The sequence below is a fragment of the Oryctolagus cuniculus genome, chromosome X (genome assembly GCF_964237555.1).
Source record: "Oryctolagus cuniculus chromosome X, mOryCun1.1, whole genome shotgun sequence".
NCBI lineage: Eukaryota > Metazoa > Chordata > Mammalia > Lagomorpha > Leporidae > Oryctolagus > Oryctolagus cuniculus.
The window spans coordinates 99,427,218-99,571,396 of NC_091453.1; positions in this window are offsets into that span (position 1 = coordinate 99,427,218).

Consider the following 144,179-nt stretch of genomic DNA (forward strand, 5'->3'; position numbering starts at 1 on the left):
ACCACAACATACCAAAACTTATGGGACGCAGCAAAAGTAGTGTTAAGAGGAAAGTTTATAACAATAGGTGCCTACATCAAGAAATTGGAAAGGCACCAAATAGATGAGCTTTCAAATCACCTCAAGGATTTAGAAAACCTACAGCAAACCAGACCCAAATCGAGTAGGAGAAGAGAAGTAATTAAAATCAGAGAAGAAATCAACAGGATTGAATCCAAAAAAAATTACAAAAAATCAGCCAAACGAGGAGCTGGTTTTTTGAAAAAATAAACAAAATTGACACCCCATTGGCCCAACTAACTAAAAAAAAGAAGAGAAAAGACCAAAATCAATAAAATCAGAGATGAAAAAGGAAACGTAACAAGAGACACCACAGAAATAAAAAGAATCATCAGAAATTACTACAAGAACTTGTATGTCAGCAAACAAGGAAATCTATCAGAAATGGATAGATTCCTGGACACATGCAACCTACCTAAATTCAACCAGGAAGACATAGAAAACCTAAACAGACCCAAAACTGAGAAAGAAATTGAAACAGTAATAAAGGCCCTCCCAACAAAGAAAAGCCCAGGGCCAGATGGAGTCACTGCTGAATTCTATGAAACATTTAAAAGAAGAACTAACTCCAATTCTTCTCAAACTATTCAGAACAATCGAAAAAGAGGGAGTCCTCCCAAATTCTTTCTATGAAGCCAGCATCACCTTAATTCCTAAGCCGGAAAAAGATGCAGCATTGAAAGAGAATTACAGACCAATATCCCTGATGAACACAGATGCAAAAATCCTCAATAAAATTCTGGCCAATAGAATGCAACAACACATCAGAAAGATCATCCACCCAGACCAAGTGGGATTTATCCCTGGTATGCAGGGATGGTTTAATGTGTGCAAGACAATCAATGTGATACACCACATTAACAGACTGCAGAAGAAAAACCATATGATTATCTCAATAGATGCCGAGAAAGCATTTGATAAAATACAACACCCGTTCATGATGAAAACTCTAAGCAAACTGGGTTTGGAAGGAACATTCCTCAATACAATCAAAGCAATCTATGAAAAACCCACAGCCAACATCCTATTGAATGGGGAAAAGTTGGAAGCATTCCCAATGAGATCTGGTACCAGACAGGGATGCCCACATTCACCACTGTTATTCAATATAGTTCTGGAAGTTCTGGCCAGAGCTATTAGGCAAGAAAAAGAAATTAAAGGGATACAAATTGGGAAGGAAGAACTCAGACTATCCCTCTTTGCAGATGATATGATTCTTTATTTAGGGGACACAAAGAACTCTACTAAGAGACTATTGGAACTCATAGAAGATTTTGGCACAGTAGCAGGGTATAAAATCAATGCACAAAAATCTACAGCCTTTGTATACACAGACAATGCCATGGCTGAGGAAGAACTTCTAAGATCAATCCCATTCACAATAGCTACAAAAACAATCAAATACCTTGGAATAAACTTAACCAAGGACGTTAAAGATCTCTATGATGAAAATTACAAAACCTTAAAGAAAGAAATAGAAGAGGATACCAACAAATGGAAAAATCTTCCATGTTCATGGATTGGAAGAATCAATATCATCAAAAAGTCCATTCTCCCAAAAGCAATTTATAGATTCAATGCAATACCCCTGGAGTAAGGACAGTCTATTCAATAAATGGTGCTGGGAAAATTGGATTTCCACATTCAGAATCATGAAGCAAGACCCATAGCTTTCACCTTACACAAAAATCCACTCAACATGGATTAAAGACTTAAATCTAGGACCTGACACCATCAAATTATTAGAGAGCATTGGAAAAACCCTGCAAGATATAGGTACTGGCAATGACTTCTTGGAAAACACCCCAGAAGCACAGGTAGTCAAAGCCAAAATTAATATTTGGGATTGCATCAAATTGAGAAGTTTCTGTACCGCAAAAGAAACAGTCAGGAAAGTGAAGAGACAACCGACAGAATGGGAAAATATATTTGCAAACTATGCAACTGATAAAGTGTTGATCACCAGAATCTATAAAGAAATCAAGAAACACCACAACATCAAAACAAACAACCCACTTAAGAGATGGGCCAAGGAACTCAACAGACATTTTTCAAAAGAGGAAATCCAAATGGCCAACAGACACATGAAAAAATGTTCAAGATCACTAGCAATCAGGGAAATGCAAATCAAAACCACAATGAGGTTCCACCTCACCCCGGTTAGAATGGCTCACATTCAGAAATCTACCAACAACAGATGCTGGAGAGGATGTGGGGAAAAAGGGACACTAACCCACTGTTGGTGGGAACGCAAACTGATTAAGCCACTGTGGAAGTCAGTATGGAGATTCCTCAGAAACCTGAATATCACCCTACCATATAACTTAGCCATAACACTCCTTGGAATTTACCCAAAGGAAATTAAATTGGCAAACAAACAAGCTGTCTGTACCTTCATGTTTATTGCAGCTCAATTCACAAAAGCTAACACCTGGAACCAACCCAAATGCCCATCAACAGTAGACTGGATAAAGAAATTATGGGACATGTACTCTATATAATACTATACAGCAGTCAAAAATGAAACCCGGTCATTTGCAACAAGATGGAGGAATTTGGAATACATCATGCTGAATGAATTAATCCAGTCCCAGAGGGACAAATATCATATGTTCTCCCTGATCGGTGGCAACTAACTGAGCACCAAAGGGGAAACTTGTTGAAATGAAATGGACACTATGAGAAACAGTGACTTGATCAGCTCTTGTACTGACGGTTGATGTACACTGTAATACTTTATCCATTTTAGTATTTTTTTTTTTGTTCTAGTACTATTGGTTGAACTCTGTAATTAACACACATTTATTCTTAGGTGTTTAAATTTTAACTGAAAAGTGATTCCTGTTAGGAATTTGGAAAACATTATGCTGAGTGAAATAAGCCAATCCCAAAGGGGCAAATACCACTTGATCACTCTTCTTCTAAAACCATATATATGAAATACATGAAATTTGTTAACATTAAAAAGCTTTTAAAATAAAGTGAATTCAATTTACATATAAAAATGTGTCCTGATGCAGGATCTCACATTTACTTTTTTTAAACAACTTACTCCAGAATTCCACTTAGGAGAAATATGAGTCGTGGAAAAAAATTCAGTGAAATTCTTTGAAATGGAGGGTTTAGTCATTGAGAATGTGGGCAGGCAGCAAATTTGGAATAAAAAAATTGCTAAGCAAATTTCTATAACAAATTATAGAAATAAAGTAGAAGTACACACAAGAGCTACAAAAACAATCAAATACCTTGGAATAAACTTAACCAAGGACATCAAAGATCTCTACGATGAAAATTACAAACCTTAAAGAAAGAAATAGAAGAGGTTACCAAGAAATGGAAAAATCTTCCATGTTCATGGATTGGAAGAATCAATATCATCAAAATGTCCATAATCTGAAAAGCAATTTACAGATTCAATGCAATACCAATCAAAATACCAAAGACCTTCTTCTCAGATCTGGAAAAAAATGATGCTGAAATTCATATGAAGACACAGGAGACCTCGAACAGCTAAAGCAATCTTGTACAACAAAAACAAAGCAGGAGGCATCACAATACCAGATTTCAGGACATACTACAGGGCACTTGTTATCAAAACAGCATGGTACTGGTACAGAAACATTTGGATGGACCAGTGGAACAGAATAGAAACACCAGAAATCAATCCAAACACCTACAGCCAACTGATATTTGATCAAGCATCTAAAACCAAACACTGCAGTAAGGACAATCTATACAATAAATGTTGCTGGGAAAATTGGATTTCCACATTCAGAAGCATGAAGCAAGACCCATAGCTTTCACCTTACACAAAAATCCACTCAAAATGGATTAAAGACATAACTCTATGACTTGACACCATCAAATTATTAGAGAGCATTGGAAAAACCCTGCAAGATATAAGTACTCACAAAGACTTCCTAGAAAAGACCCTAGAGACACAGGCAGTCAAAGCCAAAATTAACATTTGGGATTGCATCAAATTGAGAAGTTTCTGTACTGCAAAAGAAACAGTCAGGAAAGTGAAGAGACAACCGACAGAATGGGAAAATATATTTGCAAACTATGCAACTGATAAAGTGTTGATCACCAGAATCTATAAAGAAATCAAGAAACACCACAACATCAAAACAAACAACCCACTTAAGAGATGGGCCAAGGAACTTAACAGACATTTTTCAAAAGAGGAAATCCAAATGGCCAACAGACACATGAAAAAATGTTCAAGATCACTAGCAATCAGGGAAATGCAAATCAAAACCACAATGAGGTTCCACCTCACCCCGGTTAGAATGGCTCACATTCAGAAATCTACCAACAACAGATGCTGGAGAGGATGTGGGGAAAAAGGGACACTAACCCACTGTTGGTGGGAACGCAAACTGATTAAGCCACTGTGGAAGTCAGTATGGAGATTCCTCAGAAACCTGAATATCACCCTACCATACAACTTAGCCATAACACTCCTTGGAATTTACCCAAAGGAAATTAAATTGGCAAACAAACAAGCTGTCTGTACCTTCATGTTTATTGCAGCTCAATTCACAAAAGCTAACACCTGGAACCAACCCAAATGCCCATCAACAGTAGACTGGATAAAGAAATTATGGGACATGTACTCTATAGAATACTATACAGCAGTCAAAAATGAAACCCGGTCATTTGCAACAAGGTGGAGGAATTTGGAACACATCATGCTGAGTAAAATAAGCCAGTCCCAGAGGGACAAATATCATATGTTCTCCCTGATCGGTGGCAACTAACTGAGCACCAAAGGGGAAACCTGTTGAAGTGAAATGGAAACATTGAGAAACAGTGACTTGATCAGCTCTTGTCCTGACTGTTGATGTACACTGTAATACTTTATCCATTTTAGTATTTGGTTTTGTTTTGTTCTAGTACTATTGGTTGAACTCTGTAATTAACACACATTTATTCTTAGGTGTTTAAATTTTAACTGAAAAGTGATCCCTGTTAAATATAAGAGTGGCAACAAGAGAGGGAGGAGATGTACACTTTGGGACATGCTCAACTGGACTTGCCCCAAATGGTGGAGTTAGAAATGTGCCAGTGGATTCCAATACAATCCCATCAAGGTTGCTATGTAGTCAAAGTGATCAATTTCAGTTCACAATTGATCACACTGATAGGTCTAAGAGTCAAAGGGATCACACAAACAAGACTAGTGTCTGCTAATACTAACTGATAGAATAAAAAAGGGAGAGAACGATCCAACATGGGAAGCGGGATACACAGCAGACTCATAGAATGGCAGATGTCCTAAATAGCACTCTTGCCTCGAATCAGCCCTTAAGGCATTCAGATATGGCTGAAGAGCCCATGAGAGTATGTTAGGCATGGAAAGCCAAGACACCCTGGAAAAAAAATAGAAGAAGACCTAAATGAAAGATCTCTGTGAGTGAGATCCCAGTGGAGGGCCATCAAAGAAGAAGGTACCTTTCTCTGAAGGGAGGAGAGTACTTCCACTTTGACTATGACCCTGTTGGAATAAGATCGAAGTCGGCAAACTCAAACGGCTTCCATAGCCTTGGCAACTCATGACTAGAGCCAAGGGAGATTACTGATGCCATAAACAAGAGTGTCAAATTGTTAAGTCAACAACAGGAGCTACTGTGCACTTACTCCTCATGTAGGATCGTTGTTCTTAATGCATTTTCCAATGTGAATTAATGCTATAACTAGTACTGAAACAAAATTTTGCACTTTATGTTCTGTGTGGGTGCAAACTGTTGAAATCTTTACTTAATATATACTAAATCGATCTTCTGTATATAAAGATAATTGAAAATGAATCTTGATGTGAATGGAATGGGAGAGGGAACAGGAGATGGGAGGGGTGCGAGTGGGAGGGACACTATGGGGGAGAAGCCATTGTAATCCATAAACTGTATTTGGAAATTTATATTTACTAAATTAAAAAAAAAAAGAGAATGTGGGCTGGTAGTAAATTTGGAACAAAAAAATTGCTAAGCAACTTTTATAACAAATCATGTTCTCCCTGATAGGTGACAACTAACTGAGCACCAAAAAAGGAAACCTGTTAAAGTGAAATGAACACTATGAGAAACAGTGACTTGATCAGCCCTCACCCTGACTGTTGATGAACAACTTAATATGTTATCCCTCTTAGTATTTTTTTTGTTTGTTCTACTTAATACTTTAGGTTGAATACTGTAATCAATACACAATTCTTCTTAACTGCTGAAACTTAACTGAAAAGTGATCACTGTGAAATATAAGAGTGGGAATAAGAGAGGGAAGAGATGTGCAATTCAGGACATGCTCAAGCTGACTTACCTCAAACGGTAGAGTTAGAAATGTACCAGAGGATTCCAGTTCAATCCCATCAAGGTGACATGTACCAATGCCATCTCACTAGTCCCAGTGATCAATTTCTGTTCACAATTGATCATAATGATAGGACTAAGAACCAAAGGGATCACATAAACAAGAATAGTGTCTGCAAATACTAGCTGATAGAATAAAAAAGGGAGAGAACGATCCAAAATGGGAAGTGAGATACACAACAGACTCATAGAATGGCAGATGTCCTAAACAGCACTCTGGCCTCAGAATCAGCCCTTAAGGCATGTGGATCCGGCTGAAAAGCCCATGAGAGTATTTCAGGCATGGAAAGCCAAGACACTCTGGGGGAAAAAAAAAACCTAAATGAAAGATCTCTGTGAGAGAGATCCCAGTGGAAAGAACGGGTCATCAAAGAAGGAGGTACCTTTCTCTGAAGGGAGGAGAGAACTTCCACTTTGACCATGGCCTTGTCTAAATATGATCAGAGTCGGTGAACTCAGGGGGCTTCCATAGCCTTGGCAGCTCATGACAAGAGCCTAGGGTGATTACTGAGGCCATAAACAAGAGTGTCAATTTGTTAAGTCAACAACAGGAGTCACTGTGCACTTACTCCTCATGTAGGATCTCTGTTCTTAGTGTGCTGTACATTGATATTTAATGCTATAACTAGTACTCAAACAGTATTTTTCACTTTATGTTTCTGTGTGGGAGCAAACTGTTGAAATCTTTACTTAATGTATGCTAAACTGATCTTCTGTATATCATGAGAATCGAAAATGAATCTTGATGCGAATGGAAGGGGAGAGGGAGTGGGAAAGGGGTGGGTTGCGTGTGGGAGGGACACTATGGGGGAGAAGCCATTGTAATCCATAAGCTGTATTTTGGAAATTTATATTCATTAAATAAAATTTAAAAAAAGAGAAATAATGTAGAAGTATGACTGGAGGAAGACAGATGACTGGACAGGAAGGGAAAAAATGAAGCCAAGCAGCAAGGAAAAAGGCATATGCCTGTAGCTGGAGACACAATGTCAGAATTAGGATAATTCAAAAACATTTTTGAATAGATTTATTTATTTTACTTGAATGAGTTACACAAGGAGAGAAGGAGAGGCAGAGAGAGAGAGAGGTCTTCCATCCACTGGTTCACTCCCCAATTGGCTGTAATGACCAGAGCTGCACCAATCCAAAGCCACGATCCAGGAGCTTCTTCCAGGTCTCCCATGCAGGTGCAGGTGCACAAGGGCTTTGGCCATCTTCTACTACTTTGCCAGGCCATAGCAGAAAGCTGTATTGGAAGTGGAGCAGCCGGAACTCGAACCGACACCCATATGGGATGTTGGTACTGCAGGTGGTGGCTTTACCCACTATGCCACAGCACTGTCCCCCAATTCAAGAACTTTTAACAGTGAAAGTTGATAATATTCATTGCTTAGTTATTTAAATGGTTGTGATATAAAATTCTTAACCCCTCTCAAACATCCAGAAAACATAATATACCCATGTAATCCTGTGCCTTAATGTTGCATGGAATGAATTGGTGAAGGTCTAAAAGGAGATTGTGTTTTGCACCATACCGACTATGCTTATTCTTTGTGAACGTTGCAATATTCAAAGAGTGGTAAGAATGTGAGTTTCAATAAATGACCGACAACAAAAGGAACAGAGGCCAAAGATGCTAATTTACGTAATGCAAAAGCAGCTTTAATTTGATTTAGAATGAAAAGTAAGTGGTCTCAGTATGCTGGAAGGTGTTAGAAAGCTGACTTCAAGATTGCATAATGTGGGGCTGTCGCTATGGTATAGTGGGTAAAGCCATCTCCTGAGATGCTGGCATCCCATATGGGCACTGCTTTGAGTTTCATCTGCTCTGCTCTTCTTCCAATTCATCACCCTGCTAATGTGTCTGGGAAAGCAGTGGAAGATGGCCAAAGTACATAGGCTCCTTCAACAACGTGGGAGACTGGCAAGAATCTCCTGCCTCCTGGCTTCAGATCAGCCCAGCTCTGGCTGTTGTGACCATTTGGGAAGTGAACCAGTGTTGGAAGATCTCTCTCTCTCTCTCTCTCGCTCTCGCTCTCGCTCTCACTGTCTTTCTCTTTTTCTTTCTCTCTCTGTAACTCTGCCTTTCAAATACATAAATAAATAAATCTTTTAAAAAAGATTACATAATGTAATAAATACTGCATAATAAAGGCATGATCACTATTGTTGTTGGGTTTAATGCGATTTGACATTTACATGTAAAGACATGTGTAGCAAACTTCAAATAAACTTTGATTCCACACTAGGAAGTAGTGACTGTAGACATACAATTTCCCCAAAGTTATCTTTCATCTTTCCTAGAACAGCATTGTCAATAACCTCCCTACAGAACTTAAAAGATAAAAAAATTCATCAATACAGAGTAAATTTAAATTTCATATTTTACTCCCTCTTTCCAAATTATCCTCTTGATCCTTTTCTCACATTTTTTTTTGGCATCCATATGAACTGTGTCTGTCTTTGCTTGGGCTTCAGTGGAAGTGTAGCATATTCTCTAGTAATATAATGAATACCTATTTTAACAACTTCTTATTAGAGATCCTCAGGAATATAATTGATCAAGATATGCTCCCCAAATTTGATAACTGTTTAATAGAAGCTTGATGTCATGTTACCTTATCAGGAGGTATGTGTTATCCCTGTATCCAAATATTATCTTTGTAAAAGAGTTCTACTATATTGGTTTAAAAGATTTTGTAATGCTGAGTAAAGACTGTCTTAACTCCTGTTCTATCACTTTTTCCTTCACTAATATAAGAAAAAGCAACCTGCTGAATTCCTATGAGGTCTTGATTGTTCGTAATGCTTTTTCATTTGCCAGACAATATTCCAGACTCTATGGTGATTGTGGCTATGGCAGAGACATACTGGTCTGGAAGCCTGGAATATGGAGGCAGCATATTGCCTTCCTGAGATTTAAACATAGACCACAGATGAAGGGATCTGAACAAACATTTTGACTGCTTTCCCTGCTAGCAATAATTTGGAAATCATGTCTCTGATCAGACTGGATTAGAACTCTGAACTTAAAACTGAGATACAAATCCAAATGAGACTGTGAACCATTGGAGAACAAAAATGAGGAAGTGTGAAACAATGAAAGAAAGATGAATTTGAGTAACTTATGGCATGAAGTCTAGAGGAGTACCAGAATTCTTTACTTTTTCTGTAGGCTGAATACATAGTGCTAACATAGTTGTATTGTGTGTAATTTAAAGCTTTATTCCTCAGGGTTGGCATTGTGGTGTAGTAGGTAAAGCCACTGCCTGCAATCCCGGCAACCCATATGGGCAGTGGTTTGAGTCCTCACTGCTCCACTTCCAACCCAGATCCCTGCTAATCTGCCTGAGAACGCATTGGAAAGTGGCCCAAGTCCTTGGGCCTTTGCACCCATATGGGAAACCCAGAAGAAGCTCCTAGCTCCTAGCTTCAGCTTGGACCAGCCCTGGCTGATTTGACCATCTGGGGAGTGAACCAGCAGGTAGAAGACCTTTCTGTGTCTCTTCTTTCTGTAACTCTGTCCTTCAAATAAATAAAATAATATTTTGAAAAAATTTTTTGTTAAAGATTTATTTGAAATTCAGAGTTACACACACACTCACACACAGACACACACACACCCACATAGAGAGAGAGACAGAGAGAGAAAGAGAGGTCTTCCATCTGCTGGTTCACTCCCCAGATGGTTGCAATGGCTGGAGTTGTGCCAATCTGAAGGCAGGAGCCAGGAGCTTCTTCCAGGTCTCCCACATGGGTGCAAGGGCCAAGGACTTGGGCCATCTTGTACTGCTTTCTCAGGCCACAGCAGAGAGCTGGATTGGAAGTGGAGCAGCCAGGTCTCGAACCAGCGCCCATATGGGATGCCAGCGTTTCAGGCCAGGGTGTTAACCCACTGCGCCACATCGCCGGCCCCAAAAAAGTTTTATTTCTTATCCTTAGCAGTATTATCAGACAAGATAATTCTTTATTGTGGGAGGCTGATGTGGTTATTGCAGGAAGTTTAGCAGAATCCCTGCCCTATATCTATTTGATGCCATTAACACCACACCATTGTGTGTTCCTGTGAACCAAATATATATAGCGCCAGCCATTTCCAATTGTCTTTTTGTAGAGAGGCCAAAATCACCCTGTTTGAGAATCACTGATTTAAGGAATTGACACAAAGACAAAAAGGACAAGGGAGGCAACACATAATATATTTAGATGATAGTTCTTGATACAAACTCATATTATCTTATTTTCATCCTTTCTACTTCATGTTTCCAAATTTATACCAGTTGTCCTATGTTTTCAGTAAAATTTGAAAGCCTCACTTACATTTTCCCTTTCGTCATGAGTTAGACAATAGAATAATGACAATTCTATGTGCTCCCTTATGTCAAGACATGTATTCAGTGACTGCCTTCAAGTGAAGAATGATATCATCAGGCAAGAAAACCAATGAAGAAATTTCTGATATTTAAGCTGTCTCAGATAAGTATGGAAAAAGTTTGAAATAGATCAAAAGGTAACTGCTTTTGAAGTATACTTTTTGATGGGTTTGCTGTCAATCTAAGGCTCTACTTTAGGTGTCCAGTATAATCTCTGTGAATGTAGGTTGATTTTCTGAGTTTGTTAGAATTTATTTTCTATTTGCTCTTAGAAAAAAAAAATGGAAAACAAAACAAGACAGATGTTCCCAGTTGAAACTACTACCATAATGCGATTTAGATCAAGAATCTGTCCAGTTCTTAGAGATTGTTTGAACTTATCAATCATTTCATCCAAGGGAGTTGAAAATATCACATGAAATGTTTCCTGATTTTTTGATAAGCTAGGTTTTTATAATTCAAATAATGATTCCAAACTATCCTCTTCTATTGATTTCTGTAATTACATTAACAACTTCTCTTGGATAGCAGGTATCATACCTACTATTCTAAAACCGCATTGATTTCCTAATTTCAAAATATTTTACTGTCATGAAGTTTTGTTGGCCTAAAGTTTTTTTTTTTTAATATTTTCTTCTATTTGTTCTGTACAATAGCTGAACTATATATAACATTTTTAGTTTAGGATATATAGGTTATTGTTAGCTCTTTATCTCACATTAACAGAGCAAATTGAGACTTCTTTTTCAACTTAATGCTATTGCCTTCACAATATTTTGTCTCTTATAGGGAAACTTTTTTATAGGGAAACTTAGGAGAATTCAATTAAGATCAAATTTTATAAACTTAAGTATGTATTTTATTTCTGAATTAATTTTCTATCTTGCAATCGCATATCTAACAAGAGTTTCCAAATGTAATTTTAATAGGTAAAATAAAATTTCATGAGTGGAAGATACAAGTTAGTAGAAATTAGATGGCTGTGACTTACACCTGTAGAGATAAAAATGAAACATATTGTGGTGCTTAGTAGCATATATTTGGCTTTAGTGTAAACCACATTTGGGTTCCAACCTTGTTTTTGATAGTTTGTATTTTGTATTAAAGACAGCTAACCTGTCCATATATATCTTTCTGATAATAACGACAAATTATAATAATATATATTCCGTAAAATATTGTTGTAATGATTAAAATAATATGGGTAGGCCAGCGCCGCGGCTCAGTAGGCTAATCCTCTGCATTGCGGCTCCAGCACACCAGGTTCTAGTCCCGGTCGGGGCGCCGGATTCTGTCCCAGTTGCCCCTCTTCCAGGCCAGCTCTCTGCTGTGGCCAGGGAGTGCAGTGGAGGATGGCCCAGATCCTTGGGCCCTGCAACCCACGGGAGACCAGGATAAGTACCTGGCTCCTGGCTTCGGATCAGTGCGGTGCGCCGGCCGCAGCACGCTGGCCACGGCGGCCATTGGAGGGTGAACCAACGGCAAAGGAAGACCTTTCTCTCTGTCTCTCTCTCTCTCACTGTCCACCCTGCCTGTCAAAAATAAATAAATAAATAAAAATTTAAAAAATGTGTAAAATAATCAACACATGATGAGACAAGAGTTTCTTCTTATTATCACAAAGTGCCCCTATGTTTATTCAAATAAATACCCAGATACCTGAATAAGATTAACATGAATTAGTAGTAAATAATAATAGGTATCATTGAACATTCACCTGTTATATTCCAGGTGTCTTATAGTTAATTGATATAACTTATTTCTATATACATCACAGTCCCGGTGATTAGGTATTACTCTCTCCATTTTATAGATAAAATTGAGGCTCAGAGAGGTTAAAAAGCTTGCTCAACACCACAAAATAGCAGATTGTGGGTCATTCTTCCTCTGCATATATTGGCAGTACAATAAGAGTTAAGGATTTCTTTTTTGATATGGTTACCTGTGTGACAATGTTTTACTCTTCACCATTGTGGTCAGCTTACCACTTCCATTCCAAATGTTTTCCAATTCAGTTTAATAGATACTATTTATTATGACTGGCACCATACTTAATGAAGTGTGCAGCCTTTTTGCGTCATTTGTAGAACACCTAGGAAAAATCTCTGTACTTCTCAATTTTTCTGTACAGAAGGCACTGATAGTCAATTCATAAGGTGCTAAAACTGAGAAGATGTTTTGACAGGCTGTCAGTGAGAAGTTTTGCATAGAAACAGAGGGAGGTGACCTTGCAAGTGGAAGTGATTTGGGGAAAAATGAAAACAAAGAAAAATAAGTAGACTATGATATTGATGGCAAAGTTCTGCACATACTCTTTTCTTGCCTGGAATATCTTTTTCTCTTTCATTGTCATCAAATAAATGTGTATAAGTTCACTTCAAAATGATCATGAAAAGTTTAATTAAAAGGTAAGTTTGTTTCGGTACAAAAGGATTTGAGTCTATATACAGTTTTCCATAATATACATTTTCCACAAACTTTTTGAGAACTCCTGGTACATCATATAAATTCAAGCAATTGAAAAGAAAGTGAGGTAAGAAGTAAAGTTTTTGTCTTCTCTTCAACTCTAACCCACCTACTTAGACTTTTCTATGTATTTTCAGACAGCTTCTACATGTACAAAAGCCTGATTCTTTTTTTTTCACAAACACCATCATGCTAAGTATTATCTTTTGCACTTTTAACTGTAATGTATTTTGAACACCTTTCTACGGTGTATATAGGATTATATACCTATATGGTATATAAATTTACCTCATCTTGTTTCTGCATATCATATATATATATATATATATATATCATACTGAATTTATTTAAATACTTACTTATAGATATTCAGATTGCTTCTAGCTTTTTCCATTATACTAATTATTCTTTTCAAATTTTTGCTCTTCTTTCTATTCATACTAAATCTTAACATATCCATATCAGTTTTCAGTAAATATTAAAACAGTCCTTACCAAGCCCTCCTATGTGAATAGCTTATAAAACAACTGAAAACAAATTAGTAGAAATGACAAATTAGTACAAATGAACATTTACTTTCTTTCACCACCACTTCTTAATGTATTGGTAAAGTATATGCAACACAGTAAATGAGATTTTTCTATAACTTCTTATATAATAATTAACAAAAATTCTGAAAGTTATCTATTGTACTAGAACCACTTCCAAACAAATGCAAAAATGCTTACTTGTACACACATATAATCACAATATGAAAATTTAGTAGAACTGATTTGGGTTTTTTAAAGATTTGAAAAGGAGGGAGGGAGGTTTGGAGGGAAGGGGAGAGAAAGAGAGAGAGAGAGAGAGAGAGAGAGAGAGAGAGTAAATATTCCATTCACTAGTTCACTCCCCCAAATAGCTGCAACAGCTGATACTGGTTCAGATAGAGACTAGAAATCCAGAACTCCATGAAGATCTCTCATATGGGTACAGGGGTCCATGCGTACTTGGATCATCATTTCCTGCTTTCCCAGGCACATTAGCAGTGGGCTGGATTAGAACTAGTACAACCAGGAATTGAACTGGCACTCCAATATGGGATGCCAGAATTGTCAGAGGCAGCATAAGCCTCTATACCACAATGCTGCTCCCTGATCTTAATTCTGCAATCACTTAAAATCAATGGATAGCTCTTCAGTCTAATTATATTTGTTTTAATTATACTATTGTGTCCATTATAGATCTGTAAATTTCTTTTTTTAAAAAAAATATTCTATTTATTTATTTGAGAGATAGAGTTACAGATAGTGAGAGGGAGAGATAGAGAGAAAGGTCTTCTGTCCCCTGGTTCACTTCCCAGATGGCTGCAACAGCTGGAGCTGCGCTGATTTGAAGCCAGGAGCCAGGTGTTTCTTCCTGGTCTCCCCATGCAGGTGCAGGGGCCCAAGCACTTGGACTGTCTTTTACTGCTTTCCAAGGCCATAGCAGAGAGCTGGATTGGGAGAGGGGCAACCAAGACTAGAACCGGTGCCAATATGGTCTGCCAGCACCACAGGCAGAGGATTAACCTACTGTGCCACAGAGCTGGCCCCAGCAAGTTTTCTATTTATCTCTACTCTTCGGTCCAACCTCACTCTGTGGAAATCACTACTAATTTTTTGGTGAATAACTTTGAGAATGTTCTTAGAACCTTCCAGGAATAATCCATCACAATCCTTCTTTACATGATATATATCTACCTACCACAAACATAAATAATTTAAAGGTCTGCTTTAGCATTTCCTTGTATAGGTGGGGAATAATTTCTAAAATCAATCCTTAAATACTGGAATTTTATTTTTACTATGTTATAATTTTACATATATGTATTTCAATGTATATCCTTGCCATCTTAAAAAAAAAAAAAAACTCTCGAGCTCACAAAAGTATGTTTGTTTACTTCTTTGTTTATTAGAAATTTAAATGTCACTGCCCCTAGAGCTCCCGTTACATTTTATTAAACTAGCTTGCCTTTCATTAGCATCACTGGGTTAGGTGGAGGGCAGGGAGAGTGGAAGTTAGATTAGGATAAAGGAGAGGAAATATCTGGTAATTGGTTGAAAATTCATCAGTAATCAAAGAACAGAAGCAAGAGGCATAGTGGAAAAGGAAATTCATCAGAAGCCATGAATCAGAGTCAGAGAGGATTAGCAAAAACTTAAATTACCAGAATATGCAGAAATGTTGGAGGAATGCATTAAACTCCCATGGTAACTAGCTATTTAAGACAAATTTACTGAGACCATCAATGGAGGTTAATAGAAGTTGTGTATATATGTTAATGAGAACTCAATGAAGTGATTTAAAACTTGAAAGTCATCTATTCAAGATAAATAATAATAAAAACAAAATGGCCCAAGCTGCATATGTGCATGAGGGCAAGATCATGTTCATTTTGTCTACTACATTATTTTATTTATGTTTATTTTTGTCCACTACTCATTTAGAACAGTGTTTCAGTTTGCCATAGAAAAATGAAGATCTGTGCATCCAGTGTGGGCGGGAGAGAACTGATGCCATTTTTAGACATAGGCAGGAGGCAGCTGCCCCATTTCCTATGTGCACACCCCACAATAACTGGGGTCACCATCCACTCAGTGGATGAGGGCCATAGCAATCCAGAAGAAGCTGAGGAGGAGGGCCTGTACCATAGGTTGCCCTGCAATGGGAGGGGAGGGAGAGCTGCCCCAGCAGAGGGGAAGTGCTACCTGTAGGACTCTCCTACTCATCTGGCATAATTGAGAAGGGAGCAAGGCTGCAACAGGAGGATACAATGCATGCATGCAAACCACAGATCTAAGCAGAGCTAAAAACCTGCCTTCCCCATGACACCAAATCTGATCGGAGGCCCACACACAGACAGCGACTCTGGGAACACCTTAGTTTCCTTATAGACAGGACTGGCAAGTGATGCGGAGAGGCCCCATGACCCACAGAGCCCTAGAAGTTGAGTCTGTGAAAACAGTGACTGCATGGGAGGAGGGAGATCCTGGCTAGGTTCTGGGCAACCACAGAGCACGTCTTCACACTCTCTGAGCTCCTTGGTTGCCTATAGCAGATCATATAAGATGGAACCTTGCTCACAGGAAAGACTCCATAGATCATATGTGCAGTTCATAAAGTGGTACGGGTGAGTGCAGAACACACTGGGAACTAACACCTGGGTGTTCCTCAGCTGGAAGATGGGCTTGTCACATCAACAGACATGACATTTCTCTCTTTCAGTCAATCATAGGAGAGCTACCACACCCAATTGATATCTAACCCAGAAGTCTTGCCCCAACCTGAACAGAGAGCACCCTGGACACACCCAGAACACACCTCTTGGTATTCAATTAAAGTGTAGATGTCCCAATTAACAACAGACACAGATCAAAGATAAAAGCCAATAGACAAAAAATATATACAAATGACAAAAAATGAAGACAAAATTCAAGAAACAAGAATTGGAAGACACTATGAACCCCCAAAGGGACACTACAGTATTTCAGTATTAGAATGTGAAAATGAAGAGATTGAGGAAATGCCAGAAACAGAATTCACAAAACTAATCATCAGATTATTCAGAAGCAAATTCACAAACTAAAGAAAATATATGAATGAAAAGTTTTCCCATGAAATTGAGATATTAAAGATAAATCAAAATGGAGCCGGCGCCGTGGCTCAATAGGTTAATCCTCCACCTTGCGGCGCCGGCACACCGGGTTCTAGTCCCGGTCGGGGCGCCGGATTCTGTCCCGGTTGCCCCTCTTCCAGGCCAGCTCTCTGCTATGGCCAGGGAGTGCAGTGGAGGATGGCCCAGGTGCTTGGGCCCTGCACCCCATGGGAGACCAGGAAAAAGCACCTGGATCCTGGCTCCTGCCATCGGATCAGCGCGGTGCGCCGGCTGCAGCGGCGGCCATTGGAGGGTGAACCAACGGCAAAAGGAAGACCTTTCTCTCTCTGTCTCTCTCTCTCACTGTCCACTCTGCCTGTCAAAAATAAAAAAAATAAATAAAAAAAAGATAAATCAAAATGAAATACTAGAAATGAAGAATTCAATAGATCAAATAAAAAAATGCAGTGGAAAGTCTTAGCAATAGAGTTTGTGAGGCAGTAGAATGAATATCCAAGCTAGAAGCCCAATTTCCCTGATGAACATAGATGCAAAAATCCTCAACAAAATATTAGCCAATCAATTCCACAGCACATCAGAAAGATCATTCACCGAGACCAAGTGGGATTTATCCCTGGTGTACAGGGTTGGTTCAACATTCTCAATTAAATCAATGTGATACATCACATTAAAAAAATTGAAGAACAAAAACCATATGATTATCTCAATTGACACAAATAAAGCATTTGATAAACTGCAGTATGCTTTCATGATGAAACCTCTAAGCAAATTGGGTAGAGAAGGAACATTCCTCAACACAATCAAGGCAGTTTATGACAAACCCATGTCCAGCATCCTATTGAATGGCGAAAAGTAGGAAACATTCTCACTGAGATCTGGAACCAGACAAGGATGCCCACTCTCACCATTGCTATTCAATATAGTCCTGGAAGTTTTAGCCAGAGTCATTAGGGAAGAAAAAGAAATCAAAGGGATGCAAATTGAGAAGGAAGAAATCAAACTATCCCTATTTGCAGATGACATGGTTCTATATATAGGAGATGTAAAAGAATCAACCAAGAAACTATTAGAACTCATAGAAGTGTTTGGTAAAAATAGCAGTATATAAAGTCAACACACAAAAATCAGCGCCTTTGTATACATAGACAATGCAATGGCTAATAACTTCTATGATCAATCCCATTCACAATAGCTACCAAAAAATGATACTTTGGAATAAATTTAACCAAGGATGTCAAAGATCTCTGTGGTGAGAATTACAAAACATTAAAGCAATAGCAGAAGGTATAAAAAATGGGAAAATCTTCCATGTCCATGGACTAGAAGAATCAGTATAATAAAACTGTTCACACTACCACAAGCACTTTACAGATTAAATGCAATACTAATAAAAATATCAAGAACATTCTTCTCAGATATAGAAATGCTGCTGAAATTCATATGGAAACACAGGAGACCTTGAATAGCTAAAGCAATCTTATACAACAAAAACCAACCTATAGACATCACAATACCAGATTTCAAGACATGCTACAGAGCAGTTATAATGGAAACAGCCTGATACTGGTACAAAAACAGATGGATATAACAATGGAAAATGATACAAACACCTAAAATGAATCCAAGCATCTACAACCAATTTATTTTTAACAAAGTAGCTAAAATCAATCCCTAGAGCAAGGATAGTCTCTTCAACAAATTGTGCTGGGAAAACTGAATCTCCACATGCCAAAGTATGAAGCAAGACCCCTCTTTACACCTTCTACATAAATCCACTCAAAATGAATTCAAAACCTAAATATATGAACTGATACTAACAACTAATTAGAGAACATTGGGGAAACCCTGCAAGACATTGGCATAGGCAAAGAGTTCTTGGAAAAGGCCCCAGATGCACAAGCAATCAAATCCAAAATTGACAAATGGTATTACATCAAATTGAGAAGGTTCTGTACAAACAAAACACTCATCAAAGTGAAGAGGCAACCAACAGAATGGGCGAAATTATTTGCAAACTACACAACTGATAAAGGATTAATAACCAGAATATATAAGGATATCAAGAAACTCAACAACAACAAGCCAAACTTCCCAGGTATTAAATGGATAAAGCAATTAAACAGACGTTTTTCAAAAAAGGAAATCCAAATGGCCAACAGACCCATGAAAAAATGTTCAGGATCACTAGCCATCAGGGGAACGCAAATCAAAATCACAATGAAGTTTCACCTCACTCCTGTTAGAATGGCTCTCATACAGAAATCCACAAACAACAAATGCTGGTGAGGATGTGGAGCAAAAGGTACCCTAGCCCATTGTTGGTGGGAATGTAAACTGGTAAAGCTACTATGGAAAATGGTATGGAGACACCTCAGAGATCTGAATATATACCTACCATATGACCCATCCATCCCACTCCTGAGTATTTACCTACAGGAAATAAAATCAGTATATGAAAGTCATCTGTAGCCCCATGATTATTGCAGCCCAATTCACAATAGCTGAGACATGGAATCAACCCAAATGTCCATCAACTAACGAGTGGATAAATAAATTATGAGATATGTACAGCATGAAATACTACAAAGTGATAAAAAAGATATTCTGTCATTTGCAACAAAATATATTAAACTGGAAAACATCATACTTAGTGAAATAAACCAGATCCAAAGTTACAAATAACATATCTTCTCCCTGACCTGTGATATCTAATACAGAACCTAAAAGACAATCTCAAGAAATGAAATTGACACTTTTAGAAGCAATGACTTTGAACAACCCTTGTCTCAACTATAGAGGAACAGTTGTTTTTTATACTATTTGTTTAACTCTACTTAACAAAGAGATAATCATATGTGTATAAAGTTAATTGAAAATAGATCTAAGCAAAAGATAAGAGTGGGAATAAGAGAGGGAATGTGACCTGGTGAGAGAGTGAGCAGGGTGGAAAAAATCAGCATGTTCCTAAATTTATAATTGTGAAATGTAGGATGTTTGTAATTGTAAAACTGTAAAGTTTTGCATGCATTCCTATGGACTTATTTCAAATAGTACAGTATAAAAACTTGTCATAGGACCCCAAATCCATTAAGTTAGGTGGTAAAACTAGCATTTTAAGTGTTAAAGTTAGCATATGGGTAGGATCAAGTGTTAAAGTGATCATATAGTTTTGGATTAAGTGTTTGGTAGTAATAGTAGTTAGAATTAAAAAGGATTGAATGTTCCAACACGGGAATTAGTTCATACAGCAGACTCATATAATGATCCATCCGCTGGTTCATTCTCCAATTGGCTGCAATTGCCAGAGCTGCACCAATCTGAAGCCAGGAGCCAGGATCTTCTTCTTGGTCTTCCATGTGGGTGCAGGGGCCCAAGGAGTTGGGCCATCGTCTGCTGCTTTCGGAGATCATAGAAAGCTGGATCGGAAGTAAAGCAGCCAGGACTCAAACCAACGCCCATATGGGATGCCAGCATTGCAGGTGGCAGCTCTACCAGCTATGCCACAGTGCCAGACCCAGGATGTACCTTGTTAAATGTATTTATTCTATTTATTAGAAAGAGAGAGAGAGAGAGAGAGAGAGAGAGAGAGAGAATCTCATCCAGAAGTTCACTCACCCAAATGCCAAAAGCTTGGTTGGGCCAGGCCAAACCAAAAGCCATGAAATCAGTCCAGATCTCCCTATAGATTGTATGGACCCACCTACTTGAGCCATAAGCTGCTACCCACAACCAGGATGTGTATTAACAGAAAGATAGATACAGAAGCAGAGCTGGGACTGGGACTCAGACACTCCAATATGGGATGTGTGGATCCCAGGTGGCATCTTAATCCATATGATAAAACCTTGTCTCCCAGGTTATATTTTAGATAGTATCTGATTAAGTACCAGATGAAGGGTATGGATGTGAGATCAGCAACTTTTATTCTGCAAAGAAACACTGTACATATTTTAGATTTTATATGTTGTATATGCTATTACATATAAAAGTTTAAAAACAGAACAAAACTCTGTTAACTCAGAGGTCATATAAAAGCAGGCTTAAAGCCAGATTTGACCAGAGACCTTAATTTTCTGAGCCTTACTATAGTGGCATAGTACTGTAGGATCTCAAGAAGGATGTTCACTAGCACTGTGAGATTCTTACAAAAGGGAGGGCTTCAGCTCAGTCTTATGCAATGAATACAGCATAAATGTAAGTTAGAATCGTAATTCTTATTTTTCTTAGAGCAATTTATATAAACATTGCCCAATGTGTACTTCTTTACAAATGTATGGACTATCAATTGTAAAGAAATGAAAATGGAATTTAGGAATATACTTTTTAGAAAATATATATTTATTTTATCTGAATGGTTGAATGAGGGATAGACAGAGATCTTCCACCTTCTAGTTCATTCCCCAAATGGCAGCAAGGGTTAGGGCTTAGCCAGGCATAAGGTATGAGCAAAGAATTTCATCCAGGTCTCATACATAGGTGGCAGGGGTCCAAGTACTTGGATCCTCTTTCACCACCTTTCTAGGCACATTAGCGGGGAGCTGGATTGAAAGCAGAGCAGTCAGAACTCAAACAAACTTTCTGATATGGGATGTGGACATTGCAGGTGGCAGCTTAACTGCTGTGTAACACCACTAACTCTAGGAATGAACTTTAAACTTTAGCCATTCAGTGAGTTTCTTGAACTTACTGATGGGTACAATATTCTTTCATTGTCTATGAGATTTCCCATAATAATTTTTATCTGTGTTCTGGTAATTTCTTTGATTTTTATAAGGATGCAATATTTAGAATCTAGCACATTTGCAAGAATGTCACAAATATAACAATAATATCATGGACATATCTAAGAAATTTTTAAGATAAATTTCTATTTATTTGAATGGCAGATTTAAAGAGAGAGTGGGAGAGATCAAGAGACAGATATCTTCCATCCACTGTCACTCCCCAAATGGCCAAAGCCAGAAGCCTGGGACTCCATCTAGGTCTTCCACATGGGTCAATGCACTCTGGCTTTTTTCTGCTGTGTTCCCAGAACCATTGGCAGGGAGTTGGATAAGAAGTGGAGCAGCCAGGACTGTAACCAGCACTCATATGGGATACTGACTTTGCAGGCAGTAGCTTAAACCTCTGTGCCACAATGCCAGCCCCAATTTATTACTAACAGTATGAAATGGCAGCTATGAAATGAGATGAGTAGACATAAATATCTTGAAAATTCAGAGGAAGGAGAGTGTACATTAGGGTAAGGTAGGCATGTAAGTAGTAATGATGTGTTTTAATACTGGTGAGTTCATAATTAAAAAGGTACAAATTCTAAGATGGGATTAGTATGGAAATAGCAGAAATATTTGAAAGATTTTAGAATGACTTAAGACACTGACACACTGGAAAAAGTTGCTTCTACCATAATTTATTGATATGGAAATGATATATACTAATGGTAAATGTTGAAAGAACAAAGAACCAAAGGCAAAGAAAGTGGGAAGTCACATCTGAAATCTATTTTAAAAAGGTTAAATAATGAATCGTATTAAAGCATTGAGCAGAAGAATATAAGATGATACCACTTTGCTACATCGCTAGTCTTTCATACATTAACAAGAAGATTAAAATTAGTAATAGGATTATTTTTTGACAGGCAGAGAGAGAGAGAGAGAGAGAGAGAGAGAAAGGTCTTCCTTCCATTGGTTCACCCCCCAAATGGCTGCTATGGCCGGTGCGCTGCACTGATCTGAAGCCAGGAGCCAGGTGCTTCCTCCTGGTCTCCCATGTGGGTGCAGGGCCCAAACACTTGGGCCAATCTCCACTGCCCTCCCGGGCCACAGCAGAGAGCTGGACTGGAAGAGGAGTAACCAGGACAGAATCTGGCGCCCCAACTGGGACTAGAACCCATGGTGCCGGCACTGCAGGCGGAAGATTAGCCTAGTGAGCTGCGGCGCCGGCCTAGTAATAGGATTTTTTTTTAAAAGGGAATGCTTGCTGTGTGGGTACTGTTAACATTAAATCATATACTTGCAATTTAACAGTTTGAACGCTATGGAACCACTGTGCTTATTGTTCTAATAATTTTCTTTGGAGTCTTAAAAATGTCACTATATTTTAAACATTCTTTGTATAGTCACTATGGCACTTCATATTATGTTTTGATTTTTAGCCTCATAAGTGGATATAATTTAATAATGTCCCTGAATATGTCATTATCATCTATCAAGAAGTATGATATTATCTTGTCCCGTTCATCTATCCATTCATTTTTCTGGTGTTCTATTGAAAACTGTGTTTGATTTCTTTTGCAATTACTGTTAAAATAGATATTTTTCTTTGTATTAGAAGGTCATTACAAATCTTTGAGTAGATTGATGAAACTGTTAATTTGCTTGTCAAGAAAAGGCCACAGATGTATCTGGAAGAGGTGTACTAATGGCATGGCACTAACGCAATTTCACAAATGACTTAATGGTGCACATAAAGCATATTTCCTCTATTAAATACACATAGCCATATCATGGAATCATATCTTGCTTTACGGTCTGTGAAAAATATTTTTAATCAGCTAAAGGATGTAGAGACTTTTCAAGGTTATGCAGATTAAGTTATAAAAAGCCCTTAAATGCATAATCTTCAATGAGTGTTCAGGAAGGAAAATTTCAATCAGGGATGTTTGTTTAGATTGACAACATTTGTGAGTTCCTTAAGATTACAAGAGGATTTTTAAAGGAAAATTAGAATGTGTCATTTTTTAAAAAACAAAAAAAGCAAAAATGCAAAATCATTCTAGACTTGTGTTCATTAAGAAATATCTACTGGATTATGTTTTTCTGGTAGTAAAAAGACACAAAGTCATCTAAGAACTCTCTCAGGCTAGATTTCTGACCTTTACTCTATTTTGGATCAGAGCACAATTACACCTATATTTTTTGTTTCTTTTAAGTTTTCTGACCACCTACAAACATTTCTCATTGTTCTTAGGACTGTAGCCACCCTTCTATCTCCTTAGCAATAAGCAATTATCAAAATATATTTAGTCTCAACTTTCTGCTTTGGAGAAAAATAACTTCATATACTTCATTGATTCATTCAGTTATTTACACAACAATTAAATCTTTCTTAAAATTATTTTCTAAAGATAGATTTATTTATTTATTTATTTGTCAGAATTACACAGAGAGAGAGACAGAGAAACAGAGAAGCCTTTCATCTTGCTGGTTTACTCCTCAAGTGGCCGCAATGACCATGGATGAATGTTGTTGAGCCAGGAGCTAGGAGCTTCTTCCAGGTCTTCCATGAGGGTTCACTGCTTTCCGAGGTATATTAGCAGGAAACTGGATTGGAAGTGGAGCAGCCCAGACCTGAACTGGTACCCATATGCAATACTGTCATTGCAGATGGTGGCTTAACCCACTGCACCACAGCATGGGCCAACAATTAAACCTTTAGCTTGTATTATATTACCCAAACTCTAATTATGTTAGAGATAAAGTGGGGCTTAAAACACCTCTAATAATAAACTTAACCAGTGCTCTGCATGGCAGTGAGCTTATTAGTAAGTGTGCCTGGCCTTTAACTGAGAATGAATAAGGGTCATTAATAAATAATTGGGAAAGGAGGTTTTCTATTGTTTGAATGTGTCTTCCAAAATGTATGTTCAAGAAATTTAATCCTCAATGTGACGGTGTTGGGATATGGGGGCCAATGGAAGATATTTAGGTCATGAACACTCCACCCTCATGAATAGGTGAATGCTGATTTCAAAGGAGCTTGAAACTGTGAGTTATCTTTCTCTGTCTCTCTCTGCTTCCCCCACTTTCTATCTCCTATGCCCCCACACACAAGAAAATGCATGCTGTCTTTTGCCCTTTCTTAGCCTCTCTCCCCTTTTCTCATCCTCTATTGCCCTATCTTTGATCTACCATCATTGGATGACACAGAAAAGAAGGCTCCCATCAATGCCATCCCCTTGATCTTGGAAATTCTTCCCTCCAGAATTGTGAGAAATAAATCTTTGTTGTTTATAAACCACCCAATATGTGGCATTATGTTATAATAGCATAAGATAAAATGGCTACCACAGACAATTGCAATGAAGAAATGGGAGTGTTTTAACAAATACCTGAGAATGCAGGAGTAGCTTTGGAACCAGCTAATATGTAGAGGCTGAAGGAATTTGGAGGAGCAGGCTAGAAAAAACCTAGAATTCCATAAATGGAGCATTAAGGTCAATTCTGGTGAGAACTCACAAAGGGAGATAAACTGTAGAGAAAGTCTGTCACTACAGAGAAAATCTGTAGAGATTATTTAAATGATCATAATTAGAATGCCAGAAATATGGACAGTAAAGGTCATTCTTAAGTGATCTCAGATGGAATAGAGGAAGAAGCTATTGGAAACTGGAGTAAGCCAATCCTTCTTTTGCAAAGTGGCAAAAACCTTAACTGAATTATACATGCTCCAGGGCTTTATGGAAAGCAGAATTTAAGAGTAATGCACCAGTCTGTCTGGTAGAAGAAAGTTCCAAGCAAAATATTGAAGGATCTCTGCGGCTTTATTTAACTGCAAGCATTAAAGTGAGAAGAGAGAAAAATATTTTATTCATTATATATATATATATATATACACACACACGCACACATATACAAAGGGAGAGAGAGAGAGGGAGAAGGGGAGAGTGGGAGGGAGAGGAGAGAAGAATAGACAGAGGAGAGGAGAGGAGAGGGAAACTTTCTAGCTGCCAAATGCCTGAACAGCTGGGGCTGGGCCATTATGGGGCCAGGAACTCCATAAGGATCTCCCATTTGGGTGGCAGAAACTCAAATACTTAGACTATTATCTGCTGTTTTCCTAGGGTGTGCATTAGCAGGAAGCTAGAAAAGGGAGTAGAGTTGGGACTTGAGCCCAAACATTATCATGTGTGATGCAGGCATCCCAAGAGGCCGAACCAAATGCCCAACCAGTAAAAGCATTTAAAAATGGAATTTATAATTAAAAGGGAAATAAAATTTAGAGGTTTGAAGGATTCTCATGCTAGTCATATGGTAGAAATGTAATGGCATTTTCAGGCGGAGACCAAAAGTAGTGCCAAGCAGCCCCTTGATAAGGGGTTAGTATAGATAAAACAAAGCCAGCAGCTACCTATTGGAATGATGGGAAACATAGCCAAAAGAAGTTTGTAGATTACTAGTGTGTCCCTGCCATCACAAAAACCTTGAGTGGTGAGACCAAGAGGAAAGTAGTATGGCTTCAGATCATCGCAGTGCACCGGCTGTAGCGCGCTGGCCACAGCGGCCATTGGAGGGTGAACCAACGGTAAAGGAAGACTTTTCTCTCTGTTTCTCTCTCTCTCACTATCCATGGTGCCTGTCAAAAAAAGTCAAAAAAAAAAAAAAAAGACCAGTTTGGCTGCCTTGGCTATATAAGCTGCTATAGTAACTGAAATAAACGAGTCTGCAGGCTACTCACCTCAGGCCTGCTTTCACCTGACTCCCAAGGTCTGTGTGGTGACCCTGCGCCTCTTGCACCCACCACGCTCCTCCTCTCAGAATGAATCAACCTCGACATGGAAGTAAAGGCCATTGTACTGTATAAGAGATGGAAATGCATTATCTGCACCGTGCAGGAGGTCAGAAATGAAGGCTACTTGATGATTTCCTGATTAATGATCAATATCAGTAATGTTTTACAGAAGAATGGAAATTATAGCAGTATATCCACAACAGCAATAAAGGCAGTACAACCAAAACATACTATTTTAACTGACCCAGAGTTGTCAAGAGATATTTTTCCTCTGGGACATAAATGTGGGCATGACTATGACTCCCTACTTTGCCCCATTCTCATTCTTAAAAATTTGCATACTACAAAGTTACATACCCTTTATTATGTACAATTATGCCAATTTTTACAATTGCATAAAGCTGTGTATCCATCACCAAAATTGTGGGGAGCAACTCGGACTGGACTAAGTTACTGGAATTAAGACTTATTCTATGCATCTGCTCTCCCACAATATGGCGCTGGGAGAGGAGGAAACAGCTTCTACTCAGCTGCCTCTTGCCAACTTGAGTGATGACCTCCAGGAGCTGATCCTGCTACTGATTGGAGGAGAGCAGCGTACTCGGCGTGTGGGCAGCCGAGTTAGGATTGGCGGAGGAGGACTATAAAGGAGGAGAGAGAGAACATGCACCAGGAACATCTAAGGGGAACATCTATCTGAAGGAACACCTGTGCAGCCCCCGAGAGAGCCGGCTGGCAGTGTGCCGCTCCCCCGCGGAAGTGGGGAATGTGGCAGGGGGAACCGCCCTTCCACGGAGGTGGAAGGGTCGGTAGCCAACCCGGGAAGAACCAGCAGCAAACCCGGGGACGGCCGAGCAGACCAAAGAACAGCGCAGGGTCCTGTGTCGTTCCTCCACGAAGACGGGGAGCGACAAAAATCAACAAGCAGAATATTCTCTACATCCCAAGTAAACTCTTTCACATTGTTGCCTTTATAGTGGAAATTGCTTCTACCCTTAACTCCTGTCAATCCATTCTCATTAAAATTTTTCCTTTTCCAAAATATCATACCTAGCACCTTGTGTTTTTAAACGTTTCTTTTATTTAGCATATCTTGCATTTGAGATCCATTTACACTGTTTCATTTCTAATTCCTTTGTACTAATTCCTTCTTATTGCTTGCTAGTATCCTATTGTATGAATATGCCCGAGTTTGTTTGTAGGTCACCTCTTTGTGGACATTTTGTTGTTTTTAGATTTGATTGAGTATGAATAAGACTGCTGTAAGTATTCTTATATTCACACTGGCTTTGTGTGATCATGAATTTCCATTTTTCTTGGAGAAATAGGAAAAAGATTGCTGGGTCAAATGGGAAGTATATATTAAATTTTATTGGAAACTACCAAATTATTTTCTAAAGCAGCTGTACCATTTTCCATTTCACTTATAATAGTTGAGACAATGTTGGTTTTGTTATTTTATTAGCTATTCAACCAAGCTCTTTTCAGCCAGCATGCTCTATTTTACCCTGTGTACATGGTGGCTTTAATGTCAGTTCACTTTCCTTAGTATCAGCTATGTTGAGTCTGACCATCACATCTACTATGGAGCAGTTACTCTGGGTCTTGGGTAGTGGTTTCTACCATATTTCAGCTCTCAAAAACCTCTGCAATATTTCATGAATAGATTAAGATGAGCTTGGGACATATGTCAGTTACTCCACAGAACTATGGAGTCACCTATTCCAGTTTTATTTTCATAGAGTTTCCTACTGTATTCTCCAGGTCCCAGGCACCACTTTCACCATATCCTATGGCCAAAAAGATGGATGCCTCATCATTTTTATTCCTCTGAGCTGTCATGCAGTTCTGTTCACTGAGCTGCATTTGAAGTCAAGTGCCAAGAAAGAAGAGAGAGAGAAAAATAACAAATATACTCTTTGAACATTATGACTCCCTTCCCTGATTTTTCTATCAAGGAGATTTTCCCTTGGTATAAAAATTATGGGGGTGACAACAACAATAAAATACCACTACCTAAACATGAGTATGGCTAAAATCCAAAATCTGACAATATCAACTGATGCTGAGGATCCAAAACAAGGAAAACCATTATTGATTATTGGTGGGAGTGCAAAATTAATTTGGAAGTGAGCCAGTATTGTAGTACAGCTGGTTAAGGCACAGTTTGTAACACCAGAATCCCGTATCAGAGCATCAGTTCACCAGTCCTGGCTGATCTGCTTCCAATTCAGCTCCCTGCTAACGCACCTGGGAAGACAGTGGAAGATGGTACAAGCACTTGGGTCTCTGGCACACATGTGGGAGACCCAGATGGAGTTATTGGCTTCCATCCCACCTCTTGTCATTGCAGCCATTTGGGTTGTGAATCAGAAGATAGAAGATCTCTTTCTCTGCACCCCTCCCTCCCGTTCTCTGTCACGCTGCCTTTCAAATAAATAAAATAAATCACATTGGAAGACAGTTTGGCAGTTCCTGACCAAGCTGAACATAGTATTATTATATGATCCAGCAATTGTACACCTTGATATTTACCCACATGGGTGGCAAAGGTTCAAGTACTTCGACCATCTTCCACTGCCTTCCCAGGAGCATTAACAGGGAGCTGGATTGGAAGCGGGATAACTAGGACTTGAATTGGTGATTTCATGTGGGATGCCAGTGTTATGGGATTAACCCAGGTGTTCATCAACTGATGGATAAAGAAAACATGGTGTGTATACATAATGGAAAAGTATTCAGCTATAAAAATGAATGAAATCTTGTTTTTTTGCAACAAAATGGATGCAAGTGGAGACCATTATGTATAGTGAAATAAGCCAGATCCCAAATTGCCAATATCATATGCTTTCTGTAATCTACCCAACATAAGGAGTACAAAAATTTTAATGTATATGAATGAATTAAACATCATAGGGTTTAATTATTGTTTGTAGTCCTTGACTATATTCTAGTTGACTGTGGTCTTTCTCCTTTTTACTTGTTGAACTCTTTATTTAGTAGAGCATTAACCCTGTGATTATAAAGTAAATTTAAAATGTTATTGCAAAAATTAAAGAAAAAAGAGGGAAAGGAAGGAGGAGGGAGGGGACAGGGTTGAAGGGAGAGAGGGAAGGAAGAAAGTATAATTATATTCTGAGGGAGGTAGGGGAGGAAGGAAGTAGCATTATAATCTGAAAATTGTATCTATGACCTATAGGAAATCTGTTCTCTTTATGTTAATGAACTATATAAATAAATAAAAGGAAAAAATAATTGCCAAACTGTAGAAGCAACTAACATGTCTTTTAATGGGTGAATGCATAAGCAAACTGTGATAAATCAATACAATGGAATTCAATTTAAAAAAAAATGAGCTCTCTTGCTACAGAAGGACTCAGAGGAACCTTAAATGCACATTGCTGTGTAAAAAAAAATCTGTCTGAATAGTTAGCACATTTTATGATTCCAATTAAATACACATTCTGAAAATGCAAAACTAATTGTAGTGAAAAAGATGAATGGTTTCCAGATGACCCTGGGAAGAGGGAAAGGTCAAGTTAGGTGAAACACTAGAGATTATTTTACGGTGGTGAAATTATTCTATATGATGCTAGAATGGTAAGCACATGGAAGTATGCATTTGCCAAACCCCATAAAACCTTATAGGAAAGAGTGAAACAATACATGCATATTAAGTTTATGTATACTAATGTAAATAAGAGGGTTGGGAAAACACAGGGTAGAATGCAATATGTGACAAAAGAATTAAATGTATTACAAACATGTAGAGCACCTAAAGGTAGTGCAAGAATAAAATGCTGACATAAAAGTCTTTGGAAATGAGTGGAGTCTATAAAATTAAAGCTCTAAGGAGCCATATGTAAACACTGCATTCTATTTGATAGCATTTCCCATTGTGGCATTGGCTGACAATTCTGACAACACTATGCTTGTATACTGGAAAGAAACAATTAAGTAAATTCTTGATAGATGATGGAAGCCAGGTTTCTTAGTGATGGTGTGGGATCTTATAGAAATGCAAGTGAGGAGGATAGAATGATTCATCTATTAATGGTTTAAAATTGGAAAGATTAGTATGAACTCATGTCTAACTTATTCTAGACACAAATGGATACATATAGAAATATTAATAGATACATGTATATAGAAGCATTCTATTAAAAGTTAATGGAAAATAAAACTAAAAGTTAAGTTTATTTTTATACAAAAATAATGAAACCCATGACTATGAGAAGACTTCAAAATATTCATGATAATCTTTTTTTAAACTATATACTCTCAAAGAACAGTGTTTTTTTTTTTTTCTATTTAATGGTTGTTGAATTCTGTATTTGGTGGAGGGTTAAGCTTATGACTATAAAGAAAATTGAAAGTATATCATTGTAAAAAGTAAAAGAAAAATACAAAAAGAAGGAGGGATGGTGTGTGTGTATATATATATATATACATACATATCACATATTTCATATATATATATATATATGCACCGTATATGGGAAATATGTGATGCTTGTTCCATATAGATTTTTTTTCAAAAAAGGTCAGTGTTGTGGCACAATGAGTTAAGATGCCACTTGTGATGTCAGCATCCTAAATCAAAGCAGCAGTTTGAGCCCCCTCTGCCTTGTTTCCAATTCAGCTCCCTCCTAATGTACCTGGGAAGGCATGGAAGATGATACAAGTGACTGAACCCCTGTCACCCATATTGGAGACTTGGATGGAATCCCAGGCTCCTGTCTTCAGCCTGGCCCAGGTTTGGCTGGCTGTTGTGGCCATCTGGGGAATGGATCAGTGAAGGAGGATCTCTCTCTCTCTCTCTCTCTCTCTCTCTCTCCCTCTCTCTCTCCATCCCTCCTCCATGACCCCCTCTTCTGATGCTCTCTTTCAAATAAATAAATACATCTTTTTAAAAATTATGGAAAATGCATATTATGAAAAAACTACATGGATTTCAAGGAATTTTGCAACAAAATAAACTTATTTTCTAATTTTGTTTTCCCAAGAACTTTTTGAAGTACTCTCATATATATATATATATATATATGATAGTGTATATATATATATATATATACTTGATAGTACATAATATATATGATTTTATGTCATACGTGTGTATATGTGAATGTGATTTGGTGATTTTTGAATTAGAGTAAATTCTTTCGTGACTTGAACTTTTCAATAGAATAGCAGGCCTGTCAGCTGAAATTACTAGTAGAGAATATTTAGACCAGTCTTCTCACCTGAACTGAGATATGCTTAGTGAAATAAGCCAGTCACATGAAGACAAATGTCATATGTTTCCCCAGATACGTGGTAACTAATATCGAGAATACAAAAAAGTAATGTGTATGAAGGACGTTTACATTTTGAGATTTGATTATTATTTATAGACTTTATCTATACTCCTGAGGAGTGTTTTTTTTCCTACTTACTATGTGTTGAATTATTTATTTAGTAGAGGGTTAAGCTTGTGATTATAATGCAAATTGAAAGTATTTCATTACCAAAATTTGAAGAAAACTAAAAAACAAAGAGAATGGAGGCTATGAGCAAAGGTGGGAGGAAGGTTAGGATGGGAAATATAATTATATACTGAAAACTATATATAACAAACACATGAAATTTGTTCCATTTCTTTTTTGAAAGATTTATTTATTTATTATTTGAAAGGCAGAGAGGAAGAGAGAGAGAGAGAGAAAGAGAGAGAGGAGTCTTCTATCCGCTGGTTCATTCCCCAAAAGGCCTCAAGGGCCAGAGCTGCACCGATCTGAAGCCAGGAGCCAGGAGCTTCTTCCGGGTCTCCCACGTGGGTGCAGGGGCCCAAGCACTTGGGCCATCTTCTACCGCTTACCCAGGCCATAGCTTAGAGCAGAATTGGAAGTGCAGCAGCCAGGACCTGAATCAGTGCCCACATGGGATGCTGGCACTGCAGGTGGCAGTTTTACCTGCTATGCCACACAACTGGTCGTTGTTCCATTTCTATAAATCAAAATATTTAAAAACAAAACAAAAGGGCAAACATAGATGTTAACCAAAATTTCACAGTGAAGTTTATGGCATAACCTGGACAAGGAGTTTTTTGCCCATATGTATAAACATGATGTGCACTGACTGTAATTGTGTAGGTGAATATGACAAATAGTGATTTAGGAGAAGAAATTACTGAACTAACACTTACCAAAGAATTTGTACAACAAAGTAGACTACATTTGGGTGAAGGAGGGACAGTATCATTTTAGTATTTCATAGGAAGCAAAATCGGGCTTGTCCTTGGGTTTCTCCTGTGAGGATCCTTCTTTGTAATACTTATCTACCTGGCAAAAGTTGTACCTAAACCCAAGAGAAATATCACACTGGAAGAGACTGCAACAGACATGTAGTATAAAACTCCATCAGATAATGAAATTTCCATAATTTTTGCATGTACTTGACTTAGAAAGTTTGGTGGCCAGCATTGTGGTATAGTGGATTAAGCCCCCCTTCTGATGCCCGGCATCCCATATGGGCACCAGTTCAAGTGCTGGCTGCTCTTCTTCCTATCCATCATCCCTGCTAATGTACCTGGGAAAGCAGTGGATGAAGGTCCAAAGTTCTTGGGCCCCTGCACCCATATGGGAGACCTGGAAGAAGCTCCTGTTCGTGGCTTCAGCCTGGCCCAGCTCCAGCCATTAAGGACATTTGAGGAGTGACCTGGGATGAAAGGTTTCTCTCTCTCTCTCTCTGTATTCTTCCTTTCAAATAAATAAATAATAAATCTTTTTAAAAAGTATCAGAAAGTCTGAATTTTAGTATTGCCTGTGACATGATGGGCAAGTCAATTCTCCTTTCTATAGTATTCTCTATAAATGTAAAAACAAAATATCAGACTTGAAGTTCATCTCTAAGATCCTTTCCATCTCATGAGAATATTGGACTCTAAAATTTCAAGTTGTTAGGGTCCACTTGAACACCTGTAGTGACAAGGAACCCACTATATGTGGAATTACCTGATTTAGATTTGGACATCACTATTAGTTTGAAATAAGTTTCCTTATGTTGAACCAAAATTTGCATCCTAGAAATTGTATTCATTGATTATTGGAGAAATCTGGAACAAATCTAATTTTCTTTTCTGTCACATATTTGAAATGACTCACAATCCTATTTTTTCTAGCCTAAATAACCCTAGTTCTTTCAACTATCCTTTGTATAATAAAGTTTGTTTCCCCTTTGTCATCTTACTAATTCTCCTCTGAATATGTGGTTGCTACTGGAGAGTCCAGAAATGACCTAGCACTGAGTAGTCTAATAGTTGGTCTGACTATCTCAGAGGATAACAGGTGCATAATTGCCTTTGTTTTACTTATATTTTTGAATTTAGCCTGTCTTTGTTCATTTGTACTGCTATAACAGAATATTATATACTCGGTAAATTACATAAGACATAACTGATTTTCTACAGTATTAGAGGCTATGAAATCCAAGATTAAGGAGTCTGCATTGTGGTAAAGAAAATTATGCTGTTGTGATGCAGACATCCAATATTGGAATTCCAGTTTAATTCCGGGCTACTCCACCTCTGATCTAGCTTCCTGATAATGCCCCTGCGGAGGCAGCAGAAGATGAACCAAGTAGTTACACACCTTACCCACATGGGAAACCAGGATGGAGTTCCTGAGTCTTGGCTTCAGCCTGGCCCTGATCTGGCCATTGTGATCATTAGTGGAGTAAACCAGTCAGTGAAAGATATTATATCTCTCCCTCTCTCCATCTTTCCCTCTCTGCCTTTGTCATAAATAAAGAAATAAACCCTAAAAAAGTCCAAAGTCAAGGTGCTGGCATCTGGTGAAGCTTTCTTGCTGAACCTTCACAACGCAAAAGGCAGATGGACAAGCTAGCTGAATGCTGTGTAAGCCTCTTTAATAAGATTTTTAATTTTATACAGGACTCCTCCATCATGACTTTATCACCTCTGAAAAGTCTAATTGTTATCACTTGAATTTTGGAGGGGAAACATTCAAACAATAGCAGTGATTCAGAATCACATCGATTACTAAACAGCTATATTACACAGCTCAATTAAGTTACATGTGTAATGACTCCACCCACATCTTACTTTTTGGAAATATATATGACTACAGAGTCATAATCTCTGCAGTATTTACTTGAATATTATTTAGACCCTGGGTTGTTATTCTATTAACAGTTTGTTATCAAATATGTTCACTTTTGTTTGAGTTCCATATCATTGAGAGTATTGATATGCCAAACTTCAAAATTTTTCCAAATAATTAACAAGAATTTTGAACAATAATAACCATAGAATAGACCAATATTGAAATTTAACACTGCTTTTCCTGAGACCGCAACTTTGTACAATAACAAAAACACTAATCAGCCTAGTACTAACAACTAGTCTGTTATTTGTATCTTTTTGCATTAAAGGTATTGAAAAAGGTTTTGTCATGTGCCCTACTGAAGTGCAAAATATCATAAGCTTACAACATTTTGTCTGCTGTATCAGTAATTTAAATTCTATCAAAAAGAGAAATGAAATTACTATGGCATAACTTGTTTTTCATGAATCCATGTGGTATCCTAGAAAAGTGATTATAAAATCATCCCTTGAATTATAGAGATGAGATTCTGTCTCACCTGTTTCTGTCCTTTAAGAGAGATTAGGATAATACTGATATATTTCTAATCTTCCAATATCCTTTCCAGGATTCTTCAAATATTACAACTCTTTTATACATACCAAAACAGCTTGGTATGCAGGCTGTCAGTATATCTTCTTAATATATCTTGAAAGAGGATAACCATAGAATCAGATTTATGTTCAACTTTGACTTTGTGATTTATCAGATTACTTAATATTTCTTGGCCTCTATACGCAAATAATGACATTTACTTAGCAAGAAGGAAGAAACTTAGAAATGCTATATGTACAAGTAACATACCTAGTTCATAATACATACTAAGAAATTCCATTGTTATTATCATGACTTCTATTGAAAATGATTTATTTAGGTCTAGTAACTTGGCTTCATTAAAGATTATAAGTGGCTTTTTAAAAATTTATTTTCTTGATTGAGTTTCCATTTTGTTGTCATCAGTGACCATTGCTAATATTCCAGTGTGAACATTCTTTTCATGATGACACTGGCTTTAGTACCTTCCCTTTGACACTTTATTTTGCACTCAGAAAACATCCTCCTTCCCTCTGTTATCTATTCTCATGGCTTATTTTTCTAGTAAAACATGCTGCCACATGACCCCTTCCTCACTTTCTCAGAATCTGATCTGTGGGTTCTTTTTAGGACTTTCCAGGTTTTTGTATAATCCAAAATGAAACCTCAATGTCCGTTTCCTCACTCTTCGCTTAAACTCCATAGTTTATAACAGAAGCCTGTAGAATTTTACAAGGAAAGATTTGTCTGATTCATAAGTAACTATATCTGAGTTCTATTTTCAATGTCACTGAGTGACTAAGATATGTTGGGTAGATCTTTCTGATACATTATGTTCCTTCATTAAAAATCTGCTCCATCCAAATATCTATTTTTGATATGCACAGGATGGAGCTGAAATGACTGTATTCAGTGTTAGAGTTGTGCTCCATAATAGTAATGCAGGATAGGCTCATAATCTAAATAGCTTCCAACTTTCTGTGACTGCTCTGTAAAATAGAAGTCTCCCTGGCAAATCCCTAGTGCTGTAGTGAGGAGTAGCTTCATTAATAACCACCTTTCCCTCTTTTTAGTTATTCAGTCTAATGAACACATTTTAGTCCTTATCTTACTTAACATCTCTACATGATTTGAAACAGTTGATGACTCCTGCTTTCTTAAAATGTTCTTTTAATTTGATTTTTATACATTTTACACTCCTGATTTTCTGCTTACTTCTCTATTCATTCTTTCTTTCTCTTTTCATGTGATTCTTCTTCCACCTTCCAATTTAACTCTAGTGTTATCTAAAATCATGAGTTCATCTTCTGTTCTCAGTGTATACATTCTACTTGGGTAGTTCATCTTTTCCTGTAGTCTCAACAACACCTTTACCACTTGTAACTTGACACTTTCTAAATCTATGTCTCCAGAAATATCCTCCACATTCTAGGTGTGTAAATATTTTTTGTTTGTTCATTTATTTGAGAGGTAGAGTTATAGACAGTGAGAGGAAGAGACAGAGAGAAAGGTCTTCCATCCACTGGTTCACTCCCCAGATGGCTGCAATGACCAGAGTTGCACTAATTCGAAGCCAGGACCAGGAGCTTCTTTCCAGTCTCCCAAGTGGGTGTAGGGGCCCAAGCACTTGGACCATCTCCTACTGCTTTCTCAGTCCATAGCAGAGAGCTGAATTGGAAGAGGAGCAACTGGGATTAGAACCGGCACCCATATGGGATTCTGGCTCCGTAGGCAGAGGATTAACCTACTGCACCACAACGCCGGCCCCTAGGTGTATATATCTAACTCCTTACTGAGTGTTTCTACTTGGGTGATATATAGACAATACCAAATAAGCATGTTTATAGAAGAACACATTATGTCCCCCTAAATCTGCCCCATAAGACTTAACGCAATGAAGGGTACCAGTATCTATCCATGAAGTCATAAAGCCAGCAATTCGATTTCTGTTTAGCAATCATACCCCAAGTTGGTAGATTACAAATGGCTAAAATTTCTTTTCAGCTTGTCCTATCAAAGAGTAGAGTGTATTTCCTCACACTGAGAGTCTTGCCTAGCCTTATGACTTTCTTTGGTGAACGTGATGTTGGTGACTTTTGAACCTCGGCCACAAGTGCTCTGTAGCTTCCTCTTCATTCTCTTGGAACCTGGTACTGTTCTGTATAGGAAACCAGGTTAGTTTGCTGGTTGTTGAGGTAATATGCAGAATATGTAAGTTATAGAGATCTCTAGACCAATAAACTCCTAGTTGATCCCATAAATGAACAGAACTGCCTGAGATCAGCAGAACTGTGTAGCTAAGCCCTGCTTATCTGTCATCAGAATAAAAATACAATCATTTTATCAAAATATATAAGATCTTAATATATGTTCTGGACTTTACCATTGTCCTATTATAACTACTAAGGTATAAATTATAGTGTGTCATTTTTTTCTCTATACCTCTGCACATATTCTTCTGTCTGTAATTCTATTTTAGAATTCAAGAATTAGTTCAAGTATTACCTATTTTTTAAGTCTTGACTGAATTTCTATCCTTCTAGTCTGAATTCAGGTATCATCTTTGTAATCTCATAGCACAATGTCTTTTACTCAATTCCAGTGATTATTAAACTGTATGGCTTAGTACCTGCCTGTCTTCCCCATAGTCTGTATGTCCCTAAAGGGCAGCAAATATACATTATTCATTTCTGTATTTCTAGTATTTACATAGGAAAGAGTACGCAGTGGTTAAGTAAATTAGAAGCATTTATAAAACAAGTATTAAGACTGAAGGAGAGTTCCATAATTTCTAGGTCCTAAGGCTGAAAAGGACATTTGTAAACCAACACATCCAAATGAGACTGAAGGACAGATTTTTTTCATTCATTAAATAGCTCCAGTAGTTATGTATTTATAGTTCACATGTATAGTGATATATATGCCAACGGAAGTATTTTTATAAGTAGTGTTACTACATTTCCATCTGAATTATACTAGTGAACTTATACAGACACAAACATTTATATATACACACATACATATACATATATTCTTCTTATCGTAAGAGAAGGCTAGATCTTAAAAAGTAATTCATTTAAATAAAACATGATTTAAATCAATTGTTCAATTTTAAATAGTTGTTGAATTTTGACCCAGTTTGATGTGATATCATCTATAAATAACATTGAAACTAGTTGCACTTTTCCTCTGATCAGAATGTTTATATAATATAGACTCATGACCCATCTGATAGAAGCTCTTTGGGGGGATATTTGATTAGCTCATGAAAAGAGCCTAGATTGATTACTGATGCCATATACAAGAGTGTCAATTTGTTAAGTCAACAACAGGAGTCACTGTGCACTTACTCCTCATGTAGGATCTTTGTCCTTAGTGTGCTGTACATTGAGATTTAATGCTATAACTAGTACTCAAACAGTATTTTTGACTTTCTGTTTCTGTGTGGGAGCAAACTGTTGAAATCTTTACTTAATGTATGCTAAACTGATCTTCTGTATATAAAGAGAATCGAAAATGAATCTTGATGTGAATGGAAGGGGAGAGGGAGTAGGAAAGGGGAGGGTTGCGGGTGGGAGGGACGTTATGGGGGGGAAGCCATTGTAATCCATAAGCTGTACTTTGGAAATTTATATTCATTAAGTAAAAGTTAAAAAAAAAGAATTCAGTCAATTTAAATGCTTAAAACAGGTGCATTTATGTGTATAAATGTGTATACATATAAACATTTTTTGTTGATAATTTATATGTTTACATAATCTGTATATGGATATATGCTTATTGTGCAGTCAAGCAACTGAAAAATGTGCATTCACTTCTTTGTTTAGTATTTATCATCAATACACAATGCCTGCTTGAAAATATTCAGTGAAGTTATGTATATGATATAGTACACTTGTAGAAAATGGCCATTTTATAAATGATCATGAGAGTTTAGATTGATCCTTATCAAAACGGAATAAGTGCATTATTTTCTGAGGTTAGAATAGGGTGGAATTTTAAGAAAATTTCAGTTTCTATTCATTTGCATATGTTATTTGAGTATTTTACTAAATGTTATTCTTCAATCAGAAAGAAAGATAAAAGTAGTTTTAAAAAGATAATTGTCAAGTTATTTGTAACCTGAGTAAAACTAATAAGGCTGTGAATCCATTATATAGTATAATATCATGTAGATTATAACAGTTTTTCTAACATTTCTTTGAGATGCAATAAAATTAGTTTCCATTTGTCGCTACATTTTATATTAAATGAACACCATGCACACATATTGAAATTTATGAAAGTAGAAATTAGAAAGGCTACATAATTTCAGAATTAAATATGAGAGTACTTCAGAAAGTTTGTGAAAAACTAAATTAAAATGATAAATTTATTTTGATGCAAAATGATTTTCAAATGCATTCATACCAAAGAGCTTCAAAACACTTCTGGAAAATGCATATTATAAAAAAGCTGTGCATGGATTTGTGTATATGAATAATCCAAATATGAATTGAGCCCCTGCTGGTGGTACACATGGAAATTTCCTTTGAAATGCACAGAATCAGTTGTATATAGAATGAGGAAACTAGAAACATTGGCACAATAATAATCTACCTGTGTAAAACTTTGATCTTTCCGGTATCTTGGCCTGCTTTTTATATTTGCTGGTTTTGCTGCTTCTCTTTTAGGATTCATGGCCATATTGATTCCTCTTGTAAAAAAAAAAAAAAAAAAAAGAAAGGGAAAAAAAGCAGCTTTATGTTGCCCGTTGCCTAAGGACAGCACTCTGTTTGCATATCAAGAGAAAAATGATTTCCTAATTCAATATCATGCTCCGTATCATCCATTGAAGTAGTGGCCTTTGGAAATCAATTATGACCTCTTTTGGTCAAAATCATGAAGCAGTGCAATAGCTGATGATAAGAATTTCTGGCACAGTAGAAATTGCCATGTTGTGAAACTGGATGGTGCTAGAAAGGTAACAGGTTTGGGTAGAAAGACTTCTGGCATTCCTCTAAAACCGTACCTGTTATGAAATTACTGATATTGCTTAAATCTGAGATCATGTGTCAGTGTGATAATCTCTAGCTTGTGTATTCATTAAAATGAGATTTGTTATTTAATATAAGGAAAAAATACTAACTTTGTTCATCAAAGTAATCCAAGGACTCTTGGTGTATAACTTGTCACAGAAGGAAGATGTACATTTTGGTGACTTAGCTGTAAATTAATCAGAAAACTGAGGCCTTACTTTCTTTTCATTTTGAGAAACAGGAAAGATTATAAACATCTCAATTTGAGCATTGTAAATTTAAGGATGACCTATCAAGTGAATCCATGGCATTAGCCTGAGGTTAAAAAAATTTGAACTGAAAATGAGGTCAGCTTCTTGTAAGTCAGAGATAAAATTGTCAGGTTAGCTGGTGAAGAGATGAACACTAATACATTCTGAGTTTACAGGCTTTTATCTTTTCTCATCATTAAGTCAATACAGTTTTCTGTCTCAGAATCTATTCAGTTTACCTACCTAGTGACCATTTGGTAAGGAAAACTAAACCCTACATATGATAATTAAATATTCAGGTGATTATTTTATATTAAACTAATTACCAGGTTATGTTATACTTGAAATATCTGTACTATTTGTTGAATTATATGTAGTTTGTAGAATTAAAAAGGAGAGAACAATCCAACATGGGAAGCGGGATACACAGCACACTCATAGAAGAGCAGATGTCCTAAACAGCACACTGGCCTCAGAATCAGCCCTTAAGGCATTCGGATCTGGCTAAAAAGCCCATGAGAGTATTTTAGGCATGGAAAGCCAAGGTACTCTGAAAAAAAAAAAAAAAACAACTAAATGAAAGATCTCTGCAAGTGAGATCCCAGTGGAAAGAACGGGCCATCAAAGAAGGAGTTCCCTTTCTCTGAAGGGAGGAGAGAACTTCCACTTTGACTATGACGTTGTCTAAATGAGATTGGAGTTGGCGAACTCAAAAGGCTTCCATAGCCTTGGCAACTCATGATAAGAGCCTAGGGTGATTACTGACGTCATAAACAAGAGTGTCAATTGTTAAGTCAACAACAGGAGTCACTGTGTACTTACTCTCCATGTTGGACCTCTGTCCTTAATGTGTTGTATAATGTAAATTAATGCTGTAACTAGTACTCAAACACTACTTTACACTTTGTGTTTCTGTGTGGGTTCAAACTGTTGAAATCTTTACTTAATATATACTAAATTGATCTTCTGTATATAAAGATAATTGAAAATGAATCTTGATGTGAGTGGAATGGGAGAGGGAGCGGGAGATTGGAGGGGTGCTGGTGGGAGGGAAGTCATAGGGGGCGAAAGCCATTTTAATCCAAAAGCTGTACATCAGAAATATATATTTATTAAATAAAAGTTAAAATAAAAGAATTATATGTAGTTTGATTTTCTGCACCAGTGCTCCTCATTATTAGTGCAAATGATCCATACCTTGAATGACCAAGCATTATATTATTCCTCTTCCATTGCTTTGTTGTTATTTTTAGTCTTAACTGCTTTGAAAGAGGAACTGGTCATTCTTGGAAGTTATATAAATTCTTTGCCATCTTTAGATCAGTAGTTAAATGAGGTTCTAAGACTTGAAAATCTGTTCCTCCGGAAAGAAAAAAAAACTGTTTTTTTTTTTTTTTCCTTTTGCTCAGTAGGAAATATTGGATTCTGCCAGACAAATCTTTCTCCTTGATGTGTAGAAAACTCAAGTTCATTAAACAATTTGTAACTGCAGCCCACATTCCAGACTGAAGAAATATTGGTCATCTTATGTGATGGAACCCACTGATAGGGTCTCTCTTAATGAGACTTTAGTTATAGGGAAGTTGGCAGGAAGATTCTGAAGATTCTGAGCGGTGTTACTCTCTTTTCTCATCAACTAGGGTTGAAATCCAAAGCTCACAGAAAGACAACAAAGCCTATCTGTTGGGACTGGGGTTATGAGAATTGGCTTAGGCAAGATTTCTAGAGAGATAATATCGTTTGTTAAGGTTTCTTGAATATATTGAAGTCACGGATGTTGTACTCTAGGAAAGCATTAGGGAGGATATGATGGGAAGTATCATCATGCTCTTAAAACTGTATATATGAAATATAAAAAATGTTATTGCAAAAATGGAAGGAAAAAAGAAAAGAGGGAAGGTGGTTTGAGGGATGGAGATAGAAAGGGAAACATGGAGGGGCCGGTGCTGTGGCACAGCCCTGGCCTAAAGCGCTGGCATCCCATATGGGGTCTGGTTCGAGTTCTGGCTGCTCCACTTCTGGTCCAGCTCTCTGCTAGGATCTGGGAAGGCAGTAGAAGATGGCCCAAGTCCTTGGGCCCCTGCACCTGCATAGGAAGACCCAGAGGAAACTCCCAGCTCCTAGCTTCAGATCGGCGCAGCTCCAGCCGTTGCAGCTAACTGGGGAGTAAGTCATCGGATGGAAGACCTCTCTCTCTCTCTGCCTCTCCTTCTCTCTTTGTATAACTCTGTGTGAGTTTCAAATAAAGAAAAATAAATCTTAAGAAAAAAGAAAGGGATACATTGGGTTTTTTTTCTGGAATTGCATCTACAAAATACATTAAATCTGTTATCTTTATATTAATAAAAGTTTTTAAAAGATATTAAATATAGAAATATATCAGCAAAGACAAAATCCTATTGTGCAAAACTCTTTGTTATTTTAATTGGCTTATTGTATTTGCTTCTCAATTACTTATTTTTCTTTTCTTAAAATATTTTATTTATTTTTTTTGAAATTTAGAGTTACAACAGTGAGAAGGAGAGGCAGAGAGAAAGGTCTTCCTTCCATTGGTTCACTCCCTAAATGGTCACAACAGCCAGAGCTGCGCTGATCCGAAGCCAGGAGCCAGGCGCTTCTTCCTGGTCTCCATGTGGGGGCAGGGACCTAAGGACTTAGGCTATCTTCCATTGTCCTCTCAGGCCACAACAGAGAGCTGGACCGGAAGTGGAGCAACCGGGACCAGAACTGGCATCCATATGGGTTGCCGGTGCTGCAGGCGGAGGATTAAGCTACTGTGCCACGGTGCTGGCCCCTACTTACTTTTATTTAAGATTTTATTTATTTATCTGAGAGGTAGAATTACAGATGGAGAGAAGGGAGAGAGAAAAATCTTCCATCCCCTGGCTCACCCAGCAAATGGCTGCAATGGCCAGATCTAGGACCATATGAAGCCAGGAGTTACATCTGGGTCACCCACACAGGTGCAGGGGCCCAAGCACTTGGGAAATCTTGCACTGCTTTTCCAAGCCACCAGCAGAGAGCTGGATTGGAAGAGAAGCATCCAGGACTTGAAACAGTGTTGACGTGGGATGCCAGCGCTGCAGGCAGAGGGCCAGCCTACTATGCCAAGTGCCGGGCACATCAAGCAATTATTTTTCAAATACAGTTTTCTAACTTTGATTTCCCAAGAGCAACAAACAATCTTAAATGGGGGTGTAACTTAGAGTTCAGATTAAATACCCCTATATATCAGTTTTTGCTGGATGCAGTCATAGTAAAATTACTAAATTGCAATGTTGCAACATTAATATTGCTGTGAATAACTTGGTGATGGTTGAAGTCACCACTACCAGAGTTAAAGGAATAAGTAGCCCAAATTCAGAGTAGTTAATCCCTTACAAAGGAAGGGTGTGTGTGTGTGTGTGTGTGTGTGTGTTATATTTAGACTCTCCAGCATTGTTTCTCCTATGTTGAGACCTAAAGAAATAGCAGAAGGTAGACAAGTGAACAAGGACTAGAAAGATGGGAATGAATTCGAGGCAGATAAAACAGCATATGACAAGTTTCAGAGATGAAAATAGTCATGGTATTTTTAATAAAGTAAAAGAAATTCAAGACATCAGGTGCATTTAAAACACTGATGTGAGCATAAAATGTGAGAATGGGGAAAGAAGCAGGGGCCATATCATGAAGATATTATAAGCCAGTTTGTGAATTTGACCCTTATCCTAAAGGTCATGCAAATCCATTGAAGATTTTAGCAAGAAAGCGACATGATCAGTTCACATCTTATAAAACTCATGCTAACCATATAGTAGAGAATGAATTTAAAGATGAGAACAGTATTCTAAAGGCTATTGAAGTAATTAGGGCAAAAGTTAAACAGTGAGTAACTAAAACAAAAGGCCAGCAGTCAAATTACTGAGTAGCTATTGATGAGTGAGAAATATGTTAATGGCCAAGAGATATTAAAAATGTTTTGATGATAATTAAAATAATATGGAAATAATCATACTATATAATCTGTAATTTACAAATAAATTCAAAACCCTTGTCTACCTTAATTTCTTAATATCTAAACATTCATAAATAGGTATATGAATTACAATTATTATTTGTCTAATACAGACAAATGAACTGAAGCTTGTAGAAATTCTATGAATGTTCAATGTCACGATTATGAAGAAATGTTAAAATAAATTATGAAGAGCTGTGAAAGGTCTGAGATTTTATCTTTCTTGAAAGTTTACATCTGCTACAGTTTCATGGAGAGTTGCAAAAAATACAAGATTCTTGCTTCAGAGTCAGAGCAGTCTGTTACATATGGATCAGCAGGGTCATTTTTGTATCTGTTCCTATTGCACTTCAAGTATCATAGGAGGAATGTGAAATGGCTTAGGTGGCTGTTGTACATGCAGCAATATACTTCATAGATGACCTATCTTATGCCTAGGAGACATTGCTATTTTAAACTCTACATTATCTTTACTTTTAAATTATTTTGTGACTTACCCATTTTATTGTTCATATTGGTGGTTTATTTTAACATTTCCTAATAATGAATAAATTGAAGTGAAACAACAGTTTACTAAATAAACATAAAGGAAATTGCAGCATGGGATCACTATTTGAAAATTTCAAGTGTAGTGCATATACATAAACTATGCTTTTATCTTAAATTACATAGGAAAATCATAGCTTCAAAATATTTGTTGTTTAGAAATTTTATTTATATATGGAACATATTCCATGTATTTCATGTATACAATATTAAGATAATCATGATGCTTCCCACTCCTCTCTCCTCCCCTCCCTCACAACCACTCTCCCCCTTCCTTCCTTTCTTGATTTTCTTTTAATTTTTGTGATAACATACCTTCAGTTGAATTTATAATTACAAGATTAACCCTCCAGTAAATAAAGAATTCAGCAAGTAGTAAGTAGAAAAACCACTGTCCATTAAGAGTATAGGCAGGGACAATCAACAATAATCAAATTTAATTTTGTACTTTTATTTTATTACTATATACTGACAAATTGCAGCTTCACATATTTATGTAGCAAAAGTGATGATATGATTTTGGAATATCATCTGTAATGGCAAAATCAAACCAACAAGCCCTTTTAACAACAAAAATATTTAATATCTTCTGCTATAAGAACATTTGAGATCTATATTTCTAGTGACATTACAATGCATGATACTCCACTGTTAGCTATATATACCCATTATGCAACAGATCACACACACAAAAAACTTATTCTGAGTCTTGGCACTTTGAGATTATTATATCCCTATCTTCACTAGCAGCAAGTCTCTGGTAATTACCCTTCTACTCTCTGCTTCTATGAGTTCAATTGTTTTAGATCCCATACATAAATGAGGACACACTATATTTTTCTTTCCATGTCTGGCTTATTTTTACTTACAGTAACATGCTACAATTCCATCCATGTTGTCACAAATAGCAGGAGTTCTTCATTTTTAAAGGCTGAATAACATTCCTTTGTGTGTGTATTCTACATTTTCTACCCATTCATCCTTTACTAGATGCTTAGGTTGATTCCATAACTTGGCTGTTGTAAATAGTGCTATAATGAAGATAGGTGTGAAGACACCACTTTGACATGGTAATTGCAAGCATTTTATCTAAATACTCAAAAATTGAATTGATAGATCATATGACGATCCTGTTTTTAGTTTTAGGGGAAGCCATACAGGTTTTTTTTTTTTATATAATGACTATACTGATTTACATATCTACCAACAGAATGTAAGGGGACCCTTTTCTCCATATTCTCATCAACACTTCTTTGTTGTATTTTGAATAATTACCATTCAAATTGTTATGATGTCATATCTCACTGTGGTTTTAATTTGAATCTCCCTAATTAAGAGTGGTGCTGAACCTTTTTCCATCTGTTAGCTATTCATGTGTCTTCATTTGAAAAATGTTTATTCAGGAGCTAAGGTATGGAATCAACCTAGATGTCCATCAACTGATGACAAGATAAAGAAAATTTAATATATATATATGTGTATATATATATATATATACACTATAGAATACTACTCAGACATAAAAAAGAACAAAGTCCTGCTTTTACAACAAAATGGATACAATTGCAGACCATCATACTTGGTGAAATTAAGCAGTAAACAAATAAATATATGTTAGCTCTAATTTGTGGTAACTAATACATAGAGTACAAAGGGTATAATATGTATGAGTGAAGTTGACATATTGAGATTTGATTATTGTTTATAGCACTTGTCTATATTCCAGGAGAAAAGTGATCTTTCTACTTATTACTTGTTGAATTATTTAGTTAATTAAGGCATGTGATTATGAAGTAAATTGAAAGCATGTCATTGAAAAAAATTACAAGAAAAGAAAGGATCGAGGAGAGAGTGTAGGAGCGAGGGATTGAAAAAAGTTGGGAAGTATAATGTTCATTAAACAATATATATGGAATATATGAACTTGATCTCTTTCAATAAATAAATAGATAGATAGATAAATAAAACTATATATGGCACCCACAGGAGGAGAGTCCCATCATTTTCTGAACATTCAATCTATGAAGAAGCTTCTGGATATATATATATATATTGCTTTATATAGATGAGTAGATAGGCCTTCTCCTCTCCTCCTCTTTTGCTGTATTTTATACATTCTCTTAGTTTTTCCTATAAAAACTTTCTAAACTGCTTCTCAAAGATGCTGTTGCTTTAGGGAATTACACATTTCCATCATTTCCTTTACTTGTCCCAATTAAATACAGCTTTCTTATGAGTAGTTTATAAAAAGAAGAATGTCTTGCTCAGGTCATTCTTTTAACCTAGAAACATTTTATTTAAGGTATACAAACTTCATGCATTTCATATATATAAATTTAGAAGCATAGTGATTCTTCCAACCCTAGCCTCCCTCCCTCCAGTACTCCCACACAGCTAACCCCTCCCTCTCCTATTCCCACTCCAATTTTTTACAAATATCTATTTTCAATTCACTTTATATACAAATATTAACCTTACACTAATTAAAGATTTCAACAAACAATATGAAAAAATAACTGTTCTTCAACAGTAGAGACAAGGGCTATTCAAAATAATCACATCTCAATGTGTCAATTTCACTTTTATAGATTACCACAGATCAGGGAAAACATATGGTATTTGTCTTTTTTGGGGACTGGCTAATTTCACTAAGTATAATGTTTTCCAGTAGTATCCATTTTGTTGCAAACAACAGCATTTCATTTTTTTACATATGTGAATAATTTCTTTATCTAGTCTTCAACTGACAGACATTTGGGTTGATTTTATATGTTAACTATTATGAATTGAGCTGCAATAGATATGGGAGTACAGATCATGCTTTAATATGCTGATTTCATTTCCTTTGGGTAAATTCCCAGCAGTAGGATAGATGGGTCATATGATAGGTCTATATTCAGATTTCTGAGATAGCTCCATACCATCTTCCACAGTGGTTGTACCAGTTACATTCCCACCAAAATGGATGAGGGTACCTTTCTCTCCACAATTTCACCAGCATTTGTTTGTTGATTTCTGTAAGAAAGCCATTTTAACTGGGGTGAGGTGGAACCTCATTGGGGTTTTGATTTACATTTCCCTCATAGCTAGTGATCCTGAGAATTAATCTTATTAATTCTTACAATCCATGAGCATGGTATAGCTTTCTATTTATTTATACCATTTTCAGTATCTTTCATTAATATTTTATAGTATAATATTTCATTTTAATGTATAAATGTTTAACCTCATGAGTTTATTCCTAAATTATTTCTTTTATAACTATTGTACTTGGGGTTGTTCAATTGATTTTTTTTCCTTGGAAAGTTCATTGTTAATGTAGACAGATGCTATCGAGTTCTGCTTCTTGGTTCTATATCCTGCAACTTTATTGAATTTTTTATCACTTCTAATATTTTATAGATTCTATAGTGTTATGTACAAATATATATATATATGTATATAACTGAATCATCATCAAAGAGTGACCATTTACTTTCTTCATTTTTATATTAGGATAATTTTTTTTCTCTCTCTTGCCTTATTGCCCTGGCAATGACTTCCAGTTCTATGCTGAATGGAAAGGGTCTTGCTCTGTATCTTAGAGGAAATTGTTCCAATTTTTCTTCATGGAATATAATGTTAGCTGTGGACGTATTATGCCTGTCTTTATTGTGTTGGCATACATTCATTCTATATATAATTTCGTGAGTATAGTTTTTTTTAATAAGAAAGGATACTGAATTTTTTCAAATGCTGTTTCTGTAGCTAATGAAATGATATGATTTTTTCCTTGATTCTCTTAATGGGGTGTATCCCATAAGTATATACTGTGACCCTGCTGGATCTGCATCAATTGCAGTGCCCACAGAATAGCTCAGCCAGATACTAGATCTCAGCCAGCAGTCTTGCTGGATAACAGGCCCTAGTTGGCTGCCTCACCAAAATTCAGAGAAGTCCAGCCGTCTAGCAAACCTGAAAGCAAGTTATACCTTTCCAGAATCATTACCAGTTGGGCCATACAGAATCATAGGCAAGAGTAATTAGTGAAAATCTATCCCTGACAAAGGACTATAAAAATCTGAAAAAGTGACTGTCTCCCTAAATGTCTACATACCAATAATGCAGACACAAGGATTACCAAGTTTTAGGAAATCACAATAACCACTAACTCTTACAACTGACTTTAAAGCAAGGGAGATCTAGAAAAAGAATTTAGAATAATCCTCTTTAAAATGTTCATCTTTCCATTTGACTATTGTTTAGAGTTCTTGCCTATATTCCCACTGAACTAGGATATTTTTGCTTTTTTACCTGTTGAATGCTTTATTTTACAGAGAATTTATCCCTTAACTACAATGAAAATAAATGTCATACTAAAAATGAATAAGGGAGGGAAGGAAGGAAGGAAGGAAGGAAGGAAGGAAGGAAGGAAGGAGAGGGAGAGAAGGAAGGGAAAATCATTATATTCTTAGAAGTGTACCAATGCACTATATTGAATCTGTTAAAAAACTATATTAAAGGGCCAGTGCTATGGCACAGCTGGTTAAAGCCACGGCCTGCAGAGCCAGCATCCTATATGGGTGCTGGTTCGTGTCCCAGCTGCTCTTCTGATCAAGCTCTCTGCTATGGCCTGGGAAAGCAATTCTTGGGCCCCTACACCCACGTGGGAGACCTGGAAGAGGCTCCTGGCTCCTGGCTTCAGATCAGCTCAGCTCTGGCCATTGTAGTCATTTAGGGAGTGAACCAGTGGATGGAGGACCTCTCTCTATCTGGCTCTACCTCGTTTTGTAACTCTTTCAAATAAATAAAATAAATCTTTAAAAAAGTCTATAAAAACTAAATTAAAATTAAAAATAAATAAGCAAAAGTTCATTGAACTGCAAGAATATATGAATAAAATATATGAAACCTTGGAAAACGATTCTAAAAATATGACTAATTTAATAAGCAAATAGAAACAGTTAAAAATTGAAATCTTCTAGAAGAAGAATTCAGTGATTGACTTGAAAATTGAAGAAAATATTCGACAAGCATAAAGAGATAAGAAATATATCATATACAATGAGTCCCAAAATAACCATCAGTAGACTTCTTAGGAACCTCACAGGCAAAAATGGACTAGGTCAATATACTCAAGGTGCTGAAGGAGGAAAACCTGTCTAACAAGAACACCTTACCCAGCAACACCACTACTGTTTATGTATCCAAAGGAAATGAAATCAATCTGTCAAAGAGACATTTGTAGTCTTATATTTATTGCAGCTCTATTCAAAATAGCAAATAAATGGAAACAATCCAAATGCCAATTTACTGATGAGTAAGTAAATAAAATGTGGTTTATATGCAAGCAGAATATTATTCAGCCATGAAAGGATAGAATCCTGTTTTATTTGCAACAATTCAGATAAAACTGAAGGTCGTTATGTTAAATAAGCTATGCCAGTCAGAGAAAGACCAACACCACATGGTCTCATTGATATGTAGAAGCCAACAAAGTTGATTTCAAAGAAGTTGAGTTGAATAGTAATTACCACATGCTGAGGAGAGGATACAGAAGGAAGAGGAAAGTTTAGTTACTTGATACTGAGTTAATCTTATATAGGACAAATAAGTGTTTGTGTTTTCTTGTAGACTAGGATGACTACGCATAACAAAAATTTAATATGTATTTCAAAAAAGCTAGAAAAATATTTTTAGTATTTTTATCACAAAGAAATACATAAAGCCTTATACATGCTTACCCAAAATTGTACATTACACAGGACGTATATCTATCAAACTATCATATGGTAACCCATAAGTATGTATGATTTTATGTGCTAATTTTAAAAACAAATGTATCTGGGCTGGCACTTTAGCATAGCAGTTGAAGCCACTGCCTGCAATGCTGGCATCCCATACGGGCACTGGTTCGACCCCTGGTTGCTCAACATCCCATCTGACTCTCTGCTATGGCCTGGGAGAGCAGTGGAAGATGGCCCAGGTCCTTGGGCCCCTGTACCTGCGTGGGAAGACCCCAATGAAACACCTGGTTCCTGGCTTTGGATCGGCCATGGCCATTGTGGCTGATTGGGGGTTGAACAAGCAGATGGAAGACCTCTTTATGTCTCTCCTCTCTCTGTGTAACTCTGACTTTCAAATAAATAAATCTTCAAAAAAAATAAGTGTATCTATGGAGGAGGCCTCAAAAAGTTTGTGGGAAAATAAAAAAATGTAGATTATTCATGAACATTTTAATCCCTCCACCAGTATATATAAGAATGAAAAATACAAAAAAATCTCATGTACACTTTACCTAGATTGCCTCAATGGTTATGTACTGTGAAAATATAACACCACATCACAACAAGAACATTGGCTTTAATACAGTCAACATGCATCATTACAATGATCCCTCATATCGTGCTTTTGTATACCACCACCCACTCTCATGATTCCTACTCTCTTCCACTCCTCCATACTCTGTGGTATTCACTAATCGGTTAACAATTGTATAATATCGCCAATTATTGAATGCTGTGTAAGTGAAATCTTTAGCACATAGCCTTTTTTCATTATCCTATATATTTTTATTTTTAAATGATTTTTATTTATATAAGGTGAACAAATTTCATCTATTGAATATATAGAGATTTAAGAACAAGTGATACTTCCTACCCTACCTTCCCTCCAGCCTGTGCTCCTATCCTCCTTTACTTCTTCCTTGCTTATTTTTCTCTTCATTTTTACAATGACATATTTAAGTTTATTTTATTTATTTTTAATATTTATTTATTTATGTGAGAAGCAGAGTTACAGACAGTGAGAGGGAGAGAGGGAGAGAGAGAGAGAAGGGGTTCTTCCATTTGCTGGTTCACTCCCCAAATGGCTGCAATAGCCATAGCTGGGCCCATCTGAAGCCAGAAGCAGGGTGCTCTTCTTGGTCTGCCATTTGGGTTCAGGGGCCCAAGAACTTGGGTCATCTTCCATTACTTTCTCAGGCCATCAGCAGGGATCTGGATCAGAAGTGGACCAGCCAGGACTCAAAATGGCACCATGTGGGATGCTGGTGCTGCAGGTAGAGGCTTAACCTACTATACAACAGCACCGGCCCCTCAGTTTATTTTATAATCATTAGATTAATCCTCTTACTAACTAAAGAATTCAACAAATAGTAAGAAGAAAAAAATCACTGTTCCACAACAGTAGAGAAAAATCACTGTAAACAATAATCAATTCCCAAAATGTCAATTTTGCTCATATATGTTACATTATTTAGTCTTTTGAAACTTGACTTTCTTCATTATAATTCTCTTGAAATTCATAGAAATGTATCATTAAAATGTGTATATCAGATATTCATTGTTATCATAATTTCTCTTTCCTTTCATGCTGTCTCTGAAAACACAATAGTCAGGATTAACAAAATAGTAGTCGTCTAACCAGTGAAACTCAATGAAGTAAAAACTGAGAAGTATATCTAAATGTTAAATTTAAGCCTATTTCTGTTTTCCACCCAAAACTACTGGAAAGATTGAATATTCTTGGCTTCTGCCTTTAATTTCACCTTCAAATTGGGTCAGTAAGACCTCTTCAATCACAGAAATAAAATATAGAAAAATGGGCAATTAATTATTGTTAAATTTTAAACTTTCTTTAATTGTTAGTAGGAAGCTATTTGGACAGTCATCATATTTTTTAGGAATTATATGTGAAGGCAGCAGGCTTTTCTTCAGTTGGACAACTGTAATTTCACACTTAACCAAATCTTCTCTTTCTAGTTAGTACCAAGATGAGGGAAGTATAAATGCAATGTCAAATAACAAAACTTGCCTGATATTTTCACAAAAGACAATTGATAATAGGTATTCTAAGGTTTGATGGAATTGCAAATTTAGAATGCTCAGAATTAGTATTGATACCTCCGTATTTCTATATTTCTTTGGAAACTGCCACGTTGGTTTCTGTGGGGAGCAGCTCGGACTAGACTAAGTTACTGGAATTAAGACTTATTCTATGCATCTGCTCTCCTCTGTGGGGAGCAGCTCGGACTAGACTGGGTTACTGGAATTAAGACTTATTCTATGCATCTGCTCTCCTACAATATGGCGCTGGGAGAGGAGAAAACAGCTTCTACCCAGCTGCCTCCAGTTCAACCAATAAACTGTAGGACTTGCTCCTGATTGGAGGAGAGCAGCGTACTCGGCGTGTGGGCAGCCGAGTTGGGATTGGCAGAGGAGGACTATAAAGGAGGAGAGAGACGGCATGCACCGGGAACATCTATGGGGAACATCTAAGGGAACCCGTGCAGCCCCCAGAGAGCCGGCCGGCGGTGTGCCGCTCCCCTGCGGAAGTGGGGAATGCGGCCAGGGGGAACTGCCCTTCCACGGAGGTGGAAGGGATAGTAGCCAACCCGGGAAGAACCAGCAGCAAACCCGGGGAGGGCCGAGCAGACGAAAGAACAGCGCAGGGTCCTGTGTCGTTCCTCCACGAAGAGGGGGAGCGACATAATGGTGCCGTGACTCGGATAGGAAACCTAGGACGGATAAAAAACTTAGGAGGGAAGAAACGGGAAGAACTAGGGAAAATATCGGAGAGAGAAACTAGCAAACAGCCTAGGGAAAATATCAGAGAGAGAAACTAGCAAACAGCCTAGGGAAAAGCCGGACGAAAAAGGAGCCGGAAGAAGCTATTGAAAGCCTAGGCATAGACTCGGATACGGACTACGGGGGGAAGCTGGGAGAAATCTCTAAGGTCGAAAGCGAAAGTGAAAGCTAGAACAAACAGACTCGGACGCGGACTGTGGGGAGAGGCCAGGAGAAATAAGGGAGGAGTATTGTTGGAGGAAAGCTTGGGGAAACATACCGGGTAGAGAAAAATGTTAGGGAAATTGAAGCCGTGGGGGGCAGGCCAAGGCGGACACGAAAGCCACTTTGGGGTTCTCAAGTTAGCCCGGGAATAGGGGGCGAAAAGTTGAAACCAGAAGCTGAGACTCAAGCCAGATTGGGATCCGTCTGATTAGCCCGGGGAGCAAAGGACGGGAAGCCAAACCGTGGGGCGGAGACGTACGCTGGGTTGAATTCGCCAGGCTAGCCCGGGGAACTTGGATTGAATGCTAGTGGTGGAGACGCAAGCTACGCTGTGTTACTCGCGGAAGCCGCCGCGTGCAGAGAGAGCACGGGGCGTGAATAGATAGGGAACGCTGGCGTAGGCCGTGGTTCAGACGCGAAAGGGTTAAGCGTGGAGACCGCGGAGCGCGCGAAGCCGAGCCGCGCAAAGCCTGGAAGCTGCGCAGATGAGAGAGGCGCGCGGGCTGAAGCGGCGCAGAGCCGGGAACCCGCCGGCGGGGCGAGGTGCCGGAAAGCCGCAGGGATAGGAGAAACAGAAGTTTAGAAGTAAAGTGAGAAAAATAGGAATGCTGGAAGATAGAAGTAAAATGGGAGAAATAGGAATGCCCGGAGATAGAGAAATAGAGAAATAAAAAGGCCTCCCTACAACACTGCAATGTGAGAGCTTGGATTCGGTCTGCCTAATCAAGTGAGGCGATGAGCACCTGCGGGCAGCTAGCAGCTTATGCGCCGCAGGTCACCGAAGACAGGCACGAATTAACATCAGTAAGGCTTCCCCACAATACAACAATATTAAGCTTGGATTCGGTCTGCCTGATTTAAGGCGGTAAGCGCCAGCAAGCAACTCGACCAGAGTATGAGCTGCAGGTCACCGAAGATAGGCACGAACCAACACTAATAAGTCTCCCCCACAAAAAGGCAATGAGAAGGCTTGGATTCGGTTTGCCTGATAGGTCTTGTAAGTCCCCTGCAGGCAGAGCAGAGCATGCGCTGCAGGGCACCGAACACAGGCACGCATCAGCGCCTAAAAACCTCCTCACAACATGGCGAAGAGAGGACCCGGATTCGGTTTTCCTGATTGATAGGACTTGTAAGAGCCTGTGGCAACTCTAGCAAGTAGAGCAGAGTGTGTGCTGCGGGACACCGAAGACAGGCGCGTATCAACGCCAAAAAAATAAAAAGAAAGGGGGATCTGTGGGGAGCAGCTCGGACTAGACTAAGTTACTGGAATTAAGACTTATTCTATGCATCTGCTCTCCTCTGTGGGGAGCAGCTCGGACTAGACTGGGTTACTGGAATTAAGACTTATTCTATGCATCTGCTCTCCTACAATATGGCGCTGGGAGAGGAGAAAACAGCTTCTACCCAGCTGCCTCCAGTTCAACCAATAAACTGTAGGACTTGCTCCTGATTGGAGGAGAGCAGCGTACTCGGCGTGTGGGCAGCCGAGTTGGGATTGGCAGAGGAGGACTATAAAGGAGGAGAGAGACGGCATGCACCGGGAACATCTATGGGGAACATCTAAGGGAACCCGTGCAGCCCCCAGAGAGCCGGCCGGCGGTGTGCCGCTCCCCTGCGGAAGTGGGGAATGCGGCCAGGGGGAACTGCCCTTCCACGGAGGTGGAAGGGATAGTAGCCAACCCGGGAAGAACCAGCAGCAAACCCGGGGAGGGCCGAGCAGACGAAAGAACAGCGCAGGGTCCTGTGTCGTTCCTCCACGAAGAGGGGGAGCGACAGGTTTCTAGACATTAAACCATGTTTTAGAGAGGGAAATGCTTCTTTAAATCTGTTGTCCCCCTGGAATTTGTAGAGAGAGGTGTTTATAACTGGGCTCATACTGGATGTTTCTAATATATCTTACTATTCTTCTGATTTCAGTTGTTTCCTTCTGGGGGCCAGATCTCAGAACTGAAATTGTTCTAGCTATCTTCTGGTCACAGAAATGAATTCTTGTGAAATAAATAGATTGTTAGACACACGTCAGGTGGGGATTGTATGGATGCACATACAAATGAAAACATACAAGCACATTCATGCATTCTAACTAACACCAGGTTTGACGATTCTCAATTACGCTTATATAATCTAAATTACTAACATCATATTCATAGGGGAGAGGGATCCAAATTTAGTGGAGTGGGTTTGACATACTTATTATCAACATTTATGATATACCATAGGAGCTTCATATTGGTTCTGAACAATTCTCATTATAAGTACTTGAAAACTATTGCAGAGTAGGTGAGTATAATACAATTTTGGTAATCTTGATAATAATTTTATAACTACAATAAAATCAGCTAACATTGAATGAAAAATTATAATGTTAAATTCTTTACATGAATTATTATTTGTATGATTGAATATTTACATAGAACAATGTGAAAATGATCATGTGAGTCAGGTAATATTAGTCCAGTTTAATGCTTCCAAAAGTGAAATTGTACAGTTGCTTAGAAGGTAATATCATGAGGTTGACATTTTTTTGTGATCAAGCCATATTACCTATTAGATGCCAGTGACTTCCTTTATTTTCCAGGGGCTCTGGATATTTCTATTTCTCTTGGTTTTTTCATTAAGTATTGAAATGATGGAAAGAGATTAAAGAGGATGAGAGATTGCATTAATGAATTAAAATACAATAGAAGGTTCTAGGTCAACATGAATTCAATTTCATTGTAAGAATCACTACCCACTTTGTAGATGGTTTTGTTATAATGGAACCTGTGGAAAGAAGGAAAAGTGAATTTATGACATTACAAACATACAAATGGAAAAAAGAAAGAATGAGCCAACCATTCAGTTTTTTTTTTTTTTTTTTTGCTATGAGAAAGAAGTAACTAGGATGTGGGCATTTGGCACAACAGTTAAAATGCTGCTTGGTATACCTGCATCCCATATCAAGATCCCCGGTTTAAGCCCCAACTCTGTGCCCAATTCCAGCATGCAGAGGCTTAACTCACTGTGCCACAACATTAGTCCTCTATCTTAAATCTTTTGGGGTATACATCCAGAAGTATAATTATTGAGTCTATGTTTAATTTTTTGAGGAAGCATCAAATTGTTTCCACAGCAGCTGTTGCATTTCCAACAGCACTGTATAAGATTTCTATTTCCTAGATGAATATTAGAATGGGGAACATTTATTATTTGTAGACAATCATACAGTGACAGAAGTGGGACTAGAACCCAGGTCTTTTCAGTGTGAATGCATTATTCCACTGCTCGTTCATAGAAAATAATACTATTTTGGAAAAAAAGCAATAAGTAGTTGTGATTTATGGTTATAGAGAACAGGCTTGTGTAATCAAGGTACATTGGGAATATAGGAAAGCATAGGAGCATGACTAGTGAGGGTTGTGGGGATGAGAGTTGGGGGCTAGTCCTTGACTGCAACTTCCTTTTGAGTTTTCAATACACTGGATGTATAGCAAGTCTGGATTTAAGAAGGCAACATTCCCCTATGAGGCTTGTTGTATAAAATCATTATAATTGCTTATGATCTTGCCTGAAAGATCACAAATAGAATTTGGGCCTAGAGTTGGACTCCTCAGCATGTATAAATCCAGTTTTCTAGTAGCTGTTTTTTGAAAAGATTGTTCCTTCCCTATTGATTTGCCTTAGCATATTTGTTGAAATATGTAGATGTATGTAAAAATAAATAAATATAAAAAAATAAAATAAAAAATAAATAAAATAAAAAAATAAATAAAAGTATGTAGATGTATGTAAAAGATGTATCCAAGGAGTCTCAAATCTATTCTATTGCACTATATATTACCTTCAGGCCAGTACTACTCTTTTTTGCTTGGTTCAAATTTATAAAACGTTTTCTCTCATCTTCAAGATTTTTAACTTTAATTTTATTTTTTAAAGATTGTATTTATTTATTTCAGGGGTAGAGCTACAGAGAGAGAGAGAGAGAAAGAAAGAAAGAGAGAGAGGGAGAGATGGAGAGAAAGGTTTTCCATCGACTGGTTCACTCCCCAAACAGCCACAATGTTCATAGATTAGCTAAATCAAAGCCAGGAGCCAGGATTCCTTCTGGTCTCCCATGTGGGTGCTGTGGCCCAAGCACCTGGGCCATCTTCCAATGCTTTCCAAGTCCATAAGCAGAGAGCTGGATTGGAGGAGCAGCCAGACACAAACTGGCACCCGTATGAGATTCCGGCACTGCAGGAGTAGACTTAGCCTACTAAACCAGAGAGTCAGCCCCAAGGCTTTTTTTATCATCTTATATTAGTATGATATATTTAATTCAATTAATTAACTACACCCAACTTCCCCTATTTTTTTTTTTTTAAATCTAAACTCCTTTAATCCCTTCCATCCATCTTGGCCTAAAATAATCAACATTCTGTGTTTCAGATTGAAGTTTTTTTTTTTTTTTTTAAGATTTATTTTCTTACAGAGTTCAACCAATGGTACTAGAACAAAAAAAAAATACTAAAATGGATAAAGTATTACATTGTACATCAACCGTCAGGACAAGAGCTGATCAAGTCACTGTTTCTCATAGTGCCACTTCACTTCAACAAGTTTCCCCTTTGGTGCTCAGTTAGTTGTCGCCAATCAGGGAGAACATATGATATTTGTCCCTTTGGGACTGGCTTAATTCACTAAGCATGATGTTTTCCAAATTCCTCCATCTTGTTGCAAATGACCGGGAACTCTGTAATTAACACACAATTATTCTTAGGTGTTTAAATTTAACTGAAAAGTGATCCCTGTTAGGAATTTGGAAAACATTATGCTGAGTGAAATAAGCCAATCCCAAAGGGGCAAATACCACATGTTCTCCCTGATAGGTGACAACTAACTGAGCACCAAAAAGGAAACCTGTTAAAGTGAAATGAACACTATGAGAAACAGTGACTTGATCAGCCCTCACCCCGACTGTTGATGAGCAACTTGATATGTTATCCCTCTTAGTATTTTTTTTGTTTGTTCTACTTAATACTTTTAGTTGAATACTGTAATCAATACACAATTATTCTTAAGTGCTGAAACTTATATTAAAAGTGATCAATGTTAAATGTAAGAGTGGAAATAAGAGAGGGAAGAGATGTGCAATTCAGGACATGCTCAAGCTGACTTACCTCAAACAGTAGAGTTAGAAACATACCAGGGGATTCCAATTCAATCCCATCAAGGTGGCATGTACCAATGCCATCTCACTAGTCCCAGTGATCAATTTCTGTTCACAATTGAACATAATGATAGGACTAACAACCAAAGGGATCACATAAACAAGAATAGTGTCTGCAAATACTAACTGATAGAATAAAAAAGGGAGAGAACGATCCAACATGGGAAGCGAGATACACAGCAGACCCATAGAATGGCAGATGTCCTAAACAGCACTCTTGCCTCAGAATCAGCCCTTAAGGCATGCGGATCCAGCTGAAAAGCCCATGAGAGTATTTCAGGCATGGAAAGCGAAGACACTCTGGGGGAAAAAAAAAAAAAAAAAAAAAAAAAAAACACCTAAATGAAAAATCTCCGCGAGTGAGATCCCAGTGGAAAGAACGGGTCATCAAAGAAGGAGGTACCTTTCTCTGAAGGGAGGAGAGAACTTCCAATTTGACCACGGCCTTGTCTAAATATGATCAGAATCGGTAAACTCAGGGGGCTTCCATAGCCTTGGCAGCTCATGACAAGAGCCATAAACAAGAGTGTCAATTTGTTAAGTCAACAACAGGAGTCACTGTGCACTTACTCCTCATGTAGGATCTCTGTCCTTAGTGTGCTGTACATTGAGATTTAATGCTATAACTAGTACTCAAACAGTATTTTTCATTTTATGTTTCTGTGTGGGAGCAAACTGTTGAAATCTTTGCTTAATGTATGCTAAACTGATCTTCTGTATATAAAGAGAGTTGAAAATGAATCTTGATGTGAATGGAAGGGGAGAGGGAGTGGGAAAGGGGAAGGTTGTGGGTGGGAGGGAAGTTCCGGGGGGTGGAAGCCATTGTAATCCATAAGATGTACTTTGGAAATTTATATTCATTAAATACAAGTTCAAAAAAAGATTTATTTTATTTATTTGAAAGACAGAGTTACAGAGAAAGGTAAAGACAGAGAGAGAGGTCTTCCATCTGCTGGTTCACTCCTTAGATGGCCATAATGACTAGAGCTGCGCCGCTCCAAGCCAGAAGCCAGGAGTCTCTTCCAGGTCTCACACATGGTTGCAGGTGCCCAAGTCATAATGAAAGGACTAGGAGTCCTTCTAGTGCTTTCTCAGGCCATAGCAGAGAGCTGGATTGGAAGAGGAGCAGCCAGGACTAGAACTGGCGCCCATATGTGATGCTGGTGCTTCAGCCCAGGTCTTTTTTTTTTTAACTTTTATTTAATGAATATAAATTTCCAAAGTACATCTTATGGATTACAATGGCTTCCCCCACATACCGTCCCTCCCACCCACTACCCTCCCCTTTCCCACTCCCTCTCCCCTTCCATTCACATCAAGATTCATTTTCAATTATCTTAATATACAGAAGATCAGCTTAGTATACATTAAGTAAGGATTTCAACAGTTTGCTCTCACACAGAAACATAAAGTGAAAAATAATAGATGATTTTTTTAAGTGATGATGAAATCAGATCAGACCTATTGTCATGTTTAATCCCAGTGAGAGTCAAGTTGGGAGTTGATAATTTTTTTTTTTTTACAGAGGATCAGTTTAGTATGCATTAAGTAAAATTTCAACAGTTTGCACCCCCATGAAAACACAAAGTGAAATATATTGTTTGAGTACTCGTTATAGCATTAAATCTCAATACACAGCACATTAAGGACAGAGATCCTACATGAGGAGTAAGTGCACAGTGACTCCTGTTGTTGACTTTACCAATTGACACTCCTGTCTATGGCATCAGTAGTCTCCCTATGCTCCGGTCATGAGTTTCCAAGGCTATGGAAGCCCTCTGAGTTCTCCAATTCTTATCTTGTTTAGACAAGGTCATAGTCAAAGTGGAGGTTCTCTCTTCCCTTCAGAGAAAGGTACCTCCTTCTTTGAAGACCTGTTCTTTCCACTGGGATCTCACTCGCAGAGATCTTTTGCCAGAGTGTCTTGGCTTTCCATGCCTGAAATACTCTCATGGGCTTTTCAGCCAGATCCGAATGCCTTTAGGGCTGATTCTGAGGCCAGAGTGCTATTTAGGACATCTGCCATTCTATGAGTCTGCTGAGTATCTCACTTCCCATGTTGGATCACTCTCCCCTTTATTTATTCCATCGGTTAGTGTTAGCAGGTACTAGACTTGTTTATGTGCTTCCTTTGACTCTTAGTCCTTTCATTATGATCAATTGTGAACTGAAATTGATCACTTGGACTAGTGAGATGGCATTGGTACATGCCACCTTGATGGGATTGAATTGGAATCCCCTGGTATGTTTTTAACTCTACCATTTGGGGCAAGTCAGCTTGAGCATGTCCCAAATTATACATCTCTTCCCTCTCTTATTCCCACTCTTATGTTTAACAGGGATCACATTTCAGTTAATTTTTAACACTTAAGAATAACTGTGTATTAATTACAGAATTAAACCAGTCATATTAAGTAGAACAGACAAAAAAACTACTAAGAGGGATAATGTATTAAGTTGTTCATTAACAGTCAGGGCTATGCTGATCAAGTCACCGTTTCCCATAGTGTCCGTTTCACTTCAGGAGGTTTCCTTTTTGGTGTTCAGTCAGTTGTCACCGATCAGGGAGAACATATGGTATTTGTCCCTTTGGGACTGGCTTATTTCACTCAGCATGATGTGTTCCAGATTCCTCCATTTTCTTGCAAATGACTGGATTTCGTTGTTTCTTACTGCGGTATAGTATTCTAAAGAGTACATATCCCATAATTTCTTTATCCAGTCTACTGTTGATGGGCATTTAGGTCGGTTCCAGGTCTTGGCTATTGTGAATTGAGCTGCAATAAACATTAGGCTGCAGACCGCTTTTTTGTTTGCCAATTTAAATTCCTTTGGGTAGATTCCAAGGAGTGGGATGGCTGGGTCGAACGGTAGGGTTATTTTCAGGTTTCTGAGGAATCTCCAGACTGACTTCCATAGTGGCTTGACCAGTTTGCATTCCCACCAACAGTGGGTGAGTGTCCCTTTTCCCCCACATCCTCGCCAGCATCTGTTGTTGGTAGATTTCTGAATGTGAGCCATTCTAACCAGGGTGAGGTGAAACCTCATTGTGGTTTTGATTTGCATTTCCCTGATTACTAATGACCTTGAACATTTTTTCATGTGCCTGTTGGCCATTTGGATTTCCTCTTTTGAAAAATGTCTATTGAGGTCCTTGGCCCATCTCTTAAGTGGGTTGTTGGTTTTGTTTTTGTGGAGTTTCTTGATCTCTTTGTAGATTCTGGTTATTAACCCTTTATCTGTTGCATAGTTTGCAAATATTTTTTCCCATTCTGTCGGTTGTCTCTTCACTCTCCTGACTGTTTCTTTTGCAGTACAGAAACTTCTCAATTTGATGCAATCCCAATAGTTAATTTTGGTTTGATTGCCTGTGCCTCCCGGGTCTTTTCCAGAAACTCTTTGCCTGTGCCAATATCTTGAAGGGTTTCTCCAATGTTCTCTAGTAACTTGATGGTGTCAGGTCGTAGATTTAGGTCTTTAATCCATGTTGAGTGGATTTTTGTGTAAGGTGTAAGGTAGGGGTCTTGCTTCATGCTTCTGCACGTGGAAATCCAGTTTTCCCAGCACCATTTATTGAATAGACTGTCCTTGCTCCAGGAATTGGTTTTAGATCCTTGATCAAATATAAGTTGGCTGTAGATGTTTGTGTTGATTTCTGGTGTTTCAATTCTGTTCCATTGGTCTATCCATCTGTTTCTGTACCAGTACCATGCTGTTTTGATAACAACTGCCCTGTAGTATGTCCTGAAATCTGGTATTGTGATGCCTCCGGCTTTGTTTTTGTTGTACAAGATTGCTTTAGCTATTCGAGGTCTCTTGTGCCTCCATATAAATTTCAGCACCAATTTTTCCAGATCTGAGAAGAAGGTCTTCGGTATCTTGATTGGTATTGCATTGAATTTATAAATTGCTTTTGGGAGAATGGACATTTTGATGATATTGATTCTTCCAATCCATGAGCATGGAAGATTTTTCCATTTCTTGGTATCCTCTTCTATTTCTTTCTTTAAGGTTTTGTAATTTTCATCGTAGAGATCTTTAACGTCCTTGGTTAAGTTTATTCCAAGGTATTTGATTGTTTTTGTAGGTATTGTGAATGGGATTGATCTTAGAAGTTCTTCCTCAGCCATGGCATTGTCTGTGTATACAAAGGCTGTTGATTTTTGTGCATTGATTTTATACCCTGCTACTTTGCCAAAATCTTCTATGAGTTCCAATAGTCTCTTAGTAGAGTTCTTTGGGTCCCCTAAATAAAGAATCATGTCATCTGCAAAGAGGGATAGTTTGAGTTCTTCCTTCCCAATTTGTATCCCTTTAATTTCTTTATCTTGCCTAATAGCTCTGGCTAGAACCTCCAGAACTATATTGAATAGCAGTGGTGAGAGTGGGCATCCCTGTCTGGTACCAGATCTCAGTGGAAATGCTTCCAACTTTTCCCCATTCAATAGGATGTTGGCTGTGGGTTTTTCATAGATTGCTTTGATTGTATTGAGGAATGTTCCTTCCAAACCCAGTTTGCTTAGAGTTTTCATCATGAACGGGTGTTGTATTTTATCAAATGCTTTCTCAGCATCTATTGAGATAATCATATGGTGTTTCTTCTGCAGTCTGTTAATGTGGTGTATCACATTGATTGTCTTGCGCACATTAAACCATCCCTGCATACCAGGGATAAATCCCACTTGGTCTGGGTGGATGATCTTTCTGATGTGTTGTTGCATTCTATTGGCCAGAATTTTATTGAGGATTTTTGCATCTATGTTCATCAGGGATATTGGTCTGTAATTCTCTTTCAGTGCTGCATCTTTTTCCGGCTTAGGAATTAAGGTGATGCTGGCTTCATAGAAAGAATTTGGGAGGATTCCGTCTTCTTCGATTGTTCTGAATAGTTTGAGAAGAATTGGAGTTAGTTCTTCTTTAAATGTCTGGTAGAATTCAGCAGTGGGAAACTGAATACCGGAGGAGCCAAGATGGCGGAATAGTGAGGGCGCGCACCGATAGTCCGGGAAAATTTAGTTTAATAAAAGGGGAGTTACGGTAGCCTCAGAAAAAGGAACCAGGAAAATATTGCAGACAAAACTCTTCTGGATCCAGTGGGCGTGAATCGGAGGACCTACTGGGAGAACAAGGTCGCCCACCGCGCGCGAAAGCTGAACCGCAGGACCAAGCCGCGGGACTGAGCCGCGGAAGCCGAGCCGCGGGACTGAGCTGCGCAAGCTGCAGGGTCTGCACGCAAGTGCTCGAAGGGGAGTGCAACAGCGGGGAGACTTGGGAAGTCCAGGGCTCCGAGTCCACACATAGGCGCTGGAAGGGGAGCAGACCTGCGTGGAGAGCGTGGGAGCCCACAGTTCGGGACACCAGCAGCAGACTCAAAACACCAGCGCTGGAACGCGAGGTGAGCCGAACCTCAATAACCCGAGACACCGGCAGGCAAGCGGAGAGAGGAGACTAGAGGGAACGACCCCCGGGGCGGGGGGGACTTCACCAAGCTAACTGGAAGAGAGAGAGAGGGAAAAAAAAAAAAGGTGACTGGTATGGACACGGGTTTCTCTCTCTCCGCTCACCTCTCAAGGGCAAGCAAGACAAAGAGCAGGCGCCATCTTGGACATACGTCATAAGCAGAGCGACCTCAGGTCTGCACCGGCCCTGAGCCTAGCAGTAAAACCTGACTCTGGGTGGGGCGAATTAACAGGAGATTAGGACTTAGTAATTTTATGGTGCTACTGAACTGAGACTGTGAAAAAAGAGACGGTGGGGGAGAGAACTCACGGAATTCACGTGAGCACTCTCCAGAGACGCTACAATTCCGTAACTTTGGCAACCCAGTGGGAGACTGAAGGAGAATTTGAGCCCACTCTAAGGGCCGAACAGATTCCCTGTGTGGTCCTTGGGAAAGAGCTTCTGATCTCTGGCTCCTGTGGGTATATCATTTGCCTGCTAACTACCTCCAACTTTGTTCAGCTGTGCAGAATTACTTCCCTGTTGTATCAAAAAAAGAGAGAGAGAGAGAGAGAGAGAGAGAGAGAGAGAGAGAGGTTTACCACGCCTAACCTGGGAGTGTCACCTTTGGCACACCAAACAGAGCTCTCAGGCCACACCCATCTCAAGCCCTAAGGCTCCATCAAAAACAGATAGTCCACTTAATCTAGAGTCATAGTATAACAAGAAAAAGCACCACAGTGAAGAAACCAAATATCTCCAATATGACAAATAACAAACGCAAAAAACAAGGTAATAAAAACAAGGAAGTCACCATGAAGCCCTCAAATGAAAAAGACACCCCAATTCAAGATTATGAGGATGATGACATAGAAGAAATGCAAGAAGCAGATCTCAAAAAATTGATAAGAACATTAAGAAGTTCGCAAAAACAAATTCTTGAACTACAGAAATCCTTAATGGACAAGATAGAAAATCTCTCTCGTGAAAATGAAATATTAAGGAGGAATCAAAATGAAACGAAACAACTAGTACAACAGGAAACTGGGATAGTGACTGAAGTGAAGAATTCAATAGATCAAATGAAAAACACAATAGAGAGACTTACAAACAGAATGGGAGAAGCAGAAGAGAGAATATCGGACTTAGAAGACAGAGAACAGGAAAGGATACAGTCAGACCAAAGAAAAGAAGAGGAAATTAGGAATCTAAAACATATTGTCGGGAATCTTCAGGATACTATTAAAAAACCCAACATTCGGGTTCTAGGAGTTCCTGAAGGCATGGAGAGGGAGAAAGGATTAGAAGGCCTTTTTAGTGAGATATTAGCAGAAAATTTCCCAGGTTTGGAGAAGGACAGAGAAATCCTAGTACAGGAAGCTCACAGAACCCCTAATAAACACGACCAAAAGAGACCCTCACCACGGCACGTTGTAATTAAACTCTCCACAGTGAAACATAAAGAAAAGATCCTAAAATGTGCAAGAGAGAAACGTCAGATTACTCTCAGAGGATCTCCAATCAGACTCACAGCTGACTTCTCATCAGAAACTCTACAAGCTAGGAGGGAATGGCAAGATATAGCCCAGGTACTAAGAGAGAACAACTGCCAGCCCAGAATATTATATCCTGCAAAGCTATCATTTGTGAATGAAGGTGAAATAAAGACTTTTCATAACAAACAGAAATTGAAAGAATTTGTTGCCACTCGTCCAGCCCTGCAAAAGATGCTTAAAGATGTGTTACACACAGAAACAAAGAAACACGGTCATCAATATGAAAGAAGGTAAAGGAAGGAAACCAAGGAAGGAAAGCTCACAGCAAAAGATCACAGGGAATTCAAAGCATATATTAGAACTTATCTTTGGCAAATGGCAGGGCAAAGTTAGCACTTATCATTAGTCACATTGAACGTGAATGGCCTGAACTGTCCAGTTAAAAGACACCGTTTGGCTGATTGGGTTAAAAAACAAAACCCATCTATTTGCTGCTTACAAGAAACACATCTTTCCAACAAAGATCCATACAGACTGAAAGTGAAAGGCTGGAAAAAGATATACCATGCCAACAGAAATGAAAAAAGAGCAGGCGTAGCCATCTTAATATCAGACACCATAAACTTTACCACAAAAACCATTAAGAGAGACAAAGAGGGACACTACATAATGATTAAGGGATCAATTCAACAGGAAGATATAACAATTATCAATGTATATGCACCTAACTACAGGGCACCGGTTTATCTAAAAGATTTGTTAACGGACTTAAAGGGAGACTTAGACCCCAATACAATAGTACTGGGGGACTTCAATACTCCACTCTCAGAAATAGACAGATCAATAGGACAGAAGATCAACAAGGATACAGTAGATTTAAACGACACTATAGCCCAAATGGATCTAACAGATATATACAGAACTTTCAATCCTACAGCTAAAGATTATACATTCTTCTCAGCAGTACATGGAACCTTCTCTAGGATTGACCACATACTAGGCCATAAAGCAAGTCTCAGCAAATTCAAAAGAATTAGAATCATACCATGCAGCTTCTCAGACCATAAAGGAATGAAGATGGAAATGAACAACTCAGGAATCCCTAGAGCATACGCAAACACATGGAGATTGAACAACATGCTCCTGAATGAACAATGGGTCATAGAAGAAATCAAAAGAGAAATCAAAATCTTTCTGGAAGTAAATGAGGATAACAGCACAACATACCAAAACTTATGGGACGCAGCAAAAGCAGTGTTAAGAGGAAAGTTTATATCAATAGGTGCCTACATCAAGAAATTGGAAAGGCACCAAATAGATGAGCTTTCTATTCACCTCAAGGATCTAGAAAACCTACAGCAAACCAGACCCAAATCTAGTAGGAGAAGAGAAATAATTAAAATCAGAGAAGAAATCAACAGGATTGAATCAAGAAAAACATTACAAAAAATCAGCCAAACGAGGAGCTGGTTTTTTGAAAAAATAAACAAAATTGACACCACATTGGCCCAACTAACTAAAAAAAGAAGAGAAAAGACCCAAATCAATAAAATCAGAGATGAAAAAGGAAATGTAACAACAGACACCACAGAAATAAAAAGAATCATCAGAAATTACTACAAGGACTTGTATGCCAGCAAACAGGGAAACCTATCAGAAATGGATAGATTCCTGGACACATGCAACCTACCTAAATTGAACCAGGAAGACATCGAAAACCTAAACAGACCCATAACTGAGACAGAAATTGAAACAGTAATAAAGGCCCTCCCAACAAAGAAAAGCCCAGGACCAGATGGATTCACTGCTGAATTCTACCAGACATTTAAAGAAGAACTAACTCCAATTCTTCTCAAACTATTCAGAACAATTGAAGAAGAGGGAATCCTCCCAAATTCTTTCTATGAAGCCAGCATCACCTTAATTCCTAAGCCGGGAAAAGATGCAGCACTGAAAGAGAATTACAGACCAATATCCCTGATGAACATAGATGCAAAAATCCTCAATAAAATTCTGGCCAATAGAATGCAACAACACATCAGAAAGATCATCCACCCAGACCAAGTGGGATTTATCCCTGGTATGCAGGGATGGTTTAATGTGCGCAAGACAATCAATGTGATACACCACATTAACAGACTGCAGAAGAAAAACCATATGATTTTCTCAATAGATGCCGAGAAAGCATTTGATAAAATACAACACCCGTTCATGATGAAAACTCTAAGCAAACTGGGTTTGGAAGGAACATTCCTCAATACAATCAAAGCAATCTATGAAAAACCCACAGCCAACATCCTATTGAATGGGGAAAAGTTGGAAGCATTTCCACTGAGATCTGGGACCAGACAGGGATGTCCACTCTCACCACTGCTATTCAATATAGTTCTGGAGGTTCTAGCCAGAGCTATTAGGCAAGAAAAAGAAATTAAAGGGATACAAATTGGGAAGGAAGAACTCAAACTATCCCTCTTTGCAGATGACATGATTCTTTATTTAGGGGACCCAAAGAACTCTACCAAGAGACTATTGGAACTCATAGAAGAGTTTGGCAAAGTAGCAGGGTATAAAATCAATGCACAAAAATCAACAGCCTTTGTATACACAGACAATGCCATGGCTGAGGAAGAACTTCTAAGATCAATCCCATTCACAATACCTACAAAAACAATCAAATACCTTGGAATAAACTTAACCAAGGACGTTAAAGATCTCTACGATGAAAATTACAAAACCTTAAAGAAAGAAATAGAAGAGGATACCAAGAAATGGAAAAATCTTCCATGCTCATGGATTGGAAGAATCAATATCATCAAAATGTCCATTCTCCCAAAAGCAATTTATAGATTCAATGCAATACCAATCAAGATACCGAAGACCTTCTTCTCAGATCTGGAAAAATTGGTGCTGAAATTTATATGGAGGCACAAGAGACCTCGAATAGCTAAAGCAATCTTGTACAACAAAAACAAAGCCGGAGGCATCACAATACCAGATTTCAGGACATACTACAGGGCAGTTGTAATCAAAACAGCATGGTACTGGTACAGAAACAGATGGATAGACCAATGGAACAGAATAGAAACACCAGAAATCAACCCAAATATCTACAGCCAACTTATATTTGATCAAGGATCTAAACCCAATTCCTGGAGCAAGGACAGTCTATTCAATAAATGGTGCTGGGAAAACTGGATTTCCACATGCAGAAGCATGAAGCAAGACCCCTACCTTACACCTTACACAAAAATCCACTCAACATGGATTAAAGACCTAAATCTACGTCCTGACACCATCAAGTTATTAGAGAACATTGGAGAAACCCTTCAAGATATTGGCACAGGCAAAGAGTTTCTGGAAAAGACCCGGGAGGCACAGGCAGTCAAAACCAAAATTAACTATTGGGATTGCATCAAATTGAGAAGTTTCTGTACTGCAAAAGAAACAGTCAGGAGAGTGAAGAGACAACCGACAGAATGGGAAAAAATATTTGCAAACTATGCAACAGATAAAGGGTTAATAACCAGAATCTACAAAGAGATCAAGAAACTCCACAAAAACAAAACCAACAACCCAATTAAGAGATGGGCCAAGGACCTCAATAGACATTTTTCAAAAGAGGAAATCCAAATGGCCAACAGGCACATGAAAAAATGTTCAAGGTCATTAGCAATCAGAGAAATGCAAATCAAAACCACAATGAGGTTCCACCTCACCCTGGTTAGAATGGCTCACATTCAGAAATCTACCAACAACAGATGCTGGCGAGGATGTGGGGGAAAAGGGACACTAACCCACTGTTGGTGGGAATGCAAACTGGTCAAGCCACTATGGAAGTCAGTCTGGAGATTCCTCAGAAACCTGAAGATAACCCTACCGTTCGACCCAGCCATCCCACTCCTTGGAATTTACCCAAAGGAATTTAAATTGGCAAACAAAAAAGCAGTCTGCAGCCTAATGTTTATTGCAGCACAATTCACAATAGCTAAGACCTGGAACCAACCTAAATGCCCATCAACGGTAGACTGGATAAAGAAATTATGGGATATGTACTCTTTAGAATACTACACTGCAGTAAGAAACAACGAAATCCAGTCATTTGCAACAAAATGGAGGAATCTGGAACACATCATGCTGAGTGAAGTAAGCCAGTCCCAAAGGGACAAATACCATATGTTCTCCCTGATCGGTGACAACTGACTGAACACCAAAAAGGAAACTTGTTGAAGTGAAAGGGACACTATGGGAAACGGTGACTTGATCAGCATAGCCCTGACTGTTAATGAACAACTTAATACATTATCCCTCTTAGTAGTTTTTTTGTCTGTTCTACTTAATATGACTGATTTAATTCTGTAATTAATACACAGTTATTCTTAAGTGTTGAAATTTAACTGAAATGTGATCCCTGTTAAACATAAGAGTAGGAATAAGAGAGGGAAGAGATATATAATTTGGGACATGCTCAAGCTGACTTGCCCCAAATGGTAGAGTTAGAAACATACCAGGGGACTCCAATTTAATCCCATCAAGGTGGCATGTACCAATGCCATCTCACTAGTCCAAGTGATCAATTTCAGTTTGCAATTGATCATAATGAAAGGACTAAGAGTCAAAGGGAGCACATAAGCAAGTCTACTACCTGCTAACACTAACCGATAGAATAAATAAAGGGGAGAGTGATCCAACATGGGAAGTGAGATACTCAGCAGACTCATAGAATGGCAGATGCCCTAAATAGCACTCTGGCCTCAGAATCAGCCCTAAAGGCATTCAGATCTGGCTGAAAAGCCCATGAGAGTATTTCAGGCATGGAAAGCCAAGACACTCTGGCAAAAGATCTCTGTGAGTGAGATCTCAGTGGAAAGAACAGGTCTTCAAAGAAGGAGGTACCTTTCTCTGAAGGGAGGAGAGAACCTCCACTTTGACTATGACCTTGTCTAAACAAGATAAGAGTCAGAGAACTCAAGGGGCTTCCATAGCCTTGGAAACTCATGACTGGAGCATAGGGAGATTACTGATGCCATAGACAGGAGTGTCAATTGGTAAAGTCAACAACAGGAGTCACTGTGCACTTACTCCTCATGTAGGATCTCTGTCCTTAATGTGCTGTGCATTGAGATTTAATGCTATAACGAGTACTCAAATAATATATTTCACTTTGTGTTTCTATGGGGGTGCAAACTGTTGAAATCTTTACTTAATGCATACTAAACTGATCCTCTGTAAAAAAAAAAAAAAGAAAAAAGAAAAGAAACTATCAACTCCCAACTTGACTCTCACTGGGATTAAACATGACAATAGGTCTGATCTGATTTCATCATCATTAAAAAAAATCATCTATTATTTTTCACTTTATGTTTCTGTGTGGGAGCAAACTGTTGAAATCCTTACTTAATGTATACTAAGCTGATCTTCTGTATATTAAGATAATCGAAAATGAATCTTGATGTGAATGGAAGGGGAGAGGGAGTGGGAAAGGGGAGGGTTGTGGGTGGGAGGGATGGTATGGGGGGGAAGCCATAGTAATCCATTATTCGTACTTTGGAAACGTATATTCATTAAATAAAAGTTAAAAAAAAAAAAAAGAATTCAGCAGTGAATCCATCTGGCCCTGGGCTTTTCTTTGTTGGGAGGGCCTTTATTACTGTTTCAATTTCTGTCTCAGTTATGAGTCTGTTTAGGTTTTCTATGTCTTCCTGGTTGAATTTAGGTAGGTTGCATGTGTCCAGGAATCTATCCATTTCTGATAGATTTCCTTGTTTGCTGGCATACAAGTTCTTGTAGTAATTTCTGATGATTCTTTTTATTTCTGTGGTGTCTGTTGTTACGTTTCCTTTTTCATCTCTGATTTTATTGATTTGGGTCTTTTCTCTTCTTTTTTTAGTTAGTTGGGCCAATGGGGTGTCAATTTTGTTTATTTTTTCAAAAAACCAGCTCCTCGTTTGGCTGATTTTTTGTAATTTTTTTTTTTTGGAGTCAATCCTGTTGATTTCTTCTCTGATTTTAATTATTTCCAGCCCAGGTCTTTAACCTGCTGCACCATAGCGCTGGCCCCTTAAGATATTTTTAACTATTCTCAGTGTCCATATGAAGGTTAGGACAAGTTTTTCAATTCTCAATGGTCTTCTTAAGTATAAAATATTGTGTTAATATTAAATTAGTTTATTATATTTAGTAGCTTTGGAAAATTTTGACTTTAGGTGTGTCACATATAGTAGTTTTATTAACAGAATATGGGATTACACAAAGTATCTCTTTCCATTTGCTTGTTAAGGTTTTTATCACTAAAATATAATTTCAAAAAGTCTTAGATAGCCTGGGCTAACTAAAAAATCATTTTTAGGCATAACTCATCATTAATTATTTGGAATATTTTGGATTATCAATGAGCTAAAATGACATCTGAAGAAATATTTAAAGAGTGGAGATAATTTAGTAGAAAGAAGGAAATCACAATGAAGGTTGTTAATAAACAATTTACTATTGAAAAGTAGCAATAATATTTAATGAAAATTAACTACCAATTGATGATGCACTCCATAGTTGCTAATTTGATTCTTCCAGTCCCCACTAAGAAGAAGAGAAACACACTGTGGATATTCCATTTTATTGAAATGGGAAACAGAGCTCAGACATTTGAAGCAACTTACCTATGTCATACAGAAGTATAGCCAGCCTTATACATGCCTTCCCACATCATTTGTAATGCCCCTTCCTCTAAGTCAGTTGTACTCTTGTGTATATAAATGTCCATTTCTCAATACGAAGACTTGAATTTGAAATGAGATTTATTAACTGCAAAAATTGTGGAATTTTTCTCTTGACACTGTAACCTCTCTCTCTATTATATATATGTGTGTGTGTGTGTGTGTGTGAGAGACAGAGAGAGAGAGAGAGAGAGAGAGAGAAATGACATTTCATGGACAATAAAAGTAAAGTATGTTTAATTTGGTAGAAAAATTTTTAAACTGATGCATACAAGGGGCCCTCAAAAGTTCTTGATGAGATGAATATTTGGAACAGAAGAGTGATTTTTTTTTCTTTGACAACGATTTATTTATTTATTTTTTGGAATTTAATCGTTTTCCTTTTTTTTTAACTTTTATTTAGTGAATATAAATTTCCAAAGTACAGAATATGGATTACAATGGCTTCCACCCCCCGGAACTTCCCTCCCACCCGCAACCCTCCCCTTTCCCACTCCCTCTCCCCTTCCATTCACATCAAGATTCATTTTCAACTCTCTTTATATACAGAAGATCAGTTTAGCATACATTAAGTAAAGATTTCAACAGTTTGCTCCCACACAGAAACATAAAATGAAAAATACTGTTTGAGTACTAGTTATAGCATTAAATCTCAATGTACAGCACACTAAGGACAGAGATCCTACATGAGGAGTAAGTGCACAGTGACTCCTGTTGTTGACTTAACAAATTGACACTCTTGTTTATGGCATCAGTAATCACCCTAGGCTCTTGTCATGAGCTGCCAAGGCTATGGAAGCCCCCTGAGTTCACCGACTCTGATCATATTTAGACAAGGCCTTGGTCAAAGTGGAGGTTCTCTCCTCCCTTCAGAGAAAGGTACCTCCTTCTTTGATGACCCGTTCTTTCCACTGGGATCTCACTCGCAGAGATTTTTCATTTAGTTTTTTTTTTTTTTCCCCCAGAGTGTCTTGGCTTTCCATGCCTGAAATACTCTCATGGGCTTTTCAGCCGGATCCGCATGCCTTAATGGCTGATTCTGAGGCCAGAGTGCTCTTTAGGACATCTGCCATTCTATGGGTCTGCTGTGTAAAAAAAAAAAAAAAAAAAAGATGTGGTTTGAGATACCTGTATCCCAGATGGAGTGCCTGAGTTTGACTCTTGTTCCCTCTTCCATTTCTAACTTTCCACAAATTCACACTCTGGGAGGAAGCAGGTAATGGCTCAAGTACTAATGTCCTTGCCACCCGTGTGGGACAACCAGATTGAGTTCTGGGCTTCTGACATTGACCTGGTTCAGCCCTGGCTGTTGTGGGCATTTGGGCAGTGAACCAGTGGCTAGAAGATCTCTCTGTCTCTGTCTCACAGGCTTTCAAATAAGTAAAAATAAGTAATTTCCAAAAATTATTAAACCTTGAATATATCATAAAAGCTAGGCATGGACATACACATTCTGTACGGATAAGTCAGCAATTTTGAAGAGATTATATAATTGTTTAGATCTTCACAAACATTTGAGTCAATATGAGGGCAAAATAGGAGTAAAGAAAAAAATTTAGACATTTATTTTATAATGATGGTATTTCTATTTAGGTTGATAGTGAATACCTTTTATTTAGTTATTGGAGTATAAAGCCCAGTCTTTTTTTAAATTTATTTTATTTTATTTTTTGACAGGCAGAGTGGACAGTGAGAGAGAGAAAGGTCTTCCTTTTTTCCATTGGTTCACCCCCAAATGGCTGCTGCGGCTGGTGCACCACGCTGATCCGAAGCCAGGAGGCAGGTGCTTCTCCTGGTCTCCCATGCGGGTGCAGGGCCCAAGGACTTGGGCCATCCTCCACTGCACTCCCAGGCCACAGCAGATAACTGGACTGGAAGAGGAATGACCGGGACAGAATCCGGCGTCCCAAGTGGGACTAGAACTCGGTGTGCCGGCGCCACAGGCAGAGGATTAGCCTATTGAGCCACGGCGCCGGCCAATTATTGGAGTATAAAGCCCAGTCTTAAATACATTGGCGATTTTGTTTAGTAGATACGTTGCTACTAGGCAATATGAGATTGCAGGACCCATTAGGGAAGGATCATGCTCTATTCCAGAATTCTCAGCAACTAACACATTACTATGTATAGAGTTTATGTTCAGCGATGTAAGTTAACTTAATTGAGGGAAGAAAATAATCCACAGAGGAAGAACAACACACATATTTTTTTCAGGTTGTCATGCAGACAGAGTTACAAGGACTTGAAATACTATGAAGTATTAAGGAGCTTTAATAGTGCTCCTCTACAGTGCATTGATGGTTCAGAAAAATTGTGTATGCTTTTCAGGTCCTCTGGTCCTAACACAGAAGAACAGTTCACTTCTCAGATTGTTTCAGATTGTTGCCTAGATCAGGTCCCATATATAAATCTCTCTAGGAATAAGCTGAGAATCTCCATTTCCTCTGAGCTGATATTTTTCATTTTTCACTTTGGTTTTTAATAATTTTCAATTTCATCTTAATTGTTGCTCTTTATCCGATAATAGTTGTACATTGTGCTTTGTGAGATGAATTTTAATAAACAGTGAGCTGCATAGGCAAGCCCACATTTTAAATGGCTTAAGGCAAGCTTAAGAGAAAACAATAATGTCATGAAGATTTATATTCCAAATAACCTAGCCTCTGATAGCATGAAGCTCTGCTTCTTGGATGTCCCATAAAGAATGTACGAAGTGATAGTTCTTGCAAATGCCAATGCAACCAGAACCCCAGAGCTGGAATCTTTGTTTTTTAACTCCTAGCAATAAAAGCCCCATGAGAAACAAAGACAGATTGTGAGCTAGAGAGAAATTTTTCCCCAGGAAAGAAAAAAAGACTGTATCCCTCTGTATCACAATCACATTAAGTAAATATAACTTACAACTTGAAGCAGTAATTCCAATATAATCATCTGTATTTAGCTTTAGTATGCTTTTTGGGATAATTTCCTCCCATGGGGCCATCAGTATTATGAGTACCATAGCTTGTGTATATAAATTTGATGATGGCTTTATGACAAATATTGACTTATTTCCTGTTCAGTATAGATTACCTTTTTGAAAGTTAAAAAAAGAGCTTCCTTAAATATTGATCAGTTTATTTTACTCAGGCATCTATTAATGGAATGAGAAGCATTGAGGAATAGGGAGTAATCAAGAAGAATCCTTCCCATTAGCTAAGCTAAGAATATAAGGTGGGTTGTGTCTGATCTCTAACATGAGCACAGGTCAAGCAGTTATTTTTCTTTACAAGAATTTAAAATGACAATTTTTGCTGATAATTGATCATCATAGATGCAAAAACTCTAATTTTCCCACACTGGCTCTAGCCAGGCATCTCACAACAATATAATATGGTCACAAGGAAACTCATTTGAGAAGGTATGGTGGCTTAGGATAAATTAAACCCCATGACAGACTTAAGTTTCCTGACTGTTGGATGTTCAATGAAAAAGAATCATCTATGTAAGAATGAAAGTTTTCATATTAAATTATATGAATTGATAAGACCATAGCAGTTATGATACCCAAGTATTAGTTTTATCTTGAATAATAGAGCATGTAGTACAAAGGGGTTTAATATTGTCAGTTTTTGGGCTGATTTTGGCATACAACCGCACACATACATTGCTTGAGCAAGATTGCATAGTCCTCCATATAGCTCAAAAAGAATGGAACCATCTGGAGATGTCCCCTAAAAATCAAGATGTATTGCTTTCCTTAAATGTGGAATATCTTTCTATTGTTCTCATGTTCATGCTAGCAATGGTAAAGTGGAATAAGATCTCTAGACTACTAAAACTTCTACCAATTCCTATTTCTAAATACCCAGTCCACTTCACACATTTATGTAACCAGCCTATAAGCAACTATGTTTGAGACTAATGCAAAGCTTACTCTCTGGGTTAAAGATAGAATAGGGAAAATATGCAAATTACAATATATTTTAAATAAAGACAGTTGTTCTCTTCAATTCATCATAACATGGATCTAATCATTTAAGCATAGCTTCAATATGGTATTGCTTAAAAATCCTTATAAATCACCTAGCCAAACCTCTCATTTTGTACATGGAAAACCTGACATTCAAAAAGGCTATGCAAGATACCTAATATCCTTATAGATTCTAAAATTACTGGGATCAGAGATTATGGTTCATGGATCTTTTTAACCACCTTACTACTTCAAGTTAAAAGATGATATTTCCAAATAGGAAATTATTTAAATTCATCTCTGTTTAATAACTCAATTCACATCCCATCTCTTCTCAGAAGTCTTCTTTGATTGGGCCAAATTACCAGGGCTTTCTCTAAGATGAAATGCATCAAAATATAGAATCTGTACCACTAACTTGAGTACTTAATCATTAATTTCCTGGTTCAGTTACTTAGTTCCATTATGGGCTTGTTAATACAATGAAATTATGAATTCCACAAGGGCAGGAGCAGAATTGTATACTTATTTTACTGAAAATAACATCCAACACATGGCTGAGCACCTATTAAGTGCTTGAATAATGGTTGTTGGGTTGAAATAAGTTGAAGTAAATAATTTTGGCTGTAGCACAAATCAGGAAATCTGGTTTATGTTGGTGTGTCAGAAATAACTGATATCTTCCATCCAGAAGAGTAAGGTCAGTGATTTTGCTAAGATGCTAAGTTCATTTTTTATTCTTTCACCACTAATCACTGACCAGTCCTGGCCTCTAAGATATCAAGATATTAAGAAATATTCCTTTGGCTGGAAAGATAAAAGATGATTCTTTCAGAAGTAATTTAATAGTGGAGAAGCCTACCAGATATACCTTTGCCTAATTATCTTTTAAAAATTATAATTCTACAATACCTTTGCTGTACCATTTTACTCTCTATCACTTTCTATCTTGTATTGCAACTCTATACCTTGTACTATAACTATTGGTGGCAATTAAGTTGGACCTTATAATAAAGACTTTAATCAAAGAAAGTAGAAAAAGGATAGCCAAATGAAAAAAAAAAAAAAAAAGAAAGCTGAAGACCCATAGAATGGCAGATGTCCTAAACAGCACTCTGGCCTCAAAATCAGCTCTTAAGGCACATGGATCTGGCTGAAAAGCCCATGAGAGTATTTCAGGCATGGAAAGGCAAGACACTCTGGCAAAAAAAAAAAAAATTGGAAAGAACAGGTCATCAAAGAAGGGGGTACCTTTCTCTGAAGGGAAGAGAGAACTTCCACTTTGACTACGACCTCGTCTAAATATGATCAGAGTCGGTGAACTCTAAAGGCTTCCATAGCCTTGACAACACATGGCAAGAGCCTGGGGTGATTACTGATGCCATAAACAAGAGTGTCAAATTGTTAAGTCAACAACAGGAGTCACTGTGCACTTACTCCTCATGTAGGATCTCTGTCCTTAGTGTGCTGTACATTGTGATTTAATGCTATAACTAGTACTCAAACAGTATTTTTCATTTTATGTTTCTATGTGGGTGCAAACTGTTGAAATCTTTACTTAATGTATGCTAAACTGATCTTCTGTATATAAAGAGAGTTGAAAATGAATCTTGATGTGAATGGAATGGGAGTGGGAGAGGGAAAGGGGAGGGTTGCAGGTGGGAGGGAAGTTATGGGGGGGGGAGCCATTGTAATCCATAAGCTGTACTTTGGAAATTTATTTTCATTAAATAAAAGTTAAAAAAAAGAAAGCTGAATTACTAAGTATAAGAGAGCCTAGAAATTTTGAATCTTTAGTATTTCTGAGAGTATACAGTAAGTTTATACATTTTTTCCTATTTGTAGTTTTTCACTTCTGGCTTAGAATGTTCTGTTCTTTCCTACTGTGAAGCTACTGGGCCTCTGATCTTACTTCAATGGACATTGGGGAATAGCAGAGGGAATTAAAAACACAGGACAATACATGTTATTATTTATGCTTTTTGTTTATTTCATTACAGAAATTATAAGTTCCATAGAATTTCTTGGGGATCAGGGAATGTCATTTCCTGGGATAAAGCTGGAAAAATCATTTTTATTCTGCTCTCCATATTTCCTCAAAATAGCAAAGTTTTGTTTGGAGGCCTGAGAATTAAGCAGTTAGATGATAATTAACATTTTCTCATTGCCATTTTATGAGAAATTTAATTGTCTGATGCATTTTAGTATTAACTAAAAGTTGAGATGATATATCAGCTAATTAGAATCTGAATCAAATCTGAAAAACTTCAGAAGATGATGAATTCTACCGTTGACTTGTGCTCTTCAGTTTTTTTGTGGAACTGTCAACTATCCAAATTTGATGCTGACATCCCATTTTAAATGTAATATAATAAATACAAATAAAGTGATTAAGGCTTCCACTATCTGACTGTTTGATTCCATTATACAAAAATTAGTCTACTCTATCATGTTGTATTGCAATGATTGACAGACACTGGCTATGCTTATTATAAAATAACCCTTCACTTTAGCAGATAACTCAGAAGCCTCCCGGAAATTTAGCCTATCTTAAACTTTCACCAATCCTTCTGCTTTCTAGTAAGAAAGTATATTAGGTTCAATGTATCTATTTACAAGTTTACCCAAAACTGACAATATGCCCATTTATATCATCCATAAAATAGTGTTTGATGAGTGAAATGAATTACTCTGGCCACATGTAAGACTAATGAGGCAGAAACCTCTTGTATGTCTGCTACCATTGTTAATCCTTAAGCCTAGAAATTCAAGAGAGCAGAATGTGGAAAGAAAACCACGTTAAGTCAGAAGGCTTACTTATAAAATAAACAAAAAGGTAGTAGACCCTGAGACAGAGTGGCAGCAACAACTAACTTAACTTAGGCCTGTATCTTTTCCCCCTCCTTCCCTTGTACCACCAGTTATATATCAATAACAGCATATTCTGAACACCATCACATACAATAGTCTAAGCAGTCTCCTAATATTGAGCCATGGAGATAAATAAGTTATAAGCACTTAAGGAAGCATAGTTGAACAAAAAAGACAGAAATTCACTGTGACATAAATATGTTGTAGGTGCTGAATAAAGTGCTTGTGAGTGATTTGGGTTACTTGGATGCAGTCATACTGAATATCTCCATGTGTAGTGCTTGGCACACAATATTCAATTATAACAGCTCAAATTAGAAAGCACATTTGAGCTTGCAGATATTGAACTGACCTCATTACATGTATATATTTCAATACTTCTCACAGTAACCCAAAGAACTAAGTACCATTATCATCCCTATTTAAAATAAACTGGGGTACAGAGAGGTTAAATAACTTGCCCTAGGTCACACAGCCAATAAGCAATGTAATAAGTTTAGCTCAGTGAAACTCGAGTTAAACTATGTTCTTAATTACTCTAGTGCACCGCCTCTAATTTAATGGTTGTTGTTATAATTATTGTGATTATTATTTAAAATTATTTAAATACAAAAGTTGATAGATATCAAATTGGAGTGTTTTTCTTTGTTTTCTACACTGACAATAATTTTATAATTTCTGTACAGCTGTGAACCGAAGAAACTTATGAATTGTTTTACATTGCATGTGATGACAGTGACAATTACAGGCACCAGATACTGTCATAAATGCTTTACATTCCTTAACATATCCTCAAAGCAACCCTATGTAATTGGGTGCAATTATCATTCCAGTTTTATACATGAGCATGCTAGAGTAAAGAAACTCATTTACTCGAAGTCATACAGCTAAGAAGTAGCAGAGTAGGAATTCAAACCCAGGCTTTTTGTCTGTATAGTTCATGTGTTTAACCTCAACAGTTTGTATTTCATGTAATTTTGACAGTTCTCAGACATATTTTTTTCTTCAGGAATTAGGGAATATTTGCCCTCCTCCCATCTCCCTCTGCAAAATGACTCCTAAGGCATCCATTCTGCAAAGCTAAGTGGATGGCAGAATCTAGGAGGCAGAACATCTGCAGGATTTCATACATTCACACTTTCCAGCTCTTTGGGTATGGGAGGTGGATGGGTGTGACCTGCTCCCCATAATTTGTTTTCATTCTATGGATGTGTGGGAAAGTGGGGACAATATTAATTTTGAACAAAGGACTTAACTGTATCTGCTCTGTGTCAAGCCCATTTCTAGCTTTGAGGATACAGCATTAAGCAAAATGGGCAGGATTCTCTGTCCTCATGAGTTTTGTATTCTGATGGAGAAAGAGCCTTGTTAAATGAGCAAAGAATGTCAGGAATGGAGAGATGTTATGATTTCACTTTTTATTTTTTAAATATGTATTTATTTCCTTTTTAAAAATTTTTATTTAAGGTATACAAGTTTTTTGTATTTCACATATACAGATTTAGGAACATAGTGATACTTCCCACCCTACATTCCCTCCACCCAGATCCATCCCTATTCCTCCTCCTTCTCCTATTCCTACTCTAAATTTTTACAAAAATCTATTTTCAGCTTACTTTATACTAATAAGGTTAATTCTACACTAAGTAAATTCACAAAATAGTATGAAAAAAAAACACTGTTACTCAACAGTAGAGACAGGGCTGTAAACAATAATTTAATCTCAAAATGTCCATTTCACTCTAATACATTACGTTTTAGGTACTCTATTAGTTACCCCACATCAGAGAATATATACATAGAGTTACTGGCTTATTTTCCTAAGTATAATGATTTCCAGTTGGATCCATTTTGTTGAAAAAGACAGGATTTCATTTTTTTTACAGCTGAGTATACACATAGTGTATATATGCAATAATTTATCTAGCCATCAGTTTATGGACACCTTGGTTGATTCCATATGTTAGTTATTGTGAATTGAGCTACAATCAACATGGAGATATAGTATCTCTTTCATTTGCTGATTTCTTTTCTTTTGGATAAATTCCCAGGAGTAGGATGGCTGGATTATATGGTAGGTCTATATTAAGATTGCTAAGGTATCTCTATAGTGTATTCCACAGTGGCTATGCCAGTTTACATTCCTACCAACAGTGGATTAGGGTACCTTTATAACCACAACCCCACCAGCATTTGCTGTATGTTTATTCTGTATGAGAGCCATTCTACTATATATATATATATATATATATATATATATATATATATAACCTCACTGTGGTTTTATTTCAATTTCCCTGATGGCTAGTGATCCTAAGCATTTTTTGATGTGTCAGTTGAATATCTGAATGTCTTCTCTAGAAAAATGCCTGAAGTCATTTGCCCATTTCTTACCTTCATTGTTTATTTTGTTGTTGAATTTCTTGAGCTCTGTATAGATTCTTTGTCTGTTGCATAGCTTGCAAATGTTTTCTCCTATTCTGTCAGTATCCTCTTCAGTTTGCTGAATGTTTCTTTTGCAGTGCAGAAGCTTCTCGGTTTGATATAATCCCATTTGTCAATTTTGGTTTTGGTTTCCTGTGTTTCTGGTGTCTTTTCCAAGAGGATTTTGCCTACGCCAATGTCTTGTAGAGTTTCCACAATGTTCTCTAGTAATTTGATGGTATTGGGTTGTAGATCTAGGTCCTTGATCAGTTTGAGTGTACTTTTGTGTAAGGTAGGGGTCTTGTTTTGTATTTCTGCATGCAGAGATCCAGTTTTCCCAGCACCATTTTTCGAAGAGATTGTCATTGCTTCAGGGATTGATATTAGCTCCTTTGTCAAAGATAAGTTGATTGTAGATTTTGGATTGATTTTGGGTGTTTCTGTTCTGTTCCATGGGTCTATCCAACTGTTTATGAACCAATACCAGGCTGTTTCAATTATAACTGCCCTGTAGTATGTATTGAAATCTGGTATTGTGATGCTTCCAGCTTTGTTTGTTTGTTTGTTTGTTTTATAAGATTGTTTTAGCTATTGAAGGTCTCTTGTGTTTTCTTATGAATTTCAGTGAGCATTGGTATTGGTGGTATGATGGTGAGATTATATGCCTTCCATATGATTTTGGCATAAATGTTTATTGTATTTCTGAGAAGAATGTCCTCGGTATTTTGATTGGAATCATATTGAATCTGTAAATTGCTTTTGACAGTATGGGCATTTTTATGATATTGATTCCTCCAATCCATGAACATGGAAAATTTTTCCATTTTTTGTGTCTTCTTCTATTTCTTTTTTAATGTTTTGTAAGTTTCTTTGTAGAGGTATTTACATCCTTGGTTAAATTTATTTCAAGTTATTTAATTTTTTGTAGCTACTGAGAATGTGCTTGATCTTAGAAATTGTTTCTCAGCCATGATATTTTCTATATATGCAAAGACTATTGATTTTTCTGTCAATTTTGTATTCTGCCACTATAACCAACCTCTTTATGAGTTCCAGTACTGTCTTAGTGGAGTTTTTGGATCCCCTATATAAAGAATCATGTCATCTGCAAATAGAGATAGTTTGATTTCCTCCTTTCCAATTTGTATCCCTTTGATTTCTTTTTTTTTTTTTCCTAATGGCTTTGGCAAAACCTGCAAGGAACATATTGAATAACAATGGTGAGAGTGAGCATCCTTGTCTGGTTCTGGATCATAGTATGAATGCTTTCCCAAAGAAGCATATTCAGGTATTTTAGTTAAATGATGAAAACTGTAATAATACACTGCATACTCTATATACACAATTTTTTTTTTGACAGGCAGAGTGGATAGTGAGAGAGAGCTAGAGAGAGAAAGGTCTTCCTTTTGCCGTTGGTTCACCCTCCAATGGCCGCGACGGCTGGCACGCTGCGGCCGGCGCACCGCGCTGATCCTAAGCCAGGAGCCAGGTGCTTCTCCTGGTCTCCCATGGGGTGCAGGGCCCAAGGACTTGGGCCATCCTCCACTGCACTCCCGGGCCATAGCAGAGAGCTGGCCTGGAAGAGGGGCAACCGGGACAGAATCCGACACCCGACCAGGACTAGAACCCGGTGTGCCGGCGCCGCTAGGTGGAGGATTAGCCTATTGAGCCGCGGCGCCAGCCAATACACAGATTTTTGACTTTAAATAAACAATGGTTAAGTCAGCAAACTGAAAACAGATGAGTTTTGAAGTTAGGGGAGAAGGTCTGAGACTTTGGTTGTTTCTGTATATATAGAAACAAAACCCATTAAAGTTACATTACATTTAGATATTATATATACAGAGCTGTCCTTTCTAGAATTTTTGCATTAATATCCATAGAAACTTTACAGGTGTTTTTGCCATTTTTATCAGTGTTGGCAAAATTAAAAATATCATTTTGAGACACAGAATCCTCTGCACAAGATATATAAATGAAAGAAAACCATTTTGTTACTGAATGATGCCTAAACTGATTATAATGTACATTATAGGTGATTTGCTATAAGATTATAAAAACAGAAAATCCATCCATATATATCACCAAAAAGTTATAACCCCTTACATATGTGTTCTCAAGATTAATGTAAAACTTCTCCTTCCATAAGAGAACATAAGGACTGCATTTGCTTTGTATTCTTTCATAGTTCAGCTCAAATTAAGTGAAAATTAAAGTAGCCATTTGTGTTAGTTAATTGCCTTTGTGAGGAGGAATAATAAAACTTCTATCACTGAGGAAAGCATTTGGTTAGAGCTCAGAGCAAGGCACTCCCATAGGGACAGAGACACAGGGGTACTATCTTTCTTGATGTTTACATTTCAAAGAGATAGCTTCAAGACTCTTAAGAAAAACATTCCTGGGTTGTAAAGCTGGCAAGAGGCTTACCTAGACTTTAGAAAAGATCTATATAAATATCAAAGAGACACTGGAAGGGCTTACAAACAATAGGTTTTTCTCAGAAATGTGCTAAGAAAGAGAAGGGGAAAGATTACTTTCTTTTTAGTAATGGGAAAAATCATTTCTTTTTAAACTTATTTGCCCTTACACCAGTAGCTCAAATAGGTAGATAGACCTTTGTCTCTCTTTGATAAGCAAGCCTACCTTAGAACATATTTTTCTCTCTCACAATCCTGTGACACTCACCTAGGAATTAGCATCATTCCTTACTCCCCATGGTAGAATATTTGAAATAGAAATAGAAATAGAAAAAGGTGAGTCCTGTGGCTTTGAGTCCTGTGGCTTTATTTTTTTTTTTTACTTCATTTACATTCTTATTAACTCATTTTATTTTACTTATTTTAAAAGCAGAGGCAGATCAAGACAGACAGACAAGGAGAAATGGGGCAGGGGCTTGTCCTTTGGTTCACCCTCCAAATGCCTGCAAAACTGAGGCAGGTTCAGGCTGAAGCCAGAAGCCTGGTACTCAATCTCAGTACTTGAGCCATCATCATCATCTGATGCCACCTAGGGGACACATCATCATGAAACGAATTGGGAACAGAGCCAGGACTCAAACCCAGCCACTGTACTTTTTGATGTAATATTTTTAAAAGATTTATTTATTTGAAAGTCAGAGTTATTGAGAGAGGGAAGAGACAGGGAGAGAGATCTTCCAACCGCCGATTCACTCACCAAATAGCTGCAATGACCAGGGCTGAGCCTGGCATAAGCCAAGGGCTAAGGAGCGTCATCTAGGTCTCTCACATGGGTGCAGGGGCCCAAGCACTTGAGCCATCTTCCACTGCTTTCCTCAGGCACATTAGCACGGAGCAGTACTGTAAGTGGAGGAGATGGGACTCAAATTTGTGTCCAAATTGGATGCTGGTGCTATAGGCAGTGACTGAACCTGCTGTACCACGGCACTGACCCCTGGATATAACATATTTACTGCTACATCATATGCCCACCCCAAGGCTCATAATGCTAAAAATCTATAAATGCTGATGAAATGCCCATATTAAGATGCTGACCCAGATATTTTGCTTCAACTGAAGATTCATATACAGACAATATTTAAAAATGTTTAAAAATCAGTATGGGGGCCGGTGCTATGGTGCAGCAAGTAAAGCTGCTGCCTGCAGTGCCGACATCCCATTTGGGTGCAGGTTTGAGACCCAGCTGCTCCACTTCTGATCCCTATGGGAGTGCCTTGCTCTGAGCTCTAACCAAATGCTTTCCTCAGTGATAGAAGTTTTATTATTCCTCCTCACAAAGGCAATTAACTAACACAAATGGCTACTTTAATTTTCACTTAATTTGAGCTGAACTATGAAAGAATACAAAGCAAATGCAGTCCTTATGTTCTCTTATGGAAGGAGAAGTTTTACATTAATCTTGAGAACACATATGTAAGGGGTTATAACTTTTTGGTGATATATATGGATGGATTTTCTGTTTTTATAATCTTATAGCAAATCACCTATAATGTACATTATAATCAGTTTAGGCATCATTCAGTAACAAAATGGTTTTCTTTCATTTATATATCTTGTGCAGAGGATTCTGTGTCTCAAAATGATATTTTTAATTTTGCCAACACTGATAAAAATGGCAAAAACACCTGTAAAGTTTCTATGGATATTAATGCAAAAATTCTAGAAAGGACAGCTCTGTATATATAATATCTAAATGTAATGTAACTTTAATGGGTTTTGTTTCTATATATACAGAAACAACCAAAGTCTCAGACCTTCTCCCCTAACTTCAAAACTCATCTGTTTTCAGTTTGCTGACTTAACCATTGTTTATTTAAAGTCAAAAATCTGTGTATTGGCTGGCGCCGCGGCTCAATAGGCTAATCCTCCACCTAGCGGCGCCGGCACACCGGGTTCTAGTCCTGGTCGGGTGTCGGATTCTGTCCCGGTTGCCCCTCTTCCAGGCCAGCTCTCTGCTATGGCCCGGGAGTGCAGTGGAGGATGGCCCAAGTCCTTGGGCCCTGCACCCCATGGGAGACCAGGAGAAGCACCTGGCTCCTGGCTTAGGATCAGCGCGGTGCGCCGGCCGCAGCGTGCCAGCCGTCGCGGCCATTGGAGGGTGAACCAACGGCAAAAGGAAGACCTTTCTCTCTCTAGCTCTCTCTCACTATCCACTCTGCCTGTCAAAAAAAAAATTGTGTATATAGAGTATGCAGTGTATTATTACAGTTTTCATCATTTAACTAAAATACCTGAATATGCTTCTTTGGGAAAGCAAAAAAGATATTTCAGTTTAGTGTTTAAAGATTACAGTTCAGAATCAGGTAGCTCTGACATAATCTGACATCTAAGGAGGCTGGTCAAGTTGGGTATGGAGAAATGATCACCCGGTAAACCAGGAAACAGAAGGATAACCTAGACAAAACTCCATCTCAAATAACAATCAACCCTCTCATGAGAACTACCTTTTAAGGTCCCACCCCCAGAGATCTAAAGATCTCCCACTGGTCTCACCTCCTAGCCACCACAATTAGGAAAGAGAGAGAGACAGAGAGAAAAGTCTTCCTTCCGTTGGTTCACGCCCCAAATGGCCGCTACGGCCAGTGAGCTGTGCCTATCCGAAGCCAGGAGCCAGGTGCTTCCTCCTGGTCTCCCATGCGGGTGCAGGACCCAAGCACTTGGGCCATCCTCCACTGCCTTCTCGGGCCACAGCAGAGAGCTGGATTGGAAGAGGGCCAACTGGGACAGAATCCGGCACCCCAACTGGGACTAGAACCCAGGTTTCCAGAGCCGCAGGTGGAGGATTAGCCTAGTGAGCCACAGCGCCGGCCTACAGAAGAGTTTAAACATCTGCTGTATCCATAACAGGGTACCATTAATTAGCAACAAAAGTTATTTGGAACCATTTACTGGATATTATTAGTTATTTAGAACCATTAGTGTAGGAAGATAATGATTAGAATGATAAAACTGCTCTCATAGAGCTTACAGTCTGGTGACAAGGCAGGGCAAATAGATAATTAAAATGCAATCAGATTAAGTGATATGATCAATGAATTGCAAAGTACTCTAAAGGGATAAAAAGCAAAGGGGTGATATTTAATATAATCTCTTGGAAGCCTCCTGGAGGAAGAGTATCTTAGTTGAGATCTGAAGAGTAAATGAAAGCATCACAAAAAGTGAGTGTGGGGTTGCAAAGCTTGTGCAAGATGGAGGCATTAACATGTACAAAATCCAGAATTTGAGGAAGGACACTTAATATGTATAGAGCTGTATATAATTTACCATAATTACAGCATGCAACATTACTAAATATGGATGTGAATGATTAGCAACAAGAGCTGAAAATTGTATTTGTGTGCTTTGTTAAGATATTTGAACTTAGTTCACTAAGCAACAAAACAAGACAGGAGGTGGCATGATCAGATATTGGCTTTAGGGAGATCAGTGAAACTGCAATACATAAAGTATTTTGAAATGAGAAAAGATTGGATGCAGGGAGACTTGTTAGGAAGAGGATACAATGATCTACTTAAGAGATAAGGATAGTTCTACCTAGAGAAGTGACATGGGGATGGGGGAAATAGAGACTAATGCTGTGTTCCAGGGATGTTAAGGAGGTAGAATTGATAAAAATTAAAAAAAAATGTTTATTGACTAGATGTAGAGGATGAGGCCAGAGAAGAAATTATTGTGTCCTCTGGTATATCGTATTGCTTCCAAATTCCATGGTTGAAAATTCTGTTTTTAAAAGGTTATGCTCAACTCCATTTGTCCCCTACATGACTCATGTATGTATGAAACATGATGCCTGGAAGTAGGATGAGCTCCCTATTTTCTAGAACAATTTTAGTTAATAGGAGATGTGGCGGTTCCCAATAACTAACCAAAATATAAAACATTACTTCATTTAGGCTGGAAGAGGCAAGAGGAGAATATGGTGTTTCTGGAATTTGAGACATTCTGGAGCTATGAAAGAGAGGGAACACCTTACAGAAATTGTGACCATGAAGGAATCACCATGATACAGAGTGAGAGAGTGGTGATGTGGCTAAATATAGGGACCTCTCTCCTCTTTTTCCACCCCTTTCCTCTGGCCCTCCAATCTCCTGCTGGTGCTACCTAACTACAAGTAAATACGTAACCAGAGGGCAGCCAGCAAATAACTCCAGAAATTCTGTTAGTATAAATTAAACATCAAAGAGCACAGAGCAGATCATGAAAGGGTAAGTACAGATCTGCAGAAGAGAGGATGGGGCAAATAAAGAAAAAGTATGAAGATCCTGGAAGCTGAAGCATCCTTCTACTCTGGAGCACATCTGGACATCAAAAAATGAGAGTGATCCAACATGGGAAGTGAGATACTCAGCAGACTCATAGAATGGCAGATGTCCTAAATAGCACTCTGGCCTCAGAATCATCCCTAAAGGCATTCGGATCTGGCTGAAAAGCCCATGAGAGTATTTCAGGCATGGAAAGCCAAGACTCTCTGGCAAAAGATCTCTGTGAGTGAGATCCCAGTGGAAAGAACAGGTCTTCAAAGAAGGAGGTACCTTTCTCTGAAGGAAGGAGAGAACCTCCAATTTGACTATGACCTTGTCTAAACAAGATAAGAATCGGAGAACTCAGAGGGCTTCCATAGCCTTGGAAACTCATGACTGGAGCATAGGGAGATTACTGATGCCATAGACAGGAGTGTCAATTGGTAAAGTCAACAACAGGAGTCACTGTGCACTTACTCCTCATGTAGGATCTCTGTCCTTAATGTGCTGTGCATTGAGATTTAATGCTATAACGAGTACTCAAACAATATATTTCACTTTGTGTTTCTATGGGGGTGCAAACTGTTGAAATCTTTACTTAATGCATACTAAACTGATCCTCTGTAAAAAAAAAAAAAAAAAAAAAAAAAAAAAAAAAGAAATTATCAACTCCCAACTTGACTCTCACTGGGATTAAACATGACAATAGGTCTGATCTGATTTCATCATCATTTAAAAAAATCATCCATTATTTTTCACTTTATGTTTCTGCGTGGTAGCAAACTGTTGAAATCCTTACTTAATGTATACTAAGCTGATCTTCTGTATATTAAGATAATCGAAATGAATCTTGATGTGAATGGAAGGGGAGAGGGAGTGGGAAAGGGGAGGGTTGTGGGTGGGAGGGACGGTATGGGGGGGAAGCCATTGTAATCCATAAATCGTACTTTGGAAATTTATATTCATTAAATAAAAGTTAAAAAAAAGAAAAAGAAATAAAAATAAAGAGGAAAGAAATTTTAATATAGACTTCAAAAGTTTTCCTAAGGACAACTTTTGTTTGCAAGGAATCTAATTTGCATCATAAATCAACTGAGTCTTAGTTTTCTTTTGCTTATTTTAAAATTATTGATAAAAATATTCCACAATATAAAATACGCTTCCAAAATTTGGAGCAAGTTCTACTGAAATTAATATCATTTCCCACACTTAAATGTTAAACTTTTTGTGAAAGGTTTAATATGTCTATGCAGACAGGACAATTAACAAGTATGACTCATCAAGTAAAAAACAATTTACTTACAATTATCTGATATTTTGGAAGAAAAATATTCCAAAAGACTTAAAACACTTGTTCCTCTTAATTCTGGCTCTTCTTCTGGTTTGTCCATGATTAAAATACTTTTTCTAGAATTTTTACAGTCACAAAAACAAATCAGAGCCGTTTTTCGCAAATCAGAAGTGGCTGCATACAAGCAGATTTCTGAAAGAGTTGTTGTATATATGGTGACTATATTCCAAGCTAAGGAAAAATCATTTACATTGTTGCTTTCTTGCTGAAATGAGAAAATACATATTTGATAAAAGAAGTCAATTCTCTCATATTAAGAATTCTATAACAACATAAAAGAAATATCTTCAAATTATTTGGAGTTATTAAAAGATTATAATAAGCTAATATTTCCAAATGTATTCATTATTAAACAGATCTTCCATAGGTAGATTGTATAAAATACAGTTCAAAAATTAAAAAAATAATAAGTATGCAATGAAAGAATATAAATAGCCAATAAACATACAAAAAACTTTTCAATTTTTGTCATAATCTAATGAAACATTGATTTTCATTATATCTTAAAAATATTTTTTAGAGCCGGCGCCGTGGCTCAATAGGCTAATCCTCCACCTTGCGGCGCCGGCACACCGGGTTCTAGTCCCGGTCGGGGCGCCGGATTCTGTCCCGGTTGCCCCTCTTCCAGGCCAGCTCTCTGCTATGGCCAGGGAGTGCAGTGGAGGATGGCCCAGGTGCTTGGGCCCTGCACCCCATGGGAGACCAGGAAAAAGCACCTGGCTCCTGGCTCCTGCCATCGGATCAGCGCGGTGCGCCGGCTGCAGCGGCGGCCATTGGAGGGTGAACCAACGGCAAAAGGAAGACCTTTCTCTCTCTGTCTCTCTCTCTCACTGTCCACTCTGCCTGTCAAAAAAAAAATAAATAAAAAAAAATAAAAAAAAATATTTTTTATTTATAATTCAGTTCTAGTTTGTGACATTTTCAAATATCATTCATAGGAATATAAGAAAGTTATACTTGCTGTAGAAAAATTTAGACATTTGTTTCAAGAATATTAAAGAAAGTAAGTAGTTATTCACTCAGTAATTTAGTGTTACTAATGTATTCTAGAGAAATAGTGAGAAATGCAGGTAAAGATAAAAAAAATATTTACTTGTTGATTTTTAAAAGAATTATATATTTTTGAAACTCAGAGCTAGAGGGAGGGAGGGAGGGAGAGAGAGACAAAGATAATCTTCCATTCATCCCAAGAGATGGCCACAATAACTGGGACTGGACCAGGCTAAAGTCAGGTACCAGGAGTTTCTTCCAGATCTTCCGCATGGTTTGCAGGGGCCCAATCACCCGGGACATCTTCCACTGCTTTCCCAGGTGCATCAACAGGCAACTGGGTTGGAAGTAGAGCAGCTGGAATGGGTACCAGTGCCCACATGAGATGCTGGCATTGCAGGTGGCAGTTTTATCCACTATGCCAATATGCAGGCCCCTATTGGCTTATTTGGAGAGTCAGAGTTACGGAGAGGGAAAGCCAGAAAGAGAGGGGGATCTTCCATTTGCTGGTTTACTCCCAAGATGGCCACAAAGGTCAGAACTATGCCAGACCGAAGTCAGGAGTGAGTAGCTTCTTCTAGGTCTCCCACATGTGTAGAAAGGACCCAAGCACTTGGGCCATCCTCCAATGCTTTTCCCAGGCCACTAACAGGGGACTGGATCAGAGGTGGAGTAACCAGGACAGGAACTGGCACTGATATGGGATGCTGACATTGCAGGCAATCACTTTTCCCACTGTGCCACAATGCCAACCCCCAAACCATTCTTAAAAGCAAATACAGCCAATACTGTTTTTAGTACACTACTCAGGTATTTTGGAATGTTTCTGAAATGTCGAAACATGGGGACTGAACATAATCAGTGTTTTTTTTTTTTTTTTTTTTTTTTTTTTTTTTTTTTTTTTTTTGACAGGCAGAGTGGACAGTGAGAGAGAGAGACAGAGAGAAAGGTCTTCCTTTGCCGTTGGTTCACCCTCCAATGGCCGCCGCAGCCGGCGCGCTGCGGCCGGTGCACCGCGCTGATCCGATGGCAGGAGCCAGGAGCCAGGTGCTTTTCCTGGTCTCTCATGGGGTGCAGGGCCCAAGCACCTGGGCCATCCTCCACTGCACTCCCTGGCCACAGCAGAGAGCTGGCCTGGAAGAGGGGCAACCGGGACAGAATCCGGCGCCCCGACCGGGACTAGAACCCGGTGTGCCGGCGCCGCTAGGCGGAGGATTAGCCTAGTGAGCCGGGGCGCCGGCCCCATAATCAGTTTTTAACATACGTGTGAGGACAACAATGCTTCCAAATGTATAGGAACTTCAACTAAAAACTAAAGTACCACTTTTCATGGTGGGCAAGATCTATCTTGTTTAGAAATTTGGCAATGTCTGAAGTATCCAGAAAATAATTTGTGTTTTTGTGTTCTTGCCTATTTTTTCCTGAAACATAAAAAAGGTTTATCATTCTTCTAAAAAATAAATGTATTCTTTTTGTAAGGAACACAGTAGTGAAAATGTAATGATCAAATGTCAACTAATATTCATCATCAGTATTGGGAGAAAAATCTGATGTGGAGAGGTTGGAGCTAAATTGCAGTGTTCATGCCCTTATCTATAGGGGCAACCACTAATGAACAATACTGATCATTACTATTATATATTAAGGGCTTAATGTGTACTACGCTTTCACTGTATGTTCTTATTTAATCCTAAGAAACTATTTTATGTTTTGAATGTAATTATCTTTCCTTTGCAGATGAAGTGACTTTCCCACAGTTACTATTCTCTGTGCAGAAATATTGAGTTTAGTTTTGCCAGATTTTATGAATTTTCAAATAAAACGTCAGAATCTAGGTGTTTGTGAGAATGTTTTGTATCTTTAAATGTAGGTTCATTTTTTTTACTTTCTGATACAATAAAACACATTTATAGATCTGATATAATTTGTAGGCCATTATGTTTAGTTTGGCATCCACTTGGATATAATTATATGATCACCAGAGATTTTATAAAATCTACCCAATGTTATGTTTTGATGCAAATATTTCTGGCTCTGTGGCAGTCCTGTGAAAGGGAAACATTTGGGGCAGGGACCCTTTTGGCACCCGTGTGGGCCTATAGAAGCAAATTATCATTTGTAGTTTCTGGGCAATTAGGGGAGAGGAAGATTTTTCAAGGGAAAATTCCCTGGAGATATCTTTGAATTTCGTATAACTAGTGTTCTCCCAATACCCTTGGAAGATAGAGCACTCTATTCCATTTTATTCAGACTAACCATACAATAATATACAGCCCCATGTTTTACAACACCCTAACAACTAAGTAGTTTACTTAATTTACTGCATAACCATGTTATTATATGAACAAAAGCAAAAATAAGGTCCTTCATAATTCATATTAATTTATTTTTCCATTTCTCTACTGATGATATAATCACTAGAAGTAGTTCTGACACACATTAAAGAATTTTAGGGCCCCTGGTATTGGAAATCATATTAGTAGCTGGTAATTTCTTGCTCTATAATTTATTCTTTTCATTAGGTTTTCTGCAAGTGCATAGCTTAGAGACATAATCTATAGCCCTATTGTTGAACTTATATTGAGAATGATAAATGTATATGGGAGAAGGGACACATTCAATTGTGAGCATGTACCCATTACAATCCATTGAAATGGGTGTGAAGCCTAAAAAATGGAAGGCTTGGTTTGGACGGTTAAGTGCAGTGAGTCTGAAATTGTAGCAATTTCTGTCATTTTAGAAGAAAGTTAGCTCTAAATGTATTCTTTGGTTGTTCACACAGGCCAGTTTCTCTACACTCTCTGCTATAACAAAGGGAACAGTAAACATAAAATAAAAAGTGTAGTTCAAATTTAAATGCCAATTCTAATGTATAATTCTACATACTAGTATTTTAAATGAGAAAATACTTTTATTTCATCCATGAAAAGTACCATTGTGTTTGATTAAAGCTGCATTCAATAATAGTGTTGAATAAGGTTTCATATTTATTCATGGAATCACCTAATTCTGGAGAAATTTGGAGGCATAGAAAGGCCCAATTAACTAAAAATAATGGGGAAGGATTATGGAAGAGCCAAGAGATAAGGATAATTGGAATCCATATATAATTCTTCTTGTTTAAAATGTTAGTTCCAACTTGTTCTCCCTTTATATAATTTACCCAAAAGCTTACACACAAAACAGCTGGTTTAGAGTTAAACGTTTTCCCACTTAATATACATAAAAATTCTAGTAATAAAACTTTTATAATCTAATGAGTACTTACTATACATTATACTGTATATACCTATTTTGTCAATCTTCATAACAACCCATAAACAAGATGCTATCACCAGGAAGCTGATGAGTTACGTCGAGGTAAAATGACTTAAGCAGATTCATAGTTGCATTTAATCCATGCAGTTTTCTGACTAAGAAACAATGCTATCTTGTTTTATGTGTAATTGGAAAATTATTACAAGTTATAGGAAAAGACATAAAGAATGTTGATTATTTAGAAACTTCATGCAGAGGCCTAGAAATGCAGTTACCCTTAATGTTATATTTCCCTGTATTAGTCATTTTGGAGGAATCTTTCACAATGATTAAACAATTTATTCCACAAGATAAAAGGCTGTACACATCATCAAAAGAAGAGCATCATTTAGACAAATAAGCTATAAATGCTTTTATGCAAGTCAGCTAATTTGTATATTACATCACATTTTAAACAATGCTTTACAGAAAATAGTTTTCAATGTCTTGCTGAATGACAAAACTTATTCAAAGTCAATTTGAGATAACATGAATTTTTATTTCATTAGTCAATTTATTTGGTGTATACTTTGAAAAGTTTGTGTGGAAACGGAATTGTAAAATAAGTTCATTTTAAATAAAAAAATTTGAAATCCAGACATAGTTCTTACATAATACTTTTTTCATAGTACCCATGTCTGTGAACTTTCTAATGCACACTTGTACATCAGTTACACATATATATATACATATATATACACATATATACATATATATACACACACACATATATATATATACACACTCACTAGCCACTGTGTTAGGCACCTTGAGGCTAAAAAGATGAGTTTCAAACATCAGGGCCCATACTGGCCAAAAGAAGCAAATAGAGGTGACTACAACAGAAGATACTTTAGTATGTGATAAATTCCTATTATATAGGCATTGAGTATATGAAGAGAAAAACAATTATTATTTATTTGAGTAAACAGAATACTACAGAAAACTCTAGTGTGACTCCAAGGCTTGAAGAAAGGAAATAAACTTCATCCAAAGGAGAAATGGTGAACCCAGAAATGAATTTAAGAAAGAATTTATATAATTCTCCTTTTTAATCAAAGGGGGAAATAAAAATTACAACTTAGTATATAGAGTTTTATTTTACTTTTTAAAGATTTATTTATTTATTTGAAAGAGTTACAGAGAGAGGGAGAGAGAGAGAGAGAGAGCACTCCCCAGATGGTCGCAACGGCCAGAGCTGTGCCAATCTGAAGCCAGGAGCCAGGAGCTTCTTCTGGGTCTCCCACGCAGGTGCAGGGGCCCAAGGACTTGGGCCATCTTCTACTGCTTTCCCAGACCATAGCAGAGAGTTGGATCAGATGTGGAGCGGACAGGACTCGAACCGAGGCCCATATGAGATGCTGGCACTGCAGGCGTGGCTTTACCCGCTAAACCACAGTGAAGGCCTCCAGAGTTTTAAATAGGTTATCATGTTTCATGCCCTGGAGTAGGCACTTTATATCTGTTAGTTACCTCATTTAGTTCTCAAACAGCTTTGTGAGGTAGATATTGTCTCCTTATTAAAATTATAGGAATTGAGATCTAAAGTCAAGGGTGATTTAATTCCAAAGCCTGATTTAATACCACCATCAACAAGTTCCTTGTGCAACTGGAAATAGCAGCATGAAGAAAGAGGCTGTGTGTTGTACTGCAAAGAAAACAAAATCAGCCTTGATGGCTACTGATATTGAGCACTTTTTCATGCTAATTGAAGCATATACCCTTGCTTTGCTAATTATAATCTAGTGTGTGATTCTGGGGAGGCTACTTTATCTAGGCCTCCATGTTCTCTTTCTAACAGAAATAATATGTTCCTTTCACAGAATATTTATTTACTTCAAATGAAAAGACTAGTGACACTTAGTCATTCTTTTACATATGTAGAGAGTTTGTAACTTACCCACCAATAAAATGAAGTGAATCATTTCTTTAGGCTTGACTCCAGAAGGAAGTAATGAAGACAATAGGTCCCTCTTCATTCCCCTCCCCATCATCAGAAAATTGATTAAAAAAAAGGTCTTATAATAGAATTACTGAAATGACCATGAATATCTGCAGATAATCCCAGAGAGAGGATCAAAATTCTGAAAATAAGCATGTAAACCATGCAATGATATAAATGCAAGCAATTTGTGAGGGACAATGTGAAGCACACATAAAGAACTTGAGAACAATCAAGGTTAAATATGAAATCAACATATGGGAACCACAGCAGAAATGCAAACTTACCTTTTAATAAAACAATAGGGGCCAGTGTTGTGGCACAGAGGGTTAAGCCACCTCCTGGGATGTTGACATCCCATATGAGCTGTTCTTTAAATCCTGGCTACTCCACTTCTGATCCAGCTCCCTGCTAATGTGCCTGGGAAAGCACCAGAAGATGATCCAGGGCCCCTGCTTCCCAAATGGGTTCCCCACCCTGGTCATTGTCGCCATTTGGAAGTGAACCGGAGGATAGAAGATCTCTCTCTCTCTCTCTCTAATAAATAAATAAATCTTTAAAAGGAAGGAAGGAAGGAAGGAAGGAAGGAAGGAAGGAAGGAAGGAAGAAGGAAGGACTTTCAAAGTAGCAGGACTTGATGTATTACTCCAAGGAGAAAGAAAATCTGCATTAATCGAAATGAGCAATTGGTCTGGCACAGAAACTTGAGGAAAACAGACACATAGAGATACAGGGTGAAAAGGTTAACAAAGCACTTATGTCAGGGAGATGAAAATGTGCAGTTTTTGTGACAAGAGCATTTATACTACAGATATGACTATATAAATGCTAAACAGCAATCCTATTGATGGATATTTAAGCTACTTCCAATGTTTTCTTATTACAATCATATTGTAGTGCACATCTTTTTACATGCCTCTTATTCTCGTGTATAAGTATGTTATCGAGGCTATGAGAACTAAATAAGCATTAGAACCTTTGAGTATTTCAGTACTGTGTGATATAAGAAAAGATATTGACTCTCAAAGAACTAATCTCTCTAGAAAGTTAAATAGAACATATATGGCCAATAAAAATCATTGTAAGATTGTCATTGCTTTTGAGATTCCGATGTCCCTGGGGAGTGGGGAAATCTTTGTAGAAATTCTCTTGAACTCTAAAAATAAAGTAGACCTTAACCTAGGTATTGGAAGATCCTAACACTGTAACTTTTTTAATAATCTCAGAGTGACATTCTATTACAGTTGGCTTACCTCTGTAATTTTCTAAGTAAAATAATAAAATAATTTTAATAACCTAAATAATAAAATGGAACAAGCTTGACTGTAAGTTTAATATGGAGTACCAGACTTTGTTTGCTACACTGAATTTACCTAGACAGTGTTCAAATACCCAAATACTCACAAACAACTTTCATATAGAAAACTTGGATGGAGTTGTCAAAAACAGGACAAAAATTAGACATTTTACCTTTCTAACAAATTCCTCCATGATAGTGAAGCTGCTTGTCCAAGGATCACACTTTGAGGAGTACTGGTATAGGCCATGTTGGTACTCAAAGCCAGATCGTAAATTTTGCCTTAACATTGTCCAATTTTTGGTGTTTTTCTTCCTTCCCTGTCTGCTAACCACCATAAGCACTCCTTAGACATGCCAGACTCCTCACAGATAGACATTCATGCGAGTGTCTTAAAGCTTACCAATCACTGAATTAAGGAAAAACCACTAAGATTTGAAAGCCGAGCAGAGGGCAATTCATCAAAATCTTAACCCTTGTTACTTCTAGATAGATTATGAATGCTTTCAATTTATTTTAATATTTTTCTGTTTCCCAGGTAATTACACTGAGGTCCAACTCACTTTTCAATTTGACATTTTTTAAAGATTTATATTTATTTTAAAGGCATAGTTACAGAGAGGGGGGTGGGGAGAGAAACAGAGAGAGATCCTCCATCTGCTTGTTCACTGCCCAAATGGCCAGAACAGCCAGGGCTGGGCCAGAATGAAGCCAGGGGTGAGGAGATTCCTCTGGGTCTCCCATTTCGGTGCAGGAGCCCAAGGACTTGGGACACCTTCTGCTGCTTTCCCAGGTGCATTACAAGGGAGCTATATCTGAAGGGGAGTACCCAGAACTCAAACCAGTGCCCAGATTGAATGATGGCTTAACCAGCTATGCCACAGTGCTGGTCCCCTGACATGTTTGTTTTTAATTAGATAGCTTACAGTAATGCCTATAGTGAGACACCATTTCTCAAGTGTCATTCAACTCACATTGAACATGATGTTGAGCTCATTGTGACACATTCATAATTAGAGCATAGAGAATTATTTCCCAAGATATAGACTGCTATTTCAATTACTTTTTTAAAAAAGATTGATTTATTTATTTTGAAAGTCAGAATTGCATAGGAAGAAGGAAAGACAGAGAATAACTTCCATCTGATGGTTTGCTTTCCAGATGGCCACAATAACCAGGGCTGTATCAAGCTGAAATCAGGAGCCAGGAGCTTCATCCAGATCTCCCACATGGGTGGCAGGGGCATAAACACTTGGGCCATCTTTTGCTGCTTTTCACATGCCATTAGCAGAGAGTGGGATTGGAAGTGGAGCATCAGGGACTTGAACTAGCTTCCACATGGGATGCTGGCATAAAAGGCCATGTCTTTATCCACAACACCACAGCTCTGATCCCATAATTATTTTTTTGAATTCACTTCCCTACTCTGTTTATTTTGAAAAGATCTACTTGTTATCTCTTTAACAAATTCCATCTTGAGCCTTTTCTTTTTGAATTGTTGATAGCCTAAGCATATGTCTTGCATGAAACAGTAGTCTACAATAAAATAATAGGCCTGTTATATTTCAATAAGTTGTTGTTAATAAACTAATGAGATGATATTTGGAATTAATGTGTTAATCATGTGGCACAGACTTCCCCATGGCTAAAATTTGTCTTTTTAATCCATTCCTGAGAATTCATGACAGAGAATTTGCTACAGAGTTTACATTGAATTAGTGTAGACATAAAAAAGCCATGGGACCCTAAGATAATGAGTAACATTATTTCAGCAAGTATTATTGAATACCTACTAGATACTTAGCTGTAGACATGTGATATTGAGTTTACTTGAGGCATGATCTTGATAAATTCTCCTGGGGAGCTTTCTTATGTTATAAAGTATTTCATATAGATACCCACATTTCAGGTAGTGACAATAAGTTTGCTAAGGATTCAGTGACATGGGGTTTATAGCCCAAGCTCTGTAACTTTTTATGTATCTGACCATAGGCATGTTCATTAACTTCTCAGTGCCCGGATTTTCTCACCTGTAAAAAATGTGGATACCAATAATTCATAGTGAGTTATATAAAACTCCTTGTTCATAGTGTGGTATTTTTTGAACATTCAATAATTGTAAGCATTATTAAAGAGGAAGAGCTCTGTCATTGGCAGTCTATGAAGCTGTAAATGTCTACCCTCCCTACAGGTCTCTTATGAAGCAAAATTTAATTCTGAATATAGGGGGAGTCTTTTAAAATTTCATTGAAAATGCATATTATTTAAAAAACTGTGCATGGATTTCTAAAGATTTGCACCAAGATAAACATTTTTTTAAATGAAAGGCAGAGAAAAGAGAGAGAGAAACTCCCATCCAATGTCCAGATGCCCATAACAGCTGAGATTGGTCCTTGCTGAAGCTGGGAGGCAGGAAGGAACCAAATCCACATATGTATAGCAGACACCCAACTACTTGAGCTATCACCTGCTGTCTCCCAGGATCTGCATTAGCAGGAAACTGGAACTGAGAGACAGAACCAGGATTAAATAAAGGTACTCCTTTTTTACATCTTAATCTAGCATCTTCAATGTTAGGCCAAATGCCCACTCCTAGATTTATCTTCTAATTCCATTTTCTATGAACTTTTTGAAGTACTTTCATGGTCATCAACTTTTATGGTGTTTGACTTTGATACCAACCTTAACTGACGATATAGTCCAGGCAGATATCTTACCGAATACAAAGCAGATTTTGACTCATGAGAACAGGAGCAATCTCGATATTTAAAAACTCTTGTATCATTTCACATTTTTCCAAAACAGAGTGATAACCCTGCTAGTGTGGTGTTCACTGGTGACTCAGACATCATTCAATTTAAGTCCTTGCCAAAAATATTCAAAAACTTTTCATGCTTCCTATAATTTTAAGTTTGATTTGTTTTTATTCATCAGGGGCAAAAAGCCTCTTTCAGATCTTCATTGCTCCTGACAGGCTTCTCTTGGGATGTTGTAAGTAATACAGAGTACTATGTATCTGCTCATATGAGTGTTAAATCAGAGAGCTGAGATCTAGATTTCAAACTTATTTTACTTGCATTAATAGAATAAAATGTAAATGCAATTCCTATGAGATTTTGGCCTTAGTGACACTTGGAACTATCTGCAGGTAAAATATTTTTTCTTTTTTTTCAGTCGACTTAAATTTGGTTTGACTAATACATATTTAACTCTGTACTCACTAAGTAAGCCTTCTCTGTATGATCTTACTAGATTAACTGTATGCTTTTTTCATGATGCTTCCTGAGACCGCTGCCTTCCATGTTTCCCAAAGAGTTGAAAGGCTAAATACAGAAAAGTAAGATCTTTTCTACTTCAAATTGACTATAGTTATTAGGCTAGATTACTGGAAGAAGTGCCTTGGCCTAGGATTGTTACACTTTTGGAGTTGTGATGGCTTTAAGACATAGAAGACACACTATATATTTCTAGGTAGCCACCATGTGTTTTTTTTTAAATGTTAAAACTTTGGTGTTAAAATGTCTTAAGGATGTGCATCACACATTTTTCAGCAAAGAAACAACGAACCAAATGGATCTAATTGATATATACAGAATCTTTCATCCCGCAGCTACAGAATACACATGATTTTCATCAGTCTAGGATAGACCATGTAGTAGGCCATAAAGCAACTCTCAACAAATGCAAAAACAATGAAGTCATATCATGTATCTCTTATGACCACAGTGGAATGAAGCTAAAAATTAACAACTTAAGAAACTCTGGAAAATACACAAGCATGGGAGACAGAACAACATTCTCCTAAATGAAGAGTCGGTCAATGAAGAAATAAGAAGGGAAATCTGAAAATTTCTAAAAAAAATGAATGAAGATGACAACACAACATATGAAATACAGCTAAAGGAGATTCTCTGCTATCAGACATGGGCATCTTAATCTCTGGGCTGAATGCCTACTCCTAATAGTGAAAAAATAACCTCAGCTAAATAGAATATTTTTTTTTTTATTTGACAGGTAGAGTTACAGACAGTGAGAGAGACAGAGAGAAAGGTCTTCCTTCCATTAGTTCACTCCCCAAATGGCTGCTGCAGCCGGCGCGGCGCCAATCAGAAGCCAGGAGCCAGGTGCTTCTTCCTAGTCTTCCATGCGGGTGCAGGGGCCCAAGCACTTGGGCCATCCTCCACTGCCTTCCTGGGCCACAGCAGAGAGCTGTACTGGAAGAGGAGCAGCCGGGACTAGAAACCGGCATGCATATGGGATGCTGGAGCCGCAGGTGGAGGGTTAACCTAGTGAGCCATGATGCCAGCCCTGCTAAATAGCATTTAACAGACATACTATTAAAATTTAATGTCACAAAGTCAAAATAATAAAATAACAAAATAACAAAATACTCAAAATAATTCCAGGGTGCCTATATCAAAATCATAAAATGAAGCCAGCATTGTGATATACTGATCCTGGCATCCCATATCGACTCTGATGCCTATCTTGACTGTTGTACTTCCTATTCAACTCCCTGCTAATGTACCTGGAAAAGCAGTGGAAGAAGGCCAAGTCCTTGGCCCCTGTATCCACATGGGAAGTAGATGGAAGATTCTCTCTCTCTCTCGATATTTCAAATAAAATAAATATTTAAAAATAATAAAAATGATGCTATATCTTTAATAAGCAAGGCTAGTATCACTATAGATAACAATATTGTCTATTTCCAGAAATCCAGGAAACAAGATTTTGAATATTTTCACCACAAATAATATATGAATGTTTGAGGATTTGAACAATTAATACATGTATTGAAATTCCACATGATAACAATCAATATATTCAGTTTTTGTGTCAATTAAAATTTTTTAAAATCAAAAATTTAAATGCACTTTAAATAAAAGATCACAATACAGCACATATGAATTAAAGACAACTTCATCATGGAGTTTGAGCAACTTTAAAATGAATGAAGCTAATAGTAGAAATTCAATATAAAGTAAATAAAAATTGAAAGAAGTGGGATGACTTAACAAAACAGGATGATTTTTACGTACCTATCTCAGCATTTTAAGTTCAATGATTAAAAATAGGAAGATTTTAGGTTTTCAGTATTCATATATTTATTTTATATGAATATAAACAAACTTGTTCTGATTGATATGATTTATTGTATTGTGAAAAAGTACACTTATTAACTATGAACTATTAATTACTTTCTGGAGCTTGCCTTGTGGTACAGTGGGTTAACCCACTGCCTGCAAAACCGGAATCTCATTTCAGAGCACTTGTTTGTGACCCAGCTACTCTGCTTTCAATCCAGCTCCCTGTTAATACACCTGGGAAAACAGCTGAAGACGGCCCCTGAAACCCACATGGGATACACAGATGAAGTTCTAGGCTTCTAGCTGTGGCCCGGACCAGCCCTGGCCATTGATTCCATTTGGGGAGTGAAGCAGCAGTTGAAAGATATCTCTCTGTCTCTCCCTCTCTCTTCTTTTCTTTCTTTCTTTTTTTTTTTTTTTTGAGATTATCTTACTTTAGTATTCCTTTTTTAAAAAACTTTTTTTTTAGTAAATATAAATTTCCAAAGCATAGTTTATGGATTACAATAGCTTTTCCCCCAAATACCTTCCCTTCCACGTGCACCTCTCCCATCTCCTGCTCCCTCTCCCATTCCATTCACATTAAGATTCATTTTCAAGTATCTTTATATACAGAACATCAATTTAGTATATATTAAGTAAAGATTTCATCAGTTTGCATCCACACAGAGCATAAAGTATAAAATACTGTTTCAGTACAAGTTATAGCATTACTTCACATTGGACAACACATTAAGGACAGAGATCCTACATGAGGAGTAAGTGCACAGTAACTCCTATTGTTGACTTAACAATTTGACACTCTTGTTTATGGCCTCAGTAATCTCCCTAGGCTCTAGTCATGAGTTGCCAAGGCTATGGGAGCCTCTTGAGTTCACCGACTCTAATCTTATTTAGAGAAGGTCATAGTCAAAGTGGAAGTTCTCTCCTCCCTTCAGAGAAAGGTACCTCCTTCTTTGATGGCCTGTTCTTTCTACTGGAATCTCACTCACAGAGATCTTTCATTTAGGGTTTTTTTTTTTTTTTTTTTCCAGAGTGTCTTGGCTTCCCATGCCTAAAATACTCTCATGGGCTCTTCAGCCATATCCGAATGACTTAAGGGCTGATTCTGAGGCCAGAGTGCTGTTTAGGACATCTGCCATTCTATAACTCAGCTGTGTATCCCGCTTCCCATGTTGGATCATTTTCTCCCTTTTTGATTCTATCAGTTAGTATTAGCAGATACTAGTCTTGTTTGTTTGATCCCTTTGACTCTTAGACCTATCAGTATGATCAATTGTGAACTGAAAGTGATCACTAGTGAGATGGCATTGGTACATGCAACCTTGATGGGATTGTATTGGAATCCCCTGGCACATTTCTAACTCCACCATTTTGACAAGTCCAATTGAGCATGCCCTAAATTGTACACCTCCTCCTTCTCTTATTCCCACTCTTATATTTAACAGGGATCACTTTTCAGTTAAATTTAAATACCTAGGACTAATTCTGTGTTAATTACAGAGTTCAACCAATACTATTAACTAGAACAAAAAAGTACTAAAATGGATAAAGTATTAAATTGTACATCAACAGTCAGGACAAGGGCTGATCAAGTCACTGTTTCTCATAGTGTCCCTTTCTCTGCTTTTCAAATAAATAAATCATGAAGAGCAAGGAAGAAAGCAGAATGGGTGTTTATCTATCAAGACCATTTAAGATGCAGTGTTCCACATCAATATGCCTAGGTTCAATGTGTGCCTCTATCTCCTCACTACAGCTTCTTGCCAATGCAGATGCTTGCAGACAATTGATGGATCAGGTAATTTGGTCTTTGGCACCAACGTGGGAGATCTGTATTGCCTTTACAACTGCTGGCTCAACCCAACAGTCTAGGCTACTGTGGGCATTTGGAGAGTGAGTCAACAAATGAGAATTCCCCCCCCCCATCTGTGTGTGTGTGTGTGTGTGTGTGTGTCCCTGGCTCTCAAATGAAGAAAAAAAATTCAAAAAGAAAAGAGTGAATAAAGAAAAAAATTTCATGAGATAATGTTGTGGCAAAGGTAAAATAAAGAGATAATGATCTGAAAGTAGAATATGTGAATTTTCATTTTTTTTAACTTTTATTTAATGAATATAAATTTCCAAAGTACAGTTTATGGATTACAATGGCTTCCCCCCATAACGTCCCTCCCACCCACAACCCTCCCCTTTCCCACTCCCTCTCCCCTTCCATTCACATCAAGATTCATTTTCGATTCTCTTTATATACAGAAGATCAGTTTAGCATACATTAAGCAAAGATTTCAACAGTTTGCTCCCACACAGAAACATAAAGTGAAAAATACTGTTTGAGTACTAGTTATAGCATTAAATCTCAATGTACAGCACACTAAGGACAGAGATCCTACATGAGGAGTAAGTGCACAGTGACTCCTGTTGTTGACTTAACAAATTGACACTCTTGTTTATGGCATCAGTAATCTCCCTAGGCTCTTGTCATGAGTTGCCAAGGCTATGGAAGCACCCTGAGTTCACCGACTCTCATCATATTTAGACAAGGCCATGGTCAAAGTGGATGTTCTCTCCTCCCTTCAGAGAAAGGTACCTCCTTCTTTGATGACCCGTTCTTTCCACTGGGATCTCACAGAGATCTTTCATTTAGGTTATTTTTTTTTCCCCAGAGTGTCTTCGCTTTCCATGCCTGAAATACTCTCATGGGCTTTTCAGCCGGATCTGCATGCCTTAAGGGCTGATTCTGAGGCCAGAGTGCTGTTTAGGGCATCTGCCATTCTATGAGTCTGTTGTGTATCTCACTTCCCATGTAGGATCGTTCTCTCCCTTTTTGATTCTATCAGCTAGTATTTGCAGACACTATTCTTGTTTATGTGATCCCTTTGGTTCTTAGTCCTATCATTATGATCAGTTGTGAACAGAAATTGATCACTGGGACTAGTGAGATGGCATTGGTACATGCCACCTTGATGGGATTGAATTGGAATCCCCTGGTATGTTTCTAACTCTACCGTTTGAGGTAAGTCAGCTTGAGCATGTCCCGAATTGCACATCTCTTGCCTCTCTTATTCCCACTCTTTGTATTTTTTCTTTTTTTTTCTTTTTTTTTAATTTTTTAACTTTTATTTAATAAATATAAATTTCCAAAGTACAGCTTTTGGATTATAGCAGCTTTTTCTCCCCATAACCTCCCTCCCACCCGCAACCATCTCATCTCCCGCTCCCTCTCCCATCCCATTCACATCAAAATTCATTTTTAATTATCTTTATATACAGAAGATCAATTTAGTATATACTAACTAAGGTTTTCAACAGTTTGCACCCACACAGAAACACAAAGTGTAAAGTACTGTTTGAGTATTAGTTATACCGCTAATTCACATAGTACAACACATTAAGGACAGATATCCTACATGGGGAGTAGATGCACAGTGACTCCTCTTGTTGATTTAAGAATTGACACTCTTATTTATGGCGTCAGTAATCACCCGAGGCTCCAACGCCGATCTTATTTAGACAATGTCATAGTCAAAGTGGAAGTTGAATTTTCATTTTTAAGAGGTTGATCAGTTCTGGTTATTGGTAAGGATCACAGTGTTACAAATGTTGCAGATCACATATAGGAAGTCATTGGGCATGAAATGTTCAAGAACAAAAGAATTTGTCATGATTACTCTTAGAGTTGTTAAAGTTCCCCAAGATGATGTGAAAGTATTTTTCTCAAAATCAGAAATAATAAGTCAGATGCCAAATTCTTTGAAAACATATAGGAAATGTGATTTATACAAATTAATTGAGTCTTGAGGGAACTGATACTTTCCATGAAGGTAGGAGAAGAATGGTGTTAGAGCAGCATTATTGAGTAAAAGACACATGATTCCCACCCCACCCACCCCCCCAAATCCTTAAGGTACATAGAAATTGTGAGCCAATGAGCAATTGCAATCTGAGTGTTTCGTGGTAAGAGTAGATTAAGAAATTTAAAGCATCAGAGGGAAATGGCACTCAAACTCATGTGTAGCAAAAGTTTGCCTTGAAACTAAAAGTTTAGATATTAGAAACACCATTAGCCGGCGCCGTGGCTCAATAGGCTAATCCTCCACCTTGCGGCGCCAGCACACCGGGTTCTAGTCCCGGTCGGGGTGCCGGATTCTGTCCCGGTTGCCCCTCTTCCAGGCAAGCTCTCTGCTATGGCCCGGGAGTGCAGTGGAGGATGGCCCAAGTCCTTGGGCCCTGCACCCACATGGGAGACCAGGAGAAGCACCTGGCTCCTGGCTTCGGATCAGTGCGGTGCGCCGGCCGCAGCACGCAGGCCATGGCGGCCATTGGAGGGTGAATCAACGGCAAAAGGAAGACCTTTCTCTCTGTCTCTCTCTCTCTCTCTCTCTCTCTCTCTCTCACTGTCCACTCTGTGTGTCAAAAAATAATAAAAAAGAAACACCATTAAAAAGGGAATATAATTTTAGTAAGGAAGGCATGTAACATACTTGGCTTTTTCCATATATTTTATGAAATGGTTACATGATAACAAAGACTAGCAAAATATTCTCTTAAATTCCATATTGCTCTACTCTACCTTCTTAATCCATTTTATAATGTTGTAAAGTAAATTTATTTATTTATTCAATACTGAAAAAGCAACCTTGGACTAAAGGGCTGATGTGGAGATCAGAAAGGTGAAGTTAAAACATTTGCTTTGATGATAATTGTGTATATTATCTAGTTTTAAAGACTTGCTATTCATCTCAAAGACAGTGGATTCCTATCATTTACCTCTCACTATAGTAATCACAATATGAGACATGATTTTATTTTATTTTATTTTTTAAAGATTTATTTATTTATTTGAAAGTGAGAGTTACACACAGAGAAAAGGAGAGGCAGAGAGAGAGAGAGAGAGAGAGGTCTTCCATCCACTGGTTCACTCCCAAATTGGCTGCAATGGCAGGAGCTGTGCTGATCTGAAGCTAGGGACCAAGAGCTTCCTCTGGGTCTCCCACATTGGTGCAGGGGCACAAGGACTTGAGCCATCTTCTACTGCTTTCCCAGGCCATAGCAGAGAGCTGGATTGGAAGTGGAGCAACCGGGACTTGAACCAGCACCCACATGGTATGTCGGCATTTCTGGTGGTGGCTTTACCCACTACGCCACAACACCGGCCCCAGAAAGACATAGTTTTCTAAACCGTGCAAAAAGTTGCTTGCAAAAGTCATTTTCCTTCTCTCTTAATCATGATAAATATTTTTAGTTATAGAATCCCTTAAAAGCAACATTCACTTATTTTCCCTTAAAACTACTTTTATGTTTGCTAAGTATATAACTGCGTTAAATTAACTCTTAAGAATTGGACTGTATTTGCTATAACCTGTTGCAGAAGAAAAACTACTATACCAACATGTAACTTTATGCAAAAAATTATTTGAAATTAAAGTTATTTGATTTATGCCAGTTTTACATATATGTATATATATGAGAATAAAATACCAAAATAGCTGAATATTAACATATCATCTTTCATCAATCTAATGATATATTCCTTAGAAAATTAATTTGCCTTTTCAGTAAAACTTGGAAAATATATTCATGTGTCAAACTTAGAGTGAGAGGATGTTATAAATGTCACATATTATGTTGGAGTCTTATATGGCAGAGTCAAATCACTATCAACTCTGTTCACTATCAGGGGATAGAAAAATTTAATATCGTTGGTGGTGCTTTCAGTTCCCCATATTGGCGAAATTATTTATAAGCATGAAAATAATTATAACATTCTTAACCATGGGTTTGATAAAATTATAAAACAAAGTTTTACAAAACTGTATTTGCAGCAATACTGATATACACAGACATTTCTTTGTTTTTCTTACTATAGTTTTAATGGTCTGTGATTACTTTAAAATTTATTGTATATGTGTAAAAAGGTCATTGTTCGATTCAATTATTGCTTATAACCATTGTCTATATTTCTACTAAACTAGGGTATTTTGCCTTTTTACTTACTAAGCTTATTATTTAGTGAAATATTAAGCCTTTTTACTGTGATGTACTAAGCTTATTATTTGGTGAAATATTAAGCCTTTTTACTGTGATGTAATTTTAAATCATATTATCTCAAAAAGTAAAAAAATAGAGAGAGAGAGAGAGAAAAGGAGAAGGAAATATTGGAAGGGAGAGAGGAAGGGAGGAAGGAAGGGAATATCATTATGTTCATAGAATTGTACTATAAATTATATTGAATTTGCTAAAACTAATTAAAAGTTTAAAAAAAGGATGAAAATACATTCCGAGTTTTCAGCACACGTCCAGATTTTCTTCACAATTAAGAGGAAAAAAATTTAGACACAAATATCTATATTCAGGCCTTTCTTTAGGACCCAATCATGATAGTCCAAGCTTGAAAAGCAGCGTAGACAGCAATTTGATAAAACAGAAAAATTAACATTGGGGTAAATTGGAAAGGAGAGAAGGCCTCAAAAACAAACTGGAATGCTTTTCCCTAGTAGATCCTGTAAAGAAACTATATGCAGAAACAAACAAAAAGAAAAAAAGAAATAGATGTTTTTGTTACCATATTCAGAAAATTTGTGATGGTAGAATAGATATATTCTGTAGGTTGTCTGGTTTAGAGGATTGGGAGTTAATTATGATTTTTTCTTTTTATCATTCCAATGATTTCAATATTTAAATGAGCTCTTCTTGGCATAAAAGGACAGAAGCAGATTCTCATTAAATCAAGATTTTCATAGTCTTTGAAAAACAATTTCCTTACTTTTCAGAGTTATGTGACTTTTTTTCAGGAGACGCTCTTTATGTGAATGAAAGCACGAGCCCAGGAACAAAACTCAGTGTTCCAAAATGGCAATACTATAATACACATACTTACTGTCTTACTAATTATGGTCTGTACAGGCCAACTCCAATTCTTTTTTTATCATCCTGTATCTTTTAAAAATAATTTTTAAGTTTTATTAATATAAAGGAACAAATTTCATATATTTCATACATTCAATGCTAAGAAGATAACCATTCTTCCCTCCCTTCTACTCTCCCTCCCTCAAGACCCATCCATCTTCATTTTTTATTTCAATTTTTGCAAAATATAATTTGAATTTACTTTGTAATCACAGGCTTAACCCACCAGCAACAAGTTAAAAATATAGGCAGGCTCCTGTTCCACAGGAATATTGACAAAGCTAAAAGCCATAATCAAATCATAAGATGCTCTTTTCATTGATATTTTTTTGTATTCTATATTAACCACTACAAATTGTGGGGAAATATTATAAAAAATTATCTTTTGGGGACTGGCTTATTTTAGTAAGCACAACTTGAATTCTTATCATTATTCAGATATCTTAGCCATAACTGCACAAGTTCTAGAATGCTGGTTCTAGAATACCTTCACTGCACAGTATTGGTAATGCATTTCCGGAGTTCAATTGTTCTATTTTTAGTTATACTTTATTGAGTAGTTTCTTTGTTTATATAATTGTGGAAAAGAAATCATGTAAGATAAAATTTTCCATCTTAACCATTTTAAGTGTAAACCTAAAATGTGTTTTGTGTCTTTCCATTCACTTACATACTCGTTAGTGTACACCAACTGAAATTTTGGGGAGATTTTACCTATCATTCAAATAGCTTTCTATTCTTTTCTCTTTTTGTCTTTTTTGTTTTCTCTCTCTCACTCTGAATATAATTTTAGTAATTTCTGCTTTAAAGTACACCATATATCCCTTAAGCTCTCTTTGCTTTTCTTTATTCTTTTTTTTTTTTTTTTTTACTACTCTGACCAAATGATTTCAAGTGGTCTTTTTTCAAGATTGCGTATTCTTTTCCCTAACAAAGTCAGCTACTGGACCCCTGTGATGAAATTTTTGGTTTTGTTATTGTATTTTTCAACTCCAAAATTTATCTAGGATTTTTCTTAAACAGTCTTTTCATCTCTTTATTGATATTCTCATTTTGTACATGTATCATTTTACTTTGTCTATATGTTCCCTTATTGCTTACTAAACCTTTTCATGATAGCTATTATAATTCATTTTATGATGTTCATAGTTTTATATTTATTTTGGCTTAATTTCTATAGTTTTATGTAATTTCTTTGATTGGATGGTGTGTCCCTATTTTTTATATGTTTTTGCTAGGATTTGTGCATTTGAACGAAGCATCACCATTCTCAGCCTTTTGTACTGGCTTTGTGCAGGGGAAGACCTTCATCCTGTATCCCAACAGAAGGATCTAGGACTTGTCAGTCTTTTCTGATCTTTAGCTCCTCATGGTACCTGTCTGTAGAATAGCAACTCTAATGTAATGCTTTTCTCTGTTTTTAACAGTTTCCAAAATTTTTTACGAGTCCCATCAGCAAGTGGGACAGAAACCAACCTCTCACATAACCCCCATAAAAGCCACCATAGTAGCCCCTGTAGAAGCCAGATATTGGTACCATGGTTCCCTCTTTTGTTTCCATTGCAAAGGGGGAGCCTCATTATGGGGGAATGCCTCCCTGCAGATCTACATTATGCCGAACAGAGGGAAGGGCACACAATGTGTATGCAAAATGCTGGGAATTTTTCCATATTTTCATTGGAATCTCTTCTTGTTTTAATGTTAATATGAGTATTTTAGCTTCTTACCTGTCGCTCCCCCATTCACGGAGGAATGACACTGGACCCTGCGCTGTTCTCTTTGCCCGGCCCTTCCCGGGTTTGCTGCTGGCCCCCCACTCGTGGACTAACGACGCCATCCCAGGTTAGCTGCCAGCCCCCCCGCATCCACGGAGGGGCGGCAACACCGCCGCTTTCCCCGCTTCCGCAGAGGAGCAGCACACCACCGGCTGGCTCTCTCAGGGGTTGCTTAGATGTTCCTCAGATGTTCCCCGGTGCATGTTGTCTCTCTCCTCCTTTATAGTCCTCTTCCACCAATCCCAACTCTGCTGCCCACATGCCGAGCACGCTGCTCTCCTCCAATCAGGAGCAGGATCAGCTCCTGCAGCTTATCAGTCAAATTGGCAAGGCAGCTGTGTAGAAGTTGTTTGTTGTTGCTCAGCGCCATATTGTGGGAGATCAGATGCATAGAATTAGTCTTAGTTCCAGTAATTTAGTCTAGTCTCAGTTGCTCCCCACACTTACCTATTTTTTAGACTTCTTTTTTAAAGATTTATTTGAAAGGCTGAGTTACAGAGAAAGAGAAAGAGAGAGAGGGAATCTTCCATCGGTTGAATCACTCCCCAAATGGCTGCAATGGCCAGGGTTAGAGCCTGAAGCTTCTCCTGGATCTTCCAAGGGTACAGGGGCCCAAGGACTTGGGCAATCCTCTTCTGCTTTACCAGATGCATTAGCAGAGAGATGGATTGGAAGCATAGCGGCCAGGACTCAAATCAGCACCCATATGGGATGCTGGCATTGCATATGGGTGACAGCTCAACCCTCTAAGCCACAGTGCAGGAGCCTAGACTTCTTACACACACACACACACACACACACACATATATATATATATATATATATATCTTTGTTATCTCAGTGTCTCTTTGGAGGAAGGAAGTTAATCTGCTTGAATATTCTTAATGCCACTAATCTTAAGTGTATCCATAAGGAGATTATAAGCCTAAAAATGAAATCAACTCCAGATTAAAAAATGCACAACCTCCACTTTGACTATGACCTTGTCTAAACAAGATAAGAGTCGGAGAACTCAAGCGGCTTCCATAGCCTTGGAAACTCATGACTGGTGCATAGGGAGATTACTGATGCCATAAACAGGAGTGTCAATTTGTAAAGTCAACAACAGGAGTCACTGTGCACTTACTCCTCATGTAGGATCTTTGTCCTTAGTGTGCTGTACATTGAGACTTAATGCTATAACTAGTACTCTAACAGTATATTTCACTTTGTGTTTCTATGGGGGTGCAAACTGTTGAAATCTTTACTTAATGTATACTAAACTGATCTTCTGTAAAAAAAAAAAAAAGAAGAAATTATCAACTCCCAACTTGACTCTCACTGGGATTAAACATGACAATAGGTCTGATCTGATTTCATCATCATTTAAAAAATCATCTATTATTTTTCACTTTATGTTTCTGTGTGGGAGCAAACTGTTGAAATCTTTACTTAATGTATGCTAAACTGATCTTCTGTATATAAAGAGAATCGAAAATGAATCCTCATGTGAATGGAAGGGGAGAGGGAGTGGGAGAGGGGAAGGTTGCGGGTGGGAGGGACATTATGGGGGGGGGGAAGCCATTGTAATCCATAAGCCGTACTTTGGAAATTTATATTCATTAAATAAAAGTTAAAAAATAAAAAAATAAAAAAAATCAACAACGGGTGTCACTGTGCACTTACTCCCCATGTAGCATCTCTGTCCTTAATGTGTTGTACTATGTGAATTAACAGTAAAACTACTACTCAAACAGTACTCTATACTTTGTGTGTCTGTGTGGGGACAGTCTTTTGAAATTTTTACTTAGTATATACTAAGTTGATTTTCTGTATATAAAGATAATTGAAAATGAATTTTAATGAAGAATGGGATGGGAGAGGGAGTAGGAAATGGGATGGTTGCGGGTGGGAGGGAAGTTATGGGGGGAAAAGCTGCTATGATTCAAAAGTTGTACTTTGGAAATTTATATTTATTAAATAAAAGTTGAAAAAATTTAAAAAACAAACAAACTAAAAAAAAAAACACTTAGGCTACATTAAAAAAATGCACAAATTGACTGTGAGTCCTGAGGGTGAGGGTAAACAATTATATATTAGCATAATTATAATTAATTCTCTAACATTTGGGCTAGAGAATTTTTTTGTGCCTAAGGCACTAAGTATAGATAAAAGAGTGACACTGAAGAAAAAAAATATCAGATTAGATATTTGATGTGGGCCTCAATATCTTTTCTGAAGATACCTCCCTAAGAAATGAAATCCAGATTGCTAATAAGTAAAAAGATTTTCTGTAGCCTATTTTTCCTGGTTTTAACTCTGTTCTCCCACTAATAGACATCAAGCCAGCCCCTTTACAGGACTTCTGCAGAGAACCATAGACATTGACGACCATTATGTGGTAAAGCTTGTATTATTCCCCTAGGTCAGCAAGATAAAGAGTTTTTCTTGAAGCTGGTAGGGGATACTGGTGGTAAATTTGATACTGAAAACACAAAGCTTCTGTCATAGGCTTAATATACAGAATACAAGGAGTGGTTTGATCCAATAGAAATTACATACCTTCTTCTTATATGTTTTCTTCTTTCTTTCTTTCTTAAGATAGAATGATGTACTGGTAGCTGTCCTCACCTAAGAGCCTAATTACATCCCATCACTTGCTGTTTCTTCTTTAAAGGCTTTTATTTATTTATTTGAAAGACATTGACAGAAACGGGGGGGGGAGGGAGGAAGGGAGAGAGAGGAGAGAGAGAGAGAGAGAGAGAGAGAGAGAAACATAGAGAATTTTCAATCTACTGATTGAGTCTCCAATGGCCAGGACTGAGCCAAGTCAAAGCCAGGAGTCCAGAGCTCCACTGGACTCTTCCACTTGGACTATTTTCTGCTGTTTCCCAGATACACATAAGCAGAAAGCTGGGTGAGAGTTGGAGTAGTGGGGACTTGAACTGATCCTCATATATGAGATGCCAGCAGCTGCTACACCTGCTGCACCACAACACTAGCCTCTAGCTATGTTTCTGAATAAGCAGCCTGTCTGAATAAGCATTTGCCCCATTGATAAAATGTCATTAAAATATCCCTGGTAACTATTGCACTTAGAGTTAGTCAATACTTTCATGGAAATGATATCACATTGCATGTAAAGATGACCTAAATACACCATTACCCATGCTACCACTGTGTCTGGTTCATATTCCTCCTTCATGCCTTTTCTCCTGACAGATTTTCCAAAACACTGAATCTAAATGAGCTTACTTGCATTATATTTTATTGCATCATTTTTTATATTATTTGCCATACTATATAATTATCATGTTTACTTATTACCATTTTAATGTCTGTATCTCTTAGTATGATGCTCTATCAACTATCTTTATTATGCAATAGGCAGTATGGTAATATTTGACAGAGTTCTAAGATAAGGTGAGAGTGAGGTTTCACTTTATATTTTTCAATGTCAATGTAACCACAAACTATTCCACAGGGCCCCTTCTCTCTCTTTCTCTTTCTCTTTCTCTTTCTCTTTCTCTTTCTCTTTCTCTTTCTCTTTCTCTCTCTCTCTCTCTCTCTCTCTCTCTCCCTCTCATTAATTCTGCCACCAGAACTCTTTTCCTCTACTTCTTTGTCTTTAGATGCAAAGATAACTACTGTGTAGGGAAAGAATAAAAAATAAGATTCAGAGAATGGAAAATTGGACGAGGTCATTTTGATTTGCTTTTCTCCTTTCCTGCTTAATGTTGTGTAGGATATAAATATCATATTGGGGGTATCATGCTTGAGTTTGTAATTCTTTGGAAATAACGCAAGTATTAAGGCTATCAGTTATCATAGCTGTAATTAAGAAATTAAGCAGTACATCTTTTTTGTAGTTTGATAAATACAATATGTAGAACTTCGAAAACAAAAGGTTTGCAATTTAAAGGAACTTGTGTTTGGAGTGCCATCACAAACAATGAGCATAACCCCTTTGAGGAAATAATTTAATTTATTTGCCTTGAGATTATTTGTACCTGAGTTTGGTGAACTGATGAATTCAACATGCCCGCCCCATTTTTCAGTATTCTATCATATTCCTAAAAGATGTCAAGTAAGATGTTTTTCATTTGTGTTGTTCAACTTTATAACTTGAATCACAAGAAACTCTATAACTTTCTGATATGTCTTTTCCTTTTTAAAAATATATAGCTATTTATTTGAGTGGCAGAGCTACAGAGAGAGAGGGAGAGACAGAGAGAGATCTTCCATTTGTTGGTTACTCCAAAAATGGGCACAATGGCCAGAGGAAGGCCATGCTTAAGCCAGGAGCCAGGAGCTTATTCCAGATCTCCCACGTGGGTACAGGAGCCTAAGCACTGGTCCTAGATGTGTCTCTTCTTAAAATAAAAAAGATATATTTACTGTTTATATTTGGGGAAATTATGTGGGAAGTGTAGGAGTAAATTGATTTACAGTTGTGAAGCTCACTTTAGTCACAGTTATTCAGTGCCCACATACAAACTGCAGCAAATTCTAGCCTTCTAACTGTACTGCCACTCACCTGCATGTATAAATAAGCTAAGATAATGCTGTTTAATCAACCTGGTGTTGGTTTGATTCATACTGCTGTTGCTGCTGCTGCTCCTTTAGAGTCCCTGGTGTATGTGGATATTCAGACGGCCCAGACTATTTCTCCAGGAGTTCAGTCATTAAAGGAAAACTCTTTCTGCAAGAGTTTGAAGCCTTCATAAATTAAACAGATACAATTTGCTGCAGATCTATCTTTTATCTAATAGATTTCTCCACATTTCTTGGGTAAAATATTGCTCCAGCTAGTTATTTTACATAGACAGATTTATTTATTTATTTGAAAGAACAACACAGAGACATGGAGAGACACAGAGAGAGAAAGAAATCTTTTGTCCTCTGTTTCACACCCAAATGGTGTCAGTGGTCAGGCCTGGGCCAGAATGAAGCCAGGAGCTAGGAACTCCATGTAGGTATCCCATGTGGGTAGCAGGGCCTCAAGTATTTATGTCATCTTCCACTGTTTTCCTAGGTGCATTAGCCTGAAGCAGGATATAAAGCAGAGCTGCCAGGACTCAAAGCTGACACCCCAATGTGGGCTGCCAGCATTGCAAGCAGAGGTTTAATCTGCTGAGCTACATACTCACAAAACAGCTAGTTCTTGGTTAAGTAGCCACTCTAGAGCCTTGAGTTGTCCCTGGTACAAATGCTGATGATGCTGAGGGGTATGTGTTGGTTCTTTTCATTTTTGTAAAGACCATAAAGGTAGAGAATGTTGGTTAAATATTTTGTTTTCCCTAAGATGGCTAGTCATACTTTGACATGAAAATAGCTTGCTGGATAAGTTAGTTTCATGTGTTTTTCTAATTATGTGACTTCTGCATATCTGGTTATCTATATAGCTCATAGAGGGAATTGCCTTACATCTGCCCACTAAAGCACATCATGTTATCCTGTCTCAGTTCTTTGAAGAGAACCAGAAAGCTGCAACAATTGGTTGGAAGAAGATTTTCCATGCATCCAAATGGATTATAATGTATAAGCCAAGGGAATGGGTAACATTTGTGAAATTGATACATTAATTCATTAGAGCCAAGATTTGAGGAGGAGAAAATAACTGAAATAAACATTGGAAACAGAAAATAATTGGATAAAATGAAAAGCAGAGAAATTAAACTGGGATCAGATCACCTTCAAGTGTTTATTAGACACCTACCTGTGCCAGAGACTGTTCTTAGGATAGGAGATATATTCACAAATAAAGCAGAATAATGTTGCTAACCTTTTTGTACATACATTATTTGGGAGAGCAGATAGTAAACATAGTAAATAAGAATTTTATATAGTATGTTACGAAGTAATAAGTCCTGTGGGGAAACATATAGTGTAAGGGATTGGGAGTGCTGAGGTAGAGAGGAGTACTAGTTTACAATGATAATTAGGAGACTGGGATTGGCCTACATGAAAAGTATCATTTGATTAAAACTTTAAACTAGTTGATGAAAGGAGCCATGTACTTATATATAGAAAGAGTGTTTCTAGCAGAAATAGCATCCAGAAAAACCCTGAGAAAATAATATACCTGGTGTGTTAAATAAACAGTGAAATTTGGTGTGGAATGAACAAAGAAAAATGATATAGGAAATGCTTTCAAAGACGGTCAGGAGCTTAGATTATGTAGGGCCCTATATATTACTGTATGAAATTTGAAGGTTGTGTCTAGTGAAATTAAAAGCCATTGAGGCTGGCTCTGTGGTGTAGTGGGCTGAGCCTCCGCCTGCAGCATCGGCATCTCATATGGGTGCAGGCTCTAGTCCCAGGTGCTCCTCTTCCAATCCAGATCTCTGCTGTGGCCTGGGAGAGCAGTGGAAGCTGACCCAAGTGCTTGGCCCCCATACCCATGTAGGAGACCCAGAAAAAGCTCCTGGCTCCTGGCTTCAGATCAGCCAAGCTCCAGCCACTTCAGCCATTTGGGGAGTGAACCAGCAGATGGAAGATCTCTCCCTCTGTCTCTCTCTCTCTGTCTGTAACTCTAACTCTCAAAGAAAATCTTTTAAAAAATAAAAAAGAAGCCATTGGAAAAATTGAGGAAAGAAGGATTCTGAGCTGACTTATCTTTTAAGTGTGCAGCTATGGCTAGTATATGGAGAATAGACCATATATGGGGAAAATAAAGGTAGATGAAGCAAAACAGTGAGGGAGCTATTGATGTAATACACAAGAGATAATGATTTCTCTCACTGGAGTGGTATGAGTAGAGATATTAAGATCTGGTTGGATACTGCATAGTGTGCAAGTAGAGCTGGCAAAATCTGTGGACTGATTGGATTTGAGGAGCCAAGAATGATGTTACAGGGACTTGAATGGATTGGCCATTAACTGAGTATGGTGGATGGATTCTAAGATATCCTCAAACATTTCAGACCTAATAGTATTCACACTTTTTTGTAATTGTCTCATTGTGAGAGTAGGAGGGATCAGTGAATTGCGTCTAAAGGTTACACAAGGACAAATACGATGGGAAATTCCTTCTACAATAACATTTGATAAAATAAGCATTTCCATAATGAGAGGTGACTGTGACAAAAAACAGATTGGCTTCTGGCAGATAGCCTGCAAAGATCTGAATCCTGTTAACAACAACATGAATTTGGAAGTGAATAATTCTCTCATTGAGCTTTCAAATGAAATTCAAAACCTTGATTACATCTTAATTGTAGTTCCTTGAAAGACTCTAGAAATAGAAGATCCAGATAGGCCAACTCCTGAACAACAGGAATTGTCAAATAATATGTTTGTTAACTATATAATACTTTAATGCAAAAATAGATAAATAGTACAGTGATAAGGGGAATACTGGTGTTGAAAGTCATTTGTTGAAGTGAACATCAGGAATCAAGTATTGAATACGTTAAGTTTGAGTTGTGTATTAGTTATACACATAGGGATGCTAGATATTTGAGTAGTGAATTCAGGAGAGGAGTTTTAAAAAGACTGAATTTTGAGAATTAACACTATGTAGATAGGATTTGAAAATATGAAAATAGATTAGATCATACAGAAAGTGAATATAAAGAAACAACCCAAGGATTGAGCCCTGTGACATTCCATGATAATAAGATGTAGTGAAGAGATAGAATGAGAAAAAAAATGTCCTGGAATGGTCAGTGAGGTATCAGGAAAACCAAGTTATTATGGTATCTTGGAAACTAATTAAAAAAAAAAAAGTGATTCTAGATGAAAGTGGTGATGCACAAACAAAATGCTGCTGACACATCAAGAAGGATAAGGACAAAGAACTGTTGAAATTAGCCAGTCAATGAATTGACTGGGTAGAAGTCTGATTCGAGTAAACTCAAGAAAGAATGAGTAAAAAAGAATTGGTGATAGTTGCTATAGAAAACTCTTTGAGGATTATAATTGTTAAGAATAAGGATAGAAGTGGGGCAGTAGATGTGGTCCAGAGAAAGTTGCTTTTCTATATACAATAAATGGAAATGATTCAGTAGGAAGGGACAATGGGAAATATAGTAAAAGGGGGAAAGTGTTGAAAAATAATGCTTTTGAGTAGACAAGATGGGTTGCTATCTAATGCACAGGTGAATAGATTGACCTTAATTGTGATTAAACTTATTGACTTATTGCAATAGAAAAGAAGAATGCATGGCTTCAGATATTGATATGCTGACTGATAGATGTGGACATTTTGGAAAATTCTTTTCTGATGGCCTCTGTATTGAGTGAAAAGGAAACAAGGGCATCATATGAGGGCTGAGATGTGGAAGGAGGTGCTAAAGTTTGGACATAGAATAAAATTATAAAATAATAATGTTGGCAGATGGGAGGGTGAAATGACTAGAAAAATAAGATAATTCTGGGGCAGTATTGAGGGGATACTTTAGATTTAAGGTCATGTGTTTGTAGGGGTATGTTGTTCTGCATATTTATTCAGCTCAGTGTGTACAAGAACTGAATAGGTGAAGAATTTGGTTTAACTAAAAGACCATGACTTATAGGCATATGCTCTAAATCAGGATGGAATTTTCTAATACTCCTCTCCCTGGGTATTCTTATGGCCTCACTAGGTTTACTAAACCTATTCTCTCAATTGGTTTTCTTGACCCTCTCAATCTTCCAGGAAATTTGGAGGTCAGTCTCCATAAGTGATAATCCAAGTACCTATTTTTCTAGGCACCATTGTCTTGACTGTTGCCTTGCCTCTGGTTGCAGAGCATGAATGTTGATCCCCAAAACAATAAAGTCCTACCCAAATAAAAATAAGTCACAGCCCCATCCCCTGAAAATCTAGGAAATTCAAAGTTCCCATTTGCTGTTACTTTATTTAAATTGTAAGCAATAAAATTTTATTATAATTGGTAGTCAGAGATATCCTTTCTGTGTAATATTATTCACTCTGTTAGAGAAATGTTGTGAATAATATTTTTCAAAGAATATATTCAATACTTTAAGAGACAGTTTCCATGGTATTGGCACAATAGTTTCAGGAGAAATCTAGTAATAGTCAAGACCAAGTTCAGAACCAGACCTCCCTTCCAATAATTAAGCATCCATATTGAATTCAGGGTATCAGTTTTATCTTTCAGTGTCCAGATTATCATTGTCTACCATGTTTTCCTTGACTGGGATTACATCAGTCAATCAGCTATGATTTACTGACTTTAATATTCTTTGAGAAAGAGTCATGCATTTCCCAGTTTGCCTTCTCAGATCCTCTTAAGCCCAAGAAAAACCAATAGATAAAAATAGATATTTGTGATAAGCATTTTGCTAAACCCACCAAAAACTGCAGCTCTGGGCCTTACCATGCCTAAAATATCCAACTATGTACTTAACCTCTACAAATATCATTTAAAAACTTATTTCTATGTAACTAAAAAGGGAACTCAAATGTCTCTTCCCAAATATCTTCTCACATCAAACATATAGCTTATTCCAAGGGTAAATTCCTATTTATAAACCATATTTCAGTGTTTCAGATTCAAAACAGGTAAATGCAGACTCAACCAGGAATCCCATTACATTAGTTCTACACCTGAGCAATAAGTCCTTATATTTGCAAAACATAGTATGTGAGATGGCAAAGATTAAATACAGATTCTTAGACCTCACCCTACACCCTTGACTCAGGATATCTGGGAATGAGTCCCAGAAACTTAATTTTATTAAGGTTACAGCATAATTTTGATATGCATCTTGTTTATCATTCTCATTTTTATACTTTTTGAAGTATATCCGTCTATGATTGGCCCTCGTATCCATGGGCTCCACATCCATGAGTTCAATAAACTAAAGATGGAAATTATCTACCCTTTACTTGTAGAGCTCTTTGTTTATAATAGAATCGAGATTGTGATTATAAACTAAATTGCAACCTTATTATCACAAAAAATTAAAAGTAAACAAAGGAAAGTGAGGTAGTAGGAGAAAGGGAAGGAGGAAAGTATCATTGTATTCTTGAAATCCTATCTATGAAATTCACGAAATCTGTTCTCTATATATTAATAAATAGAAATTTAAAAATCACAAAAAATGTGTCTGAACTGAACATGCACAGATTGTCTCTTCTTATATTTTCCTAATCAATTCATTATATCAATTATTTATATAGCATTCACTATGTACAATGGATCTTCAAGAAGCTAATGAAGATGCATGTTTTTAAAACCTATGCATGGATTTCAAATTTTTGTACCAAAATATTTTCAAAATTTAATTTACTAGATATTAAAATATGTGTCATTTATTTGAGACACACATACAGAGATAGACATTCACACATACACGTGCACACACACACACACACAATTTTCCAGGCTCTTGATGCACTCCCCAGTGCCCACAAAGACTGGGGTGGGCTAAGCCCATAGCCACTACATGCGAACTCAATCCAGGACTTCTCTGTGGGTGGCAGTAACTCAATTACTTGGGCCGTAACTGCTGCTTCCCAGGTTCTGCATTAGCAAGAAGCTGAAGTCAGGAGCCAGAAGTGCAAATTCAATGTAGGTACTTTGATATTGGGCATGGGCTTCTAAAATGACATAATAATCTCTAGACTAAATGCTTGTCCTCTATTAATTTTGGAAGTACCCTCGTATTAGATATTACAAGTAATCTATCAGTGATTTAAAGTATATGGGAAAATTGCATAGGTAATATACAAACAAAGCACCATTTTATATAAAGTAATTGAGTATCCTCAGATTTTGGTCCATGTATGGGGAAACTGGAACCAATTCCTTGTAGATATAAGGTAAAATTGTATATGTTGATGTTTCTTTCTTCCTCTCTCTCTCTATCACCCTCCATTCTTCCTTCTTTTCTTCCCTTCTTCTTTCCTATATTAATGTGTTCATTCCAACATTCGCTTATTCATTCATACAACAAATATTTATTGATTGTCTACTAAACAGACATAAGTATCAGACACACTATAGTGACAACCCCTGTCATAATGGAATATATATTCAGATGAGGGAAAATGTCGACATTGAATATGTAATCACAAGTAAAATTAAGCATTATTTTTATAAGATTTATTTTATTTATTTTAAAGACAGAGTTACAGAGAGAGGTAGAGATAGAGAGAGAGGTCTTCCATCCACTGGTTCACTCCCCAGATGGCCACAATGGCCAGAGCTGCACTGATCTGAAGCCAGGAGCTAGGAGCTTCTTCTGGGTTTCCCACATGTGTGCAGGGGCCCAAGGACTCGGTCCATCTTCTACTGCTTTCCCAGGCCATAGCAGAGAGCTGGATCAGAAGTGGAACAGCCAGGACTAGAACCAGTGCCCATATTGGATGCTGGCACTTCAGGTCAGGGCTTTAACCTGCTGCACCACAGTGCCATCCCTGCAATTAAACGTTATTAAAGAGAAAAATTCTATGTAACTTTAACAATGTACAAACAATTTTACATAACTTATTTTCATGTAACTTAATAAATGCCTTTCCTTGATATTTGTAGTATTATCCTCATTTCCATATGGGAGATTTTTAGACAAAAAAATAATTTTTTTTGACAGGCAGAGTGGACAGTGAGAGAGAGAGACAGAGAGAAAGGTCTTCCTTTGCTGTTGGTTCACCCTCCAATGGCCGCCGCGGCCGGCGCACTGCGGCCGGCGCACCGCGCTGATCCGATGGCAGGAGCCAGGAGCCAGGTGCTTTTCCTGGTCTCCCATGGGGTGCAGGGCCCAAGCACCTGGGCCATCCTCCACTGCACTCCCTGGCCACAGCAGAGAGCTGGCCTGGAAGAGGGGCAACCGGGACAGAATCCGGCGCCCCAACCGGGACTAGAACCTGGTGTGCCGGCGCCGCTAGGCGGAGGATTAGCCTAGTGAGCCGCAGCACCGGCAAAAATAAAAATTTTTGATAGTGGATATCATGTTCAAGTATATAGTAATAAAATTTTCTGCATCTCACTTTGGGTTCCCCAAAACAAACATAGACTAAGTATTCTATTTCAAGGTTTTTTTTAATTTTTTTTTTTTTTTTACTATTTCAAGCATTAATATAGTACCCTGAAAGAAAATCAACACTTTTGAAAAAAAATTGAGCTCCTGTTCCTTTCTTTTTGTTATTCCAGTGCCCAATAGTGGCTTAACCAGATTTTTACAGGCAGGTGTGTCTACAGACTTTTGATTTTCAAAGGAATTATTGTGAAATGTGCATGGAAGGGGAAGATGGCTATCATCAAAATTGATTTTGTTTTCTTATTCCCTAGAAATTGCAGTGTAATTGTTATTTGGCATTACCAAACTCACACTACTTTATCTTCTAAATTGTTGAGACTTTTAAAAAAGATCGAATTTCATATAGAAAATTGTATCCCTGTTTCTGCAGATTGCATTCCCAGGAAAGCAAACTCTGAGATAGAGTTTAACAATCAGAAATTTCATTGGGATCAACACACGTCCGGAAGAGAATGAAAAGAATGGATTGGACAGAGGGAGAATTTAACCTGAAATGTAGGTACAAGATGGCTTCAGTTGCTCCCATGGGGAATTCCTAAGCTTGTCTGGCCTTTGAATATTGTCCCTAGTTGGGACCAGGGACACTAAACTTTAGTATTCTGGCATCTACTAGACATTGATTATAAGTTGCTCCAAGAAGGAGATATGATTTTAGATGAGGTGGGTCTCTTCAGTGGAGGTCAGTACCTGGATGGGGTAAAAGCTAAAGGTTGTCATCAGGCAATGCCTTGGTCCCTTGGGAAATCATTCCTTCTACCATGAAGGAGTATCTGGATGATACAGTACAGGTTCTATCATAACTGCTTTTTTTCCTTAACATACTACATATTAAAGCCAAAAGCCCTAGATAATTTACATGGAAGTTAGGATTATGAGAGTTGTAGTTTCTAACAGTTTACGAGGTGGGTCTAACAGAATGTCCATTCACTGGGTAAATTAAGGTAGGATTGTGTTATAGATAAATTTTACTTACATACTAAAACACCGTGGGTTTTAATCAAAGCTTTGCCATTTTCCTCTTTGACCAGGCACAAGCTAATTCATCAGACTGTCAAGTGGGGCTTCTAAGAACATCCTTTTGATGTCTTTGTTAAGATTAAATGAAAAACTGCACAGAAGATGGTACCGGGTCATAGTTGGTAGTCTTTGTAGCCATTAAGAGATAAGGATCAGATGTATGCATTACAAATAATAATATTTTAGAAGATTGACCTTTTTAAAACAAGTCTTCTCAAATATTCAAGTAACACTTCTTAAACAACTTTAATGAGATATAACTCAAATATCACAGGTAATATTATTTAAAATCATAAAATTCAGTGGATATTTAGTATACTCACAGGTTGTCAACTGTTATCATCAGCTAAAATAAGAAGAACTTCATCACCCTAAAAATAAATCCAATATGCAGTAGTAGTTACTAATAACTAACTTACTTTCTGTCTCTATGGATTTATCTATTCTGGACAGTAATTAGATAAAGAATCACAGGGGCCGGTGCTGTGGCACAGTGGGTTAAAGCCCTGGCCTGAAGCGCTGGCATCCCATATGGGCAACGGTTCTAGTCCAGGCTGCTCCTCTTACGATCCAGCTCTCTGCTATGGCCTAGGAAAGCAGTAGAACATGGCCCAAGTCTTTGAGATCCTGCATCCATGTTGGAGACCCGGAGGAAGCTCTTGGCTCCCGCCTTTAGATCGGCACAGCTCTAGCCATTGTGGCCATCTAGGGAGCGAACCAGCAGATGGAAGACCTTTCTGTCTCTAGCTCTCTCTGTAACTCTGTCTTTCAAATAAATAAAATAAACCTTAAAAAAATAAAAAGAATCACACAATAATGTGACCTTTTTGCATTTGACGTTTTACACATTGCATGATGTTTTCAAAAAATTTAGACATGGTATAACATAATAGCATTTCATTCTTCTGTTAATTTCTCTGTCTGAATAATATTATCTTATATGGATATATGCCATTTTGTTTATAATTTCATCAGTTGAATGGCATTTGGATGATGTTCTCTTTTCTACACCTATGAATAATGCCACTGTGAATATCCATGTATAGATTTTTATGTGGATGCATGCTTTTTTAATCTCATTATTTTAAAGTGGAAATTGTTAGGATATACAGTGACTTTGTGTTTAAATTTTTGAGGAACTCCCAAACTTTTTAAAGTGGTTGCAACATTTTATATTCCCACCAACTGCAGATGAGAGCTTCAAAAGCATCCATCTTTTTTTAAGATTTTTTTTTAAATTATTTAAAAGCTAAATTTACAGACGTCGAGTGGGAGAGACAAAGAGAAAGTTCTTCCATCCATTGGTTCACTCCCCAAATGGTTGCAATGGCTGGAGCTGGGCCGATCCAAAGCCAGGAGCCAAGTGCTTGTTCCAGGTCTCCCACGTGGGTGCAGGAGCCATCTTTTACTGTTTCCCAGGCCATAGCAGAGAGCTGGATCAGAAGAGGAGCAGCCAGGATATGAACCGGTACCCAGATGAGATGCCAGCATTGCAGGTAGAGGCTTAGCCTACTATGCTAGAGTGCCCATCCCACATCAGACTTTTTAGTATTACCATCCTAGTAGGTATAAAGTGATATATTGTGGTTCTGACTTATGTTTGTCTAATGACTAATATTGAGCATCATCTCATATGCTTATTGGCCATTTGTATATGTTCTTTGGGAAATATTCAAACATGTTGGCCATTTTCATTATGATTAAATACATGCAACATAAATTTGACTTTTATTAGGGTAAACTGTAAATTCAGTGGAAAAGTGGCAAAAATTCATTCACAAAGTTGTGCAACAATTACCACTGGTTCTAGAATGGTTTCATCAGCCTTAAAGGCAACTTTGTACCCATTAAGAATTCACCTCCTCTAACCTCGCATTGACCTTCTCCCTGCATTCCCTGGAAACTACTAATTGACTGTTCTGTCTCTGAATTTGCTTATTCTGGACATTTATGTAAATGGGAAACTTAAGATAGATGAATTTTTAAATGTCTGACTTCTTTCACTTAGTGTAATGTTTTAAAAGTTCATCCATTATATAGCGCATATCAGTATTTAATTTCTTTTCATGTCTGAATAATATTCCATTGTGAGGTTGTTCATATTTTGTTGATCCATTCATCAGTTGATAAATATTTGGCTAAGTTTCACTTTTAGGCTATTTGTAAGTAGTATTGCAAAAAACACTTTTGTGAAATTTTTTTTTCAAAATGCATTTTTGGCTATTTATCCATAAGAATAATTGAAATATTATATGATAATTTTGTATTTGGCTTATTTAAGAAACACTGGACCGATTTCTACAGTGGCTGCACCATTTTACATTTCTGCCAACAGCGCTATAAAGGTACAGATTTCTATATTTTCACAACATTTGCTATTTTGTGTTTGCTTACTTTTTAAATTACTATAAACATGTTAATGGTAGTAACCTTACTGTGGTATTTGTGTGCATATGTAGTGATATTTAATGTCTAATGATGTTGAATATCTTTTTCATGTAGTTGTTGTCATTTTTTATATCTTTGGAGAAATGCCTATTCTAGTCTTTTTCTCACTTTCTTAATTGGATTGCTTGACATTTTGTTCTCGAATTTTTAAGAGTTCTTTGTATATTGTGGATATTGGACCCTTATCAGGTATATGATTTACAAATACCATCTATTTGTCTATGGGTTTTATCACTCTCCTGACAGTTTTTTTGATATACAAATTTTTAAATTTTCATGAGGTCCAATTTATTTTTCTTTTGCTGTTTGTGATTTTAGTATTATAACATTATAACAAGGAAAACATTGTTAGATATAAGATCATATAAACATTATAAGTGGTAAATGAGGGTAGCAAAGTTTTCCTCCAATTTTTAGAAGAATTACATGGGTAAAGTTATTATCTTTAGGCCTTCATAACATTTTGACTTAATTTTTATATAACGTGAGATGCATTCATTCTTTAGTGCAAAGTCTACATGTTCCAGTAATATTTGTTGAAGAGACTTTTTCCACTTTGAATCATCTAGGCATCCTTGTGGAAAAATGATTTTATCACTGTTATGAATGCTTATTTTTGGAGTCAATTATATTCCATTAATGAGCATATGTATTGTAGGTAGTACCACAATATTTTGATTATGGAGTTTTATAATAAGTTGAAATCAGCAAGTCTGAATTTTCAAAGTTTGTTGATCTTTTTCAAGATAGTTTTGTCTACTCAGCTTTCTGGGAGAACCATCATGCATTTTAAAATTGGCTTTTCCAATTCTGAAAAGGCCATTGAGATTTTTATAGGGATTACATTGAATCTGTAGATGCTTTTGAGGTTATTGCCTATTAAGCAATATTAATTTTTCCAATCTCTAAATATGACTTGTCCTTTCATTTATTTGGGTCTTCTTTATTTTTTGTAGGAATATATTTTTGGTTTTCACTTTCATCTTGCATCTCCTTGATTAAAATTACTCCTAAGGGTTTTATTCCTACTGATTATATTATAAATGGAAATGTTTTCTGAATTTCCTCTTCAGAGTAGTGAATTGCTATTATATCGAAATCCAATGTATATAGAATCTTATATTCTACAAATTTGCTAAATTTGTTTATTGCATCTAAATGAGATCGCTATCTTCTTAACAAATTATTAAGTTTCTAGTACAGTATGGTTAACTAAAGTACATATCTGTACAGCAGATCTCTAGAATTTATTCATCTAACATAAGTGAAACATTGTACCCTTAGAACAACTTCCATTTTGCTCCACTACAGCCAATGATATTTACAACTCTACACTTTGCTTCTGAGTCTATTATTATACCTCGCAATAAATGGAATCATGTAATATTTCACTGAGTAATCAATAAGCACAATGTCCTTCATGTTCATACATGCCATTGTAAATGTCAGGATTTCATTTTCCCTAAGACTGAATTACATTTTGTGTGTGTGTGTGTGTGTGTGTATCACACTTGTTTTACCCATTCATCCATCAATGAACATTCAGGATTTTTCATTTATTAAATGTTGTGAACAATGCTGCAATGACCTTGGCAGTGTATAAATCTCTTTGGGATACTGATTTCAATATAAATTATTATTTGTTATAGGTTCTTTTTATGATAGAGAAAAGCGAGATTTATTTAAGTCAGATACCTCCTGCCAAAGTGTCCAGGAGGGTGGATCTATGAGAGGCGAAACCTGAAGGGCCTGGTGTAAGTGGGATTTTAAGTATAAAATTTGGAAAAAAAAAAAAAAACACAAAAACTTTCAATCAGTTACAAGGCAGGGGCAAAACCCATCAAAAGACCTGACTTGTTATTTTATTTCCCTCCTCTTGCTTGCTTCTGATTAAAAAAAAAAAAAAATCTGAAGCCTTGGATCGGAAACATTTTTCTATTCTCATTTTAAAACTAGAAAATCAAAAGGATGGGGTGATAACTTTTGTCTTGCTGAAGACAACTTTTTTTTTTTTGACAGGCATAGTGGACAGTGAGAGAGAGACAGAGAGAAAGGTCTTCCTTTTCCGTTGGTTCACCCCCGAATGGCTGCTGCGGCCGGCGAACTGTGGCCAGCACACCGCGCTGATCTGAAGCCAGGAGTCAGGTGCTTCTCCTGGTCTCCCATGTGGGTGCAGGGCCCAAGGACCTGGGTCGTCCTCCACTGCACTCCCAGGCCACAGCAGAGAGCTGGACTGTAAGAGGAGAAACCGGGACAGAATCCGGCGCCCCAACTGGGACTAGAACCCGGTGTGCTGGCGCCGCAGGCGGAGGATTAGCCTATTGAGCTATGGCGCCGGCCTAAAGACAACATTTGATGACAAACATGAAGTGGAATTTGGCAACTTGATCTTGTTTAAGATAACTTTTTGGGAAACTCAAGCATTTTGTATTCTCTTAGAGAGACTCTCCTTTTACTCATTTTCCACCAGGACTAACCTAACTGCCTATTGAGCCATCTGACTCCTAACATTCCCTATCCCAAAAGAATGGACCCAAATTTCTGTTAGGATATAGGTCAATGACCCCTCTGGCTCCTTCAAGCTGAGTAGGGGCAGATTAGGACTGGCAGTCAAGACAGGTTTCCAGTAGGTGGTCTTTCAAGGGGGCTGCAGTGCCAGCTCTCAGAAACTGCTTCTATCCCAAGTTTCATGTGCATAACCATCTAGGATTTCATTGCTTCAAGTTTGAAGAAAATGAATATAACAAGCAGATTAAATACACAGGGTCTAAAACAGGACATAGTCATCATTGAGAAGTCATCAGACAAAGGACAGAGTCATCATTAAGACTTAAGAAAAGTGCTGTCCAAATCAGGAGGAAGTGTTCCTGTTGAGAGGCAAATAGAAACTGACAGTAGGGGCTTGATAATATTCTGGTGAGCCTTAAGGCCTGGCAGGGTATGTCTAAGGCCCAGATTGCTCTATCTCTTCACATGGGGTACTCGAAGAGGTGAAGAGAATGTCACAAAGGGGATATGAACCTCCTTAAGGAAGGGACCCTGTTGGCTTCCATTACCTAGCTGGCCTGAATAGAAGGCAGCATCTCTAAAAGTGAATTTACAGTTTTGCCTGCAATGTTACTGACCCTAGGTCATTGCCTCAACAGTGGTCATTACTTTGTAAGCTGGGCAGAGTGAAGGGCTTTTCAGCTTTAGAGCCAACAAAGTTTGAAGCTCTGACCCAGGAATCCTTAGGCTCAAGGGCTGTTCAGTTTCCAGTGACTCGGCTCTTGGCTGAGCTGACATGGATCTTCAGAGGCTGACTTCTGTCATGACTGCTGTCTGTCTGAAGTCGTAGCTTTCCACATTGAAAATCAATGCCATGTAGGGTCCACTGACCCTGTTGGGTCTCCTTGATGCCAGATCACTGTGTAAAGCTATTATTAATTGGCCTGCGAGCTATCCTTATGTTGATCCTGCTGCCTATCTCACTCCTTTTCTTCCTGGTCTCTGTTAAATAAAACCACAAAGGAGTCAATTAAGATATCAGGCATGGGGCCAGCACTGTGGCCTTGCAGGTAAAGCCACTGCCAGCAGTGCTGGCATCCCATATAGGTGCCAGGTAAAGTCCCAGCTGCTCCACTTCTGATTCAGCTCTCTGCTATGGCCTGGGAAAGCAGTAGAAGATGGCTCAAGTCCTTGAGCCCCTGAACTCATGTGAGACACCAGAAGAAGCTCCTGGCTCCTGGCTTTCGATCTGCACAGCTCCAGCCATTGCAGTCAACTGAGGAGTGAAACAGCCGATGGAAGACTTCTCTCTTTCTCTGCCTTTTCTTCTCTCTCTGTGTAATTCTGACTTTCAGATAAAATAAATAAATCTTTAAAAAAAAAAAGATATCAGCCAAGGGGTGCCAAATCCAGTTCCTAACCTTTGGTGGAAATCTGTGGTCATAGGCATGTTCTGACAATGTTTTTACTGTAAGATAAAAGGATGCCCATGAGGAGAGTTATGGATTCTTAAGGAGAATATATATGAATGAAATCCATACATACAAGGAGTCTTCGAAAAGTACATAGAAACTATGTATTACGAGAAAACTAAGCATGGATTTCGTGTATTTTTTGGCAGCAAATTGAACTTATATTTTAATTTTGTTTTCCATAAAGATTTGAAATACTCCTGTGTGTATGATATTATCTGTAGAGATTAAAACTATCTTCTTCGTTTTCAACTTTATTGCTTTTTCTTCATATAGATATCACTAGAATTTTCAATACAAGATTGAATAGAAGTGGCACAAAAATAGGTATCAGGGATGATGCTGTGGTGCATCAAGTTAAGCCACTGCTTGCAGCTCCAGCATCCCATCTGGGCTCCAGTCCAAGTCCCAGCTGCTCCACTTCCAATCCAGCTCCTGACTGATGTCTCTGGGAAAGCAACATAATGTGGCCCAAGTCCCCAGCCCCTCACACACATGTGGGAGACTCAGAAGAAACTCCTGGCTACTATCTGGCCCAGCCCCAGGCTTTGTAAACATTTAGGGAGTGAACCAGTGGGTGAAAGACTTCTCTCTCTTTCTCCTTCTCTCTCTGTAACTCTGACTTTCAATAATAATTAAAAAGGTATCTGTGTCTTGTTCTTGATCTTAGGAAAAGTTTTTAGTAGTATTTTACCATTGAGAATGATGTTAAGAGTGAGTTTCATCTAAATTACTCTTATCATATTTAGGATACGCCTGTGTATTAGTATTCTTTGGAGGATTTTATCATGCAGAGGTGTCAGATTTTGTCAAATGCTTTCATCTGTGAAAGCTACATTACAAATCAGTCCATCCAGAGATTCTGGGTAGGCTTTCTGGCATGATGTATGGATGGGCTCATGCTTTAGTCCTTTGGCTGATTTGCCTGATACCAGAGTCAATAGGTGAATTGTGTGTTACCTGGGTTCATGTGGTTGGGCAATCAGGCTGTATACATTGGAAGGGAACTTTGATTGGACCTATGGGGGTGGTACTGGAATCTGGGTCCACAAGAGAGCACTGGAGCTTTTATCCTTAGGGAATTTCCTGAAGCCTAGGAATATTGGGGTGATCTGGCATCGATGTGGGCATTGAACCTGAGTCTATAGGATCAGACAAGATGCTGAGATGTGCTTAGCACTTGGGTCAACTGAGACAGGCCTGGAACTGGAGTCCATAGGGACCGGCCTATGCTGGGGAAGGCTTGGAGCTCGACCCAGTGAGTACAGGACATGCTCTGGATCTTTAGGGACTGGCCTGGCACTGTGACCTACTGGAGTGTGTCTACTGGAACAGGACTGGACTCTGGGTCCCCTGGAGCCTAGAGCCATAGTGCCTTGCCTGGACCTTAGGCCAGCCTTGTTATGGGGCACACATGAAACCTAACTGATATGAACCTAGTTGATATGCAGCTGATATGGAGCCTGTGATCACAAGTGCTGGCTTGGTACTTGAGCAGCACGGCCTGGTCTGAGCCTGGAGTATGAGGTCTGGCATGGAAAGTTGAAACCATAGAGACCAGCCTGGCACTGAGCAGGCCTACCTAAGGGTGCTGACTTCATATTAGGGCTTTGGTCGCTGATATGGTAATGAGGTAGCCTGGAACTTGGGGGAGTCCTAGACCCTGGGATCATAGAGGCTGGCTTGGGACTGGGTGGGCATGAGCCATGTATATATAGGGGCTGATCTGGAGGCGGAATCTAGGGTAATGGAATTATAAGGGCTATGGAGGCTGGTTTGGTGATCTGAAGGGCCTGTAGCTACACGGCTGGATATGGCCTGAAGTCTCGGGCATCTGGGATAGGTATGGTGGTGGAGCAGGCTTGGAAATAAGGTCTCCTGGTTATGTCTGGAGCTTACAGCTTTGGGACATTGCCTGGTTCTGGGGAAGACCCGGTTTTAGCTAGAATGGACTTGGTATTAGGTTATGGAACAAAGTCTAATACACTCTTCTCTCTTTTTCCAAGATATGGAGAATACTTTTGTATACATTATCCTGCCTAAAATGGTGCATCCTTCCTTCTTTAATGTCTTTCCTTATTTCTGTGCCACATTCTCGTGCTATACCTAACCTTGTTTCCTTAACCCTTTGCACAGCATGTTTACCTATAGATAGTTCAAATTATTGTTGTTTCTGTGGGAGAGTGAACACTGGGAAGTCATAATCTGTTATCTTAATGATGTCTGGGCCAAATTAGGTTTTATGTTTACCTATATTATTAATTTTTACCACTTTTATTTATTTCTTCATAGCACTTCAGTGTATGCTGTCATGTTTTTTTATTTTAGCCAGCTGGATTACTTCTAGCATTTATTTGTAGGGCAGAGATAATAGCAGCGAACATTTCCAGCTTGCATTTGAAAGTATATTAATTTCTCCTCTATTTATTGAGATAGAGTTTTTTTAGATATAGAATTCTTTAATTGCTGATTCACATTTTCTTTCAGTACTGTAGATGTTATCCCAGTTCCTTTTGTGCTCCACAGTTTCTGAGAAAAAAAGTGACTTTTAATATCATTAAGGGTCCCTTGAATATGATGAGTTCATTTTCCTATTGCGTTCAAGATTCTTTGTCATTAAAAATTTTAATTACTATATTTTTTCCTGTGGATCTCTGAATTTTAGTCTGCTTACAAATTGTTCAGTTCATTGGATGTGGATATTCATGCATTCCATGACATTTGCATAGTTGGCTATCATTTTTTCAGATAATTTTCCTGGTCTCTTTTCTCCCTCCTTTATTTCTGGTACTTCCATTATGGGTATGTTTGTATGCTTGATTGGGTCTCACAGATGATGTTCATTTTTCTTCATTTTTTTTTTCTTTCTGCTCCTCAGATGGATAATTTGTTTTGAACTGACTTCAAGGATTTTCTCTCATGTCTCTTGAAATCTGATGTTGAAACTCCTGTAGTGAATTTTTCATTTATTTCATATATTCAATACATTTGTCTCTAGAATATATATGACTCTTTCTATGAAAGTTCTGTATCTTAATAACATTCTCTATTTGATGAGATAGGAGATACCCTATACCTGGTTTCACTTAGATCTTTGTCCATTGTTTCCTTTACTTCTTTGAGCATATTTGACTGTTAATTTTTAATCTTTACCAAAGAATTACAATGTTTGCTTTCTCAGAACTAATTTTATTACTATTTTTTTGCTTATGAATGGATCTTGCTTTTTAGCAATTCGTGATTTTTAATCTTTCATAGTTGAATTATTGTAAAATGAACATTGTAAATATAAAGATAAAAATCATGTTATCCCCTATTATCCTTAATTTTATGTGTTAGACTGACTGGCACACTGAGTCCCAAGATATCTGGGCAGAACTTATCCTGGGTATTTCTAGAAGTTTTTTTTTTTTTTTTTTGATGAAATTAAACATCTGAATTTTTAGACTGAGTAAGAAAAATTGCCTCTCATAATGTGATAACAAAAAAGGATGACCCTCTTCCAATTAATAAATTAAATTGTTCCTACACGGCAGCTTTTGAACTAGAACATGAGCCTGTCCTTATATGCAGAATCAAACCAAGAACTCAGCATTTCTTAGGTCTTGAGAATGCAAGCCTTCAGATTGAAAGTCTACCATTAACTCTTCTGGTTCTCAGGCCTGTAGACTCAGACTGGAGCAATATCATCAGCATGCCTTGGTCTTTAGTTTGCTGACTCAACCTGAATATCTTGACGCTTTCCAGACTCAAAAGTTGTGTGAGACAATTCTTCCAATAAATGAATGAATGTACACACATATCCTATTGATTATATTTCTCTGGAAAATCCTGAATAATGCAGACATTGGTACCAGGAGTAGGTCAAGAAGAAAATAGTTATAAGAATCAGATTTCTGAATTGTCTTTATAAGATTTCTGGAACTCTTAATCTAATATAGGTAGATTTTAAAAAGCTAATGACTGTAATTCCAATGGAAAACAGGTTGTATTCTAACAATATAGGTTGTATTCTAACAATGGAATTGCTAAGTGTTATCATTTATTTTTATCATATTTTTTAAAGATGTATTTTATTTATTTGAAAGACAGAGAGTTACAGAGAGAGGTAGAGACAGAGAGAGAGGACTTCCATCCACTGGTTCACTCCCCAGATGGCTGCAATGGCCAGGAATGTGCCAATTTGAAGCCAGGAGCTTCTTTCAGGTTTCCCACATGGGTGCAGGGGCCCAAGGACTTGGGCCATCTTCTACTGCTTTCCCAGATCCTAGCGGAGAGCTGGATCAGAAGTGGGGCAGCCAGGACTAGAACTGGCACCCACATGGGATGCCAGCGCTTCAGGCCAGGGCTTTAACCTGCTGCGCCACAGCACTGGCCCCAAGTATTACCATTTCATACTCCTAATCAACCACTTATAAGAAACAAGGGTATAGGTGGCTGCATATGTGTTATTTTCAAACATTTTAGATCAAATAATAAATATAATGAGATTGTCTGATTACTGCTAATATTGATGAACAAAATGGGAATAAGAATAATGTGCTTAGGTAGTCAAATACCTATCTCAAAGAGGGCTAACATAAGTGATCTGAAAACTTCTGTGTGTGCTCTGGAAGAAACTCATCTTCTGTAGCTATAAATCCTACCCAGAATCTCATCCTGTCAGTAGCTAGATTACAATTCAACTTTTAAAAAATTATTTAAGGTCTAAAAATTTCATGTGTTTCACATATACAGATACAGGAAGATAATGATACTTTCCACCCACCCTCCCTTCTACCCATGCTCTCAAACTTCTTCCTGCTCCCTTTCCTATTCCCATTCTTATTTTTTTCAAAGGCCTATTTCCAGTTAACTTTATACTCATAAGATTAACCCTATATTAAGTAAAGAGTTCAGCAAATAGTATGATGAAAAAACAAAACTGTTTCTCAACAGTCACGACAAGGGCTGTCCAAAATCATCCTATCTCAAAGTGCCAACTTAATTCCTATAGATTACATTTTAAGTACTGTGTTAACTACAACAAATTAGAGAACATATGGTAATTGCATTTTGGGGCCTGGCTTATTTCACTAAGTATAGTGATTTCTAGTTGTATCCATTTTGTTACAAATGACAGGATTTCATTTTTTAACCACAGTGTAGTATTCATATTGTATATATATACATATATATACTACAGTCTGTTTATCCAGTCTTCACTTGGTGGGCATCTGGATTGAATCCATATCTTAGCTATTGTGAATTTAGCTGCAATAAACATGAGGTACAGATCACTCTTTCATGTGCTGCTTTCATTTCCTTTGGGTAAATTCCCAGGAGTAGGATGGTTTTCATATGGTAGGTCTATTTTCAGACTTCCAAGGTATCTCCATACTGTCTTCCACAGTGGCTATGCCAGTTTGCATTCCCACCAACAGTGGATTAGGGTACCTTCCCCCTCCCCCCCACATCTTCACCAGCATTTATTGTTTGTTAATTTTTGTATGAAAACCATTCTAACTGGGGTGAAGTGAAACATTGTGGTTTTGATTTGCATTTCCCTAATGACTAGTGATCCTGAGCATTTTTTCAAGTTTCTGTTGGCCATTTAATTTCTTGTCTTGAAAAATGCCTATTCAAGTCCTTTACTCATTTCTTAACTAGTACAATCTCACTTGAAACTCCCAGATTAAAAGGTGGTTTACTGTTGCAGTGAGGAGGATATTTATTGGGAAAGAAGGACATTATAAAATTTGTAATGGGAACCATGTGAGAATATCCTGATGGTACTGGAGACATAGAGATTCTAAATTCTGGCTAATGTCTTTGCCAGTAGAAGCCACTATTCAATCTATAGTGGAAGGGGCTACTCTACCCCCAGTAGAAGTACCCTCTGCATCCCTTATGAAGACAGTCTCTCCACTCCTGAGAGGATTAACCTTGCATTGCCTGAAGAATCTGTAATAATCTTCCTTGAACAGAGGTCTCACAATGAATTGCTCTTTTTTTCTAAGAGCTACCCCACTATTCCTCTTTATTTCTAAATATAGTTACATTAAATTCCCAACACTTGCAAAATGTATGAGGCAAAATGTGTGATGTGACCTGTGAGTAGGTAGACTAGAGTCCAAAAGAACTACTTGAGTTTTTAAATTTATATACACAGAAATCCTAAAATATTTATGTCAATGGGCATTAAGGTTATGGGATAGTGATTGAAGGAACATGAAACTGGATCTGTCTGAATTTATTGATATAGCATTACTAAGCAGAGATTCTACATTTAATGTTGCAGGTTGTGGACTTAGAAATGGCTATAACAGTTAGGTTGTTTGGGCTGAAACATGGACAAAATATGTCTTACAGTGAATGAATTGGAATTGTTGGACGTTCCTTAATTTAGTATAGAAGAATAGATTTAAAGCCTCGGGCAAATTTGAATGTTACAGTGGATTTATCATTTAAGACACACAAACCCTGGGATCACGGAAGAGTCCAAAAAATAGGCATTTCACAAGAACTGTGGGAAATAAATTTGTGAGAGGAGCCCTGGCATCTCTGAAATCTCTTTGATCAATCATCCATGTAGATCAGCAGTTATAGTGTGTAATAGTCCATTTTCTGTTGCTATAACAAAATGCTGAAAGATGAGTAATATTTAAATGAAGGAGATTTATTTGTTTCACAGTTTAGGTGATTTTCTGCTATGATGTTGGACTCAGCTCAGCTCTGAAGAGACCCCTATAGTGCATGGCATCAAAATAGTAGAGAGCAAGCAGGAGGGAGAGATTATATGGCAAGTTAGAAAGCCAGAGAACCAGGAGGGTTCATATTTCCTCTTTTATAACAAATCACATTCACAGGAACTCACTTCATGAGATGAACATTAGTTGCTCCTTAATGCGGTGCCTCCAGTGATCTAATTACTTTGCACTAAGCCCTACCTCTTGAAGTTTCCATGACCTCCCAACACTGCAACACTGAAGACTACACTTCCAACACATGAAATTTTGGAGGGCAAGCACATGCAAACCATAACACAGAGGGAACCTAAATACAATGGGAATATTTAAATCCCATAGTAGCAGGGGCCAAGTGGTAGTAGTAGCACTCAACTCTCAAAGGCTGTGGGTAGGTGGGCTGTGAAGTAGGACGCTAGCTTTGTGTTGCTCATAAGCCCTTTATCAGCTCCAATAAGTTTCCTTCTATTTTTAGTTTCTTATTTTTATTATGAAATGATGTTTGTTTTATCAAATATATATCTGTTAATTGTCCTAATAATTCTTTCCTTTATATTAGTATTATGTTTTATTACATTAATTGATTTTTTGGTGTTATGCACTATAATTCAGTTGACGTTTCCTGCCTCATGAAAAAAATTGTAAGTGTATATACATATACCATTGGGTCTAAGCAAAAATAACAAATTCCCTACAGACCTTTTAGATATATACTGAGGGAGAATAATACTTCTTTAATTGGAAGTGTGTTCTCATTCTTTTTTGCTATAAATATTTTATGGAGTAATATTTTCCCCTTTGAATCACAAGTAAGATGTATGAGTAATGTAATTTAACTTCATCTTAAGTTAACAGTATTTGCTCACTAAAGAGAATAATTAGAGTGTCCATATCACTATCTGAACTAGAGACTCTGTGTGTTTATAGTGGCCCTGAGTGGGCTATCTATGAAATTACTTTTGTTTATAACCCAACCATTAATGTGATAATGCCAGTTCTTGACCTTATGAATATGTTGCCACAGAATTTTACACTTTAGTACAAAGAGCTGTAAACACTGTTGATATTATTTGGATATTGAATGCGTATCTAATTTGATAAAGAACAAAGTTTTAGATCTCTTGGACAAGTATCTGTATGTGGGTGACAAAACCTTTTTACTGAATTGTGACCAAAATATCAAATATGAGCTGGTACAGAAAAATGGAGCCATCACTAATTTTGAAAGAATCCTTACAGTGATATAACATAAATGGTGATCTCTTGATGCATTTTCAAATGTTCATATGTCGATAATATCAGTAATTTCACTGGCAAGTTAATTTGTTCAGCTGTTCAGAGAGTCAGTCTGAGAATCCCATTGCAATTCATTGCTACTTCAAATTAGATGGTACACAGCAAGGATACAGATAGGATTATTGAAGTTCCTAGTAAAGTTTTTCTTTATTTTTTCTAGGTCACAATGTTTTCCATTCCCTATTATTTGGAACTCTGAGAATACAACACGATTCCCATTTAAGCACTAGAATAGATCCAAAATTTGCCATTTTAGGAAACATTTGACCATGCCTGAAGGCACCCCTGCATTCAATTCTATGTACAGGTAGGTTGGCTCTCTACCTCAGCAAGAATACAAGTTTGGTCTCAAAATCTAACATATTATCAGCTTCATCTTTAGCCTATTAGGTACCTAAAGCATACAGATTTCACTTTAATCAATACCTTGGGGCACTGGAATTCTTGACACACTCTGGAGAACTCAACCTTCAGGTGATTGTTTTCTAGCTTCTGTTAAAAGTACAACTGAGACAACTGATTTGAGAGAGAGTATCTGCACTATATGGGCTATCATTTTTTTTTTATTCTTGGAGTTTAGTTGTATCTCTCAACCAAGTTAGATCTATAGACTGTATTAGCTGAATACACTGGAAATACTTTCACTTTAGTTACAATTTAATGATTTAATGATGGCTTTTAAGAAGTTTCTATGTAACAAACATGTTTGAAAAGCCTCCTGTATTAATATTTATTTTATTTATTTGAAAGAGTTACAAAGATGGGGAGAGGGAGAGAGGGAGAGAGAGAAAGAGAGAGAGAAAGACTTCCATCCACTGAGTCACTCCCCAAATGGCTACAACAGCCAGAGTTGAGCTGATCCAAAGTCAGGAGCCTTGAGAGCTTCTTTCGGGTTACTCATGTGAGTGCAGGGGCCCAAGCACTCGGGCTATCCTCTACTGCTTTCCCAGGCCATAGCAGATAACTGGATTGGAAGTGGAGAAGCTGGGACTCGAAGAAGTGCCCATTTAGGATGCCAGAGTTGCAAGCCAGGGCTTCAAACCTCTGTGCTACAGTGCTGGCCCCAAACCTCCTCTGTTCTTTGGAAAAACAAAAAGCCCTATGAAAGATAATATCTCATTAAGGAGTTTTGCTTCTATGTATATGAATATTATCCACTTCTAATTTCCTTTTCTTGTAATTTTTAACTATGTTTTGGTAATATTGTTTTTTGTTTGTTTGTTTGTTTTTTGACAGGCAGAGTGGACCGTGAGAGAGAGAGATACAGAGAGAAAGGTCTTCCTTTTCCTTTGCCGTTGGTTCACCCTCCAATGGCCGTTGCGCCCGGCGCACTGCGGCCAGCGCACCGCGCTGATCCGATGGCAGGAGCCAGGTGCTTCTCCTGGTCTCCCATGGGGTGCAGGGCCCAAGCACTTGGGTCATCCTCCACTGCACTCCCTGGCCACAGCAGAGAGCTGGCCTGGAAGAGGGGCAACCGGGACAGAATCCAGCGCCCCGACCGGGACTAGAACCTGGCAGAGAATTAGCCTAGTGAGCCGCGGCGCCGGCCAGTAATAGTGTTTTATAGACTCATAAAGTAAGAAGTATTTTCTATTTAAATTTTTAAAGAATTGATGTCAAATTGATACTTTTTCTTTAACTATTTGGTAGAATTCACAAGGGAAACAGAATAAGCCTAGAGATTTATTTGTGGGCAGGATTTTGACTTTTGGATTCATTTTCTGTTTATAGATGTAAGGCTATTTACATTCCCTATATTTTGGGTAAGATTTGGGCATTTGTGTTTTCCAAGGACTAATCATTTTATCAAACCTCCATATAAATTGACTTTTTTCTTAACATCCTTTTTTTATGATTTCATTATCTTTTTTTGTATGTAATTCAAAAATTATCTGAAAAACACACATGCTCAGGACCAGTGCTGTGGCTTAGTTGGTAAAGCTCCCGCCAGCAGTGCCAGCATCCTATATGGGCGCCAGTTCTAGTACTGGATGCTTCACTTCCAATCCAGCTCTCTGCTAAGGCCTGGGAAAGCAGTAGAAGATGGCCCAAGTCCTTGGGCCCCTGCACCTGCGTGGGAGACCTGGAAGATGTTCCTGGCTTCTTGCTTCGGATTGATGCAGCTCCAGCTGCTGCAGCCAATCGAGGAGTGAACCAGGATATTGGAAGACCTCTCTCTCTCTCTCTCTCTCTCTCTCTTTTCCCTCCTTTTCTCTCTGTGTAACTCTGAACAAATAAATAAATAAATCTTTTTAAAAAACACACATGCTCATCTTTATGTGACCCCATATGATGTTTCATTACATGTATACATTTACCAATCAGGGTAAATATATTTATACTTTCAAGAATTTAACATTACTTTAGAGTGAAAATATCCAAAAATCCTATCCTCTAGTGTTGTTTCTTAATAGAGAAATATATGATATTTTTTAAAGAGTTAATTTAAGTTATACATGTTTCATGTATTTCATGTATATAGATTTAGGAACATAGAGATACAAGAACTGTGTGACAGATTCTCATTCATTCCTGGTATAATCAATTATTGCTGTTGTTGTTTTTTCTTTATCAATTTTACTGATTACATAAATTTTATTAAGCATTTAAAAATTTTATTTTATTTGAGAGGCAGAGATGGGCAGAGAGAGATGATAGATAATAGACAGATGATACCTAACTAGCAAGATAGATGAAAGAGAAACAAAGATAAAAAAAAAAAAGAGAGAGAGACAGAGAGCTCCTGTATGCAGGTTAGCTCCCCAAATGCATGCAAAGATGGGGAATGGTCTGGAGCTAGAGTTAGGAATGCAATCCATGTCTCCATATGGTTGCCAGGGACTCAACCACTTGTGAAGTCACCTTATACCTCCCAATCTGTGCAGTATCCAGAATCTGGATTGGAAGTGGAGACTGAAAATTAACTGAGGTGCACAGATATGTCCTAACTGGTATCTTAATCACTAGGCCAAATGCTCACCCAAATTTTATTATTTTTTAAAAACTGAGTCTTGTACTTTGTTGCATGTCTATATCACTTACTTAAATTTTAATTCATGGATTTAAATTATTAACATTATTTCTTCTTTTCTACCTATTTTGTTTTTAGCTTAATACTTTATTATTGTTGAGAAAACATTTTTACATAAATTCTCATGCTACTGTGATATTAATAGAGAGAACAGATTCAATGTAATTTATAGAAACAATTTTAAAATATGACTTCCCTCCGTCCCTCTGTCTTTTGCTCTCTCCCTTCTTTCCTTCTTTCTTTTTCTTTCTCTTTCTCTCTCTCTCTTCCCTCCTTTCTCTTTTCCCCCTTTTTTTTAGTTTTTGAGATAACATTTTTAATTCATGTTTTAGTCAAAAGCTCAATGCTCCACTAAATAAAAAGTTCAACAAGTAAAATGTAAAAAGACCCTAGTTCAGCAAGAATATAATCAAGTGCTATAAACAATAACCAAATGGAAAGATGACCACTTTACCGATATACAGTGATTTTAAAAATAATTACAGATAATTAAAACTATATTTGATTTTCCAACACTGGCATTTTACAATGAAAGTTGAGAACATTAACTTTAGCCACTTGTGGTTTTTATTTTAAAGATTTTATTTGTTTATTTGAGAGGTAGAGTTACAGACAGTGACACAGAGAGAGAGACAGACAGACAGAAAGGTCTTCCGTCTGTTGGTTCACTCTCCAAAAGGCCGCAATGACCATAGCTGCGCCGATCCGAAGCCAGGAACCAGAGGCTTCTTCCAGGTCATCCATGTGGGTGCAGGAGCCCAAGGACTTGGGCCATCTTCCACTGCTTTCCAAGGCCATAGTAGAGAGCTGGATTGGAAGAGGAGAGCCAGAACTTGAACCAGTGCCCATATGGGATGCCTGCACTGCAGGCGGAGGATTAACCTGTGCCATGGCACCAGCTCCGCCATTTGTTTTTTATTTCCAGCTTTTACTGAGATATAATTGCAAACAAGATTTGAATTTATTTGCCATGTACAGTACAACATGAACTATTACGTGTATATATATAAAACAAAAACTGATTTATCTATCATCAATCATAATTCTGTTTTTGTGGTGAGAATATTTAAGATCTAAATTAAACAAATTTCCAGTATACAACACAAGATTGTTAACTATATTCACCATGCTATAAATTAGATTCCCCAAATTATTCATCATATAATTGAAAATTTATATCCTTTGATCAATCTATAAATTTCAGCATTAGTCACAATAGTATTAATACAATACCCATACAATAGTATGAAAATAACTCCAAGTGTCTGTCAGCAGATGAATGTACAAAGAAGTATTAATTATATATATGTGTTTTGTATGTCTTTATTATATTTATTATATGTTTTAATTATATGATGCTATATATTCAGATAGGTATGTATATAGTGTTATATATTATATATAATGTTTTATATTCAGATAGATATTTATTATATATAATTATATATATATATATATAAATGGGAATCCTGACATTTTGAATGACATGGATGAACTTCCTAAATAAATTAAATCAGACAAAGACAAATACTAGGTGATCCTACTTTTGAGTGTATTCAAAAACATCCGCTTTCTTCTTTTTTGAGTAAGATTTCCAGTTTTATCCCCAGGCACTGTGTTATGTTGTGCATTTTTAAAAGTTTGGTATAATTTAGCTTCTAATTTTCTTATTTTTAATCATTGTAAATTTCTAAGTATTGAATGATTTCCAAATGTTTCTGGGTAGTATAGGTATTTAATTATTATTGGTTTCTAATATAATTTCATGTGACCAGCCAAAGTACTCTATTATTTTATTCCTTTTAAATTCATTAAGACTTACTATGTATGTCAACATTTGATCTTTCCTGGTGGATATTCTATGTTCATTTTAATAGGATATGTTATCTCTACCTGTGTTTAGTAATCTAAAAATTTCTGTTAGGTCAAGTATATTTATATTATGATTCAAATAATCTATGTTTTGCTACTTTGTCTACTTGTACTGTTTTTTGAGAGAGATCTTAAAATATTTGATCATGATTATTCATTTGTATATTTCCTTCTTAATTTTTATCAATTTGTTTTCTGGTATTCAGAAACTCTTCAGAGTTGAAAATGCATTTGTATTATTATGTGTTTTGATGAATTAAAACTTTTGTTATGAAATAATTCTGTTTCTGCCATTACCCTTTTTTATAAGTCTACATTTTCTAACATTAAATTTGCCGTAGTATATCTGTTTGTCCTTTCAATTTACATATATGTATATATCCTTATATTTAAACTGTTATTTCTTATAAAGCACTGATTATGTTTTGCTTTCTTCTATCAGACAACCTCAGCTTTTCAATTATAGTGTTAAGCCCATTTGTATTTATTGTAATTTTTGTTATGTTTGGTTTTAGTCTACCATATTGCTTTGTTTTCTGTTTGTGTCTTCTTTATTGTTCTGTTGTTTCTTTTCTGATCTCTTTTGTATATTTTAGTATTTAATATATTGCTTTATTGACTTTTATGTTATTTTTAGTGTTTACTGAAAAATAGTTGCATTTTGGAGACTGGCTTATTTCACTAAGTACAATGGTTTCCAGTTGCATGCATTTTTTGAAAATAACAAGATTTCATTTTTTACTGCTGAG